We start from the raw sequence: 143,142 nt of genomic DNA on the forward strand, positions 1-143,142 counted from the left end.
CCTTGAACACTATCCAAATACAGTCTTGTTTGCAGAGAGCTGTGCCTACCCCTTAACACCACAATCCGATCCTTTAGTCAGGAAAGGCCCGTAAGGAGAAATAGAAAGCTTTTATTTAAACATTCCTTGATTTTTTTTTTTAAATCTGCTTTTGGGATAACAGAATTTTATCTTTCTTAATAAGTGATTGGGGTTAAGTCAGAGAACCTTAACATAGAATAGGTGCCTTGAGCCGAAGCTAGTGTGGGCCAAAGTCAGCCATCTTAGTCATTTGTAACCAGCAATGGTGGCCCAGCTATTGCTGGACAGCGAGGGAAGTGCATCTGTTGCTAATGTACGTCATCTCCCAGATGAGGGGGAGCGGGCAGGACGAACTAACTGAGCTTCACTTAATTGTTTCTTGGACAGCCGTTTTCACTATTGCTCCTTCTGAATCCAAGACAGGCTTCGGGGTTCAGGCCTTGGAGAAGCAAGTCATGGCTGCCCGTGAAAGGGAAATCAGGTGGAGTGGGAAACAGGAGCCCAGATACTTTGAGGATCCAAGGTGGGGGACAGGTTAGAGAAGACTGCCAAAGCTGCCTTTCTTTTCAGCTTGGACTTCTGAAGATGTTCATCTTTGAATTTCAAGGCGGTGTATGCTGGAGGATTGTGAGCAATAGAAGAGCCTTTGGTAACCCAGAATCCCTTGTTGAATGCTATTAATTATAACATTAGCTTCTCATTGTCGCTGCTGTTTTAACAGGTGAGGCAGTGCTGCTTCTCCTGAAGGAGATTTAAAGGAACTTCTCTTAGATGCTGAGGGGCCTCACCTGCTTTCCTTTGAATGGGGACGATGCCTCTGATTGGCAGCTGACATGGCCGCCCCAAAGCTCCCTTAGTGCAGTTTGCTTTCGGAAGACAGGACTTTACCTTTCCTTGCTGGTCTCATTGCTAATTAGTTCCAGTGTGAGCTTAATTCAGCATACCTCAAACCCAGAGAACTAAAGAGTCTCTTTGAGGGTCATCAATGGCCCCTAATCAGAGGCCACTTATACAAATGACTAGTTTTTTTTAGCCCACACCAAATTAGAGTGAGTGTGACAAGAGTGGCCTAGACAGAACATTGAAGGTAAAATTAATTCTGTGCAGGAATCAAGCAGGACAAGGAGAGAGGGTGAAAGATCGGGGTGCACCAGAGGGGAAATGGTTCGCTAGTTGGGAGGAAGGCTTATAACATAGGCAGAAGGGTAGGAGGCAGGGCTGTGCAGTGAAAGGGATGCTCCAGGGGGCTGACGGTGGGATACAGAGTTACAGAATGGTTCAATAAGGCAGTCAGATTTGTACTGCGTATCCAAAAGCTAGAACTTGGAGCTGGGGAGATGGCTCAGTGACTAAGAACAATTAGTGTTCTTTCAGAGGACCCAGATTTGGTTCCCAGGATCCACACATTGGCTCCCAAACATCTGTAACTCCAGTTCCAGGATCTGACAGCCCTATGGCCTTTGTGGGTAGCACATGGTGCACAGACATACATGCAGGCAAAACACTAATCTGTACGGATTGATATAGAATAATATATACATAAGTCATCTTTTTTTTAAAAGCTAGAACCAGTTGCCTTTAATTCCAGCTCTCGAAAGGCAGAGGCAGGCAGATCTCTGTGAGTTTGAGGACAGCCTGGTCTAAAAGTGAGTTCTAAGGCAGCCAGGGCTATATAAAGATAGAGAGACCCTGTCTCAAACAAACAACAACAATGCTAGAACGGTGGAACCATTTCCATCTCGGTATTATAACGACCCTTGGAAGAAATGTGCTTTTGTACATTGTAGTACGCTCAGGCTAGATACTATTGAAGGTGTAAGGGCCTTTCAAATGTTAATTCTCTTTCTTGACCAGGGTGGGGTGAGGGTGGGGATCAACTCATATAAAAGTAATCAACATCATGAGGATCATCAGCACATTCAAGGGGAAACAGCAGATTCCTTGAAAGTCAAGGCCAAATAGGCTGGGGTATGCTGGAGGCCAGCTGGACTAGCAGAGGGGGGTGGGCTTGGCTTTGGTTTTCCAATTCAGAAATAGAAGTATTGGCCCAACTTACGAAGCTCTTCTGGTGTACAAGCTCTCTTACAGAAGCGCGTGTGAAATAATCAGTTATCTCCCCCACCATGACTGCCTGGGGAGAAATACTTCCGTGACTGCAGTCTACTCGCTGGGAAATGAAGGCACAGAGACATAGTCAGGATTCTAGAGCAGAGGTGGGTGGGTGGGACGGTGGGGAAGGGTGGGTCTGGCTCCGGAATCTTTTACACCACAGGATCTTCCGAATCTAACACAACTATCCGGTGCTGAACGTTAAAACCAAAACAACAAACCCACCTTAAATTGAAAATTGTATTTTTAGGATAATTCAACTCAAGGCTGAAATTTGTAAATAAATAAATAAATAAATAAATAAATAAATAAATAAATAAAGCAAGCAAGCAAGCAAGCAGGCAAGCAAGCATTTTAGTATTGTAGACCTCCCACCGACCCTCTCCCCACATCTAATCAAAGGCCAGCAAGAAAGTGCTTCTTTTTATTTATATGGTTTTCCCCCCCTTTTGTGATGCTTTGGAGTTTCTGAACGCTAGGGGCTCCCGGATTCTCTGGTTTGAGAGCAACTTTTTCTTTCAGGTTTTTTTTTTTTTTTTTTTGAAAGGGGGTGGGGGAAATGTGGCCTTAATTATCCTACGTTTTAGGCAGCTTAAGGAAGGGGCTGTGCTTTCAGAACCCTGTTGGAGCCAAGTAAGGAGGTCCCTCTCCTCCCCCCTCGCCTTTTAAAGGCGCTCGTGAAATATAAGCTCAGAAAACAAACCGAGCGATCACAGCGGCAGCCCGGGCGGCAGCAGCAGGAGGAGGAGCAGAAGGAGGAGGCAGAGTTGGAGTTGGGCAGACGCTGTGGAGAGCTAGCTGCAGGACGCTGCGGAGTTGCAGGGCTCCGCGCTGCTCCATTCATTAAGTAGCTGCGGAGGATCGTGGCCGGACGCCGACGCTGCCCACTCGCAAACTTCAGCACGCAGACGCACGCCAGCCCGGCGCGTCCGGGACAGCACAGTTTTGCAAAAGTTCCTGCTCGGGATTTGGCTCTCTTCCCTTTGGACTAGCGAACAGTTTGGGGTTGAGAGGAAAGCAGAGGCGCTCAGGGGGAAACCTACCCGCGTCTGCAGTTGGAGCTACTCGGCCGGGCTGTACACTCGCCGCCGCGTCCCGAGCCCGCAGATCCGCTCCTGAGCAGCGGCGGCCCGCAGCGCCCCGGGAGGCTCCCCGCAGCCAGCGCCATGCAAAGCTACAAGTACGACAAGGCGATCGTCCCTGAGAGTAAGAACGGCGGTAGCCCGGCGCTCAACAACAACCCGAGGAAAGGCGGCAGCAAGCGGGTGCTGCTCATCTGCCTCGACCTCTTCTGCCTCTTCATGGGTGAGCGCAGCCCCACCAGTCCCACCCAACCCCCCCTCCCGGCCCCCGACCCCGGGCCCTGCCGCGCTGTCAGCCCCCAGGGTCCCGCAGCCATCTCCCCCACCACCGGGCGCCGTGCTGGCCGCGAGCTCCCCGCCCTCCCGGACCCCAATTTCAATCCCGGCCTGCGATTTCAAGTTGGGGCGTGCTTGTGCTTTCGCGGTAGCTGGAACCACCTCCTTAGGGGTGACGGACTCCCAGCTGAAGATCACCCCTAAGGAGGTGTGAGCTCGAGCTCCAAGATCTGGAGGAAACCTGTGGCTCTCCGCCCTGCGTCCGCGAGTGAGACCCATCTCGGTCTCCCGGCAAGGCGGGCTCCTACCGGAGTGGCGCTGCTGGCCCCGGCTGCATGTAAACATCCACCCCTTCCGTCGCGCTGCCTTGCAGGGCCAGTCGCACTAGCTGGCCTTGTCACTCGCTACTCGCTTGGCTGAAAGCCGCAGAGGGTGGAACGTGGCTCTACCCAGGTGCTGGGCTACAAGGAGCACATCACTTGTTGAGCGCCTACTGTGTGCCGGATGATAGACCGCTTCGCGGGCATCAGTTTTAAACTAGCTCACTTGTGCCGGGAGGCCACTGAAAGAAAGGCAGTCACAGTCTTGCTTGGGGGCCACAGTTGAGCTACACTGCCTCAAAGTTGAGGCCCTAGCGTTCTGTTTATCAGAACAGATGAAAACTTCAGCTGAAAGGGGCAGCCGGAGGCACAGGAATTGGAGTGGGAAAGAGAGAAGGATTTATTGAACCAGGCTAGGGGGAAGAGAGAAGCAATTGACGTAAATCCACCATAGTTCCAGGGTTGAAGTAAAAATGGGACTTTTTCCTTTAAAGCGACTTTTGATGTAAAAGTATGCAAAACTTGTCACCAGAGCATCGCCCCGCTGCTACCAGCTGGGCGTGCCACCTAACTACCCCTTTGGCCTCAGTTTCCTCCTCAGTTGAATGAGTGGATTCAAGTAGATGGTCTGTGAGGCCCCTTCCTGCATTAAGAACTCGGATGCCGTCCAGGAGCTGTTCTGCCAGCACTGCTAACGGAAGAAACATCTGTGTTCCCAGTTCAGTTCCCCCAAAATAGAACTCCTGCACGGAGACTCCATCCCTTTGGAAGGGATTTTGTCGGGGCTGACTGTGGCTACCTGGCTTAGCTCCCCTTACTGAGGACTCTTAGGCAGTGGCCTCTTGTTCTTGCCCAACTACCCACATAGAATTTTGTGAGCCGGTGTGTTTCTTAGAATTTAAAATTAAGAATGGCTCTCTTCTGGTAGAGACCGTTGGAGGGAAGATTACAGTCTGAAAGGCTAGGGGAGGTTTTTTTTTTTTTCCGGAGCTGGGGACCGAACCCAGGGCCTTGCGCTTCCTAAGCAAGCGCTCTACCTCTGAGCTAAATCCCAACCCCTTAGGGGAGTTTTTCTATAGTTATGTAGATCCCTTTCTCCTCTCTGTTCACCCTTAGGATGCTATTCAGGGGAATTGTCACTGGGGGGCCTGCCTTCCTGGTGACAGCGGGCTTATTATCATGCACAGTGAACCAGATGAGTACTTAAGGTCTTATAATCAAGTTGTTGAATTTTTAAAAGATCCTTCCAGGTCCTGGGGTGAGGGGAGTACGGGGGAGACCACTAAATTAGTGGAAGCTGTGTGCAGCTATCTTGGCTGAGGCCTCCCAGGGTTTGAGTGTCTCCTAGGTGGGTGGGATCAGCGCTTTCTCTGATGCCTATGTTGGCAAGTCCCCCTGCCTCTTGCTTTACCGTCAGGAAGCAAAGCTGGATTTCAACAGCCATTGCTCTCCCTTCTAGACTTTCTTCTTATTGGGGGGTGGGGGGAATGTGTGCACTAAGAAATGTTGCATTCTTATTAGAAGAAAACAGTGTTAAGCAACATGCAGAGAGTAATGCCTGCTAACTATAGTGTAAGCAGGGACAGTGACACCCCAAGATGTCTTTCTGTGTGTTCAGGGTGGAATTTAGGGGTGTGGTGCATGTGCATGGGCTTCAGCTCTTTATGTGTAGCAAGTTCCTCTCTGGAGTGAGCCTTCTAAGCCAGTTGTCAAACTTCAGCATAAGCACAAGCTACAGGACAGTATTACTGATGAAATGCCTCCTAATACCTTTAATTGGAAAGACTATCTGTAAGCTTAACGTGTATCTTGAGGTGGTTATGCAACATAACTCTGCTTGGCTTCCAAAAGAAGATTTAATAATGCAACATGTGATTTTAATATTCCACACACTGCCGTCCTAAAAAAAAAAAAAAATGTTTCTACTTGGTTCAGTTTTTGCCTGAGACTGTCAGTATGATTTAATTTTTCTACAGTTTATTGATCATATGGTCTGCATTACAGGGTACTAATATATTAGGAAGAGAGACAGTTTTTGGTTTATTCTCCCATAGGAATATAGACCGAGCCTCATCTCCTAGTATCTGGAAAAACTAAAAGCTGATGTTGAGATGTGCCTGTTATGTAAGTGGAAATATTCGAGTAGTGTAACCTGCTTCACATACCTTTTGGGAATGTTAAATTCTGGGTGAAAAGCAAAAAGTCCACCCTTGTTTGACAGCCAAGAGAATCCCATATGAGAGAACACTGCTGGGAGCTTACTGGTCATCAACAGTTACCTTTCTGCACCGATTGCTTTTAAGTACAACTACAAGTCTTTGCCTAGTAGGTTTTCTGAAACCCTTTTTGCTTTGCTCTTGTTTAAGTGGGGTACCCCTTCTCACTTTCCCCTCACATTAGTTCTGGTATGTGGGGTGCCATGAGAACCACAGACAATCCTGTTGTCTTATGTTCTATTAGCTTCTTTTTTTTTTTTTAGATTTATTTATTACATATAAGTACACTGTAGCTCAGACACACCAGAAGAGGGCATCAGATCCCATTACAGATGGTTATGAGCCACCATGTGGTTGCTGGGATTTGAACTCAGGACCTCTGGAAGAATCAGTCAGTGCTCTAACCACTGAGCCATCTCTCCAGCCCTATTGGCTTCTTTTAAAAACACAAGTCAAAGGGGTTGGGGATTTAGCTCAGTGGTAGAGCGCTTGCCTAGCAAGCGCAAGGCCCTGGGTTAGGTCCCCAGCTCAGGAAAAAAAATAAAAATAAAAACACAAGTCAATTCATATACATTACCACTTATAAAGCCATCTCCACGGTATAGAAAAGGCTCCTCTCAAGGAAGTTAGCTTCAGTCTTCCCTGATTCTCAGCATAAGCAGAGTCCTTTATGCCATTTGGAGACTCCTGAAACTGGGACCTCATGACAAATCCCTCTAGCTCAGCCACAGAGCTGCCTGCCTCTTCACTTTCCTGGGGCATCATCCATTTGGACCAAAGCAGGAAGATAAACAAGTTCTAATTCTTCTTATCAGCAGTGCACAATGTAGTTGTTTAATAACCACACATTCAATCTGGTTCTCCTAAAATGTTGACTGTTTTTATTGTCAATTAAATAGTCGTGATGGTAACCTTACTGCTGGCTTCATGTGGCACATGAAGGGCCATTGTTGTTATTTGCGCATTTTTCTGCATTGCTCTTGTACTATTTGATGATGGGGGCGGGGGGGACGTGGGATATAGAGAACGAAACGGAAACCTTAACATGGAAACTAAGGTTTCTTAGAAGGCGGCTGGCTAACTCCAAATCTAGTTCCATGTTTGTGGACGCACTGATTTCTCCATAGGCTTTAGCTTTTTTGCACTGCAAAATGGCTTATTGGGTGAGATTATGTCTAAAATCCCAGGCCACTGTCCAATACACAAGGACCTACACCTCCTAGAGAGGAAGAAAACATCTCTGTATTTTTTTTTCTAGGACAGCAAAAGTGAGCAGCCCAGAGGTGTGAGTCCTGACCTTGTGCTGACTACTCGCTGTGTGTGTGATTTGGGCAAATTTACTTTCTGGACATAGATTTCTTACTATGGCAGCAAAGGAGAGAGACTCGATCGTCTTGAACTCCTAGCTCTTCACAGTTTTGTGAATATCCTGGAAGATGTGCTCTAGACACTCAGATTCGACCAAAGACTTAATGAAAATGAGCCTAAGTTGGTGGTAACTGCTTGGCCCCACCCCTTGGCTGAAAGTCTCCTCTGACTTTCCTTGTGTAATAATCAAACCCAAACAACTATGCAAGCACAGCAGGTGCCTCCCAGGTTCCCTTGCTTGGTTATTGCATTTACCAAGTGTTTTAAGTAACTCCGTCAAGCAGTGTTGGTTCTGATAACCTAATGTACTACGTTGAACCACACAATATAGGAACCAATTTTCATGAATCTGTTGCTGGATGACCCAGCCAGCTCTCTCCTGCATGCATCATAACGAACACGAATGTGGCCCACACTTAGTAGGCTCTTTTTTTTCTAGGATGGTAGAAAAACTGTTTCTTTACTGTCCAGAATTGCTGTCCCATTCATCCATCCTCTTTTTCTTTCTCTCCCCTCCCCCCACCTTAAAATCCTAAAAGATACCTTGGAGGTAGCTAGCTGCCTGGGTGGGAGAATACTAAAACGAGTTGGTGGCCCTTCCATTTCTAGCCCTTTGCATGCCTGTCAATTTGAGGTTCTTTGCCCCTTCCTGTGCAGTTGTCTGGGCTGGCGAAGCCCAGCTGGTCACAGCATGGTGCTGATGAAACCATAGTCAAGGGCTTCTTCCTCCTGTGGGCAGTAATATTTTTGGAGAAACCCCACCTCGTGCGTCAGTTCAATTCTACACACCATCTGAGGAGTAACCTTTAATGTGGAGAGTGCCTCTCATGCCCACATTTAATAAACTCACCTGATGGGACACCCATCTGGTGAGAAACATAAATTGTATGTTTCCCCCAGGCGCTTGGGGCAGAACCTGGGATCTGTATGTTCATAAAGCCTTTGGCCTGTTTAGAATCACTATAGTGTGTAGCACTTGATGTCTTCGAGGCAACTGAATTATGGGCTTTTTTTCCCTGCACTGGATGTTCCAGCACTTGTTGACTGACTGGTCAGGCTGTAGGTGTTTGTGGCTGTTCTCTCTCTTCTGAGATGTGAAGGGACATAAAGCTAACGCCCATAGGTGTGATTTGGACAAATGGTATTTGACCTCTCCAGGCTCCAGCTTCCTCATTTGTAAAACCAGGAAAGTAGTGACAGGCTGTGGCCTGTGGCCTTGCAGCTGAGGTGAGAGATTAAATGTGAAAGTTCACACGCGTGTTCTTGCTGTCAGGGGCCAGTTGCCACTGTCTTCATTAGTAATGACAGCGGCCTCAGCTCCTCGTTCCTTATCCCTCCAGGGTTCTGTGACAAAGCCCTTCTTTTTTCTTTTCCTTCCTTCTTTCCTTCCCCTCTCCACCCCCTCCACACCCCCCCCCCCCCCAGTATCCTGAAACTTACTAAAAGGAAAATGTCTAAGGAAGAAAAGCTTGCAGAGTGGACATGGATGGTTTCCATTGGCTAAAGGAAGAGTGATAGGTTTCTGACCTGTCTGGGGAAGACTGAGGGCAGCAGGCACCTTGGTCACTTTTGGTGGCCGATGTTTTCTTACTTTGGAAAAGAGATGGCCCACATCATCGGAGGGGGAAAGAAAAAAGACAAACAAACAACAACAACAAAGCCCGCAGCCACTCTAGGAAGGGCAGGGAGAATTTGGACAAATGTCCCATTTTAGATTTTACACTTCTTTTTGTTCTGGGACAGTGCAAGGGAAGCCTGACTGGAAATAAGTGAAATGCTTGTTTCCTGAGTGCTCTTTGTTTGTTAAGGAAGGGTGTCCTGTGTTATTTACCCAGGCCAATCACAAGGGTTCGACAATGATGGTAAACTGGGGAAGCTGCAGCCCACGGCAGTTCTGGTTGGTTAGCACACTGTCCTGGGGCTGTTCGTCCTCCCTCACTGCCTGCCCACGCTGCAGTGCAGCCAGGGAAGAGGCACTCTTTAGTTCCATTTCATCTGCATGGACTTTACTAAAGTCCGAATATGTGTGACATGCTCTATAGGACTCCATTCAAAGCCCGGGAGCCGCCTTCAGGACCATACTTGACAGTAGAGTAGGCAGTTGAACCTGACTGAACCTGAACGATGTATCATCGTGGATGGATAATAAAACAATTCTTCATTGCCTAGCTAGATTCATGGGATCTTGAGGATTTTGTTATGAGCAATACCAACATTATTATATTTTTAATCTCAATCAGAAAAACAGCTCTTTCTGAAGGGGTAAACAAATTGTGGAGAGCCTAAGAGAAAAGCCCAAGCTTCCCAGTAAGAGGCTGGGATGCAGGGGGTCTCTCTCCTTCTCCCTCTCCCACTCCCTCTCCGGCTTCCTAGTGATGAGAGCTCTGTCACACTATATGATCTAACCCCACTGAGACCTCTCTTCTCATCCATAAAAACTGGGATGGTGTGAACACAGGAGCCCAATGTCCTGTTCACCTGTGGCCACCAGAGGCCTGAACTGGCTAGTAATTGCCAAGGGGTTGTGAAAGGGCAGGAGGAGAAACAAGGTCTTACCTTTCTGATATTGGTGTTTGAAACTGGATACCTTTCAAGTGTCAGTGCCTCTGAGAGAGTCTTCTATTATTTCCCTTGCATTTGTCAGTCAAAAGAGGAACAAGACAAACAGGTTTCACTTTTAGGCCAAATTATTGAGGCCAGAGACTCCTGGTGTGCATTTGGAGGGCTAAGCTGTTTTTGATCCCTTTCCTAAGACTGGTACTGGGTCTAGAAGGCACGGCTCTTACCTCAGCTCACTGCTAAATGATTTGAGCTTGCACAGACATCACCTTCTGTAACCCAGGAGAATAGGAAAGGAGCTCATGGAAGTCTTCAAAGGTTGGGCTTTTTAAAATGCTCCGAACAGTTCTTGAGGTAGAAGTTATACTCCTCAGCTGATGGATGAAATAGAATCTGGGACTAAATAATTTTCTGAAGATCATACACTGACTAGACGTGATAACGCTCAAAACCAAGGGAAGCCATATCTTTGAATGCTTTCATGGCACCTAAACTAACTATTCTTCACTTAGGCCCAGGTGAATGTATAAGTTATGATCTGCTCTGATATCCCCAAAAGTTAAACAACTCGGGCAAGGGCGGTGCCCGTGGGCAGGCCTTTGAAAGACGCAGTTGATTTCGGTGTGCTTTCTGAGTACATATTGTAATCAAGGTATTGATGGTGTGCTTTTGAGGTTTGTCACAAATTAACAAAATTATATGCCTGGAGAGTTTTGCAGAGAAATGCAAGTCGGCCTGAGCACCTTGCCATGACAAGTAGTGTGTGCCGGCTCCTGCCCGTGTGCCCCTAAAGTGCAGACTATGCAATTATACAACACGAAGGAAGCCATCCTCACGGATGTGGTCTTTATGGCTGCCCCAATCCCCGCCCCAATTAGTTTGCAGAGTAAACCTGTCTAATTTCTAGAGAGGGGGATTTGATCAAGTCTGTGTTTGCACTTGCCTTTCAAATCTTGCCTTCCACAGATGTTCCTGGAGCAACTGCTATGGTCAAGGTGTGCTAGGTTTGCCCAAAAGGAATTCCCTGGCTGGTGAAGGGAAAGCAGCCTTTGGTTAATGATGACATGGGAGCCTTAAAGGAGGACTAATGCAAACACAGTGTGGCAAGATAGAGGGGAAGGTATGAAGGTGGGTCCCAGGGGAGAAATAATAGCCCAGAAGCCAAACCGGGGCGGGGACAAGGGGCTGTAGAGGGGAAGGAATCACTGATACTAGCAGATCCTAGGTCAGGAGAATAGAAATGTGTTTGGGAAGCCCTTTGGTGGAAGCTGGGGTGTAATGTGGTCCATTGATGTTGTGAGGGCCAGGGAGAGAGTGGGCTGAAAACAGGCTTAATACCAGACTGAGAAAAGGATGTGAAAATGGCAGACAGCTGGGCACCTTGGACATTGTTGTAGAGGACCGATAGAACCAAGGGAGTTTTATCTTTGGGTTTTGCTTTCTCTTTTTTATGGAAATTTCCACATAGCTAGCAAGTGTAATCTTGAGAAACTGCTAGTTTCTAGAGTAACTCCAAATTTAGGGGGAGAATTTCTACTTTGTTATGTGGTGGTCACACTGTTTTACAAATTAAGGTCCCTTTAGAATAGAAGGTTAAGATAGAAGAGTTCTACAGGGATGTTTAAAATTAGTATGTTTTAATTTTATATTTTACATTAAATTTATAGCTAAAATAAAGCTATTATTAGTTAATTAATTATTAATAATACTTAATCTACTTCGGGCTTGGGAGAAAGATCTCTGGCTTGGAGGGTTGGGGGAACTGAGGCAAGTGAGGTCTCTGAACCTTAGGCTTTTGGGGACACAAGAGAGAAGGACACGGCAAAGCTAGCACAGGTATCCCTTGGCCTTCTGGTTGGGAGCTCAGGAACTGTGGTGAGGTCAGCCCCCTGTTCAACACTCTGCATGTGGCACTTGTAGAAGAAAGGCCCCTTAAAAGGAGTCAGCTGAAAGTTGTCCTGGTTTTGTGTAAAGGTATTTCTTGTGTTATAAAGTCATTTTAGAAACAACTTTGTTGAGATTATAATTTACAATACCACGTGAGGCAGCCATTTAAGGCACCCAATTAACTGGGTTTTTTATTGTGGTCACGGAATTAGACAATTATTACCATAACCATTTTTTTTTCTTTTTTTCGGAGCTGGGGACCGAACCCAGGGCCTTGCGCTTGCTATGCAAGTGCTCTACCGCTGAGCTAAATCCCCAACCCCTACCATAACCAATTTTAGAACTTACCTCTGTAAAAGTAAATTGATCTTTACTTATTCCCCATCCCAGGTCTTAATGACTACCAATCACTTTTTTCTCCCATAGAAAATCTGGTCATGTTACATAAATCAACAATATGCCATGGGGTCGTTTGTAGCTGCACCTTCTTCTTAAAGCTTTAAAGTCCCACCCATATTGTAGCATGTATCAGAAGTACTTTATTATTTTTATTGACAGATAATATCCCACTGTATGGATAGACCACATTTCGTTTATGTATTTATTTAATGGCTCTCTGGGCTATTCCCATTTTGAGCTACTGTGAATGGGAAGACAGCCCTTGTGTTTTCAATTCTCTTGGGTCTCTATATTTAAGAGTGGATTTGCTTGGTCATTTATCAGGTGTTTGACTTTTTGAGGAACTGCCAAATTATTTCCATCATGCCCATGCCACATTAATTAAAACATTTAATAAAAAAATACAATGTCTCAGGAATTAGGAAATTCATGAAATCTCTGCAGGATTATCTTGTTCTTAAGGAAAATTTCCACAAAGAAACAGGTTTTTGATCTTTCCTGTGGTGTCACTGGGTTTAAGGTGAGCGAGCAGAGAGCAGTATTCTGACTGAGAAATAGAGGCTGGGCGGACAGCTAGACCCATGTGCTGGGTAACACCTACAGAGAATGGTGGGCTTTACAGAAGGTGGGCTTTCTAAGTGGAAACAAACAAATAAAAACACCACTCCAGAGTATCTGAAAAACTGTTTAGAAGTAACAAATAGTAAGACCTTTATGTTCCAGGAACTTAGTCAATACACTTTTAGGGCCACATCAGATAAATGTGTTTAGTTCCTGGTAAGTTTAAATCACCATCTCAGAATGCAAATGATTTCCTGTCTCTCAGACATTAGTGGAATATTAAAATTAAAAAGGATAAGATAATCGCAAGGCTTTATGAATTAGATGGCGCATCACGCTAAAAATGCACGAAGCACCAAGTGATCAACTCGTGGGTCGTGAAAACCCAGATGTTTTACGAGGGCAAAGGGGAGAGAATCCTCACTATTATTAGCCACTTTCCATGGTGCCTCCGTGTTTCCATGAACAGAAGAAAGCAAACGCTGATCACCGGGTCCTCGGATGCACAGCTCACTCAGCTAGTACTTATGGGCATTTGGACCAGAGCCTGACCAAGTGACGGCAGTTGCTTACATGCACTGAGCATTAGCCGGTGGACCTCTCATCATGTTAAATGTCGTACGTACGTTCCGATTAGGGTCTCCAAGGAGCCTATAAAGTTCCAATCACTTTTATCTCTGTTTTATAGAGCTGAAGTTCAGAGAGATTGAAACTAGCTCCCCTCAGATGGTGCAGAAAAGAGTGTTTAAGAACTGGAATGAGAGAGTCTGACTGGTGAGGCTGGTTTTCACTGCTCAGCTCTCCTGCTCATGTGTGGGTGAAGCCCTCCCTGTCTTTCCCCTCCTACCTAAGCCTGCTCTTCTATCAGTAAGCAGTCTAGGGAGACTGTTGTCCAAAGAGAATTAGATTTGTGATTCTCACCCTGAACCCATTAAGGTCAGGAAAGGCAACCATGGTTGTTTGGATACCTCAAAACTATCTAATGTATACTGCACTTTTACTAACACGGACTTGCAAAGACTCTTAAAGCTTCAGTTCAGGGGCTAGAGAGAGTTCATTGGTTAGGAACGCTGGCTGCTCCTGCAGAGATCCCAGTTCCTAGGCCAACATGGTGGCTCACTGTCTGTGACTCCAGTCCTGGTTAGGGTTAGGGGTTAGGGTTAGGGTTAGTGGGGGCAGGGGAATCCAATGCCCCCTTCTGGCCTCTGTGAGCGTTGCAAACACACGGTCCGCAGACACACGTGCAGACAAAGCATGGGTAAACATAAACTCTTTAAATTGGTTTGTTTTTAAGCCTCAGTATCTACCTAGACTAGCCCATGCATCGGCATTCTGAATTCCTGATTTCAGTGATACCCCTCAGTTCCCTATGGACTTGCTCCTTAGTTTTGTCTACTAGGAGACGCAACTGATACTCTCCATGCTTAGAGAATGATGGATAATATTTCTAGAAGTAATGGGGGAGAGGGTAAGAAGGAGCATCCAGGGATCTGCGGGAAATGCTCATACCTTGAAGGGGAGCAAAAGCCCTATCCTAAGGAAAGAGGAATACTGGAGCCTGGAGTCATTCTTATGAGGAGGCTTAGTAAGGGGTGGGAGGGCCTTGAACTAGAGCCCTTGTGTAGCTCTCACCAGGCAGCAGTAAGGGCCACTCTGTTAGTGACCTTTTTTTTGTGCCTGGGTTCATTCTGCTGTAGTGATAAATTTTGAGCTTCTCTGGTTAGTGTCTGCGGATGCAGCTCGTTCATTAAACGTAGTAAATAGAACTTCTCCGCCTGGCCTCTTCCCCACAAATGACCCACATTGTTACAAAGTTAGCAACCACTGACAGGAAGTGGCAGAAATGTTTCTCAGCCGCACAGCCCATTTCATTAGACACTTGCCCAAAGGGGCTGTTTTGGTCAATTTGGCCTCTGTAGGCTTCTAGGGAGGAACAGCCTAACACATCATTTCTCATCTTTGCATCTGCTGACGTCTTGCCCTTAGTGGCTGTTTTGATTAAATGCGTGGCACTTTTGTTCCTCACCAGCTGCACGCACTGCGCTCAGTAGGAGGAACTTCTAGGAAGCAGAGACTTTAAAAATATTTCCAAAGGTGTTACCAACTTACTAGAGAGTCTTTTGTTGGGGGTGGGGGGCGCTTCTCATTGAAATCTATTTAGAGAGCAGTTACAGCGGCATGGCAGGGGGGCTGCTGGGCTCCTAGCACCTTTGTGAAGGACTCCTTTGAAAAAGGCCTGAACTTGAGGCTTTGAGTGAGTGCAGAGTTCCTAGGCACTGGCTTGGGAAAATAAAATCTACATCTTGGGTCCGAGCATTCAAAGGACAGGGCTTTCCATCCGGGAGGGAACCGAGCTGTCTTGAATTTTTTATTTAATTTTCCCAAGTCTGTGGACGGAGTTAAGAAACTCAGTTATGAGTTTGCCCTAAAACTGACCGTTTACAGTTGTGCTTGGCTATACTGTGAAATTGGGGATTTATTATTAATTAGCCATCTTTCACTGACAGACTCTTCCAGATGACAATATGTATGTATGTCCGAGAGTCTACATTTAGATACTCAGTCAGTTTTCCTCGATGTAGATAGAGCTCCATAGCTCCGTCCCGCCCCGCCCCCCAAGCGAAGAACAAAATCCAACCTGGACACCTGGAGTAGCATTGTCTTCTGGCAGCTGGAAGAGGCTAGGACAGCAGATGTTTTTGAATATTTACCCTGTGGTCAGGCACATCCCCGTCCCATCAGATCTTACAGCCCCGGAGGAGCCACAGTCCTCTAATTGATGCCGGGTGCCAGTGAGGCAGCTGCTGGTCCGTGAGATTGAGTGGCAGGCCTTGGGGTGGAGAATGGTGGTACTCTCAGCCGTGAACCAACCCACGCCCAACCTTTTTTTTCTCCGAGAGTAAGGACTGACGCTTCGATTTCTCACTAACAAGCACATAGGTAAAGCGAACCAGTCAGAATGTCTTAAAATTATCAGGCCCTATAAAGTATTTAAGTTTGATTGGGGGTTTAAAACCTTCTGCCCGTGTCAGTATTTCCTGTTCCTGTGTAAATTCTTAAGAGAATAGAGGTGAGACTCTGAACTCCAGGCTGGAAGGGCATGGACTTGACTGAATCCTCATTATGTGGCAAGCTGTGCGCCAAAGCACTTCATGCATTATTAACTTACTTGAATTTCACAACAACCCCGTGGAGAAGGGGGCTGGCGCTCATTTCAGTGGGTTTCTTTTTTTCTTTTTTTTTCAGCAAGCAGGGCCAGCCTCAAATCTTATTGGAGGCTTGGTGACATGTTGTATTAATAATTCAACCAGTTAATCTCTAGCAGAAATCATTTACTAAGATTCCCAGGAAAGTGCCTTTTGGGAATCTCCCTTTAGCTGGCCCCTGGACCTTGTGTCTACCTCCATTACACGTACACGGAAGAGAGCAGGGTGCCTTAGAAGAACGGGTCAGAGAAGCCAGCTGACAAGTGTCATGCAGAAGTGGGGTGACTTTTCTGCCCAGGGATAGCAGTTTCTGATCCCAGTGTTAATTCCCCTTCTTATCCATCTTCTCCAAAGGAGTTAAAAAGCTAGGGACTGAAATGCTTTGACTGAAGCAGTCTGCTCTTTGGAGAGACCACCTCCTGTTTCCCAGGCTATTGTGGGGCTCCTTCCTATTCAGCTGGGATTTCAATGGTGCCCTGATTAGCATGAGACCAAGTGTATAAAGTAGGTCTTTTTACCCTCCCTAAAAGAAGTTTTGTGGCATTTCTTTCTGAGGGGGTTGGCATAGAGCTTTGACAAACACACAGACCCATGGAAAAGTTAAATAGGGCTGCGAGCAGTCCCGTTTGCACACATCCTTCACACTTAAAATGCAGAGCAGCGTCTCCATCCATGGGCTCCTTAGGAAATGGAGCAGGGTTCTTCCTGCACCACTAATGGGCGAGCAGGAAATACCCACAAGGCAACTGGGAAAGGGAATCCCTGGCTCCTCTACCATTCTCCATTGTCAGAAAGCCACCACAGAGAAAGCTCCTGAGTTTGGCTGGCTATCTTCTCTCTTCCCTTTGTTTATTGAGATAAATACCGTGTGTGGTAGAAGATCCAGGGGAATATACTGAGACTGTGGAGCCTGCCATGAAGGAGCACGCAAGACTAGAAGACAGACACACAGCAGTTGGCAGAGAAGCACGGCCAGATGTTTGGGTGTGCTACTTTAATGAAACGATAAGAATAAATGTCTGAGAGGCAGCTTCTTGCTGGTTTTTTGGCTCAATATTTGTGGTATTTGCTGGGGAACCTTGAACAAATTGCTGTCATTTGGTGAAGGGCTAAAGAGAGGATGAATTGTTGCGACAGATGGCGTGCCATGCGAGCAGGAAATACTTTGAAACTTTTAATTAATACTCAGGATGTGGATGCAGTTTTGTCTGAAATGTGCCCTTTTCTCTCTACCGTTCCCATTTCTGAAGCTGCACATTGAGTACATGCCATTACCAGATAAGGGGAAATGTCCCTGCAGATTGTCTCTCCAGGTGGCAATCCACAGGAGTCCTTGGGCAGTATGAACCCAAGAGTTGTTCTTCTGAATGACAGTTCTGAACACCCAGGCTCTTGCCTCAGAACACTGGTCGCATGCGTGTAGAGTCCAGCTCTCCGCATGCTTGAGACCCTTCAGAACTTGCTTCTACCTTGCCCTTTCTCTTCCCTTCCTCCTCCCATTCCCTTCCTTCCCATTCTGCCCGCCTTTGTTGCACACTTGGACCTCAGATGCATACATTTGATGGCTTTCCCAGCCTTCCCCAAACCATGTCACTCTTCCTTCTAGTTAGGAATGGGATGCCCCGTTCTGTTCTTGGCAGTCAGGAACTCAGACATTCCTTGATTTTTCTCCGCCACTTTAGATAGCTCTCTCTAATGATAAAAAATAAGATAAAAATTTAAAAATGGGTTCGCCTTGTACCATTGTACCATCTTATTAAACATAGAGTTTGTTTTGTAATACAGCTTACCAATTTTATTGAAAAATATGTAAGTAGAAAAGATATTCTAGACAGTAAAGACATAAAGCCAAAGAGGACAATAAAAGTTTTTTCATGTAATTCCCCATTCTCAAGGTATCTTTTTTCTATAAATAGATGCATTATTAAATGTAATTATAAAGCTAAGTACTGCTTAAAACCTGCTTCCTGTAAGCCATCATGATGAAATGGAAAAAAAAATGGCTAGAGGCAGTAACAGCCCATAATAAGTCTAAGGAATCTGAGAGTGGGAGTGTGCACCTAACCTAAGACAAATTAGGCTTTTAAACTTAGCTTTTATATTATCTTATAATGTGGTATAAACTTGGTCATCAAAAATGAACTTATGCTAGCCATGATGACTTCTTTTAAAAAAAAAGTTTAAAAAACTACTTCATTCTAGCTTTACTTTACGGAAGGCGTCTAATAGGAAGAGGGTAAGGAAGGAAGGAAGGGAGGAAGGGAGGGAGGGAGGGAGGGAGGGAGGGAGGGAGGAAGGAAGGGAGGGAGGGAGGGAGAAAGATTGATTTTCTTGTACTGAAGGGATGGAACCCAGGGCCTCACACATGGTGGGCAACCCCTCTACCCTTGAGTTACATCACTGGCTACAAAAACAGTAGAGAAATGACACCCAAGCTCAGAGACAAACATTTATCTCAGTTTATGTCCTGACTGTGGCTAACTTACTGGGCTACTTTGACCAAGTCAAATTGCTCTCGATTGTTAACTCTCCCGGTGTGAGGCATCCTATGGTTCCTTTTCTACATCTGGGTACTTCCTCTGGGAAACTGTTCTACTAAACAATGCAAGATAAGTCCTTTCAGCGAATATGCCTGGAACTACACTAGCTTTGGAGATTTAATGACCGAATGATGAACGGGATGCGGCCCCTGCCTCTTGTATCTTCTGTAGCCGATGCTGGGCAGGTGTGGTGACAGCAATACACCATGTCCTCTGTGTAAAGTTACAGACACAAGGGGTTATTAACCCTATGTTGGAAAGAGGGGCTGGAGGAAGTAGTAAAGACAGTAAGTAGCATCGCTGCTGTTATCAGGGAGGACCACACTGATGAAGCCATCTTAGCACAATGCTGCCTCCGATCAGCCCAGCAGCAGTGGCCACTCTTTAGGATAGTTTTAGAATGTCCAAGATGGAGGACTGAGGCATCAAGAAATCTCCCTTCCCCACCCTTACTTTATAGATGGGAAAACTACACTCGGAGGAGTTAGAGGTCTCAGAAAATGGATAGACTCTAGAGGGAGAAAAAAATTCTTACACAGATTCAAGGTCAAATCCATCATAGTGGGAAGCATAGTTTTAAACATCTCTTTAAACTCTAGATTTGGTTATTTTATAAATTATATATTGATCTCATGTATCAGTGGTTTACAAAGCCCTGGAAACCTTAACAGAGCATCCCAACACACAATAATGCTGTTAAAGAAATACCCCAAATAAAATTTTCTTCAAAGAGGAATGTCCCCAATTCACCATCCCCTCACATACTGCTTCCCCAATACACCCACACCTGAGACTCTGTCAGCCTTGTTTGTGACTGCACAGTTGTTCTAGTTGAGGTCTCCCTTCTAAGGAAACAAGAGCTCTCTGCATCTGGCCTTTGTTCCCGTGGTTTTTCCTTCTCAGCCGGCTGTGAAGGAGAACCCATTCTGAAAGCTGGTTTCTACCCACACCCTACACCATCACCATTCAACTTGGGCACTTAAGCATCATGACTTCAAGCCATGCCAGGCAACCCTGGTGATAGTTGGTGACCTCAGGGACAAAAAAAAAGTCTTCTACCCCCAAGACACTGTCAGTAACTAGAGGTCTTGAATCTCTAGACTTTGTCACCAAAGAGGACAGATGACACAATTTCCTATCATAGTTCCCCTAGTCAAGAAGTTCTAAACTTTAAGACGCTGTGTGCCCCAATAGAAACATATGACTTAGAGTCAGGCTGTTCTGGGTTCAAATCATGAACCCATCAATCACTAGCATTTAATGACCTCTCCAAACGGCTGTTTCCATCTGTGAAATGGGACAGTAATTTCTACTTCGCAGGCTGTCGAGAGATCGGAAGGTGCCTAGAGACAGTAGCTTCTTTGATACTAGTGTTCCCTGACCCGGAAGTGTTTGGGTACTGCTGGGTGTCATAGATGATGGCAAGCTTTAGAGGTAAATGTGGTGGAGAGTGCCTGCTGAATTTACAGCATGAGCCTGCATTGGATTCAGCCTGTCTGACCTGGAACCTCCTGGAGAGTTCTGGAACCTCCTGGAGAGTTGAGTGGCAACTGTGCGGATGCAGGCTCCCTTCCTTCTGCCCTGGCTGAAGGTGTTCCCCAGGTGCGGAGACCATGTTGGAAATTTGTCTTTAATGCATTCCAGCATTCTGATGCAAAACCTGCCTGAGAGATTGAGCAGAGTGCATTAACCAATATCATTTAAAGTTGATTAAAACTATCATCTTAATTAAGTATGAGAGAACAAGAAGTTCTCAGTTCTTCTGGTAGCAATTAAAGACTAAAGAGTCGATTTGAAGTTGTTTTTGCAACTCTTAAAATAATACTCCCTCCCCTCCCTCCCATGAAAAGCGTTCCTTAGCTAGAGACATTCCCTCACACTGAGGCTTGTGAGAGCTGTTAAGGGCCGCAAACCTGCTGGCAAGTCCTCTGCTGCCAGGGCTGCAGAGTTCTCAAAAGCTAGGGGTTCAAGCTCAGGATACACCAATTGGGAAAGAGAGCCTAAACAAAGGGCCCTTTGAGGCTGGAAACTGGGGCTTGGCTTCGGCACAGAGCACTGTGGGATTGGAAGAGTGCCCTGGGACTTGCCCAGAAGAGGGACTCAGGCGATCGAGAGAGGAAGTATAAAGTTTCCCCATACAGTGAGGGGTTCTGCTGAAACCCTGGGAGTTTTCAGGTTTCAGAGGCTACCTGTCGTCTGCCAGGCAAGTCTGGACAGTCTGTAAAACCTGGACTTGACAACACTCTCTGTCTTGGACCAGAAAGGGGAGCAAGCCATCAAGGCCTGTGGGTATCCCCTCTTTGGTAAGGGTGTCTCACTGGGTGATCAGAGATTTCCTCACAAGGCCCAAAGCCATCACTGTAATCCGTGCGCTCATCCCACCACCATCTTTATTGACTGCCTATTTTGTGTTAGGCTGATGCGGCTGCAAAGCTTACAAAACACAAGTCTCACTCATGGACTGGGCAGTGGGGGTGGGTGTGGGGTGGGGTGGGGTGGGCTGGGGTGGTGAGGACCAGAAGGTATGGAGACAGAGTTCTAAATTAGCAACTCCCCAGTTCAAGTGCTCACATCCCCACCCAGCCAGTTCCTACATCTCAACTGGGTTTTACATCTAGTCTTCCTAAAAATAAGACGTGGTGCTCACCGCCACCTAACAGACAGCACATCCTCACAGACAGCAAGCCAGCCAACAGAGATACTAGCAGGGACAGCTCACTGAGATAAACTCCGTGAGTGCTGCCTCCTCCCTTCCCCCATCGAGTGTGTGCGCGCGCGCGCGTTATTATACAGCTGAAGCTCCTTTGACCAGAAGAGAACCAATTCCTGTCAACTTTGTGGTATGATGCTGTCTGAAGGGGACAAGCACTAGGAATAACTAAGAAATAACTAAGGGTGGGTGTGTCTGTCTGAAGCACTGGCAACAGGACACACACCTAGAGAACCTGACTCAACTAAACCACTACAATGGCTTTCTTTGGTTACACATTTGAAAACCGATTTTGCCTAACAGACGGGGGCCCAGGCAAGAAGGTACAAATTTTGTTAAGTGAAGAATTCTCGTGTGTTTTTCCTCCATTCTCCAAATGTGTAGCAGTTATCTAAGCAAATGTGTGTAAGAGCTCTCGGATTGAAAGCATCCCAGGTTGGAGGTACGAGAGGCTAGAATCTGCCAACAGGTGCCCAGCACGAGATAGGTGGTGTCACTGTGAGACAAGGGAATGCACCGCTCCACAGTGGGGATTGATACCACAGGATGCACTTGGACGCATGCGCCTGACCAGAGATGCTCCAGCAGCTGACTGGTTAACTGACGGACATTCACAGAGGGTTTTCTACTCTCTGTGTTTATGTATAAATAGAGAAGCATTCATAAGAAACACAGGCTTCTATAGAGCCCTGACCGGTAGGTAAGTCTGAGGGAAGCAACTCATTAAATTCCTAGTTCAAGGTCTTGCATACATGAGTTGCTCAATAAAAATTGAACAAAGTCGAAACTACCCGGTTTCCATCTAAACCTGTTTTCCATTATTGATGCTTTAAATGACATCAGCTAAAATTTAGAAAAGAAAGATCACATGTAGTGTGCCGTTCAGTACGACCCTGGGCATTGTGGCATATTTTCTTGTTATTTAATGATTTTTCAGTTAAGCACATGTGCATCTGATCTTCTATGCTGACAATTAAAACGATCATCACTTCGTCCAATCTCGTGACAGCACTGGGGCCCAGCATCGGCATCAACTGCACACAGAGTGTCTGTCCCCTGCCGCGCTCAGGTGTTTCCTATGCTCCCCAGACAAACCCCCAGGGAAGGTTCTTTGCACCCTCTGTAGATCGCCAGGGCTGCTGTACTAGAGGACAAATCAGGCAGTTTAAGTGGCAGGAATGTGTTGTCTCTCAGCTCTTTGGGTGTGAGGGAAGGTGCATAGAGGTTCATTCTGAGGTTGTGAGGGAAGAGTCTGCTGCCCTCAGCTTATTGCATTGTCCTGTCTTCGGCTGTTCCCGTCTCATGCGATCCTCCCTTTGTGACCTGGAAGCATGTCCCCTGTGCAGATCTCTCATTGCTAAGGACCCCGATTTTCCTGGATCAGGACTCACCCAGTGGTGTCAGTTTAACTTGACTGTCTAGAGAGACTCGATCCGAATTAGTTCAAGCTAAGCACTCCAACGCAGGAAATCTGGGTGAGGATACACTTCAACCTATAGCCTCCCCTCATATATGTGAGGACGTTGGAGTCAGGGAAGCAGCCTCTGATTTGACTTTAGGTGTGTCTGCTTCTGACGTGGTTTTTTTTTTATCCTGTGTCCTGCTCCCAAATTGAAAGGACGTGAGCAAGGGGAAACCCGATGTCTCTTTTGATTCTAATGTGATTGATGCGAGACGGTGTTCAATGGTAATTGATTTAAATGTAAGTGATCTTGGACCTGCACTGTGATGCTACTTAAAAGCCAGGTTAAATGCAGCAGTCTAGGTGTAGCCGAAACTTAATTACAGTCATGCATTTATGAAGCCTGCTGGCGAGCTAGAGCCGTTCCTTTGAAAGTTCCAGTGAATAGACCTATAGACTGTCTGGCATCCTAAAAACTCACTGTCAATTGGACCACATTTCCAACAGGCCCTCGCTCTTTCCTTTCCCCGGCCCCTCCTCCTCCCCTCCCTCCTCCTGTCATCTTTTCCCCTCCTCCCTTCCTTTTTCTTTCTCCAGTTTTTTTTTTGTTGTTGTTGTTGTTTCTTTTTCTTGCATAATGGATTTTAGTTGACTGTATACATGTTGTAGATATACACGGGTCGGTTCCAGTAGCCCAAAGGAAGACTGGGAGATCGTATAGCAATAAGCCATGAGTATTCCCAGCTATCCCTGGTTCTTGGGGCCTCCAGTTCACAAGGAGGTGGAAAGTCCTGCCAGATCTGGTGAGCAGAAGGTGCTGGTGGTGCCTGTCTAGCCAGCTCCCTCCTGGAGGAGCCACGGTGGCACCATCTTAGCTTTGGCCCTGACTAAAACAGAAGCTTTAGCGTGGTGTCTCCTGGAGTTTGCGCCAGTGCTCCACTGACAGCTCTCTAGCAAATCACTGCCCCCTAATGAAAACGAAGGGCCTGAATTAGGATTCCTGTGATTCTCCCTGTGCTTTGTTCAATATACGTGCTTAATATTTATTAGAAGTGATCGAATAAAGAATGACCAAATGCATTATGGGGCAGAGATGGACCTATCAATGTAAGGAAGCCGAGGAACTTCTAAGGACATTCCATTGAAACCTGCATCAAGTATTAAGCTCCACCCCATCTTCCTTTAACATTGAAATGAACATTGAAAACCGGTCTGTTTTATCATTTCGCATATACTGTCACTTGCTTTAAAGGTTCTCTCTAAGCCATAGGGACAAAGAGCTCTTTTGGTCGTCTTTGTTCTTCCTACTGTATTTTGTGGTGAAGACTATGAGAAAGAACAGTGGTCACTGTGGATTAAGGGTGTCCAGGTTCTCACAGACCACCTGAGTGTCTCGGGATTCCATAATGACCTTTGACAACTCCTGAGATTAGTCATATTGTCCTTACTTTATAGTAGACCAGAGCTTTATACAGCTCACTTAATGTAATGGCAGATCAAAACACCAAACTCAAATGTATTTTACCCCCAAAGCCTTTACTTTCTTTAGATATCTTCAGCCACTCAGATTACATAAAATGAGAAAAAAAAAAATAACCAAAAAGCTTGTGGGCTTCATTATGCATATTCAGTGTCACATTTGTAATAAACAGTGCCCCCCCCCTTCTATACTGACTAGCACCTGCTTGTCTTATGGAAGGTTCACTACCCCACATTCTAAGAAGAAAATTCCCTGAGCCTTCTATGAGCCGGACTGTCAGACCATTGCCACATCCTCTTATTCCTCCCATCACCAAGAGGCCAAGGGACCTGCTAAGGGTGAAGGCCAGGCCCCAGGTGTATGACTGCGGAGTCCACCAATTCTCAGGCACTCTGTACCAGTGTTTGCCTTCCTGGATTCCTTGCCAACAGGTAGATTTGTCTGTTAGCTGTTCACATCTAATATAGACCCAGGTGTACTGTGGAAGGAATCGCACTGTGTGCCGAGGTCCCCTGAAGGTGTCTATGTAACGGATGGGAGCAGTCAGTGTAGAGAGGTGTGCGAGGAGAAGATGGAGTGGGCCATAGACGCCCTTGGAGCAGGTTTGTTTGAGTTCTGCTGTCTAGGGTCTGGAGTGGCAGTGTGGTGACAGAGGCCTTCGCATAGCTCATTCTGTGTGGATGGGGATGTGTGTGGAATGCCCAGGCTCTTCACGAATGGTTAGTCACACCTCAGTGAGTTGACTCTACCTCGCCTTGCTACAGAGCAGTGCCCACCAGAGTGACTCTCTAAACACAGCCTGCCCAACCACACCCTTCCCTAGATGTGTTCACCCAGTAGCCAGCATTGTAGAGAAGACGTGGATTAAATAAACATGAGGCCTGAAAACTGCAAGGATCAAAAACAGAATGGTAAGAGATGACTGAGGCCGGCATTTCTTAGGAAATCTTTAAATAGCCCATATCCTTCTGAGTGCTTCAGTGCACAGTGAACTTGACTGACGGTGGGTGACAGGCTCCTGTTGAACTTGGGTGGGAATGACCAGCTAGTCCAGCCTCCTCTCTTCACTAGATAAAGAGGCTCAAAGAGGAAAGGAACTTCCTTAAATCACCAAGGACTTTGGGCTCTTCCACCACAGATACCTTCTAAGTCCATTCCCCACTCTGTCTGGAGACCAGGCCATGAGAAGTCACACGCTTTCCCCTGTGTCTTACAGCCGTGTATTTTTCAGGTTTTTCCTTCTCTTCTAAATAAGCCTCTGACGTCTGGATCTGGAGTCATTCATTCTCTTTCTTCCTGGAAGATATTTTGGCAAAGCGTTTGGTAACTTAGTTCCTACCTAGGCAGAAGAGAGAAGAAGGGGAGACTGCAGGTTTGAGTCCTCGGGGGTCCTTCCAGGTGATCTACAGGGGAAGGCAGCTCTTGAAGGCTTAAGCACCTGTTTTAGCACCTCAGCTCTAGCACATAATAGCTTCTCAGTAAATATTTGCTATTCAATGCAGTCTAAAATTGTCTATAGTGTATGCATACTGTTATTTACATTACACACACACACACACATATATAATATATATATAATATATATATGTATGTATGTATGGCTTTTTTTAAATATAGCTTTTTCTAGCCACCAGTGGCATAGTATATTTTAGAAGCAGCTATTGCCAGGTCACTTAAAGATGGGATTGCATTAAACAGAAGAATTCTTGGTCTGAGATGGAGCTCAGTGACAGAGCACTTGCTTGCCTGGATTCCTTCCCAGCACTAAGAGAGTTGGAGGAAGGGAGGGAGAAAAGAAGGAAGAGAGGGAGAGAGGGAAGGATGGGAGAGAATATTAATTCACTCCTCCTCTCATTGCTATTTTAAGTGCTTGAGAAGGCCTAGGCAGAGCACGGAATCTCACTATTATTGAGTGCCCCTGATGGTGACTGTCTGCATCTGAGAATCACTGCCGAGTAATGGCCATCCCCATCCCACTTCTGCCATCTACATGCAGCAACAGGAGCACTAGCTTCCAGGTCTGGAGCCTTAACACAAACAAAACACAGTGTGCGCAGGGCTACAGAGAGGCTCTATCTAGAACAATTGCCCAGTATAGTTTGTGTCAGATTGTGAGAGGCAGTGGAGAGAAATGGTTTGCAAGCCTAATTAGGCCCACTCCCCAGTTCTCTAAGCCCCCTGCTAATTGGCAGTCCCTTAATAGATTAGGACTTGGCATCGGGCTTGCATGTATTAGAAACCACACACAGAAAAAACCCAGTGGCCGAGGAACTCCTGCCAAGGCCAGACCTGGGTTTCTGGGAGGTTTTTGAAGTGTACTGGACTCTCAGTATTTTGTATAGTCAGTGTACTGAAAGGAATCAAGCCATTCCTTTGGACGGGATTTGTGAAGGGCAAGTTTGTTGAATAATTAATTCCCTGAGACCCATTCTGTCATTTTGATGGACAAGCAGCAGGCCGCCTCTGTAGCTTGTTCTCAGCACCAGCAGGCATTGGCTTAGTTCTCACGGACGGACCTGCCCCCTTCCTAAGCATAGCTCCCTTCCCTTTTGTGCTTCGAGGGGAGGGGAAGGAAGACGCCTCAGCTGCGCACCTGCTCTGTGGCCGGCTGCTCCGCTCGGCAGCTCAGGAAATCCCCACCATAGCCTTTCAAGACTGCAGGACCTGTTTTGCAGCTGAGGATGCTTACGGTCCAGAGAATTCACCAGTCTGGTGTCACATTGCCTTGACTTGTCCAAAGGAGGAAGGATTATACTTTATTCCACAAGCACAAAACCAAATCAACATCTCCTCCCCAAGACTTTTTTTTTTTACTTTCTTCAGTGACTTACAGCGGCTGTGACACAGTAATCTTTGATTAGGTGATACAAAGGGGGTTACATTTTGTACTATAAGCTCCCCCCTTCTCATCATGTGTGATGGCATCCTCATTCTGAGCTGGGCTACCTGTGGTAGGTAGAATGCAACATTGTTCTTGGGGGACAAAGAGAGGCTGGAGTTCTGTGCTCATTTACACGAGCGTGTTGGCTCCCAGAAGCCCAGCGGCATCTCCCAGTCCGGGATCTAGCGGCCTTGCATCTCCCTCTGGTCTCGCCAGTTAGATCCCACTTGGGAATCTTTTCTCTTCTTTTCAAGTCCATTTCCAACAAATGGAGGAACCATAGTGGAGGATGATGTGATCCCCACGAAAACCATTTCTCCGGCAAACATACCAGGCGGCTCTCATGGCGATGCCATGGTGAGGGGAAATAACGTTCTTTGGCATTTTGCCCTTCAAAAAAGTGTATGTGTGTGCATTTGGGGAGGGAGGTCTGGTGGGAGGAGAAAGATGGACAGAAAGAACAGTGGGCGCTTTGTAACTTCAGCAGAGGGTCAGGTGGGTAGGTCCTGAGGGAGGAGGGGGCTAGAGAAGTCTGGAACCTTCCCTTCCCTGGACTTTGCTATCTCCTTCTCTCTGCTCCAGAGAGGTTGTGAAGGAGAAAATGGGGAATTGTTCTTGATTTGCAAGGAAGACTCTAGACATTATTGTGTCCCTCTGAGGGAAGCCGGCTCCTTGCTGCTTTGCAAGGATTAAGGACCTGGCTTCCAGAACCACTGAAGAAACATCCCGGGAAGAACCCTTCCTCTCACAACTGAAAAGCTCATCACAGGGTTTTGGCCTCCCGGAGAGTCTTGGCTGGGGAGCCTTCTTGGAACAATGGGGTTCCTATAGCAAGCCACCTAGGAGTTAGTGACTACAGCCAGCGCTCCCTAGGATGTGGAAACGCCTAAATGCCTATATTTTGTTGTCCCCATGCGGGAGCGGGTGGAGAGGAGGCCACTAAGGGCAGCCCCAGAGCACCTGGATTTCTATTTACGTGAGACACACTCCTGACAGTTCCAGGCTAAGAGATAATAAACACGACAGCTGCCCCGGTCCGCAGAAAGTCAGGTGACCTCTGCTGTCCCTTGTTGTGCTACTCTGGGACCTTGCTCCTGAGTATCAGTTTCGGCCCTTTTGAGAGGGATTGTTTGAAAAGAGAATGGGCACAGACGAAAGACCACACCTGGCTGCCCCCAACGCCATTTCTGCACAACTGAGCAGAGAACTATCAATACTTGTGGCAATCTTAGCTGAAGACCTGAAGAATTGGGTGTGCTTTGGAATCTGTTGTGAAACCCCTGCTGGCATCTTCCTTCACACACTAAAGAGCAGTGGGAACCTCGGTAAAGCCCATGTGTCCCAAAAAGGGACCCTGGCGACAAAGCTTTCTTGTTTGGAAATGGCTCCATACTTTTTAGGTAAAGCCCTTAATGCCTGAGTTTACATTAGTGATGAGACCCTCAGACCAAACCAACCCCCTACTCATGCTGTACATGAAGAAAAGGAACCAGAGAACAGAGTAAAAGCAAGGTCCAGTGTCTACACTTCATTTCCCGGAAGAACCAAGACTAAGAAACCTGTGTCAATGGCTGCTATCTACTTGGGATTTTTGAAAACCATATCGGCAACAAAAACTTAGCTAACCCTCCCAGAATCACTGGTGGCATCTTAGGGACATGGGGTATTTCTGAGCCAAAAACTAGTAATGAATTTATTTAGCCTTCTAGATAGGCTCAGATCCCCCAAAGAAGGCAAAAGATTAATTTGCTAGATCAGGTGCAGAGCCGAACAAATGTCTTCCATGGTTCTATTTGGTCTCAGTTTATTTCACTGTGTAGTTATCCCAGGGATGATTGAACTAGAAACCTTTTCCCCAAATAAGATAATTCTGGGTTTAAGACATTTTAAATGGCGGTTTCATCTTATTAGCAGAAACTTTTCAAAATCTAGGTTTCAGGGAAAGATGGTCTCTCCTCTATCGTTTCTTAGGTTTTCTCAGGACAAAAGTTGGGAAGGAGCTAGGCATGCAAGAGCAATTTGGGTTTATTCTCCTGTGGTTGTTTGTTTGTGTTTGTTTTAGTGGAGCCTTGAATACATCTCTGGAATGGAAATGACAACATGGGGTCTTTGTGCATTTTGAGGGCTAGTCCATAAACAGGAGTTATGCCTCCTGTGTGCAAGACTGTGCTGGCAGGTGTCCTCATACCTCTGTTTACCAACACCACCATGGACCTTCCAATCACTGGCTACAAGTGCATTCTTACAGGGCAGGGACCACATCTTATTTCTGTGATCTATTATTTTCTCTTTAAGGCATTTCCTTCTTTTCTCCCCTATATTTCTGCCTACCTAGTGCCATTCTGCAGGCTCAGTGAGGCATGGGCCAAGCCTCAGATGCCTGGAGAAGAAGTTGGAGTTGTATTTTAATCAGGTGTCCGATGATGCCCTTAACTCCCTGGGTCCTTCTAAAATGACAGTGCAACCTGTAAAGACAGCACACAAGGAGGAAATCAACTGGAAATTAATGTGCGATTAGTGGAGCATTTAGGCAGAAGGTCAAAGCGATTATTTTGGACTTCAAACTTTTTACTTTTCAGGGCCTGTATTTGGTTACAAAATTACATCCGTGAATTATTTGTGCAGGTGGCAGCTGTCAGATTTGAAGGTTTCTGCCTTTTACAAAAAGAACATTGACAGGCCTGGGAACAGGGAGTATGCTCCTGGAGTGAGAGCTGTCTTATCCGCAGCACCCTGGAACCACTCCAGTCTTGCTCAATGCAAGTGGGAGTCCTAGTTCAAGGTGACAGAACCCCTGTCCCTGTTAGTACAGCTGCTTTAGTGAGGGAACCATTCAGTCTAGTTGACTGGCGTCTTGTAAACAGGGCTGGGACACTATCAGGTATAGGAGGGAAGAGAACTAATTGTTAAATGCCTACCATACTGTATTTCCTCCTCAGACTGGTATTGGCATCCTCCTTTTACTAGGGCGGCGCAGAGAAATTAAGCAACTTGCTGAAGATCACATGATTGTTAAGAAGATCACATAGATTAAGTGGCAAAGCTAGTTTCAAGCCTGGGTCTGACCTTATCTTCTGGAGAACCGTGAGCTTCCTCTCACTTGATTCCCTAAGAGGATCTCATCATGGGTGTGCTGAAAGTGATCCCTTAGCCCTTGGGATAGCTGGGGTGGGGCGGGGCGTGACAGCTGAATCACTGGGATTCCACAGCCTTCCCCTAAGAGTTCAGAAAGCATGCACAGCAATTTCACCTTGTGGAAAAGCCTAAAGAACTGAAGATCAAGTTTAAAGTGATGCTGCCTGGAAACCACTCATCCCGTACCCGAAACTGGTTAGGCTCCTCGTGAATAAGTCTTAATGGAACTGAGTCTTCCCGGTGGAAATGTGTTGTTTGAGGTGATTGGGTTCAGAGAACTGGGGTTGGCTGCGATCTGTATGAGATTAAAGTTTGGAAGGAAGGGAAAGGATCTTCAAGTCGTGGGGTGCATTTGGTGATGGGTCAGCTCCCACTAAGTGCAGGGGAGTGTTCTCAGTTCCAAGGGATGCCAAAATGGATTCTTTTCTGAAGTGATTCTTGGCTAGTACAGTGGAATGGTTAACTACCATGCCAGCGTGATGGTCTCAGCCTGGGAAATAGAAAGGTGATATGGAAGATCGCTGTGCTTTTAGAATCCTATTGTTACTGGTATGTGCCTAACTCTATTTTGAGCAAGATTGGTGATACCAAGGTATCTGATAGCCTCTTCTCACTTGGCTTTTAGTTATGTTTTAGGGCTCGTGCACTTCTATCATATGAAGGCTGGTTTGTTTTTATTTCAGATAACTACTGCCTTCAAAAATAGAAATCTGATAGCACCATTTAGGATCACCCAGACAGGTATAGGTTAGGTTAGCTCATATCTTCTGCTGAATAGCCATGCAATTTATAATGACACACCTCGTTTACTTGGCTAATAAGGGAGGTGCCCCTACATGTTACACCACCAGACTTAGAGAAGAAAGAATCTTGCTGATGGCTTCCGCGTTCAAAAAGTCTTGCCTTTCACTGGTCCTCACTTTCCTTGCATCAAAACTACAAAACCACCTGCCTTGTGCTGTGCCTTACATAATCCTAAAGAGGGCAACTTGAAACATAGGAAGGTCGTCTTGGTTTAAGGCTGAGATGTACACAGGCGCACCAGTGCCCACCTTCACATGCGGGCCATGGCCAGTGCTCACTACAGAACACAAAGTTGAATCAGGGCTGTTTCTGTTTGTGTTGGTTCAATATTGAAAGGACATCTTTATTCTGTAATGCAGAGATAGGGAAGCACGAGTGACGTGAATATGGCAGAGAACACACAGCCTCCGTCTCAGGGATATGGGGAGGGCCAGTGAACCTTGGAGAACACAGGCTTACGAAGCTGGGAGTCAGAAGGTTATTTGAGACTGCCTGTTACTAAATGGTAACACTAGTTTGAAACATTGGGTGGGCCAAAGAGAATAATCTCAGCCAAGCAGATTTGGTGTGGACTGCCAAAGGGTGACCTTAAACTTAGACCCTCTACCTTGAAGTGCTTGGGAGTCAGGCCACTGCTGCCTTGGCTTGCTGACCAGCACACAGCTTTGCTCCTACGGGGCTCCTGTGATGTTTCAGCCCCAACCTTCTTCCCTTACATCTGCCTGTGGGCTTGCCTTTTAACTCTGACTATCGAACTGTCTTCCAGGTGTATCTGATGTCCTGCCAGTCCACACTATTTATTTTAGCGCCACGTGAGCACAATGTTTTTGTACACCTGGGCATCGGTGATTAGATGGACACACACATGCTGACGAGAGCATGTTTCAACACTGGATAAATAAGAAACCGTGTTTTCTCTTCACTTTTATTTTGGACTTGCTGACCTTAAGCCCTGTGTGATCCTTTGAGAGTGTGTGACAGGGCTCCATCAGTGGCCCCGACATCAGGGGAGCAGGTCCTGCTAACCACGGTCAACAGCCCGTCTGTTTGCCCACTTTTCAGATATCCCTGGAATTTTAGGGTTTTACAAGCAGGTCTTTCTTTCTCTTGGGATCAGACTACCTTTGACAATGGATAAGCCCATGGCTGCCTTCAGTAGATTCTGGAAAGAACTCTGATGACATCTTGTTCCTCCTTATAAGGGTTTCTGACACCAAAGCTCTGTGTTGGTTGGCTCCCTGGCACATAAGAACCTGGAGTAAGAACCATTATTCACCAAGCCTGGCAGTGATGATATACACTATAAATTGCATCTCAACCCTCACAGTTCTGTGAACTGAGAACCATTATACAAAGTCCTGTTGTATGATGTCAAAAAATGAAGAGAGACAAAGTGACCTAGCCAGGGTCAGACCCAGTCCTGACAAGTGCTAAGAGATGAATTCCTATAAATCCTGTGTTCCTGGGTCTATGAATGGGGCCTGGAGATGACTCAGCAGTTAAGACCACTGGCTAATCTTGCCAGGGACTGGGGTTCTATTCCCCATGCCCACATGCTGGCTCAAAGCACACTGTAACTGTAGTTCCAGGGAATCCAACGCCCTCTCTAACTGCCATAGGTACCAGGCACACACATTGTTTGTGGGCATACATTCAGGCAAAACGTACATGCATTAAATAACCACCAAATTGAAAAACAAACAAACGTCATGAATAGACTGGAAAAAGAAAGAAGTAACTGATCCCCACTCGGTTTTAATGAAGGAGCTTAAAACATGACCTGAGTTGTTGGGGAGATCAGATGTGGTTGCAGAGAAGAACTCCAATGCACAGTACCCTAGCTCCTGCAGCCAACCTGTTGACGCATACTGGAGGCCCAGTGTAGAGAGATGGATCTGTATAGCCCCTGGTTTTTGTTCTTGTTCAGGCTAAATATACTTTCAACGGCTTCGTAGTTGACTTTCTAGCGCACAAACGTCTACCTGGGCATTGTTCATGTTCCATTTAGCAAGAAAGTCTATCTGGCCCTATCTTCAAATGGACTTTGGGCTGGATGGTTCTGTTTTGTGTCCTGTTTATTTCTCTTAGCAGTCAAGTGGACAGGGACAAATTGTAGCCTCCGTGACCCTTGACTGTGATGACGACGCACTAGCGGTCAAAGTGACTGTTTTTAAACTTAAATCTGTTACTACATCCGAAGCCCCTGAAATATAACAAATTCCCAGTGAATGCAGACTTATCCTTGTCCATATTTAAAAGGGGCTAAAAGAGAAGAAAGAGGTCTTGGGAAATGACTGTTTCCCAAGATGAACAGATGGTAAGACCTCCAGGTGCTGGCCATTGCATTTTACCACGGAGAAGAGTCTTGTTCATGGAATATATAATCTTAGCCAAAGCTCTCCAGCTCTTTCAATGAAACATGCAAACCACGTTTTATTTCTAGGCGACTGTGACAGATTTTTGAAGGGGCTCGTGAGATGGCATTTACCTCATAAGCCTGTGACTTGAGTTCTTTCTATCCCCATAACCTACAGCGAAAGGAGGGACCTGGCTGGTGTTTGTCCTCTGACCTGCATGCTATGTCATGGGGATATCAACTTGTGCGACAGACACTCTTAATAATAATAATAAAATTTTGCACAGAATCCAACAAGAAAGGCAAAGCAACCAGAGTTGAATCTTTGAAGACTGTTATTAATTATTCTATGGTGTGAGGCTTGATGCTTCTACCTAGCACTTGCTCTTGCTTACCATGTTTGAGGCCCTAAGTTCCATCTGGGGCACTGAAAAACTAGTAAAGATTTCACTGTCAGCACTTTCAAATAAGGGAACCCAAAGTTCTCTTTAATACCCAGGGATTAGACCACAGACGGGCTTCTCTTTGCCACGGGACCCCAGACTTCCTGAGGGTGGGAACTGAAGTAGTGTAAGCCCTTACTCACCACGGTAGCCCTAGTTCCCAACAGTGCCCAATTCTCAGGGAACTGTCCTTTCTTTTCTGTTTACCTAAGCAAGAGACCTTGGACTTGGGCTCAGGAAACACAAGCAGCAGGACTCTACCTGCCATGAGTTTCTTCATTTAGGCCTGAACCCTCCAGCCCCGAAGAATGAGCATTTGTCAAGGAAAGTCTCTGACCCCGGAACACTGCCTGCGCACACCGCCAGCTGCTAGTGTTTTCTATGGAGCTTGTTTCAAAGCTGAAGAAATGCCTTCACAGTAAACTTAGATTCTGCTCGCCTGGATTGTGTCCAGTCTAAAAATCTGGACAAACATTATAAACCAAAGAAAGTTTGCGCACTTCTAAGACCAGTAGCAATTAATTACTTTAAATAGAAATACTGTCACTTACTGGCAACATAAATATTTGTATTTTGAACCTCTAAGTAGTTGTTGGGTTGACCATTCTGACCTTAAGTGATTTTACTTAGTCATATTTTAACAGGGAGTACATTTATAAAGAAGGGTCAGGTCAGGGAGGAAGAAAATATAAACCAAAAGAGAGAGCTGGGTTCTAATCCCAGTGACCCATTGATGCACTCAGAGACTTAGAGAATAGAAAACTTCTGTCTTCAATTTTCTGTTGCATACAAAGGGAAATAACAACAACAACAACAACACACACACACACACACACACACTTTTACAATTATCATAAACATTAAATAAATTGCAAACTGGACTATAAACCCCTTCGAGAGGAACTCAGTGTCTTCTAGCTGTAGCTCTCACATCTGGTCCAAATGACTGTCCTTTGCTCTGCACTGGGCTGAGGTTGCTTGGCTTCTCTGATCCTCGGTGTTTTTATTTGTAAATGATTGGAACAGCACTCACAGAACTCTACCCTATCAGTAAGGTTCACAGAGCTCCCAGCAGAGCGTCCTGGTAACTGCCTGTCCTCCGCAGCTGTGCCTTGCCAATGCCTTGGTCTGTGCTGTGTGTCCTATGTCGTTCTGCTGGTAAGCACGTAGGCGCCTGGCGGATGTTGCCTTAATTATTACTCCCACACATCCTAGACTTTGCTTATTCGGAAGATAACGCCAACCGCTTCTTAGTCTTTTGACTAAGATCAAGTAAAGATAAGCACAGATTGGGTCAAGTGGAAAACTGGGTGAGTCTCAGGAGAGGCATCTCCAGGACTTCTTGTTCGGGACAAAGGAGAACTGTCCTCAGATTCTCCGGTTTTCAGTCCTGCAGAGAAGTGCAGTCACTTCACCTTTATCCTCCTGCTCCCTTCTCCCTTCCTTGCTCTCTCAGGGCTTCTAAAAGGCACTTTGAGAGAAGTGGCTGTGTTTAATTTTGTGCAGATATGAAGCCATGGCTGCGGGGAGTTAGCTTTGGGGCTGGGTCACTCTGGTAACACTTCCCACATGACTTGATCAATGGGTGGGCCATGAAAACTTATCCTGTGTTTTTTTACACCCCACCCCCAAACCACCCAACCTGACCAAGTGTTAGTTTTTCAAAGCCAGTGAAGTTTCAAAGGCCTGAACCCAACACAGCGGCCTTTCTTCGTGCTTTGATTTTCTGCCCATTAAGTGTTTGTCACTGAGTTCAGATTTCGCCTCCTCTGCAGCCTACACATCCCACGAAGCCCCTAGAGGTAGGGAAAGTTAATTGATTGTTGATTAAAAGGAGGAGAGAGGCTTGAGCCTAGGTCTAGACACTTTAGCTTATTCTCTCTCCTTTGGCTCTGATTTGCTGCACAGAGCTCATAATACACATTTTATTATCAATAAATCTAAATTCTGGGATATTGGCTTTAGATCTTTGATTGAATTAGACATGTGTGTATCTAATTAGTGTGTGTGTGGCATGGGGTAGCTAGGAGAGTATAAACTAAGAGGGCTGTCTTGACTTCTCTAAGGTCTTTCTTTCATTCTTTTTTTTTTTTCTTTTTCCCCCTACAGAGGCATGGGAGTTACTGAGGGAGCTTCGGCTCATTTGTTCATACACATGGGTGCTTCTGTTTTAAGTGACTCACTCTAGAAAGCACCCAAGATTTAGGTAGGTCATTTGAACCTCATCCAGCTTCACCATTAACTTACAGAGTGACTCTGCTAAATCACTTTAATCTCTTTGAACCATAGGGTGGCTTTACTCGCTCCTTTTCTATGATTGGCCTTTGGGCCCCTTGGAGGTTGAGACTTAGCCTCTTTTATCTCTGTCAGTCAGTAACTGGGTTGTTAGAGACCACAATAGTGTGTGTGTGGGAATCCTCAAGTGTGGGCACAGAATGCTTGCTCAGGAAACGTTAACTATCATCATTAGTCTTTGTGCTGTGTTTCTCTTTCTTCTGTTCATTGTTTGCCTATCTTTTCCTGACTACAGCAAAGTTGGAAATTGTATTCTGTACTAATTGTAATTGCCAGGTTGTGTAATTGCCAGGACTAGAATCCTGAGTTTACAGTGCACCTTTATAAGAAGTGTACATGGTCCATAGGACCCCAAAGCTTCTCTGACTCATGCAAGGTCAGCTCAGGTCTCCATCCCTTGCAGGACACTTCTAATGTGCAGTAGAGGAGTTTTGTTCTCTCAGTGCCTTTCTACATAAGCCTCAGTCAGCCATGAGACTCCTGATATTTTGGCACTCATGGGTTCGTGACTCCTTAACCACATGAACTTAGCTCCAGGGCAGAGGCTGTGTCTAGCATCTTGCCCTCTGGTGCTGGGACTTTGCTTGCTGAGGCTAAATGAAGACAATAGAAGATAATAAAAAACAGTGGCAGGATGGAAACAGAGCCCTGCTTTGGAAAGGGCACCTCCTTCTCTTCCTCTCATTGCTCTCCTACAGCTTAGCACGGTCTCCTGCCTCGGAACTAGCTGTCCAGTTGGGGCAGTATTATTCAGTTTCCATCAGCTCCTTTGGGAACAAAGTCAAGATTTGACTGGCATCACCCTCAGTAAACACCACAAGTTTGTAAGGGAGATTGAAAAGGCCATTGGGTTTTCTAAATGATATCTCCACGCCTTTCAAGAAAATAAACAGAATCTAAACTTCTTGTCTGTTTGTAGTCAGCACCCGTATAATCAGAATCGGAAACCCTCCCCAAGCCACAGGCAAATAAAGCATCTATCTGTGTTGTTCCCAGCCAAACACAGGGCAAAAGAACTAGTCAGATGGTTTTCCTTTCTAAGCCATCTCCTCGGGCCCCTTTCTCCTTTTTGACATCACTTGTCTGCAGCGTGTCTTAGACTCACTGTTATTGCCCAGTGTAGTGCCTTGAATTTCTTTCAACTAAGTCTTCTTAGACTGATATACTGTGTCTTCCCTGGCTCGATTGGATACCCCCTGAGGGCAGTGTCTGGTTATTCTTGTATTTCTAGACCAAACAAACATAGTTAAAAATCAATACATACTTGTTGAGTGAATGAACACACACACCAATTTATTCCATCATCCCAGTAAAACCAAAGTTAGACTTCATTCTTTACATTTAGCAGATGAGAAAGGGAATTTTGAAGATGTGAAAAAGCCCGCTCAAATAGAACAGCATCCCGGGGATGGTGAGCCCAGCTCTGTCTCACTCCAGGGCTCTTTTATGCATGTCCTGTCCTCCGAGACATATGTTGTACAGGCCTATCATGTGAAAACTATTGAATGTAGATGCTAGAGGTCTAAATTTGAGCCACAGATGTCAGGCACCCGGAGTCTGTTCCTACCCTGAGGGGTTTTCTTAGCAGCACTTTGGTTCCCAAGCATCTCAGAGGCCACAGCTCAGCCTAGTAGCATCTCATCATCACAAAGCATGGAGTTCTAAAATCTCTAGGCCATAGAGTAAAGATCGGCTGAGCCCCATATGATATTTCTCCCAGGCCCGACCCCAGAACATCAGCTGAATTCTGTCATTACTGCGCCTGCACACTTATCCACTGCCTCCCCACCCCCTCTACTCCAAGGCCGGGAGAGTTTCAAGTTAATGGTTATTGCCTTTCAGGGCCCCTCTGTGTTTACTTTGCGAAGGTCGGCAGATACTGTGGTGTGTTGCTATTCTTTTCAAAGCTCTAGTATGAATTTGATAAAGTAAATTGTTGTTCTAGCAGGAAGCAGTTAGGGGTCACAAAATAAATAGCCGTAGAATTCAAATAAATCCAAAGAATAAAACCAAATAAATCCATGTGTGTATACACTGTGATACATAAATACACTTTTTGGGAAGCTAGTGTTTTTATCGCTGCTGGTCTGGACCAAAGTAATTGAAAAATCGTGCAGTTCGTGGTACCTTTTTTTTTTCAAGAGGCGGCCTGGGGCTTTGAGCAATGTGACATGAATATAATTTCCAAAAAATGAAAAGAGAATTTTACTTTTTAAACAACTGCTTGTTTTGGTCCCTGCCCATATCCCCCAACAAATGAATTTCACGTTTGGATGAAACCAATTTGCAGTGTTAAATTAAGGATTTCGGCACTTAGAGTGGTTGACTTAAAGCTCCTTTAGAGCAAAAGATTCCTCTTGATTTTCCCCCGAAGAAGGGCGGGAATAGAGCTTAAAGGATGCTTTAGAGTGACTCTCTAGTTTATTATAATGTTCAATACACAAACACAGAGACAATCTTTTGTCAGTCTCAGGATCTGGGTGAGCCAGATCCTGTACACGTCTCCTTGGTGTCCAAAGGACTGGCAGAGCTGGAGGCTGGAGGAGAAAGGTCCTGATCTGGGGCGTGCCTGGATCTGGGTTAGAGGCTGTATATGACTCTTGCAAGGGAGAGCCATTAGTGGTGCCTTCGCAAGGCAATAACATGTTAATGGCGAGAGCCTTTCAAGAGGTAAACAGCCAGGTGTAGTAGCCCACACACTCATGGCTTCCATCCCAGCACTTGGGAGGCAGAGGCAGGTGGATCTCTGTGAGTTCCAGGACAGCCAGGACTACACAATGAGACTCTGTTTGGAAATAACAACAGGCTCCCTAGTAGTATCTGTTGTAGTGGTGGTAGTAGTAGTAGTAGTAGTAGTAGTAGTAGTAGTAGTAGTAGTGTCTATAGTGTCCATGCAAGACTTACCGTAGGCATTTGCTCTCTATGCTTCCAGGTCTGATGAACTTCTGGGCTGGTAGTAAAATCTAATAGCAGTGACTTCTGAAAGAATGGAACTAGCAGGCTACTGAAAACCAGTCACCGCTTTAACAGCAGCCTGGTACTTCCTGTACCCTTGGGCTCTGACCTGGGATACTAGATGGAGGGGCTGAGCTCGACTCTAGTGTATGACTCAGAATAGTGAAGGAAAAGCCTTGGAAACAGCATCTATTGAGCCAGACCTTTTGAAAGTTCTGCTCGTCATATGCATTCCCTATGCGGTGTCTACGATGAGGGAGTTGGCCTGAGATCGGGAGCCACGGCTCCACGGCTAGGAGCTGGTGGAGCTGGGATTCAACTCCAAGTCTTCTGACTCTGATGCTCGCACAACTGCATGGAGCATGCTCAGATGAGCTTCTCAGAGCAGAGATAAGGGCCCCAGAGAGGTCAGTCTGGACACCTAACTGAATATCATCAGCCTTGGGCTTCGTTAGTTATTCTTAAAAATCTGGTATTAATTTTTATCAAGGTATGGTAGAGCTATGGAAGACCTCTCTTTCACTGCCTCTGAGTGCTTTGGTAAAAGACAAACAAACCAGAGGACAATGCCATTTTCTCTGGGGCAGTGAAAGGGGAGATGGGACTCCTATAGTGAAAGTGCCTTGGATGTTGCACAATACCTCAAACAATACCTCAAATGTAGGAATTCCATTGGTGTTTCCATCTGACGCTTGGCTAGCTAGCGTCTGCTGTAAGACGTTGCCCTTTAGTCCTTTGCACTGATATTTTCCCTTTTCTCTCCCCTTCCACCATGTGTGTACTCCCAGCGGCTCTGCCCTTCCTCATCATCGAGACAAGCACCATTAAGCCTTATCGTCGAGGGTTTTACTGCAACGACGAGAGCATCAAGTACCCCCTGAAAGTCAGCGAGACTATAAACGACGCCGTGCTCTGTGCGGTGGGGATCGTCATCGCCATCCTGGCGGTAAGTGTCTCCTTGCCTCTGCCATACTGATCTGACTTCCTCCTGTGTGGTACTGCAAAACATTCAAGCCAGTCGGCATTCGCGGCCAGCCAAAAGAGATCGACACCAAAGAGAACTTCAGTGTTCTGTCTTTCGCAGTTAATACTATTTCCAGAAGTCAACATCTACTGAGGGGTAAACGTATGAACATTCGGCAACTCCATTCTATGCTGATTAATATGCACTGTCTTCATAACAATCTTGTGGAGTTTAAGTATTGGTTTTTCTCCTCTAATGCTCACAGAGTAAGACTTAGTTCATCTAAGTGGTAGAGTTGACATTAGCTCTGGGACATCTCTTACACCACCGTCCAATCTCTAAGTCTGTAAGGCTGCTCTAAGTCTGTAAGCGGTGCTGTAAGGCTGAGTCCCGTCCTTGTCCGATAGCCAAGGTGTTTTTGTGGTCTTGCCCCACCTTTGCTGAGCTGCAGTGGCAGTGACCAATGTCCTTGCAGTTTTCTAGCCTCCTGTTTAGTTTTCCTTATGACAGAGTATTAAAGATCAAGGGTGTCTGTTGCTGATGACCGAAAAGCAACTTGGGGAGGAAGGAAGGGTTTATTCTAGTTTACATTTCCAGGTAGCAGTCCAATATTGAGGAAAGTCAGGGCCGAAACCAAAGCAGAGGCCATGAGGAAATGCTGTTTGCTGACTGGTCACTCCATGGCTTGTTCAGCTTGCTTTCTTTTAGCACCTAGGCCCACCAGCCCAGGGGTGGCACTGCAGAGCCTCCCACGTGGATCATCAATTTAAAAAGTACCCCATCGGCGTGCCCACAGGCCCAGTGAGGTTTCCTTCTCTCAGATGGCTCTAGCTTGTATCAAGGTAACCTAGAACTAGCAGCCCGGTATTAAAATACTTCACTGCTGAGTTATTAAAAACTCTTAATTGCTGAACAAGTGACTGGGTTGTAAGTATCCAGTCCAGCAGTCATGTGCTTCCCTTGAAGGATAGCTCCCCCATGAATAACCCTGCAGAAATGTGTCACACACGGACTGTGACCAGGTCCAGAATTCTTTTGAGCGCATTAACTAGCTCCTGGGAATTTGGGTGTGGCCGACCTGAGCCCTACCCTCTCTTAGTGTGTCCATTTGAGAAAGGTGATAGGGAGGGTCATTCCTAGAAGGCCAGTAGTAGGATTCGTGAGGTTTACAATTTTACAACTGTCTACTCCCTCCAACATTTTCTACATTTGTCCTCTGCCCTTGAACTCCTACAGTGTGGGTGAAAAGGAGAGGCAACACATCTGCTAGGCATCCTAAGTCCTCTAGATCCTTGGATTGCTCTTCTGTAGGGCTAAGCTTGGAGATGGAGCCTTGGGCTGCTATCCCCATTACGCAGATGGAAAATCCATAGCCCAGAGTAATTCAAGAAGAGACACACTCAGAGCCTATAGCTAGTAAGGCCTGGGGTTCACTCTGCCTGGCTGATTTCAAAGCCCCTTTCCCAGCTTTCTGACATGCATTTCAGGATGGCTAACCTTTCCAGATGAACTGCTCCAGGGGATAGGCAGTTAGCTTATCTGGCCTGGTTTGGGTTGTGACAGGTAAGATACTGGTAACACAAGTTTTTCTTGTGACTTGCTATTCTGGTTGTAAACTCTGAGACCCCCTCTTTACGCTCGCCTCCTCCCTGTCCCCATCCATAAGCCAGGCACACAATCTGAATTTGGGCAGTAGCAGGGAGAGCTTGTAGAATTCTTTCCAATCTTTAAAAGAAAAACAGCCCATTTGGCAGACTAGTAGCTTGGGAGGGTGCACTAAGGATCTCTATTCAAAAGCTGAAAAATAAAAGGTCCAATTTAGTATTGCTCCAAATTGATGGTTGTGGGAGTGAGTTCTTCTGGAAGAATGGCTTTTCCTGAAAAGGGCATTTGTTGTGGAAGGCAGGTAATTATAGAGTATTTCTTGCCGAGGTTTGAACAGGTGTTCTTGACAACCAGGGGATTGGCTAATTGAATGCTTGAAGAGAGCACATTATAATCTAGGAGTCTTGTGATAAGAACAAGTCCAGGACAGGTACATCACATGCTGTTCAGGCGTTCTACCAGGTGTTATTCCCAGCATGCCATGGGGCTGCTGGCAGGCACACAGTGGAAAGTGAATTAAACACCTTTCCAATGTAAATCAAGTGAAAGATTGGTATCAGTAGCCTTCAGTTTTCTCATCTATAAAATCAAAGCAGTGTTCACAGTTCCTCAAAAGGATTGTCACTGAAGTCAAACAAACACCTGTAAAGTTCGCCAGACAAAGTGTGCACAGCCTTGTACACAGATAGGCACAGCCCTTGCCTTCTTCTAGGCCCCCGGGTGGGCAAAGGAAATGTTAATGTCTGGAGGCTGTTCTCTCCTCCTGTCTAAATCCCTGTCAGCAGTTCTGCTCCTGCTGTGTGCCTCGCCCAGAAGTACTAACATTCCTAGTTTCTTTTCACGCCTGCTGTCTTGGTTCTGTCCCTTTATCAGGGTCACCTTGATGTTTTCCCTAGATACCCAGATTTTCTTGAAATGGTTCTGTGCTGGACTCTTCAATATAGGACAAGCAGCGATGTGAACAAAATAGGTTTCAATCAAGCCATTGCATGGTTCAGAGACACAACAAGAAAGATGCTCAGAGCAGGGTCAATGAGATGGGCCAGCAGGTGGAAGGATCAACCCCAGAAAGTTTTCCTTAGGCCTGACCTCCACGTGGTCAGTACGGCACATGTGGCATCCTCCTCTGCCAAAGTAATTTTAAAAATTCTAGAAAAAACATACATAGCTACAACAGCTGTCGTGGTCAAGAGCTAGTGTTGTCTGGTTAACATGGAGATTGTGCTGATAAAGTTCACCCTTAAAGAAACACCCAGAGCTAGGTAAAGGTATAAGCTCCCGTTCACATCCTCTCCTGTGGGGCAGGTTGCAAATTCATGAGCCTCAGTGGATTCATCTGTTAAGTGGAAAGAATATGTAAGTAGTTGTGTTTGCTAAGGTTTTGGCATGAGATCAGCACACATAGACAGACAGACAGACAGACAGACAGACAGACACACACACACACACACACACACACACACACAAGTAACTCAATGCCAGGCACAGTAAAGTTTACTCAATAAATGTTAGCCACCTTTATTACAAATGAGGACACAATGTCAAAACGAGGTAACATGACTTAGCCAAAATGGGGTCTGGAAAAGAATTCCCACTCTTTTCATGGCATTAGTTAGTTAGATCTGAGGCCCCTTGCTTCTCACTCCTCTTTGCAATAGGACTTCTACTTCCTGTTCTAGCTGCCAGTGCACTCAGCCAGAGGCACATGTCATGTGTGTGCTCCCATTGCCTATAGTGGTGTGCTAGCCTGCCCGCTTGCTTGCCATAATGGCAAGAGTAAGCCTGGAGAAAAGGGTAGTGCACACCTCAGAGGCAGATGGATAAGTCACTTTGGTATGATCAGGTCTGGAAAAGCTATACAAGTTACGGACAGCAGCAGCAGGCTACTTTCCCACTCTCCCACCTTGACTGCTGCCCCATGAGCCTGGCTGCCTTCACTAAGAATCAGGCTTCTCACCAGAGAGCCTGGAGGGACAGTCGCTGCAAGGGAGCAAGTGGCAGAGCTGAAAATCAGTTTGCTACTTAACTCCCCTGGACCCTCTGCTCGATGTCAGGTTTGTTGCAAACCGTAAGAGAAGCCTTAACTGCTTCGGATGCCCTTGATCCAGTTTGCCCAGATGCTATACAAAGGAATGGAATGGTGGTGGAGGGGATCAGGGTAATTTCGAGATGCAGGTTGTCGGAGGTTATAGAGAAAGCAGACACCTTTCTGAGGCAGAACCTATGGAAAAACCCTCGTCATTTTGACCTCTTTTTCAGATGTGTATCAGATTCTGGAATTATAGCATAATAAGAATTCCTTCCAGGCCTCACAGCAACAGTCACTACCCTGCCTTGACAAGGCTTAATGACTCTAGCAGCACCCAGTGTAGGAGCATCCAGTAAAACCCTGTGTCCTATCCAGCTTTCTTTCCTTCAGTGGTAACTTGCATTTCCCCATCGAGTGTGAGATGAGCGAAGGTCTTAATATGGCTCCAAATGCTCACCGTTCAGTAAACATAGGCTTGGTGTTTGCCAGGCTCACACCCCAACATGGGTTCACATAGATTGTTTTTGTCAAGAAATCGATGCACGAGAATGCCGTAGGTCATCCTCCCTGCCGGCCCTAAGCATGCTACTTCCCCTCAGAGAACCAGCTGTAAAAGTAGGGTGATCGGTAGTTAACGCCCTGGGTTGATTTTGGCCTTTGTATTTTGGCTCTCCCGTGTGTGATCATTGTGAGCCACGCTTTGTTTCTGCGGTGATACGTTGTTTGTGCGTACCCTCTTCTTGGTCCCTGATAGTCATCCTGGGAGAATGAACATTAAGACCTGAAACAACTGAGGCTCGAGGATGATCAGTGACTTCCACATAACTGGCAGAGTTGGAACAATTGTCAAGACTTTCAAAGTCTTAACACCTCTGCTGACTTCTGCAGGCTACCCCCCCCCAACTTCTGCAGGCCACCTCCCTTTCACTGCTCTTCAGCAGGCCTCTAATGTACCGTGTGTGGGGTATTGAAATGCACATTGTTTCAGGGGACAACCAGCCAATGCCCCATCTCAAACAAGACAACAGTACCTTCGCTTCTCATTGCCTTGTCATGGGAGTCCTGTCTAGGTTTGGTCCTTCCTGCTGGGTGACAGGTTCCTGGGAGACAGAGGCCAGGTCTTCTCCTGAGGGAACATGATAGGCACTGAGTAAACTTCAAGCAGGTATCACCAGGAATCATCCTTTTGACTACCTCCTCCCCCACCTCCCAAAATTCCCCGAGAACCCCGAGCCTGCTGACCTCTGGTCCTGTATGTAGTGTGCTGGTTTCTCTTATTGACAAGTCCAGGTTCTGTTAGCTTCAAGGGGTGGGGATTGATCCAATATGATCTAATATTGTTAGTTCAAGACGCAGACTATGGTACTTTGTATAAGTGTAAAAAAAAAATGACCGAGTATGCTTTCAATCATGGACAGAAAATCAAAAGCATTGGTCCTGAGATGCCCAAGGATCCTGTTTGTTTCCCAAAAGCCTCAAATATGCTCCGTGTGGAACAGGGAAGCGTGTGCTGTGCCACATGCAAATTTCTTCTGAAGAGACAAGAAGAAGAGCTCAATACCTCCAGGACTTGTTTATTAAGGATCAGGCTTCAGTTGGCCCACATCTGGATTTCATTAGGTCCCCCACCCCACCCCAACCTCCCTTTATCTGTAAGAGTTCTGCCAAGAAAACAAGGTTCCCCAACATTGCTCCTCATTAAAGGTTAGTTGAGTTTTCAACTGAAAAAAAGAAAAAAGAAAGGAAAGGTGAAGCTGTGCTGGCCCAGCAGTGAGTTAGTGAGAGACCCAGTCCCCCAGTTTACAATCCTCTCCATCTGTGCAATTACCAAGACCACCAACAGAGAGAGGCCACATTAATCAGTTATGCTGTCCCCTGATCAGATGGCTGCAGAGTTCTTCGGAGACCCTCTTATCCCTGGGGGCTTGTGGGAGGGGGCATCTATTTGTGACTTAACAAACAGGTATTGACCGCCTCTGTCTAGGGTTCCGTTTGTTCCCTCACCACCACCCATGTCACTCAAACTGCCTGGAAAGAGACGAGGCTGGCAGCAGTTCCCTTCTAGCTACGCACAGACCTTGGAGTTCATGACTATGTGAAATGGGTCTCTAGGATGAACTGACAAGTCTCAGTTTTAAATAACAGATCGTAGGAGTCAGAGGGGTAGATTCTGTGTGAGTCAGAGTGGAGCGGGCGGGGATAGTGTCAGATCCTTTTGTGAGCTAGCTGAGGGACTAGAAACCAGTTTGCCTTATCTTAAGTGCTCTTCAGCAGCTATATGAAACAGACGTCATTTTCCCCATTTCATGAGTAAGCGAAGACATTTCCTACGTAGGAAAGTGATTTAGTCCAAGGTTACTGTGCTGAATAAAAGTGAACGTAGGAATTAAAACCTGGGTCTGACCTGCTTAAAAGCCCAGGTACTCTAATGAAAAAAAAAAGATTTTTTTTTTTTAAAATCTTCTGTGTATTTGGAGCTATGTAGAGTGTTCTTTTTCTTTAGTCAGCTATAAAAAACATAGTTCTTAGTATTAGAAAGTTACACGTATGAAGACCAAACACTCAGGCCAATAGGCAGGTGACCACTGGTGGGAGCATGTGTAGCAGGGGTTCCTGTGAGATAACGTACACAGAGGAGACAAGCTAAGTGCAAGGCCCTAGACTCAGACACCGGTATAGGAGAAAAAGAGGAGGAGGAGCAGGAGGAGGAGCCTCACCACCTAATGTGTGTAGGAAGATGCTTGGTTCTTCCCTCATAGCACACAGTCATTGTGGTAGACTCCGGGGCCCATAAGCTGAGGTATAGAATGCGATTTGCCCTGGAAGCGTGTGGTCTAAAGGAGAGGCAAGGGTAAGACGCCAGCTGTGCTGTTAAAGCCTCCGGAGAAAGAAGAACTAGAGAAGAACTAAACGAGAGGCTCTCGGGATGAGGGCACCTTAGGAAAAATGCATGTCAGACTCTCCTACTTTGGACTAAGAAATAAACTGAGAAATCTACTATTCTCCCCTCCTGCTTCTCGGTCACCAAGTTTAGAGGCTGTGAGGTGTGCAGTCCCTGGGATCTCAGAGACAAAGGACTTTGGGAAATTTTCACACAAAGACTTGATCATCAGTTTTTAAGGCACAAGTATCTAATTATCGGACGGCTCTCAGGGCTGCAGATACTAGCACCACCCTCCTGTCTGTGGAGAAGGAGCCAGGTGTAGCTTGCCTGTTACTCCAGGTCAGAGGTGAAAACACCTGAATTTGGTGCCCAAATCAGCTGGCCCTGGAACTTCTTGAAGGGAAAGGATGGTATTTTCATCAGAGATCCTGACTTGCAGGAGAGGGGATTTCTGTAACAATAGGGGAGATTTTGCAACTCTAGGGCACTTGCAGGAATTGCAAAGCAGACCTGTTTGGCTAGAGAAACAGGGTAAAGGGCGCGGATGAAGTTCAGATAGACAAAGGAGACAGGGGCAAGACTGTCAAGGTCTCTGACGGTGAGGAATTTTCACTCCAGTTAATTGCTAGAGAGCAACAAGAATATTGTTCTAAGTTAGCGAGGTCGGACTTTTAACCATGGTAAGAATGAAGTCTGAACCCTGGTGGTGGTAATACAAGAGGAACCAAAGGGGGAAAAAATGACACAAGGGACTAGTGAATAGAAACGGGTGGTTGCGGGATAGGGAAAGGGAGAGGTCTCAAGGGGCTGGGTTTTTGTAGTTAGGTCTAGGGACACATGGAATGGGAACACAGGGATGGTGGAAGTAGTTTGGCGGAGGAGGGTGGGACTGGGTTTAATCTTAAACTTTGCTGGCTTGATCTACTGGCATCGGTTTTGTGTCCATTTGGATGAATTATCAGAAACCGGGAACAGGACTGATGGGAGGGGGCCCATTTGCCCTTAGTAGATCGCCTTCACAGAGCTATTGAAGCAGCTAAAGTCACAGCAGAGAGCCAGGGATACACTCTACGGAAGACTTATATTTACCAAGGAGAAGCCGGTGCAGAGACATTGGAAATGGAGAACATAGCTTGGAAATAAGAAGAAATACACGGTGGTACAATGTAAAGGAAACCTGAAATTCAACACCAAAGAGGACTGTAAAGTTGGCAGTGTGCAACACTCCAGAGAGAGCTGCCAGGAGACTGGCACAGACTGGCAAAGTATCTCTTCAAGGAGGCCTTTGACTGGGAGAGCTTGCCATTTGGGAAAATAATTGAAAACCATGTTCTTCAGGAGACCTGTGGGCCCAGGGCAGCCACTGATGGTTGCAGCCATAATGGGCTTCGGCGGTTTCTCTGGCCTCTTTGTCATCCGTGTGTTAGAGGTCAGACTTGTCACACCCATGAAGCCCAGAATTGCCACTGTAGCCTTAGAAATGTCCGTGACATTACAGTCTTTCCCAGGCAGCACGCCACTAAAGTGCCCAAATGCTGGAGTCAGTGGAGTGGGAATTTTCCAATCACTTACTTCTACTTAAGTAAAGTTCTGGCAGTTTCCTTCTAGCAGATGGAACATTTGGCTTCTGAGAAAATCCAGCTCTGTTCCCGACTCCATCTTGAAAGGCAGAACCCAAGTATATTACATTTTCCCTTAGCCTCAAGACTGAGAAAAAGAACGATTCTCCATCATCAAATGTTTGTTGAATGAATCTCTCCTGGTGCAAAGAACTTTGTTAAGTCACATACACATACATGAGGTATGGGGGTTAGGGGAGAGCTGTCAAGGAAGTAAATATACAAACTATGATGAGACTAGACCTGTAGGGGGTTGGTCTAGTGCTGCCTGTATTTAAATGCTAAATACTGGCTCACTACAAAAGACCTTACCTGTGTGTCTTTGTCTTCGGGATATGATGACCAGCTATCTCCAGGGACTTCAAGGAAACAGCTATATTGGTACCATTAGGAGGAACCCAAGAGTGAGGGAGAAGGGAGCTGTTAGCGATGGGGCTGCCAGACTGTCCTGCCCACCTCCCCCTTTAATTCAGAAATGACTCACTGGCCTCTCTGGCCTTCACCACTCTCACTTAGAAAGCATCTGTAATCACAGTGACCCACAGGGCGCTGTGAGAAACAGACAGCAGAGAAGCGCTTTGTAAGCTGCAAAGTGCTATGTAAATATTATTAAAGCAGAACCTCGTATAGGAACATTAGCCCTTCAGTCAACTGGGGAAGACTTTTCAGTTTCTAGAAGAGGAACTGTTAGGACATACTGTGTAAAAGTATGACTTTTCTTGGGGTGATTTATAAAATAGAGCAAAATGTTTAAAAATAGCACAGCCACTGAGTGGTGGTGGTGGTGGCGGCAGCGGTGGGGGTCCTTCTGCAATGGGCTGCTTCTCTTCTATCTTGTTTCCTGGAAAGATCAAAATCACCACACACGTATTTTCTGCTTCTGCCCTGGCAGGGTCTACTTCCCACATCCAGTTTGGATTTTTCTTTTCCAAAGAATTCTTGGGAATAAATAGTACTTTTAGGTTGGGTTTTTTTTTCCCCCAACCCCTCCTAATCACGCAAGAAGAAGAAAAACATCCAAAACCAAAATGAGTCTTGAGAAGTGCCAGGCATTTGACATATCACCCATTGAACTCCTTGCCAGCCTCACCAGGTGGATATTATTAATGCTGTTTTCTATAAGGGGACACCTAAGCCCAGACAGGTGAAGTCATGTGACTGCAAAGTATTAGATGGATCAGACTGAGACTGACTGGCTCCCAGGTTGGTACCTCTTTCTCCACACTTGCCCTTTCCTCCCCATTTCCCCTCCAGAACAGTTAACAGCCATAAAGATGTGGATAGCTGGGCTCTTTTTCACCACAGAAGACAGGAAGAGGCTCTCTCTTACAGCTGGAGACAGCTTCCCAACCACTGGCTTGCCAGCCAAGACCCGTCCCTTGCTGTCCCCTTGTAGCTTAATTGCCGTGCCTTCCTCTGTATGAGTTTCCACACTCTGGGCCAAACTCCTTAAAAGGCAGGTAGGGGAGAGTTCTCTGTCGGCCTGGCAGCCAGCCATCACCCCTAGATCTGCTGCTAGCTGCTTCAGAGAGAAATCAACATAGAAGGCATTTTCTTTTTCCTAAGTGAAACTTATCAGAACTTTGCTGACTGAGGCAGGAATGAGGGCCCCAGGGGTGGGGACCAAGCCTTTGGAGGAGGGGGTGGTGGTGCTCATTTTATGACCCAGGAATGAAAACATTGTGAATAATGAATAAAGTCCGAAAGTAGTAAATCTGAGACTCCAGAGAAGGCGAGTAACATGTCAGGGAGCGGTTTAAGCCCTCGCCTCTCCTGCAGAGGTGCGGCCCAAGTTTCATTAAATAGCCTTTAAGGGTTAGGATTACAAGAAGCCGAGTCCCCTGGTTCATAACGATGATTTATGGCTGTGTTGTCGACTCCGCGACCCTTCTGTACAGGGGATGGAGAAAATACATAATTTGCTGCTCATTAGCTGTGCAATCTGTCAGGGCGGCTCCAGAAGCCATGTGGTCCCGGAACCTTCCGTCTGCTAAATGGCTTCAGCCGGGCTGTTCTGGAGACACAACTGCTCCTCCACCATAGAAAATGGTTTCGATATAACAATAGAACTCACAAGCTGAACCCTGGGTAGCCTGCCCCTGCCTTGGAACTGAAGAAACAGTACTCTGTCATCTCCTTCTGTCACCCATCCTTCAGAGAGCCCCAGAATCCCCATCTGTACAATGGGCTTGCCTTGTGGACAGAGCTGCAGTCCAAATGCAACTACAGTTGAAAAGAGCTGTGAGAAATGGCTGTGGGGACTGACATTGTCAAGAGTCTGAGGGAGCATGCTCTCTCTTTCTCACTTGGTCTTTCCTCACTCCCAGGATCAGCACTCACAGTGCTCTGAGAAGGCCATACCATAGGAGTTTCAGAATGTTGGGAGGTCAGGGTGGAAGAAAGTCCTCAATTTGTCATCACACCTCTTCTCCCTAAAGTGTCCTACACAACAGTGTCTCTTACCTAAAACTAACCAGTAAGTCCATGCAAAAGATGCTAATTTGCTGTAGAAACCCACGTGTTCTTTCTCACCAGGAACAAAAAAATCACACAGCATGATGCTTGAGCCAGGATTTCTTTGTTTAAGTCAGTGGCCTGGCTCTGGAAACTTAGGAGCAATCCAAGGGCAGGCATCGAGTCTAGGTCCTTGGTTCAGCTCCTGGCTTATTATAGGTGGATTTTTACAAGTAACCGCCCTCTACTTTTGTCCATTACCTGTTGCCCCTGCTTGGTTAGGAAGCTAGCTCAAACTGAAGAGGTAATGACATCGCTCTTACTGAATACCAAGTCAAGATTCTGCAGATAGAGAGGCTGACCCTGCCCCAAATTCCCCCGGTGTGTGAGGACTCCCACCATGGTTACTTGATACTCATTCAGTGGCCACCCCCACCCCTGCACGTAAACACACCTGAGTGTGATTTATAAATAATCAGAAGGAGTCAGCAGGCGAGACTGTGGCAATGGACATCTGGAACGTGTTAGCCCATAAGATGCCATAGGGTAAAAGAGTAAACAGGTTGGAAGTGGGAAGTAGATCAAGGATTCCGGGAAGAACGTTGGATCGAGAATGAATGTTCCTGGGTCTAATCTTTGGGCACAAGTTAATTTGGGCCCCAGTCTCTTTAGCACAGAATGGTTGCCTTTATTTCTGACCTGCCATGACACTCGGATTTCATCTGTTAGGAGTTATCAGAGGGACGGACCTTAGCAAGGAATAGGGGACATTTCCAAGTCCTGCGTCACCAAGGATTGATCCCTCTCCTGCTCCCTGACATTTGTCTGTTCCTTCAGTGAGCATTTCTGAGCACCTATGAAGAATTAAACATTCTGCTTTCTCAGAGAATAGCTAGGCAAGTATGCTGACTGGACCAGCTTTTGACCATCCCCGTCCCTGTAGAATCCTCAATGTCATCTGGAAAAACACAGCCCATTTGTCAACCAGGGCTCTTGTGTCAGCGAGCGTTGCCCCCTCTCCTGCTCCTGCTTGTCCCTGGGCCCAGCTGCTATGTTTATCCTACACACTATCCTTCCCACACTTTGGGGCCTTTGAGGATCCAGATTAGCCTCATGCCTTGATGCCTTGCCCCACTGTAAAGGAATAATAAAGGAACTTCTGCAAAGGAGTGCCCTGGATGTGCCCATCTATTGCTTCCCTTGTGGATGTGAACGTATCTGCTCACTGAGAGGGCAAGTGTGGTCCATAATCCTTCATGGGAGGAAGTGTGAAAGGGACTTTTGTGGTGAGTGATGAGCTGACCATCACTGCCCCTGGCCTGGGGTTGCAACCAGGAAGTGGCCACAGCTGTGCTGAGGAGTTAAGAAAGGGGGAGGGGGCACTGCACTGCATGGTTGTGCATCACCCAAGCAATTTGGTCCAGTGACAGACGCTACCCACATGTGCATCACCAAAGGCAATTTGGTCTAATGACAAAAAGATGCTGTACACAGTCACCCCTTACAGAGCGGCAGCTGGCCCATGCTTACTGGAAAGCCAGGCAGTTTGAGCAGCAGGAAGACAGTACATTGTTGGAAGAGCATGTAAAATAGCCTCCCTCTTTGGCTCTCAAACCTAAGGAGAAACCCGGCCTGATCAAGGAATTTAGACTCCTAAAGGAACAGTGTTGAACGTTTCTTGGCTTTTATTTAGGTGTTTCTCTTAGTTTTTGAGACAGAGTCTCACCGTGGAGCCCTATCTGGCCTTGGTCTTCTGGCCTACGCCTTCCAGTGCTGGGATTGTAGGTGTGTGCCACTGTGCCCAGGTTAGACCAGTGTTTTGTTTTTGTCATCATACTAGTATGCTGAAATGTCAAATAATAGAAATAAGAAATAAAAAGCCGGGGTTGGGGATTTAGCTCAGTGGTAGAGCGCTTGCCTAGCAAGCGCAAGGCCCTGGGTTCGGTCCCCAGCTCTGAAAAAAAGAAAAGAGAAAAAAAAAAAAAAGAAATAAAAAGCCTCTCTTTCCATGACTCAGCACATTTCCACTCGTATCATCTTGCATAAACCAGTGACTGTGCAAAGGCGAGCGGCCTCCTTTTAGGGGGAAGGAGGTTGAAGCATGAGAAGCTTGAGAGGTTTAGAGCCCAAGTGTGTGCAGTAGGTGGCAGAGGCTGGATTCCCTCGGACCTGGCTGAGGTATTCACTGTGGACTGTGGAAGCGCCCATCAACCCTAGCACCGAAGTGGGACCTTCTCCAGAGTCAGTGGTACTAACATTCCTTCACCACATCCCAGAGCCCTAAGATTTGCCTACGTGGGTCCCCTGACATGTGACCACTCTTAAGCGGTCAAGTGATGTAAGGGTTTTTTTAAAGAAGGGAATGGCAGCGATGTTCACGTTTTGAATGTTCCCCTCATGTTTATGTGAATATGAATACTCAAGTGGGGAATTAGGATTCTGTAGATTGTTACCTTTTAGTTAAATACTGAATCTATTCTCCTGTGTCACTAAGTGTGGTCTTTGAGGATGCCTCAGTCCTCCCTAACTCCTTCATTGGTTTCCTTTCAGATCATCACGGGGGAATTCTACCGGATCTATTACCTCAAGGAGAAGTCCCGATCCACCATTCAGAACCCTTATGTGGCCGCTCTCTATAAGCAAGTGGGATGCTTCCTTTTCGGCTGTGCCATCAGCCAGTCCTTCACAGACATCGCCAAAGTGTCCATTGGGCGCCTGAGGCCTCACTTCCTCAGCGTCTGTGACCCTGATTTCAGTCAGATCAATTGCTCCGAGGGCTACATTCAGAACTACAGGTGCCGAGGAGAAGACAGCAAAGTACAGGAGGCCAGGTAGGGCACTGCCCCCACACAGACACAGCAGATACCCATCTTGACACAGTGCAGTTTGGCGAGCGCCTACTGAACACCCTAGGTTCTGGGCTCCGGTGTAGATGAGAGAAGGCATCGTACCTACTCTTGAAGAGCTCACAGCCAAATGACTGAGACAGATGTGTAAATAAATCATGGCACAGCAGTGGTAAACCCATTCATTCATTCTCTTGTCTATTTATGTGTGCCTGCTACGTTCCAGGCATGTACCCAAAGCACTACCGAGGGTGCGAAAATGAATGAGATTCCATGTCTGCTGTCAAGGTCAGAGTCTAGAATGGAGGACAGACGAGTGAATACTGGGGATGTGAACCCCTGTGAATACCGTCCTTTCATGGGCTTCTCTTGTTTTTGCAGGAAATCCTTCTTCTCGGGCCACGCCTCCTTCTCCATGTTCACAATGCTGTATCTGGTGGTAAGTTTCTATCCTCTGACGGGAGCAGAGCTCAATCCTAGTTTATCCCCTTAGCCGTCTCTGAGGACATAGTTCATGTGAAATCCTTGGGGAAAACAAAAGATGAGCCGGGAACATTAAGTTTCATCAGAGCTCAATACTGCCTCAACAGAAGACCCATTCCTTTCTCAGCTTTTTCTAATTTTCAGATTAAAAATACCGTTCACCCTGCTGTGAGGTAGAGACTGTGGGTTCATTTTGAATCTATAGAGCACTCACTAGAAGGCACCTGAGGAGTGTTTATGGTGCAAGCACCACTTTCTGGAAGGCCGAGGACACCTTTGTTATAGATAGCACACTATAGTGGGAGAAGAGAATCCAGACGAACGTCAAGTTTACAGTAGCACCAGCAGTGCTGTTCAGATTCAAGGGTTCCAATCCCAGTGATCCCTGGCATTGGTCACCGCATGGGTTTGTGTCCATAACTGTATGGATACTGTGTGTGGCAATCCTATGGGGGTCAGAATCAGATCTCTTCCACCCTTTCCCAGGTTTCAGGGACTGAACTGAGGTCATCAGGATTGCTTCTGTTGCCAAGTAGCGAGTGGCTTTACCCTCTGACCCATCTCTCTGGCCTTCCTCATCTCCCTTGCTGAGAGCGATTTGGCTTTTTACAAAATAACTTCCGTGTCAGGAGGATGTGTATGAAGTGCAAAATGCATATTCCTGTTTCCTGGATCCGGAGACAGTAAGAAGTGTGTCTGAGTTCACTTGCCTTGGGGGCAGAGATATGATTAGGGTTCACACGATGGTCTTCTCCGGCAGCCGGCTTCCTTGGACATGCCCCACGGTGCAGGTGGGCGGCCTCCACCGCTCCAGTTGCCTGGTGGACAACAGGCTGCTCACTTCCCTTTGTCAGTTAAACGTGGCCTTCCCTGCCGTTCCTCACTTTATGAGTGAGATCTGGAGCAAAAGCACTTCCTGCATTCAGCTGTTCGGTGGAGTTCAGATGGAGAAGGTGCACAGAGTTCAGACGTAGCCCCAGAGAGTGTTAGCTGTTTGGAAAAAAGAACATTTTGATTTCAACTTACTTAAGAAACATAATTAGGAGTTGGAAAAAAAAACAACTGAGTTTGTTTTTATTTTGCTTTTCCCCTTCTCTCTTCCAAGTTCAAAGGCCTCTGGCTTCCCATTACCCAGGATGCAGTGCTAGAGGGTGGGCCCCAACCTATAAAATCATCTGACCTGGCTCTCACTTATTCTTCCTCCACAGCGCTCCCCCTCTTCTTTTCCTTTGCTTGTTTTTGTTTTGCTCTTAGAAAGGATAATTTAGCAGATATTTAGGGTTTCTGTTCCATGTGTGTATTTTACCAGGGCTGGAAGCAATTTCACAAATGTAATTTCAGTATTTCGTGGAAGTGCCTAGGAGAATTGTGTGTGTTCATTTGCCCCTTGATTCCCTTCATTTTATTCCAAGAGAAAAATACTGAGTTCTTTTGAAGCCAGCACTGGGTAGGGTGTCCTTTGCAGTGACCCAGAAGGTGTGTGCTGTGTTTGGGATGCAGGTCTGAGGGGCCTGCTATGTGCCAGGCACTGTGTGTACAGCCCACAACAACACGCTTGCTTCTCTTTGTAGCTTAGAGGCTTGGCTTTGATTTTCTTGTTTGTGAAACAGGCTCGAATCTGAGACGTTAATAAGGACATTGTGCAGTCAGGAAAAACACAGAAAAGGGACTTGAAGGGTGGCCATCCCCAGGGTACTGTGTGGCCTCTTCTTCTCGTTGTGTTAGCTACAAAAAGATGGAAAGAAACCTTTTGGGAAAGTAGCATAAGGCATGTGAGCATTAGACCTAATTTCAGTCCCACTCGAAGGAAAGACACCAGCCCTCCTGTCTGCTTTAATGTGCTTACTCCACTCTAGCTATGGTCACAGAAGGGAGTCTGTACAGAGGATGACTGAGGGAGGAATTCCTTGTCATTGAAGATCTATTTGTATCTCTGTGAGGGAGGGGGTAATTGTGCCTTCATACTGCTGGAAAAGAGAAGGGAGGGAGAGAGGGAGGGAAGCTGAAAACAAGAGAAAGGGAGACAGAAAGGAGAGTGAGGGATAGATGGATGAATGGACAGATGGACAGATAAATTGATGTTAAGCCCGTGTTTCCTGGTATATTTTCACATACACACACACACACACACATACAGGGACACATGCACAAACCCCATCTGATTACATACACAGCACAGGATCTTAGGAACGTGTGTAAGAATGCACACATTCAATGTTCATTCCTTGAAAACACCATACATGCAGAAGCACATACATGAACATAGATATATACACCCCCACACACAAAGTTATCTGCCTTAAAGCAACCTCAGAAGCAAAGGGCTGAAAAAGAGAGCTGTGTTCATCTCCTGAACTAGGTTTTGTGTGGTATTTCACAGAAATCCCAGTCTTTCTAATGTCTCATGTGCAAAACTTTCTCAAGGAAGTTTGAAGTGTGATACCCTGAGGGAGGATGGAAATCCTGTGATCAGCCATACAAGGCCTTCAGCCCTCCTCCACTGCTTTTATGGTGGACTTCAGGAAGTGCCAGAGTTAGCCATGGATCCTGGCCTACCCCCAAAACCCTGAACTTTTCTAACAGCCTGGGATCCACGGCTTTGTTAAAGCATCAGGGAGAGTCATTTGTAAACTAGCCGAGCTCAGTGCTGACTGCTTTTGCCCCTAGAATCAGACAGATGTGGACTCTGCTCCGACTCTGCCCATCACTGGTTGTGAACTATGAGTGAGATACTTGCCTCAGTGTTTTCATCTGTAAAATGGAGACTGTCATGTGTATCTTACAGACTGGTTGCCACCATTCTGATCTGGTCCTCCTTTCTCCATCTGACAAACGAAAACAAACAAACAAAAAAGAGTAGGAACCAGTTCTGTTTACCACTCAAGTCTGCGTGTTTCTATTTTCTATGTTCTGAAAAAGAGGAAGGGAAGCCCTGGGGGCCAAACTTCTGCCCGTGTAGCCATGGTGTTCAAACACAGGGACTGACTGGAAACACCAGGCATCATCCCCACTGTGGGCCTGTCAGCTTCAGCTATCCACAGCAGCTTCCACAGCTTTGAAGGGCACTCCAAATTGGGTTTGGATTTGCGAAATGGATGGCTTAGAATAAACCATGGCCCAAACCCCAAATTATCTCTGAGCATGGAAGCTTAAGGACGAGGTTAAGGACCACTAGAGATTGATGCAGACGCTAATAAAACAAACAAAACAACAGCATGTAGAAGTGCACAGTCTACTTCCTACCTCTGGGCCACTATGTCCCAAGGGACCACATCTATCTAGATTGGCCCTTTGCCTCCATCTTCCGGGTATGAGGACAGTATGGTTATCTGGATAAAACCACACCACCAAGGCACACACCAGTTTTTGTAGTTCACCTGTTATCTCCACTGTGGTACCAGGTTCTTTGATGCCCACTAGGGCTCCTGAGGTGCATCAAACCTGAGCCTCGCCCCTTCAGCATTTGGCAAATATTTAGTGAGTGCCTGTTCTGCACCAAGTGCCCCGATAGGAGTAGGAAGATGGAACTAGGGCCTGGTCACATGGTTCAGACAGAGGGCCAGGAAGACAGACAGATGATAGCATGGGCCCTTGGGCCCCAGGGCTGGGGAGATGAGAGGTTTTATTATGGCTGTTTGGAATCGTGATGGGGTTGATCCTGTGACGCCCGGAGGAACCTGAGGAACCCACAGTACACAGAAGCACACACACACACCACGCCTCCTGCCTCTAGAGTGTCAGGTGTCCAGTACAGTACTGCGGCAGGGACTAGAGAGAACATGTGGTAACTGATCACTAACCTCTGGGATCACGAGCCCCGTCTCGCCCTTCTGCAGTGCCTGTAGGCTGCAGCAGGTTTCTACCCTGCAGGCTCCTCCCTTCGAGGCAGCCCCTTGCCCTTCGCCTTGGTCAGGTCTCCTTCTCAGAGAAGCCCTCCCTGACTACTACCCTGTTGAAAATAGATAGCCTCACCACCATTCCTAGCCCTTGCTGTGCCCGTTCACATCCTTGACAAGAATTCAGTGAATGGGCGATGAATGAACGAGCCTTAGATGACCCTCGGGTCATTTGACGTCACAGTTCTATACCCTCTTCTACTTCAATGCATCCCACTTAGGGATTATCGAGAACCCATGTGGCCGATGGGCAAGGCTTCAACCACTTTGCTGAACCCTTTACCCATTGGCTTTCTCTGTACTGCCCCGTGAGAAATGTTTATATGTCATAGGATCTGTTGGGTACCAAGGAAACAGGGAAGTGGCTGACCTCTGATGGCCACATTCTCCAGGCTGTGGCCATTAGTCATTGAGGTTTTGTTCAGCGTTTGGAATCCCAGAACATAGGGTCTAGGGTGCCCATGAGGCATTCCCACAGATCCTGGGAGAACATGTTCCAACCTCTCATTGGAACACGATTGCTGTTTTGAAGGGGGAGGGGGGCATAAACCACTGTACCAGATGTTTTTTCTTTCTACTTCATTCCATCTGTCTATTCATCCACACATTTGCGAGCACTTGTTGTGAGCCAGGACCTCTGCGAGTACCTGGAAACACCAAAAATGCTCGTAATTTTGTGGAGGAAAACCATAAAACCATATAGCTGTGACAGAATCGGCGAAGCTCTCTGATTCAGGCTGAGAGTAGATGGAGCACAGAGGAAAGGGCCATTAGCTCTGCTGATTAAGTGAGCTCAGAGGCTCCCAAGCCTGTGCCTTCCACTCACATATATATACAGTGTGTCTGCCTTTGAGACCTGAGCCTTTATAAGCATGTGAGACAGGTACAGTAGAGGAACATGGAGCTCCTGGAACTGGTCCCGAGTGACAACTGTATCACTCCTTGGGATTTTTTTTTTCCTCTCTGAAGACTGAAGAGAGCAAGACTTGGTGTAAAGCAGCAATTTCCCACAAAGACCAGAGGCCATTGGGTTAGATCGCAGATTCAGAAAGGCGCTTTGTGTGTGTAGAGGGTGGGGGGAAGTTCTGTTTAATTCAGAGTTCCCTCCCTGTTGCCTTGAGCGACGTGGCCTCTTCTGCCTCAGTGTCTTTCTTCACCTGGTATCCACCTGCCATGATGATTGTGGGTTGCAGGTAATTAAGCATCGAGCTCACTGTCTATCTCAGTGCTTGGCAGAACGGTCACTTCCTTTCCTTCCCCTTGATAGTGATGGAAAATGAGGTTTGATTTTCTGGAAAGGAAGAAAGTGTCAGGTAAAAAAAAAAAAATTCTTTTGTCTTCCAAGCAGTTAAATAATAACTCTACAGAGGGAAACTCTGGTTTACATCATGCGGCCTTCTGCCAAGCACAGGAGCCAGGGCCAGGGGTTAGCCAAGGAGGAGACTGAAGAGCAAGAAAGTTTCTCACTATGGGTGTGGCTGAGCTATCCTGCCTCCCAGAGCATGGTAAGGGACCTGAGGAGGACAAACTGCCTTTTCTCTCTTAAGTCACCTGTCCCGAGAGCAATGGAAAGGAAGGGAGAGAACTGTGCGGACCTGTTTCACCAGTATGCAAATCACAGAGTGAAATACAAATGACTTAGCAAGAATTAGAGACTCGGAAAGCAAGGCTCACACCCTGGAGGCTCGCACCCAGGTAGACAGCAACTGGCTGGAACTCAGTATAAGGAGGTCCTGTGGGAATTCCAACTCTGGAGGACCCTAGCTAGGACTGGGGAAAGCGCTCCATTTATGGATTCCCTATGCATTCCCCTGGGGAGGGAGGCAGACACACACCTTTTATTCTTATCTTCCTCACACCCCCAACCAGCAGTTCTGATTTAGCAACCAGAAGCAGTCTTAGCACCAGCAAGAAAAATTGTTGGGACACAGGGATATTGTTATTTCTGTTACTTTTAATTAATTTCATTAATAATGTGTCTTTCCAATTTTAAACACGATGCACACCTGTAGCATTTTTTTTTAATGGCCCCTCTCAGGCTATGCACAAGACATGGGACTTCAGAAAAGCAGAATGGCTCAGCCGGGCTCACAGGTGGAATCTCATTCTCACAGCAGAGCTGTGCTCTTGCACGGCGCTCATCACAGTGTTCATCACAGTGTCCCAGTAATGCTTAGCCTGTGGGTTCTGAGCACCAAATTCTTTAGTTCAGAATCCTTCACACGGAGAAACAAACACAGGCACCAGATGTCAGGGGCAGGTTGGATGTGGTCTGGGTAACTACCTGGTTTTGTCCAGCTTTCCTCATTCTTTTCCTAAGCAATATTTGTGGTGGTGGTGGTGGTGGTGGTGGTGGTGGTGGTGGTGGTGGTGGTGGTGGTGGTGGTGGTGGTGGTGGTGGTGGTGATGGTGGTGGTGGTAGTGTGGTGGTGGTGATGGTGGTGGTGGTGGTGGTGGTGGTGGTGGTGGTTGTTTTGGAGTGCTGAGGTCCTTGCTGAGCTCCTTCAGGATCTCCCTGATACTGGGAAAATCTTTTGGTTCAGGATCATGCTTATCAGTGTTATGCCAACAACTTTACTGTCCTCTTCTTGCGTAGCCTGGACCTGTACCATGAACTGGGAATGAGTGGAGCCTCCAGAATTGCTTACAGCTCCTCAGCTCCAGGATAGAGAACCTCTCGAGGCTAGAACCGCAGTCTTGGGTTGGCTCTTGTGAACTGGGCTAGGCACCAGGAAGATGCCGTCCAATTAGTGGTAGAGCCGGTAGGTGTGCCACGAAGCCTACTGCCCACTGGCATTGCCTAACTAACTTCAGATCAAAAGCAGCCACTGGGTGGAAGGTCACTGCACAAGGTCTTTCTTTAATAATTTATTGGTTTTGGAAAGATTGTCACAGTCACTGAATAACCCATATGTCAAGGCAAAGGATGTCTCCATCGTGGACATCAGGGTCATTCCTGACCATGAGCCCATTGCTCCACAGTGTTCCAGTTCCTGATGGATACAGAAGCAGTGCTGGCTGCTGGCTGTCATTCCCAGTCCCTGTGAGGAATTCTTTTCCCATGGCCACTACTCCGGTCTCATTCACAAGCACTCCCTCCTCTCTTCCTGGAGCTATTCTGATGCCTGTCTCCTCCCTGAGTTCCGCTCCTGTATGAGATTTTTCTTTTCTGGAGCCCCAGCCTGAAGCCTCTGAGTCAGTGGCAGGGGAGATGTAGCCTTGTCCGGTTGGGAAGCCCACCCTTCCTCTGCCCCGCCCTGGCTTCCAAGGCCTGTGACCTAAGTGGGCAGGCAGCAAGCAAGGGAAGGGTGGGACTCTCCACAAGTGCCTTCCAAGGTCTGTAGATTATTTTCAGTGAAGGAAACTGAAAAATCTTAGAGCCACTTAAAGAAAAGTGATTAAAGAATAAAATCTTTTTTTTTGCATTCTAAATATTCCTTTTTAATTAATTATTCTATTTATAAGCATAAAAGCTTGTACTTACTGAGTTGTTCGTTGTGCTATGCCCTCTGTGTAGCCCACCAACCATACTGCAGCCTTACAGACAATGGTTACTACTCTCCTTCACCTGAGAGGATACGGAGGCTCCCGAGGGCTTACTGATTAAAACCTGCACTCTTTCTGTTGTTATCCACCCCTGTCCTGCCCATCACCAACAGTAGCTGAAGAAGGCAAACTGGCGTGGGCACATGGAATGTCCATTCTTCCTTGACCTTGTTCTCGGTTGCTGAGAGACCATTCCTGTGCCCGTGGTGAAAGAGACACTGTAGTCTAGGCAGGTCTCAAACTCACAATCTACCTACCTGGGCTCTGGGCTTAGATTATAGGTACCATGCTGGGCTAAGGGCAGGATCTATTGGTTCATCATATCAACGCATTGCAGCATAAACAGGGAGTAGCCAGTGGCCAAAGGCTTTAGAGTCACTGTGACATTTATACCGCCTACACTCCTTACAAAGCATCTACATTTTTTTTTCATCAAACTGAGTGCTTAACTTAAAACCAATTTTCATAATTCCCAATGTTTTTGTTTTCCTTCAAACAGGTAGATATATTCTCTAAAATAAGTAGTTTCCGGCTAAATGGGTCTTTTCCCCTGCAGGACTCAAAGCCTTCGATGATTTTATATTAAGGACTTGGTATAAGTGCATCCTCCAATCTTGTCAGACCCTTCATATTGCATGGAATACAGCTCAAGAGAAAGTGGTCTGCCTAACAGGTGCCCTGGCTTGACCCCCAAGACCCTCTGCGGCCATATTTCTCCTTATACCTCATGTAGCCACGGCCCTCACCAGTCTCCCTTAACATCCATTAAAACATCTTCTATCTGGATTGTTCAAGTCCAGCATCCTTTGCCTGTGGCAATGACCCTAGCCACCCTCCAACTTCTTCCTTTAATGGTGTCTATTCAACAAACCAATACACTTACTGCCCCCATGACTGACTGTATCCGGAGTGGTGACGACTTTCCATTTCTTTGTCATTAGCACCTGCTGTAGCATCTGCCAGTCCATGGGTCTGTTCTTTGGGATTTTTTTTTTATCTTGAGAATGAAATTTCCAGTTTTATTCTCCAAGTATTCCAGGATGTGCATCAAATTCTAATCGAATTTACACACTCACTGCTCTTATAAATGAAGATTCTAGCTCTATTCAACGGACCCTTCATGCCCCCTTGTTTCAGGAGGAAGTTTTGGGTACATTCATTGGTATCAATTGTCTTCGCCTTTGGGATGGTGGTGTGTGGGGTTTTCTGTGGTTTGGTTTTTAGTTTTAGACTTTTAACTGGTTATCTATGACTGATAGGTGAGAAAGCGATTGATTTAAAAGAAAAGAGAAGAATTAGCAGCCACCAGCAGTGTACCCTCTTACTTCCAGCACTTCTAGACTTTCGGTTACTCTCGTTAGCTTGAAATAATGGTAGAGTCACCTGATGTTTTCTGTGGGTGGCTCTGTATTTTCCATGTAGCTGAGGGTTCTGTCCTAGACGTAGCTCCCGCACAGCCCAAGGGCCTCTGGGATCCTTCATTCTCTATCCCCTCAGCCTGGCTCCCTGGCTCTTGGCTTGCTCCTTCCTGACCACCAAAAGGAAAGTGTCCCATTGTCTCTGGAAGGGAGGTCTGACCTTTGCCCCCACCTCTGGTCTGCCTTGTGCCTAGCAGCCCCTCCTTCTGCTCTTCCTTGTCCTGGCCTCTCCCCTGCTTTGATTTGTAGTCGGAAGTTCCCCCTTGTTCCTCTTGATTCTTCCCTCACATTTCCCAAGTTCCCACAGGAACCTGGGAAGTAGGTTGTGCCCAGAGGTTAAAGCGGAAACCCTAGCAAGATAACTCCAGAAGGGACAATACCCAGTTGACGTCATTTCAGTTTTCCTTGGGCCAGAGGTAGTGTTTGAGTTGGTTTTTTTTTTTCCTTGTCTTTTTCTTCTATCTTTCTTCAGGATTACTCTTCTTCCTACCCAGTGCAGTGTCTGTCAACCTTGCCCTTGAACGGTCTCTGGCATTGTCTGACTGGTTTACACTTCCTCCTTTGGATAATTCAAAATCCAGGTTCCTACCGGTGACTTGGAAACTTCTCTTGGATAGAGTTGCTTTCTTTCAAAACAGAAACATCCCCCTTGTTGAGATGTCAGAGCAGCATACGCAAAGCGTCATTGGTATGTCCTTGCTGTTGCAGTGAATTGCTGGTCCCTACAGACTAGGCAGCTGTAATCCCAGAGAAAACTCACAAACGTGTGAATCCATCCCACAGCAAAACCTTTGCTGCCCTTGGTTACTGTTCCCTAAGTCCTATAGATCCAGAAGATAAGAAGAAAATCACATTTATTAAATGCTTACTGTGTGCCTAGCATTATGTAAAAAACATTCATAGGTACTGTCTTACTCAGGTCCCCTTAGCTTATCTCTGAAAAGAAAATCAAATTTTTATGCTCTGGAAACTAAAGGTCAGCATTTACCTGTGGGGTGTCATGCATTTACCAAGTTAAGTACTCTGTCCACAGTATATCACACCACGTCTAGATGGATCCATTTGCAAGAAATATAAAACACACTAGCCAAGTGCTCTAATGTCTGTGAATGGGAAGCCACTTACCGTGTCCTTTATCTCTTTCCTTCAGCTTTATCTACAGGCCCGCTTCACCTGGCGTGGGGCCCGGCTCCTCCGCCCCCTCCTGCAGTTCACTTTGCTCATGATGGCCTTCTACACGGGATTGTCACGTGTATCTGACTACAAACACCATCCTAGCGATGTCCTGGCAGGATTTGCCCAAGGAGCTCTGGTGGCCTGCTGCATAGTAAGTAGCCCTTTGTCCTTGGCACTCATACAGAGCCCTGAACTGATGCTTGTTAAATGTTTCCAGCCCAGTGACTAAAGAAGTTGAATCTTCATTGCTAGTAGTCTCTTCTTAGTGTCCCAAGAGCCTCAGGCTCCAGGATCTCATCAGTAGATGGCAATCGTCTGATAGGTCCTGTGAATCCTCTTCTCCGTAAGCACAAAGTTTTGGCTTGTAGACTGCTGTAATCAGAAGACAGCTTAGATATTGTCCACTCATTCTGTATATGGCCACAGCAGACTGGAAAGTTGCACAAGCACACATGTGAGTGCTTTCGCGGAATGACAGTCCCCTGACACAGCCCGCATTGCATTGGTGGGACACTAGTTAGTCAGTGCCTGTTCTCCGCTTCTTGGGAATCTCTATCCTCTGTGGTGATCTCCGGGAACTGTGCCAACTGTAGAACTGGAGGTTTGCTGCAGGAGGAGCCCTCCCCTGGCCCAGGACCTTGCATATCATCAAAACTCCATAGAGACTGAACTTGGGGTGGGCACATGTTGACTTCCCCCAAAACAGATAGATTGCTTTTTCACATGCTTCATCCTGATTCCCAATGAAGGTGGGGTCGGGCTTTCTACTTCCCTGAGCCTCCATCCCCCTGCCTTTCCTGCAGTCCAGATGTTGCTGTGCACAGACTTTGGTATTAAGCTTTCTTAAGCCCTTCTTTGAGGTGCTCTCCCCCATCCCATAGAAAGTCCTGAGAGCAATGTAGGACTGCAGAGGACACATGGCTGGGGCCTCAGCAGGTTGGCAAAGGTCAGACACTGTATGGTCAGCAACACAGACACTATGTGAAGGTGCTTAAAGTAGACACTGGTAAAAGAAGAATCTCTCTCTCTCTCCCTCTCTCTCTCTCTCTCTCCCTCTTACGCTCCCTCTCTCTGTCTCTGTCTCTCTGTCTCTGTCTCTCCCTCTCTCTGTCTCTCTCTCTGTGTCTCTATGTCTCTCTGTGTCTCTCTGTGTCTCTGTGTGTGTGTGTGTGTGTGTGTGTGTGTGTGTGTGTGTGTGTGTGTGTGTGTTTTTCCAGAAGACAGAAAGCGAATTAGAGGAGCCAATTGTTACCCAGAACAACTGTCACCCTCCAGCTTGTCCCTCGGTGCCTGGCCCTTTAGTATGCGATGACAGTGGGGGATGGGTATTTGCAGGAAGGGTAACCCTTTTGCCTGCCTATGCCCTCCTGGACTTTGCTCTCAGCAGGAGGCCAGCCCCAGGGGCCTGCTGCTAGGCATCTGCTTGAGAGAGAGCTCCACTGCCCTAATTGAAGTCTCCCTTACCCCCAATTTAAAAAATTAAAAGGTGTGGGGATCGGTCCTGGCCTTCCTCTCGTTCATACTACATCTCCAGAGCTCTGGCCATGAGCAATTAGACAGAAGGGAGAATGAAAACTCATTTTCCAGGAGGAGCTCTGTGAGTTTGCCATTATCCTGTTTGACTGTGACACAGGGTGGGCTGAGAGCTTGAACCTAGAGTCTGTAAAGTGCCTGCTGTTTGCTGGCACCTCTGTGGATATTTTGCCCTGTGACTGCTTTTAGGCACATGGCGCCCCTGCACACATGAGGCGACCGAGGCTGGAAGAGGAGATGACTTCGGTCACCCCAGGCCAAAGAGCCTCTCTGGGATTGACTCGCAGCCAGTGCCCTCTGTGCTTAGCGCTGGGGGAGGGACGCCAGGCACCAGGCCAGCCAGATCTACCTCAGGCAGAAATTGTGTAGACAGCTGTTCTAAAGAGTGTCGTGTAAGTGTTTTGTAGGGACCTTCCCAAGCCTTGGGCTGATCCGGTTAGCCTTTTGAGTCTGGAACTTTCTTTTCACCCAGGAGACAGTTTGGGAAGAGGTGACAGAAATCTTACCCTGTCTTTTGCCCTTCTACCTGTCAACATAGGGTGACAGAGACTCATTAATCTTTTGGGGGGTTTTTTGTTTGTTTTTGTTGTTGTTTTGTTTTGTTTTTTGGGGGGTTTTGTTGTTGTTGTTTTCTGATACTGAACTCCACCAGGTACGCAGCCAGCACCTCCTGGTCCCACCAGCCTGGAAGCATAGCACTGAGGGATTTGTGTTGCTTAAACAGGCCCCGGCAGAGAAGTCTCTGGAAGCTGTGGCTGACCTACTCAGTGTGAGAGTTTGGGAATGCTCAGCAGGGAGAAAGGAAGCCAGTGTGTTCTTTCCTACTGAGAGATGCCTGATTGTGTGGTCCTGGTTTTGATTACAAGGAAAGACAGACGCAAAGCTCCAGCTGCTGCACTGAGTCAGACGCTGCACCTCAAGGAGGTGTCTGGTGAGGACACTGAGTGTCCAGGCCCCACACTGGCTTGAAAGAGCGTTTGTTTGCCTTGTAGGGTTTCAGCTCTGTCACCTCTCATGTGCGATGGAGTCTTTGTGTTCTGGGCTGTCTTCCACCTCTGCTTTGCTTATGCTATATGACAGAGCTATCCCATAAGATCAGAGTCCTGAGGAAAACGAGCGTTCTTCTCACATGTGAATGGGGTATATTTGTGATATTTATTTCCTTAATATTATTGTATTTTTGAGACAGGACCCTACTATGTATCCCTGACTGGCCTGGAACTTATTATGTAGACCAGGCTTGCCTCATGCTCACATGGAGAGCTATCTGCCCCTGTCCCCTGAGTGCAGAGATTAAAGGTGGGTGTCAGTGACACCTGTGGAGTGTCCACTATCTGTGGCAAATGTTTTCACTGAAGATGAGAACACAGGAGTCAAGGATTAAGGCACACAGAGAAAGTGTAGAGAAGCCAGAGCTGACTCCTAACACACAAAGCCAACACTCTAAGCCCTCCCGTCCCCTTCCCCTCACCTGCAGGCATGCCAAGCTTCTTATTTTATGACACTGAGTCCTTGCCCTAGATAGTTTCCCGCTCCTTTTGATAGAGCACAGTCCAGTTCATCTCTGATGAACCCTCTTGTATGAGTCGCCCGTGGCTGCTGTAACAAGTAAGCCTAACCTATAGTACAGACATTTTTCTTTACGTTCCAGGAGTCAGGAATCAAAATTAAGTCTCGCTGGGCTACAATCAAGATGTGAAGAGGCCAAAGGGAGAGTTTTCTTGCCTTTTATAGCTAGCTACCTGTGTTCTTGGTATACGGTCTCTCCCCCTGCCTGCTCCTCCTCAAGCTTTTGATTACATTTATAACCTGGAGTCATGTGTCCATTTCCACGGCCATCCCTTACCTCAGGTGTGAGGTGGTATCATTACAGATCTGGAGACATTTAAGGGACCAGTGTTCACCTTGCCATACCGCCCCAGTCCCCGAAGCTAGAACTTCCCAGCTTTCTTCTAGTGTCCCCCCAGATCCCAGTGCTTTACTCTGCCATGGCTCTGGCCGCCTCTGCTCATGTGTCTATCTGCTCAACTAGATGGCCAGTGCCTTAATACGGAATCCATAGTTTAATTTTGTGATTATTCTGGGTGTGTGGTATCATAGCCGACATTCATCGGTGGTTGATCACTACTGGGGGAATCATGAAGCATGAACTGGCTGTGGTCGTGGGTGGGATTTCCCCTCTGAGCATCAGCTCTTTATCTGCCAGTTAAGCTTGAAAGCCTTGCAGCCTGTCGTCCATCTTTTTGCACACAAGTTATTCGGTAGGGCAGTGTGTGTGTCCCTAAGCTGGGCCAGCTCCTTCAGGTGGAGCAATCTCCCCCTCCTCCAAAGGTTTAAGCACCCCTCCTCCAATGGTTCAGTAAGTTACCCTAATCATGGATCAGCTCCTGCATGGCCTTGGACAGCAAGCTGACAGCCAGCACTTTCATCCAAGTCTCAGGAGGTTGGCTTTGTCACAGGGAGCAGATTCGTCTAGACAAAGTGGCATGCCCAGGGAGAGTGAGTTCAGTCTGCTCACTCACGAATGCTTTCCAGAAAGGGAACCTGATGAAATGCAGTCTACGCTGTGCCTTCGACTCAGCATGGATGCTAGACCTCAGTCAGACAGGGCAGCACACCAAGGTGCACCTTTGTAGGATGGGGACAGAGGAACAAAGCAGAAGGCCACAGCCCAGACACACCCAGAACACGGAAGAGGAGACATTCCCAGACACACATGTGTTATCTTTGATTTGCAGAGACCAGACCCCAGGTGCACTGGACAGACAGCCACACGCCACTTCACAAACCCTTGTTCTTCCTACCTGCACAGCTCTGCAGCTCCCCCTACCAAAGAGTCAAACCTATACCTGGATTCAACCAGGCAGTGGGACAGAGGGGCGGACATCGGTTCATTTCCTGTCTGGTGACAACTTGCATATCTGGTCACCTCTTAACTGACCCTCTAACAGATGGTAAATTAGGGGGGCATTGGGAGGGGTCAAAGGAGGGCCAGGCCCCCATGGCTACGGGTTCAGCAGAGGAAGCAGCTGCTCCCAAGTTTTATAAACACACAGCAGTCTTTCCTGGTTTTCTCTTCCTGGGGGTGTGGCCCCCACTAGCAGTTGCTCTTTTGTGCCTGCTATCTTCCTCCAGGATGCAGGGAAGGGCGAGGGCGTTCTTTGTCTCTGCCCCAGAGCAGTGACCTTGGGAAGAGTGAGGGGCAAGAATGCTCATGTGAGGAAGAGCTAGGCCATGACAGCCTTGTGAGAGGAAGCTCTGTGAGGAGAGGCCAGCACACGCCCGAGTCCACCCAGAGTCAGAACCAATTCCAGGTTCTTTGTGTTGTTCCAGGGGTTTAAACAGCGGTACCAAGCATGCATTCTATCCCTGGAATTTGTAAGACTTCTTCCTCTTCTAGTAGGAGATTCCCACCTGTTCCCTTGGATGTATCCAGTGTTGCCTGAGTCCAGAGGGGTGGAAGAAATGATACCCACATCCCCTGAGCTAATGTCTCATCTTCCTGCAAAAGTCTCACAGTGATGCCCAAAGTTGACCTTGGTACCTAGTTCCCCACTGTCAGGTAGGCAGCAGTGTGGATGTGGCGGGGAAAGGAAGACAACGCATAAATCAGGAGATGGCAACAGTAACTTTATAGCACCCCATAGCTTGCAAAGTCCATTAAGAATCTCCTTTTTTTTTGTTCCTTTGCTGAGAGGGAGGAGATGAAGCCGAGACCTAGAGGAGGCAGTCGTCTCTTGCTGCTTGCGTGTTAGTCGGCATGTTGGTGGGTCCTGTCTAACATTTTCTAGTTTATCTTTTTAAATGCTAATGGCGACCCACTGACTGCTCTTGTAACTTACTAACGGCATCACAGTGGTGTGGTGGGAGCCAATTTGGACATGACCAAGTCCAGGAGATGGGCCCTGGTGCGAGGGCCAAGAATCGAACTCTGCTCTTTTGCAAGGACACCAAGTGCTCTTTTTCTCCCCTTAACTTTTAAGTTTTGTTTTATGTGCATGAGTATTTTGCCTGCATGTATGTTGTGTTACTGCATGGGTTCTTGGTACCCTGAGAGGACAGGAGCTGTCAGATCCCCTGGAACTGGAGGGCAATTGTGGGTGCTGAGCACTGAACCTGGGTCCCCAGAAAAAGAGCAAGCGCTTTTAACTGCTGAGCCATCTCTACAGTCCTGTTGTTGCTGTTGTTGATTTTTAGTACCAGTTGTACACAAATACAAGGCCAAGTAGGTGACTAGGAAACATGTTCAATTCTGGACTGCAGTAAGACAAACAAGGTTGTAATTGCCTGCTGATCACTACACTGTAGCATGCTCCTAGCCCATCGCTTTCCTTCTCAGATGCACCAGGCTAACACTCAACACAGACACTGGCTAATTCACCCTGCCAGCAGTCACCGAAAGCCTTTTATTGAGGTCAAAAAGCAATGACTCCAAATGAGTAACTCCCCTGGAGTCAAAAGACTAGGCTGCCAAAGATTCTCTGTCACTCTTACACAGTACTTACTGTCTCTAGGCCAGGAGGATGCATGCGTCAGTTCCTGGGGCTTTCTTCTCCAAAGGGTCTTTACTGAGTCTGAGAGATGGCTCTGTGTGGTACACTGAAAGGAAATCCCTAGGCCAAGGCACACTTCTGCAAGTGTAGGCAGAAGAGAGGCAACTCTGGTGTCTGCAGTCACCCGGGAGGTGGCCAGCTTCTATCGAGGGCTGCAACTTCTGACTGCTAATGACTCAACACAGTCCTTGCCCTGGAGTAGCCCGCAGTCTAGAAAGGGAAGCATGATAGAGCATTTAAAGGATCACACCTCAAAGCCTGTGTTGTAACAGCAAAATGGGAGGTTATTAACAGTGCAGTATGAGGGACAAATGCGGTTGCGGGGGCAACTCTGGTGGGAGACGATGTGGTGGTTCCCGGCATGGAGGCTAAGGAACTACTGTCAAGGATACAAGCTGCAAAGCCCTGAGGATGGTGTAGAGGATTTGAGCCTCTCCATCGCCCTCCCGTACTGTCCACTGCTGTTCTCTTAGCTTTAGTCTATACCACAGATGGCCACAGTGTTGGGTAAAATGCACATTCCAGGCCACCCGCAGATCCTCAGACGTCTGCTCCCTTGAGAAACTTCCAGGTGATTCTGAAGTAGGAGGGTTAAAAGACTGCATTCAGCAAAATCCCTGACCAGCCAGACAACTCTTGTTTTCCTTTGCATCTGAGATTCTAAGCTTCTCTTGCTTTTATGTTATCTGTCCCATGCTGGCATGGAGACTCCGTGGGGTTTCTGAAAGTCTCAATGTGGGTGTGATTCCTATCTTCAAGGGGCTCACTTGCATAGGCTGGGGAGTTGAAACCCTCAAGGATTCCTGAGCACTGCAAGTCCAGTTTGCTGTCACTATGTGCTCGGAGCCAAATGCCTTTGCAAAGTTTGCTGACTAAGCCACCCGCTGCAGTGGAAGCAGAAGCTGGGCTGATGGCCGCCGACTTCTGGTTTCTGGTCTCTGGTCTCTGGTCTGTGTGGGTCTTAGTGATCTCGTGCTGAGCAACATCCTAGCAGGAGGGGGCTGTGTGCCTTAGGGATGGCTGGCATCCCCCAGCGGTGAAGACTCATGATGAGAGATCAAAAACAGACTTTTACTAGTGTGCTGACTCACTCCTTTCCTCATGGTAGCGTAGCTCTAGAAATTGTAGGCCTTTGCAAGTAGATCCCATCTGCTCAGCTCAGTAACAAGCTTAAGTGTACACCTGCATATGCACATATGCATATATATGTATATGTCTCGTATATGTATATGTGCATGTATATATGTGTATTTACACACACATATACACACTTTTATTACATACATAGCATAAACTGGTTTTAAACTTGATCCTTCTGCCTCAGTCTTCTTAGTGTTGAGTTTGAAGACATGGACCTACCTTTCTTCTTTTGCTAGTTCTTTTTTGCCTTCCCACTTAAGGAACGGAGAAAATAAAGTAATTTTTCTATAACTAGGCACTGAGTATACCACCCACTGATGATGGCTACCACTCAGTTTCTCCCTTGTTGTCAGGTACTATCCCACATTTGTACCCTGAAACTCCCTGAGATAGGGATTGTGTCCCCAGTAATGGCAAGACTTGGATTTGAAATACAAGCCCATTTATTTTTGACCAGTACCTCTGGTTGGTGGGAAGTAGTAGGGAGGCAATGACCAGAGAGCAGTACAAAGCAGGCATTTCAAGGAGCCTCACACTGTGAGCTTCTTATCTCTTCATCGCAAGTAGGATTCCTAGAGCCTCCTTGTTTGTGTGTAGTCTTGCTGCTGAAGGAAGGGTGACATTGTCCAGGGTGTTTGTGTAAGTAAATCATCTTCCGCCCTTGCATCCGATCGCAGAAGGGCCAAACATTGGAACTTAGCAGTAGGTCAGAATCACTTCCCTGAGACAATACCTTGGGGAGCCAAGATATTAGAAGGCTGAAGAAAGCACCCCAACAAAAGCACCCCAATTTTGAGAGTTCTCGTGATAACCAGTGCTGGGGTTTATGGAGTTGAAACAGAACTAGAAGAAAGCCAGCTCTTCTTCCAAAGTCCACACTTCATACCTCTGTCAGCTGAAATCTCATCGTGAGCATCTCAGAATCCACCTCCTTGTTTTCACTGCTCTCCTAGACACTGCAATCCCTTTTTCAGTCACACTGCCCGCCCTGGCTCCTCCTCCTGTTTAGATATGACATGCTAGCATCTTAGATGCCCTTTCTTCCAGTGTGATGCTTCATTCATTTCGCAATGATTTCTGGGATCAAAAGATGTCTCAATATGCCCAAAGATCAGATCCTCTTCTTTCCAGCCTCACTGGCCTCTCTGCCTTAGCCCTACTGAGCTTCCTTCAATTCCTAAACATTCTGGCTTTAACTTCTAAGACTTGTCAGGCCATGATCTCTGCCTATAATTGCTTTTCTGCCATTCAACCCCTGGCCACCACCCCCTGAGTCTTCAAAGCCAAGCTCAAATATCCATCTGCAGAGCCAGCCTTCTAAGGCCCATTCTCAACCCATCATGTTTAGCTTAAATGCCACATTCTCTGTGCTTTCTTCTATTATGGTCCTTAAAACAGAGTATTGTTGGAGCCAGTGAGCTCCTCAGCTGATAAAGAAAACTGCCACTTGGCCTAACAAGCTCAACTTGATACCTGGGACCCACACAGTAGGAAAGAACCAACTCCCACAAGTTGTCCATTAACCTCAACACGAATGCTGTAGTATGCACATGCTTGTACACATGGACACAGAGTAAAGAAATAAAGTATATTCTAGCCTGTTTTAACCACAATATTATAGAGTTGGCTATTTACCTGACTCTTCTGCCACCTCCACCCCACCCCATTGATCTCTGAGCTCCTGCAGGTTGAAGAATTGTCATATTAGTGTTCTGGGACTTAACACACGCTAAGAGTTTAATGAGTGTTTATTGATTATATTCATTCTCTCCTCTCAAAAATTGTTAGTTTATAAAATTCCAAGAATCAGAATGAAAATTGAAGGCAAGTGTTCTGGGCAGTGTGATCTAGACCTCTTCTTTGGGGGCCAGTCTTTGGGGGATCTCATTTTTTCACTCCTGGAGACTTTACATCTTATTCATTCTTTGAGATAGCAGAGGAGTTATAGAACAGGGCTCAGTTGGAAGTGAGTTTTTCTTGTGGTTGAGCCACAGATCTGAATCTGGGCAGAGCTGTCCCAAGCTGGGACTTTGTCTTCTCTTTCTGGGTGGGGAATCATCTTCAGTAGGAAGTGGATTGCTCCAAGTCAAGAGTCTTCTGATGGTTGGTTCTCTTTGGGTTCTGCTGTTCAAATGTCAGGAAGATTGAACCCTGTTCGAGTCTTGACAAGATCATGTTTCCTGATTCACAAAAAGTGTTTGTGTAGCCTTAAGCCATGCCAAAGCCAAAGTGCAGCTATAGGTACAATGCTGGGTATGGCTCAAGTTTTCATGGTGTCATTTGGCTGGGTGCTTGTAGCATTTGAATATGTGCCTCCACTCCCACCTCCCATAGTGTTCAGTTGTGTATGCACTTGCGGTTCAAAGCCACAATGCTTGCTTCCCAGAAAGTAGAGAACATTTGATAAATTCAACAAAAACACTGGGTACCTGACGTCTACACAGACAAACTAAGTACTATAGGCAATGTAAGAAGGAGCTGGAGTAACCTCAGGAAGCAAATCTTTGTAAACATGAGGACACGTGGTTTAGTCTAGCTCCACTCACCATGCTCCAGCCTGGAGCATTAAGGAAAAAAAAAAAAAAACCACATCTTATCAAACTTTATTCCACACGCACAAGCCTTTTGAGACCATTCAGGAAACAGAAATATTAAACACATAGTGGGCATGAGCCCCATTGACCAAGACTGAGAGATGACCGTATGTGAGAAGAGGAACCGTTCTCTTCTGTACTTGCCCATAGTAGATACAAGTACAGGAGGGAATCTGGGCAAAGTTCTTTCTAAGTCAGGGCTTTGAGAGTAACCTCACAGCGAAGGAAGTAGAGGTGAGAGCCGCAGGCAGAGACATTGATCTCTTCCTGAATACAAAGCTATTCAGGATGAGATGAAAAGAGCCTAATTTTCAGGTAGAGAATTGGCTACTGTTTCTGCACCTGCCAGGTGCTAACATCATTCTAGTGCAGCATGGAGAGGGGTGGGAGGGCTTGAGGTAAGAGAGATGAAAAGCTCCGACACTGAGCAGATGGGACTTTGGCCTCCTGTGTTAACGTCTACTAGGGATGCTTGCAGTTTTCTTCCCACATGTGTAGGGGACCCCAGTAGGGGAGCCTCAAAGCCCACAGCAGGTGGTAAACAGGTGCTTTTTAATACCCACTCCACACAACGGAGCTTGACTCTGCCTAGAAGACAAAACTTTCTGTACCATGAAAAGGAGCAAAGTGTTAGCTTTTTCCTTGACTCATTCAGTGACACTAAAACTGTACATTTTTAAGGGGGGTTACATTTTGGGGCCAATACTTCATTCTAGTAGCATAGAAATAGCATAGCTCTCTCACACTCTTTCTCTAACAAAAACAATTGAAATGGTTGATTTGGTACTATATGTACAAAATGGTACAAAGGACTTGGTAGTAACTCACAGGACTAGTGAACACATTTATCTTGAGGTCAGCCAGTCTGTTTTTTTCTTTTTTTAATTGGATATTTTTTTATTTACATTTCAAATGTTATCCCCTTTCCCCCCACCTAATCACTCACCCGATTCCTGCCTCCCTGTCCTGACATTCCCCTACACTGGGGGGTGGGACATGGGGGGTCCAGCCTTAGCAGGGCCAAGGGCTTCTCCTCTCTTTGGTGCCCAACAAGGCCATCCTCTGCTACATATGCAGCTGGAGCCATGGGTCTGTCCACATGTACTCTTTGGATGCCAGTCTATCCTCTTACAATTCTTACAGCTCTCTGTGATTATGTGTAATGTAGAATGAACACCATGAACTAATGAAACTAGTTCAGCAAATAGTCCAAGGCCTAACTGCAGCCAGGGCTTGGCTTCTAGAGACTTAGTTTAGCAAATTTTAATTAAGAACTATATTTTCATAGTAAGTGGTCAGAATGAAGTCACAGTGCCTGGTAGGCAATGCAAAAACAGTTGCAGCTCAGAAATTCAAAGACACAGAGAAGTGTGTGTGTGTGTGTGTGTGTGTGTGTCTGTCTGTCTGTCTGTCTGTCTGTCTGTCTGTGGCAGATCAGGCTATTAGGCTTCATACCCGCTAGAAAGGCACCACTGAGCCATGTCCCCAGACAGGATCTTTGTGTATTTCAATCCCAGTAGGAACCCAGTCATGTATTCCCAATTAAACTACCGATAGCTGCCAATCACAATGGATTATTTTGTACAAACCCCTTCTGTTGCCGAATCTCTGGGGTAGATCCTGCATGTTTGCTTTGCTCCCTCATGGGAAGCCAACTCTTCTTGCTCCAGTAGCTAATCAGGTTCTTGACTGTTTCATCAGAAGCGCTCTCAGACAAGCAGCCACATCTGAGCCATCTTACAAGTGGGTGTTTTGTAAATGTTTCCCAATCATTATGAGAAAGACTCAGGAAGGTCACATGCTGGGGAGGAGGAAGAATGCTGGGAATGAGGGCAGGAGGTTTGTCCACTGACCTTTCTTCCCAGTAAGTTGCTGACTCTCAGTGTTAAGACTGAGGCTTCTTGACTCCTGCCCTGCCCCGCCCTCCCTTCTCAAATGGTTGATATCCTGGGGCTTTCAGGAAAGTGTGATCACGTGACTCCTCCTTGCTCCAACTCCTGCTGATCAGAGTTTGTATTGGCTCCTCTCACTTCAGGTCCTGCTCTGGATTCCTTTGTAAGAAAAGGGAAAGTAGTGTGGATTAATAACTGAGCGCTTCCCTTGTGAGCCACTTAGCTGTCATGACGCGTCGGCCTTGAGAAATCAGAAATGATAAGTTGAAGATTCAAAGTACTGACTAAAAAGTCTATAAAAGTAGGGTTTGCTCTTTCGCAGCCCAGACTAGTCATTGCCTCAGTTTCCTGTCTGCCCAGTGATTGTTGTATGACCTTCTTGTGCCTCCTCCCCGAGTAAAACGCTGTGATCTGGGCCCTCTTTGCCAACTGTCTGTGTTTGTTGCACCTCCTGCCTGTTCCTAGGCCCTACTAAGCATTTACTGATTTGCATCTCTGATTTGTGCCCTAGGTGTTCTTCGTGTCTGACCTCTTCAAGACTAAGACGACCCTCTCACTGCCTGCCCCCGCGATCAGGAGAGAGATCCTGTCTCCTGTAGACATCATGGACAGGAGCAATCACCACAACATGGTGTAGGTGCTGCGGCCTCCAGAGCACTTTCTCTGAAGCGACTGCTTGACAGCATGTCCCTGCTGCTCTCCAATCTCATCAGACAGTAGAATGTAGGGAAAAGCTTTTTGCCCGATGGATTTTGAAAACATTTAAAGAAAAAAAAAAAGCCTTACCTTGTGGCCTTCCAAAATAGGTTGTTTGCCTGTGTGGAGACAACAGTGCCGGAGTCCTGAGTGCTGGCTGCACAGCTGGCTAAGTGTTCATGTTCTAGTGAGCACGGGCTTGTCAGGAGCAAAACACTAGGATAATTGAGCAGAGGCTGTGGTCACCTTTTGTGACCCGAGAAATCCCAGGCCAGAATAGCGGGGGCGCTTATGTAGCATGCAAGGCCTGAACCAGCACCGAATCAGCCCCTCTGCCTGCCCCACTCTACTGTGACTTTGATTCAAGGAAGTTTTTGCGCTTTGAAATACCGGGAATGAACACACAGTTTTTCAGTCGAGGGATCAGATCCTGAATCCAAACCCCATGTCCTGAGGCCTCTGTCATCTCTCCATCCCCAGGCTAACAACCACAGTCCCCTCACTTTTAGAGATTAGGAGACCCTTTGTGGAAGAGTGAACTTCACAAATAGCACAAGTTCAGAAGACATGTAGGGTGTCTTCTCACACACCACACTGTGACGCACGCGGAACTGCCATTGCGGGGTCAATCACCAGGCACTTGCACGTGTAGAAACCCGTAGACTTTGGTTACTGCTATATCCCCCTTGAGATCCTTGCTGGGTGCCTACCAGGATTTCATGTGAGGGCCAGGGATGCATAGGCATGGCCAACCTTTGGTGGATCAAAAGAGCCTCAGTAGAGAGACAGGGAGGGAGGGAGAGGGCAGAATGAAAAAAAAGTGAACCAATTCTTTTGGCTCCTTGGGTTTAGAGAGAGCCAGGGTAGCAGACAGTCTTATGCCCAAAAGGTACCCTTCCAGATAAGGGAGCCCCAAGGGTCTTCGCAGGAGTTGATCTTGCTGTGTAAAGCACTGTTGTCGCAGGGTTGACCCCTGGGACAGTTCTTGGTGGGTTCTGCTGGGCAGAACACATAGGTTAAATCTGTGTCGAGAGTTTTCCTCATACTCTATCCACAAGTGTCCTTCCAAGCAAGGTCCCACTCTAGCCAGTAGACAAGGTCCCTTCTACTGAACCTCCAAGGAAAAGAAGAAGGAGAAGAAAAAGTGCTTTTCAAATCTTTCAAAGGGCTACATGTAACCATATGGATCAACCACATGCATATCCTCCCAGACTCCGTCCTTTCATTTCAACATATAGCAAGCTATGATTTTATATATAAAATTATATAAATAATGTATAAAACAGTAAAAGTTAACTATGTAAGATATTATTTCTGAAACAATGTTAGTCACACCCACTATGATTATAAACTGTGTCTTGACCTGTGTTATTTACTTTAGCTGCTTAAAGGAGCATTGAGTTTTTTTGGTTTGTTTTTTTTTTTTTTTTAATCTCAACTAAAGATATCATAGTTCTGTGGTAGCCATTGTTTTACAATGAAATAACTGCGACTAGAGGGAAAAAGAACTGTATAAAAACATTAAATTGTCAGTATTTTTGTAAGGTTCCGTTTTGTAAAGAGAATAATATTCAAACACTTCTGTGGCATACAAAGTGAAAAATGTGTATCTGAGAAACTAAACATGTATTAAATGTGCTTTTTAAAATAAAAGCTCATAACATGACTGACCACTGGTGCCTGCACTGTTTCAGGGATGTTTCTTTGGGGTCTGTGGAAAGGAGGATGGGGTATTAGAGCAGGGCCTCTTGAGTGGGCTTACCTTAATGGGGCACCAGCCCTTGATTGTTTAGTGGCTGTGGCAGAGGCAGGATGTAGAGGCTGTCCTTTCATCTCTGCAGCCTGTTTGCCAAGGGAGGCTGGGGGCTGGCTCTCATCTCCAACCTCTTAAAAGGGTCTTTGTGCTCTGCAGGTTTTTCTTGGGGGAGGTGGGAGCTGTGGGTCCCCGAAGATAGATATGGAGACTTCCCTAGATAAGGTGGGCTTGAGGAGCTGGACGGAGAATCTTTCCCACAGCCCATATCAAAGGAAGGGGGTTCTCTACGGACAAGGGCACCGGGTTCCCTGCTCTCCTGCCTTGTGTGACCCCACCACCACCACTTCACACACACACCTAGAGGGAAAGAGAAGCTGGAAACTCAGGAGTATTGTGCATCTGTGTGCCAGGCAGTTTTACCCGGATGTCCCTTTACATCTCAAAGCAGTTCTTAGCTTGAGCAAGGAAGGATGCTGTGGAATGCAGATGATGTAACTTTTCTAAGAGCCCGTCAGTAGGTTGCAGGACAGGCCTTGCATGAGTTTATTTTTGCTGCGGAAAAATTACAAATGACTGCAAATGGGTGACTTGAAACAACACAAATCTGTTACCTTCCTGGGCAGTAGGCTCTGAGGAGCACTTGCCTCCTGTAGTTTCCCAAGGCACCTGCATTCCTTGGCTATGGGCCTCTTCTCACTTTACCTTCTTGTTCTTTCCTGTCCCTCCTGCATCTTGGAAATTGCCGGGACCCTGTATAATCTTAAATAACTTCCCAATGTTAAAGTCAGCTGGTTAGAAAACTTAATTCCATTGGCTACTCAGTCCCCCTATGCTGTGTAATAGAACATTCAGATTCTGGGGACCTGTGCAAACTGTGACCCAGTGCAACTCAGGCAGTGTGCCCTCAAAACTCAGGGATGGGAACAGGCGTAGGACAGCACTACAGGAATTTATATTAAAGGGAGAGAGGGGCCTAGAGCTGGCTTTGGGGTGCAACACTTAGCATATATGGTTTTAATCCCTGGTGTCACACACACACACACACAAGCACACACGCACGCACTGTGCAGCTCCTACTTTGCTTTGCCTCCAAGATCAGTCTGCTGTTTGCTGCCCTCAACCACCGCCCCCACCCAACAGCCAGCAACATTTTGACATATTTTGCAGCCTTATATCCAGGATGCAGTCCAGATTTTCACTTTGAGTCTGAAGAACAAAGGTTCAGAAAGAGAAGAGGTGTGGGAGGAGGAAGAGTTGGTGCTTCCGGAATCTAAGACACCTGAGATGACGAGTCCTTCATTTCTTCTGAGTGGCACTAAAGGAATAGCCCAGGCTTCTACTCTGCTTCTCAAAGTGTGGTCCACAGAGCAACAATGTAACAATGTCTGAACATGGTAGAGGCACTGAGGTAAAAGATGCCCCTTAACCTTAACCTACAGAATAGGACTCTTCCTAGAGGTAAAATCCTAAAGAGATTCATCTGTACAAGTTTTGTCTCCTAAACCGGATTCTGCTGTGTATGGTCCCCACTGTGTCTCTCTGAGGCTCACTTCAGTGCACGCTGGGTCAGACATCAGTAACCTCATAGCATGCCTCACCCTCCCTGTATCCTCCCTTCCTGTCTGGGATAACCTAGTCTCTGTTGAACCAGTTAACCAGCATCCAGGTAACAAAGCCATGGGACCATTAGGAACTACCAATTAAACAGGTTTCAGATTCAGAAAAGCTTAAAACACTGTCCTTCACTTTAGGAATTATTGAACACATCCTGTTTTTCTGAAGTACGGACAACAAACTTTGCTAGCCCCATATCTGAGTGCCCTTTCTCCCAGTTCGAGTGAGCTTCTGTGTTCATAAGCTTAGTTCTAACTACTTCCTACAGCCAGAGTGACCACAGCATTTCATTTGGTTAGCTCCACTGGGGTCCCCCAAACGCTGTTACAGTTACTCTGGTTCCCTTTACTGAGAGAGAAACTGAGGCTCAGTTCGTCTTTTCTTAGTTGACAGCTCAAACCTGGGATAAAACTGGGATTCAGACTCAAACTGTTTGTTAGTCATTGACTAAGTATTTAGGTCCTATGTCCCAGATAAAGACATCAGTGTGACCCTGGAGCAATAAAGGTCCATTAGGAAAAATTAGTTCCTTCTAGTCAAGAGGATGAGCAGGGAACTATCCAACCCTCCAAGCTACTCATTTTTTTTTTTTCCTTCTTTATTTTTGGAGCTGAGGACCGAACCCAGGGCCTTGTGCTTACTAGGCAAGTGCTCTCCCACTGAGCTAAATCCCCAACCCCTCCAAGTTACTCAGAAAAGAGTTTATCCAGTTGGGCTTGTCAATCACTGGCTAAAGAGCCGCCTCTGGGAGTGCAGGCTGGCCTTAAACCTGGCTAAAGAGTTGCTCAGGATTACTCTCCCTTAAATGAGATGCTATACTTTCTCTTCCAAAACTCAAGGCCCCCAACACTTTTCCAACAAGCCGTCCTGAGGGTCAGGTTGCTCTGCTTGTCTTTCTGTCTTGAGTCAGAAACTTTTCTTTCTTTCTTTTGTTCTTTTCTTTGTTTTGTTTTGCTTCTGTTGTTGGTTTTGTCTCCTGTGTCTCTTTCTTTCAGATGCTGGCCAGAACTTAAGTATGATTTCTCTAGGACTTTGGGCTTCCTTACTCTTTGTCTGAAGCTCTCTATACCACGTGGCTGGGCTCCATGCTGTCTTACCTTAAACAGCAGGCCCTCTCCATTCTCTTTCTCTAGACAGGTACTGATATTCACCTCTACCTGCCCCCCCTGGGGGGGCGGGCTCTTTTTAAACGATAAATAAAATTGTCCTCTTTGAGTAAACTTTGGCTTTGCTTGACTTTGAACTTTCAGATTCATCCCCCACTTTCAGTTTGAAATCTATGGATGCACCGAGGCTGGGTTGCTTGGCCTCCTTTCTCTATAGGTGACCACTTAAGTGTCTGCTATCCCACCTATTGAGAGTCAGCCTCCTAGGGAGTGAGGCCCATTCTTTCTCTTAGGGTAGAGCCACAGTCATTTGATAAACATTCATTAAACAGAGGACCAGGGCATCCCTCCTCTAGTTGATGTATTAATGTGTGTATGTCAGTGTACATGTATATTATATATGTATGTAGGTTTATGTATTTTCACACATATTATTGAATGTGAGATTGGATATGGGCCTGTTCATTCTATTCCCCCAACCCCCAGCATGGGTGACACAAACCTTTAGGTGACATTTGTGAAGCTGTTCCTGTGTTCACAGTTGAAAGAGTAGTCAGGAGAAAGAAAAGACAAATTGTAACGGGATACAATTATGGTTGTTGTACATAGAAAACCTAATTGTTAGCAAAATATAAAAAAAGGAGGTAGATGTTGCCTTTGCCAGCTGCAGTTTGGGTGTGTCCCGAAGACATGCAGTTTAGATGCCTCTAAAAGCCTCCATAGATAAGAGTGGAAAGGTCCTGAAGGCAAGTTGCTTGGAGGAGGTATTATGTTCTTTGCTGTATGGTCCAAGGTCATCTGGGTGAACCCAGCTACTACCCCACCTTAAAGGTGAAATGCTCCAGGCCCTACTGACTTGGCCTTGAGCCCCCCACTGTGAACCTTTGATAGAGCACTCTCTCTCTCTTTCTCTCAGAAAAGCCTTTATGGAAGGAGTTCCAAGTAAAAGGATTTTTCTTTTTTGGTTTGCAGGAACAACAGAAAAGCAGCTGGTAGGACACAGAATTCTAGTAAAGAGAGCTAAAGAGCCCTCTTGGGTTTGGAGGAGCTCAAGAGAAAGGTAGACTAGCTCAACAGACTGACGGAAAGACTTCTAAAGAGCTAACAGTTTGGTTGTAGAGCTAGGTTTGTAAATAGATCTTTTGTATATAAGTTAAGGAAATAAAGTTACCTTGCTGAGCGAGCAGGCTTTCACCTCAGTTTCTGCCTCCTGTGTCTTTATTGGTATAAAGATTAGATAATTTAGATGGTTACAACAAACAACTAGAATTTTGATGAGCAAATTGTGGAATCCGTGGTCCGGGCAGTTCTCAGTCAGAGCTTCTTGCTAGAGAAGGTGCCTGTTATGTGTTGTGGGCAGGAGGGGGGAAAGAAAGGGGGTGGCTATGGCGGGAGTGGGGGGGGGGGGGTAGAGTCCCATGTATCAAACCAGTGAATGCAAGCATCTTGTGAGTTCAGTGCTGGGAGGAGGGAGGTAGGTCTCACGTTACAGGGTAGTCTCAGTGGGCAGCAGTCCCTGTAGGTTGGGCTTGCAGGCCAAGTGTCAGTTCTCCTTTTCCTTCCTCAGTTGGCAGACCCCAGCATGAATCGAGACATCTTAGGAAATGAGTGGCAGTCCCCAAGGAGAGACCGCCTTGTGAAGTCACCACCAGCGACAGTAGAGGAAATGAGGGAGACTGAGTCAGAGTTGGGAAAGCGCTACCAATGTTTGCCTGCCATTCACCATCCAGTCAGCTGAGTAAGTTGGGTAGCTGTTGTTGAAACTGTGGACAGAGGAAAGACAAAAGTCAGCATGGTTTAGAAAGCCCGAAGAAGAGCAATCACTGACAAAGAATGTGGGTTTAGAGTTAAAATAAAACTTTGGCCTTAAATCTCCAAGTAAGCTCCTCATTTACATATTTATAAATTGAGCCAACTATCAGGTGGCATGCCTTAGGCAGAGACATCATGGTTAAAATGACATGATTTTTAAAGCCAAGCCTGGCTCCTATCAAGCACCTGTGTGGAAGACATACTATATTTTATATGAATGATGCTCGCTGCTAAATTTCAAAGCAAATGGAATCAGCTAGATCGCGGAAAGATACACGAAAAAAGAATTCTATAAAGAATTCAAAATTTAAAAACTGTGATTTGCCTGGGCATGGTGATGCATGTCTATAATTCTAGACCTTAGGAGATAGTGTCTAGACAACCAGGAGATCAAGGCCAGCCTTAACCATATAGTTGGAGGCCAGCATGGGCTATGTGAAATTCTGTCTCAAACAAAACAAAAATCATAAACAGCAATGCAATGAATTGATTCTATTTTAAGAGTAAGGGAGAACTATGCAGACTAAATAGTAGAACTTGAACTCTGACCCCTCAAATTCGAACTGTACTGACGTTTGCATAACAGGCATTAATAATTTCCTTTTTTTCCAAGTTCTCTTTTTTTAATGATACGGTTGCTTATTTGCAAAATTTCTAGATATGTGCTATATTTTATCAAGTCCATTTTACTAAGAGCAAAAAGAAAAAAAAGTCAAAGCCTAAAATTTAATAAAAGTATTTTCTCCTGTTTATTTTAGATTTGTTTTTCATTTTAGAGACAGCGTCTCACAAAGCCCAGCATGGCTTCAAACTTACTGTGTAGCTGAGGCAGTCTGTCCTCTTTTTGTTTTTTTATAGTCTCCATAAATGTAGAATGAATTCATAGCCATGCTGGCTAGTTTTATGTCAGCACGGCAAATGCTACAGTCATCTGAAAAGACAGAATCTCAATGCAAAAGAAGGTCTCCGTAAGATTCAACTGTTAGGGCATTTTCTTAATTAGTGATTGATAGGAAAGAGTCCAGTTCATTGTTGGTGGTGCCACCTCTGAGCTGGTGGTCTTGGGGGTTCCAGGAGAAAGCAGGCTGAACAAATCATTAGGCAGCACCCTCCACGGCCTCTGCCTCAGGTCCTGCCTCCAGGCTCCATCCCTGCTTGAGTTCCCGTCCTGACTTCCGTTGTAATGGACTACTATGTGGAAATATAAGCAAGCAAATAAACCGTTTCTCCCCCAGTTTGCTTTGGTCACAGCAGTAGTAAACCCTAACCAGGACAGAAGCTTTGACAACTTTGAAATGTTTGTTCTAAATGATCAGGCTGGGAGGCATTGTACAGAACAGATTGAAAAGCTTACATGGAAGGGGGAGAAATAAATGAGCCGATTTCATGCTCAAACAAAAGGCGGTGAGATTTCAAACGTGATGAAGGGCAAAGTAGATATGGAGTCCCGAAATGGGAAGGATTAGAATTGGAAAGATGTCTTCCTCTGTGGGTATGGAGGAACCCAGAGGCAAGCACAGTGCCCGAATTTCCGACCCTAACAGTCCTCCAGAGTGTTTCCTGATCTTTACCATAAGGTAAAGGCAGTTTGGAGAAGACAGCTATGGCTTAAGTCATGCCTTGGCCATGAGTTTGAGCTATTTGTGGGACATGAAGATGGGCAAGTCCAGTAAATGAAAGTTGCATATGCAATTGTATAATTTACTGATACCTACTTACTGAACATCTACAGTGTTCCCAAATGTCTGGCTTGGACGCTCAGCAACGTATACAACAGAGGAGAGTTTTTATTCTAGTTGGAGACTAGATGCTCTAGCTCAGTATAGACATCTGGGCTGGAGGCAAACTTCCAGAGTCAACAGGCAGGAGATGGTTACAATAGACATCTGTGCTGGAGATAAACATTAAGACTCAACACCTGGAGATGGTGGGCGGAAACCCTGGGAGATGTTTGAGACGTGCTTCCGAGTGAGACAGTAAGGGGGAGAAGGGTGGGCTGGTTTGGGGTCACGTTCAGTAAGGCTATTGCTTTTCCGTAGAGCGGAGGACCTCACTACTCTGACACTTGTCAGAAAATGCCCTTATCTATGATAATTGCTTTCTAACTCTGTTCAACACCCCCTGCTCCCCCCCACCAAGGCTGGCGAATCCCTGAACTTGGTTTTCTGAAACAGTGATGAAGTTTTAACCTGCTTTGATCTCTTTCCTTCCTCAGGGATTGGAATGCTCTTCCCTATGTCCTTCCAGCCCTTGATCCTCCTTGCCATTAAGATCCCAGCTTACCTCACCCTTCTGAAGGAGGAATTCTTTGATGGTCTGGTAGAAAGCTGTGTTAGTTTCCAGTCAGCTTGACATCAGGTCGGGCCGTCTAAGAAGCAGGAACTTCAGTTGAGGAAATACCTTCATCAGATTGCTCTGTAGGTAAACCTGTGCGAGAATTACCCTGATTAGCGATTGATGAGGGGCAGAGGGGAGCTCACTGTGGGCGGTGCCATCCCTGGGCAAGTGATACTGGGTTGTGTAAGAAAGCAGGCTGAGCAAGCCATGGGAAGCAAGCCAGTGAGAATGGCTTCTCCATGGTCTTTCCTTCAGCTCCTGCCTCCAGGCTGCTAGCCTGCTTGAGCGCTGACTTGGCTTTTCCTAATGGTGGACTGTAAAATGTAAGAATACATAAACCCTTTCCTCCTCCCCAACTTGCTTTTGACCATGGTGGCGTTTTGTTTTGTTTTCACAATAGAAAGCAAACTAGATGAGGACTCAAGTTAAGTCTCCAACACTGAGGTAAAAAGCTGGGTGCAGCAGTGTGTGTAGCCCCAGCACAGAGTGCAGAGACTGAAGGATACCCGAAGCTCTCTGGCCATCCAGTCTAGCCACTCAGCAAGCTACAGGTTAAGCGAGAGACTCTGCCTCAAAAAAAAATTATGTAGATTGTGATTGAGTAAAACACTGAAAATCTGAACTCTGCATATATGGGGACATGCATGCCTACCCATTGTGGTGGTTCGTATATGCTTAGCCCAGGGAGTCACTATTAGGAGGTGTGGCCTTGTTGGAGTAGGTGTTCCTCTGTGGGCGTGGACTTTTTTTCTTTTTTCTTTTTTTTTTTTTTTTTCGGAGCTGGGGACCGAACCCAGGGCCTTGCGCTTGCTAGGCAAGCGCTCTACCACTGAGCTAAATCCCCAACCCCTGGGCGTGGACTTTTAAGACCCTCATCCTAACTACCTGGAAGCAAGTCTTCCACTAGCAGCCTTGAGATGAAGATGCAGTACTCTTAGTTCTGCCAGCACCTTGCCTACCAGGATGCTGTTCTCACCTTGATGATAATGGACAGAACTTCTAAATCTGTAAGCCAGCCCCAACTAAATGTTGTCCTTTATAAGACTTGCTTTGGTCATGGTATCTGTTCACAGCAGTAAAATCCTAAGACACCAACCTAATGTGGCAATAGCTCGTAAGGCCTTCTCTCCTCAACCTACATCAGCCCTTCTCAACCTGTGGGTCACGACCCCTTTGGGGGTGGGAACAGCTCTTTCACAGGGGACGCCTAAGACCATCAGAAAACACAGATATTTACATTACGATTCATAGCAGTAGCAAAATTACAGTTATAAAGTAACAATAAAAAAAAGTTTATGGTAGTGGGGGTCACCGCAACATGAAGAACTGTATTAAGGGGTCTCAGCCTTAGGAAGGTTGAGCCCCGCTGCCCTAGGTAGATTTATATTCTGAAAGAAGGAGTGCAACATGTGGCCCAGAAGATTGCGTAAGCAGCCAGGTCGCGCTGGGTCTCCTTCCTCTGCTTGTTACTTTGAGATGGTGTTCATGTCCAGTCACATCTGGACTGGGCTGTCTTGGCTTCTGCCACGCCTGTGCAATAAGACCTCCATAAAATAAGCCAAAGGACATGCCTGAAGGCACTTAGATTGCTGGACGCTCATGGACTGCGGCAAGCGCTAGTCCCGAGAGAACTGCAAGTGTTATCCCTAGCTCTAGGAGCCATTCGATGAGTTAATCCAACCAGAGGAGGTGGCTGTAGGAACAGTGATCCCGTGTAACAGCTCATCAGGAGGTCTGGAAGCCTGGCCTGGGGACTGGGGCCTTATTTGTAGGATCTGGCACTGTGAGCTGGAAGACAGTGACTAGACATTCAATTAAAGGACTCGCAGTGGTGCTTCAGGCTTCGTGCCTGCTTTACGGGTGGAGAGAAATCCTCCCCACGGATAAGGTCCTGAGGTCTTTGATCTGGTGCAGGGCAGGGAAGTGTGGATTGTGTTCCAACCCAGTGTGAGTCCAAGCCCATAAGACGGGTTCTATAGTCACCCGTCTGTTTCTTCTCCTGGTCTTCAGCCGCTTCTTCTACTGTCCAGATAAGGTGTCCAGAAACACAGAGCACACTTTTCTCATTCTTTGTTATTACCTCGAGTCCTAGAATGGTGCCCACCACACTGTGGACAAGCAATATGGTGAAAACCTGTCCATTTTAAATTCTAGTGCTCACAGTTGGCACTGATTTCATTCTTTTTGATAACCTAGACTAATAATGAAGGTTTTGGACAACTTAAGAATGGGTTAAGAATACACCATTTTTAAAGAATTTTTCCTCTGCAGGTGGATGAAGATTATTGGCATGGGTATCCAAAGCACAGGAATTGAGAGCTTCGAAGTCACCAGGAAAAGAAAGGCATCGTGAGTCAAAGACGTGGTTCAGCTTGGTTTTTGTTCTTGTTTCAATTTACTCTTAAAGATGGGAGAAATGAGAGAGTATTTGTCGGCTGAGCAAACTGACTCAGAGATAGGAAAGTAATGCTTAAAAGCCCTACGGCTATTCCACCCGTGAAAATAAAGCTGAGATTGCTCCAGAGAAAAGCAGGGCGTTCCAGAAGTGTAGGGGGGCATGGGGTGGGAGGGCAGGTATAGAGTGGGTGAGGAAGATTTCCTGAAGGTCTAGCCTGATTTGCATCTATTTCTGCAACCAAACAAGAGCAAGGTGAACAACAAACGGAGAAGAGGTTTTGGGGGTTGAGAACAAAGACCGAGGTATACAGTAGCTCAGAGGACCAAGAGAGAAAGCTCTGCAAAGTTGGACTATTAAGTAGCATGAGGACCCGCAGTGCCAATGGTGGAGAATTTGTTGGTAATAGTGGGCAAATCCATGTGCCTTCTGCTCCCGCCGTCCTTCAGGTTCAGGTGAGGGTGGATGGAAGAACTGGACTGACCAGCTTTGTGTGTGACAGGTACATTCCCCCATTGGATTGTGGCTGCGGGTGGACCTGAAGCTGCAAAAGAAGAGGGATGGAATGGGGGTGGTGACAGGGCAGTTTCTAAGGCCCTGGGGAGAGTAGTTATTTCGCTATTGTCGGTTTAAATAAACATATACACCCCCAAGAACATCTGACTTTCCTTTTTTCCTGCAACAGGCTCGGTGGCAGTTCTTACTGTGTGTATGAGGACTCAGCATTTCGGGCAGTTCCTGACGCCTTGGCTTTCTGCCTGCTTACCTAGAGAACCTCTCCTCCCCTAGGAGGGCCGCTGGGATCCCTGGGCGGCAAGGATCCTCCGGTCGCCCTGAGTGCCTGTCTGTCCTAGGCCTGGGTCCCGCCAAGCTGCCAGGTAGACAGAGAAGCCTTCATTGTCCTCGGCTGCTTGGACCTTATTCAGGGCTCCTGAGTTCTGTCCGCGAGACTTTAGAATGCAAATGCAGTCTGCTTTTGTAGGTAGGTTTTTGTATGGGGTGCAATCACAGCGGAGGATGGGTTTGCACAAGAGCTCCTCCCCCTTTCCGAGGCTTGAGTAAGGCTGGGCTCAGAGACCGCCCAGTGGGCGGGCAAAACAGGCTCCGCCCAATGCAATTGGGGATAGCTAGTGGCTCCGCTCAGCCCAGGCTGCCAGGAGGATGGTTGAAGTTTCAAGTCCTTGTGCCTCATAGCTTATCACTGGGGCATGCCTGGTGCGTGGAGTTTGGCATTTCCAAGCAGATGGACCCAATCGCATGCACCAATACTGTGTTTCCCTCTTCCTTTCAGCTACACCTCAAGTTTCCGGAAAGACAGGCAACTTCCAGCCCGTACCTGTGTGTCTGTTCCAGCAATCAGATTAATGTTCATCCTCGGATGCCCGTGGTTCACATATTGCTGTCTCTTTTTAGACAAAGCAATCGAGACTTGGAGGCTTGAAGCGGCTTAGCCAACATCACCCAAATAGTAGGAGCCAAAGTTCAAAGTGAGCCCCATCTGTCTCCCTTACTCTTAACCTTTTATGTCAATCCATCCATGGCATGCCCTCTAGAAGTGGCCAGTGTGGAGGATTAGGGAGACAGCGAGACAATCGAAGGATAGCTCAAAGTAGGAAGGTATGTATGTATATGATTCAGAGAACTCACTAGGGATATCAGCTTTCCCTGGCCACAGAAGGGTCGGCCCCAGAAGGAACCTCGGCAAAGGAGCAGAGGTCCCGCTACCCACAGCATATAGGAACTAGAAGGCCCTTGGGGAGTGCTCACCCCTTCATTTTACTAAGAAATAGGTGGAGACCAGTGAGGCTTACTAATTATTTAAGATCAGCACGTAAGAAGGTCCTGAGACTGGGTCTGGAGCTGGGGTGTCAGATGTACTGCCCTTTCCTCTGAGCTTTGTCTGGTGGTGTTTGTTGGTTTGTTCTTTTGACACTTTGCTAAGACTTGACTTCCAGTATTTTTAAAGTTGTCTTTGCTTAAGTAAATAACCCCCTCCCACTATTGCAGGCAACCCTAATTAAGTTCTCTCTCTCTCTCTCTCTCTCTCTCTCTCTCTCTCATACACACTCTCTCTTTCTCTTTCATACACACACACACACACACACACTTACACACACACACACACACATACATGCAGGCACATACACATACACAAAGACACACATATACACACAGACACACACACATGCAGGCACATATGTATACACCAAGACACACACAGAGACACACACAGATACACACACATATGCAGGCACATACACACACATATACAGGCACACACACACACACACACACACACACACACATATGCAGGCACATACACACACTCCCCAAACTTGTTGAGAAGAAGTTCAATAGGAGGTGGAGAGAGATAAGAGAGGAAAATGGGGGTGAATATGATCAAAGTGCATTATATATACATATGTGCGAAATTCTAAGAGAATTAGGAATACAGGTTTTTTTTGCTTCCTAATAATGGTTACCCCTGTGAAAGTGACTTTCACTTAACACTTAAAAATGGGCTTTCGAGTCTTTTAGAATCCTTTGTCCTTTGTGGTAATAAGTCAACTAAACAGACACTATTTACAGAGGAGAAAACAGAGACACAGAGAAGCAACTTTCCTAAGATCAAGCTGCATGTTGGAGCCTAGAGCCTGTGCTTTCCTGCTCTGCTACATGAAGAAAGGGGGATGGGGGGACAGGGAGTGTTTAGGATTTAAGATCACACAGCAAGGGATGCTGAACACTCGGGACAGAAATCTGGATTCTAGTATTCACCTGAGGAACTGGGTGTAGATGGCCAGCGATAGTCAGAGTAAGAGAATGATAGGCCTGGCATTGGAGACCATGTTTCTCTGTTGAACACAGATGTACTATATGGAGGGAGAGACACATACATAGACACCCCACCACCCTCTTACCCCACAGACACTCCTACTCCTACATTACACATATACATGAACCACACTCACACACACACATCACATATACCACATATAACATCACACACACACAAGCATCACATACATAACACACATATATACCATACATACATCACACACATATACATACCATACACAGAGACAGAGACACCATACATATCACACACACACACACATACACACACACACACACATCACATACCATGCATACATCACACACACCATACATACCACACAAAGAGAGAAAGAGACAGAGACACCACACGTATCACACAGACCCCACACATAATATCACACAGACACCACAATACCATGCATACATCACACACACACTATACATACATATCACACAAAGAGAGAAAGAGAGAGAGACACCACACATATCACACACACATACACACACCACACACACTACGCATAACATTACACACAAACACCACACATACCATGCATACATCACACACACATACACACACACCATACATACATATCACACAGAGAGACACACACCACATATATCACACATACATACCACACATAACATCACACAGACACCACACATAAACATCACACACACACACACACACACACACACACACACACACACACACACTCCACTCCTTGATAGTTATTCAAATATTCCAAAGACAACTCTGTCTTTGGAGTTTTGACCTTTGAGTGCCAAGTCCAATGTGGGTCAGACCTCATTTCTATGACAAGGAATATTCTGCTGTGTGCCTGCCTTAGTGCATGGCAAGGCAGGGAGCAGAACCCAGGTCTCCCTATTGCCCATGTGGTCATTTCCTATTCCCCCACCCCTATCCTGTGGAGCATGATCTGAGAGTCCAAGTATTATCTCTAAAGGCTGTAGGGTGAAGCACTTTAAGGAGAATCTTCTCAGTAAATCCACTGTAGGTTTCAGGGGCAGAATGGGAAGGGTGACCCTGGGTCAGGAACTGCTGTGAAAGTCTGGGGCTGCATGAACTTGGTTAACACCTCTTAAATCTGAGGAAGAGCAAGTGGTGAGTAAGCAGAATTATGAATCGAGGGTACAAAAAAAAATCTCCCCAAATCTTTCTGTGTGCCAGAAACCCTCAGTGACCTGGCAAAAAAGAAACATGAGAGTGATCAGAATTAATGAAATCTGTCTGGCTTGTCTTCACCACCGACAAGGTGTTTCTGAGGGCTTGGCTTCTAGAAAGCTTGGGATGAGACCTACCACTGGGGCTGAGTGAGATTCCATGAGGTCCGGGGCTCAAGCCAGACTTACCACTGACTGGCTATGTGACCAAGAAGCTACTTCTCTCTAGGCCTTAGTCATCACTCACTTTGTTATTCAATAAACATTTGTTGACTCCTGTGAGACTGAGGGATGAGACACTTCTGGCAACAGAGCCCCTGCTGTGGAAGAACTCAGGGAAACAGTCAAACCAAAGGACTGTGTGTGTACACACACTAGATTGTTGGCTGGGGTCTAAACAAAGATTCCCTCACCAGGACCATAGTTAGCCCTTATAGAGTCATTATGAACACTTAAATAGTTATGCCTGGGTCGAGCACCATGGTGTCTACCTTTAATCTGGGCACTCAAAAGTCAGCGGCTGGTGGATCCCTGTGAATTTCAGGCCAATCAGGACACAGGTTTCAGGCCAACCTGGTGATTCTGACTGGAAGACCCTATGTAGAAAACAAACAAACCAGTCTGCTTTTTCTGGACCAACTGGCAGCCCCAGAGTTCTAGCTTGATAAACTCTGCACAGATGAATTATTTTGACCACCACGTTTTTCCTTAGGCTAATCTTTCATGTCTACAGAACAGGCTGTAGCCTGGCATGTCAAGATTGAGATGTAAAGGGCCAGTAGAAGGCCCGGGGAGGAGAACACACTCCTGGCTGCAGGAAGAGACCGTACAGGCTTCCCCAGGTTAGGCCAAAGTGCACAATTGTGCTCCTTCCAAGATGACCAGAATGCAGGCCGGGGAGTGTATTACAGACTGTAAAAAGATGGTGCTGTGGTTTCAATGGATCCTGCAAGGGTTAGTATGTGTAAACACCCTCAGCTTTATGTTAATGGTATTCATGGCTTTGTAAGAGAGGAGTGCAGCCCTGAGCTGGCAAGCTCCACCTGTCTCACAGTGTGATAATGTTCTTCATCATGTTAAAATGCAGCACGGGACCCTCGCCACACGCCCTCACCCCGAGCTTCTCAGCCACCACCACCACACTCACCACCACAGTGAGACAAATAAACTTCCGTTCTTTAGAAAGTACCCAGTGTGAGATATTTTCTTGACAGTAATCAATACCAGGCTGAGACAGGCAAGGTTAGAAAAGTCGGTAGATACCATTTCTTAGTCACTCACACATCAAGCAAGGAATTATTGGGCACCATTCCAAGTAAAGTATTGTAAATAACAGGGAGTCCTAGGGCAGCAAACTAGTAAAATTCCCTTCCCTTGGGGCGGTCCCCATCCACTGTGTTCCTGAGGTGCCTGCAGCCTCATGTTAATATACCAGAAAAGCACATTAGTTTCTGTCCCATTTTCACTCTAATACTGTGCGAGCCTTTAAGAGAGGGTATGCATGCAAATGCCCTGTGAACACTGGGAAGAGCTGGTTTATTTCCATAATCACCTTAATCCTGAGAAAATAGCCAAATCCAGTGTCCTAGAATCCCTGTCACCAGACACCTGCCAGACCCAGCTTGTTGATGCTTAAGGAGATGATTGTTTAAAGTTAGCAGAAAAGGCTGTTGGGTCATGATTAGGAGTTTATCCCATCATCTCGACCATGGGATACTGTAGCCCAAGACTCCTCTGGCTAAATAGGAGAGTTCCCTAGAGCCATGAGCAAAGGGCAGGCTTTGTCTAGAGGACAAAATCTCCTGTGATTCCAGGAGTACCTCTCATGTGGGTCCCAAGCAGAAACTGGGTTTGCCAGATCAGTAAGTCTGATGAGGTGAAAGAAGGCCGGGGGAACTTGCTACCCCTGGTATGTGACTTTGTCTGTTAGTCAGAAGATGGGGATTAATCAACTAGAGCAGCAGAGTTCTTTGCATTCTTCAACTCAAACTGTAAACTAGATCAAGATGGCTAATATGGCGGTGACAAGATTGGGAACTCTGGGTGTGGTTCATTCCATCTGCCTGTCTTTCCTCATCCCTCTGGGCTTCAGTACTATCCCAGATGCATAGAGGAACTCAGTTTGAAATGACTGGATGTTATTTTTTTCTTCAATTCAGCACTTCTGGACCCAAGTCCAGGGGGAGGGAACAAAGGAAATTTGGTGACATTTTAAAGTTTTTGTTTATGTTGGAACGATTACCTGTCCTCTTCCCATTCAATCTGAACACATTCTGGATTATCTATCCAGCCAATCCTCACCCTCTTCACCTCACCAGTTTCTGTGGCCCCACTTGAATCCACATGCGGGCCTGTGGCAGCACAGTGGAAACATGGAGAATGTTAGCATTAAAAATTCCGTATCATGTGTTTCCCAAACTAGAGAGATGTGTGAATTAGTTTTTCCTTAGGTGTGTTTTTTTAGGAGACAGGACGTGAACAAGTTAGGAGTTTGTTCCTCCTCTCCTCAGGTGTCATAGCTGAAATGACAGCTCCACAATTATCCAGAGCTCTGTACTTTTCTGTGACTTTGCATGCCTTTTGTTTGTTTGGTTTGGGGGTTTTGTTTGTTTGTTTTAAGAAAGGGTTTCTCTGTGTAGTCTTGGCTGTCCTGGAAGTCACTCTGTAGACCAGGCTGACCTTGAACTCTCGGACATCCACCTGCCTCTGTCTCCTGGGTGCTGGGATTAAAGAATGTGCACCCCACCACCAGGCTTGCTGAAGGCACTCCTGCCAATGAATCTATATTCTATCCTCCACAAACCAAGAAAGGAAGAACTCGCATTTTCTTTTCAGTTAGGGACAAGTGGCACACATTATTTTCAAATCCCAGAAGCTGGTCTATGACCGCACCTATCTCTAAGAGAAGCCCCACGCTCCCTGCACCCTCACAATCTCTTTAGTGGGAGAGTCTCATGACCTGTTAAAAATTCTTGTTAAACATTGACAAAGGAGTCCAGCAGGAATTCTACCACTGAGACTTATTTTTCTCTCAGGCTTAGGAAACCTGCTTTCCTAGAGAGCATTCTAGATAGAAAATTATATGATGTGAGTAGAATCCAAAATTTTACATCTCAGCAGCAGCTCAGAGGTCTAGATAACCCTGTCTCCTTTATTTGGTGAAGATATGAGGGGCCCATTTGGCAGAAAAAGCTACTCGGGGCACAGAGGCACCGTGTGATTTGTCCGAGGTAACATGGTCAATAGTAACAGAAGTTAGTTTAGTGCAGATAACCCCACAGACACTTGGGACTCACTGAGCACCTGGAAAGACCCTTGACTCTTTGAGTTTCTGCTCGCATGATGCCCAGCTGGTGGTGAGGCGACCTGGAAGGGGCAACATTGCAGTCAGACACAGCTGCCTGTAGGTTCTGATACTGCATGCCATTCTGTCCCACTTGGCAGGCATCCCATCCTTTAGGTATCTACTATCCCTCTCTCATCTCCCTTCCCTTGTCTTCGTTCCCAGCTCCATCTCTCCTCTCCTTCCTCCTGTCTGCATGCTGCTGTCTTCCTTTCTTCTCCCCTTTCCTCTTTTCTTTTTCAAGAAGTATTCTCAGTGAAGGAACCCTGCCTGGGACTTACAAGTGTCAACTGGAGGCAGTTTCCTTCAATTCTTCCCACAGATTTCTTCCTCTCTATTCCCTCCTTCCTTTTCCACCCCTTAATTCTCCCTTGTGCCCTCCCCACCACACACACACTCCAATTTCATACTATACCTTTCCCTAACAAACTCGCTGATTCCAAAACCTACAGTAAATCGACAGCTCCTACACAAGAGAGTCTTTGAAGAACTCAATCCCCAGAATTGGTTTGCCCTAACCAAAATTTTACTTACTTTTAACATTTTTTGTTTGTTTTAATCAAGAACTACACAGAGCACAGGGTTTCCCCCTCTGATTCTCTCGTTGCTGGCCCCTGATGTGGCCACAGTCCCCTTTTCTATCTGAGTTCTGAATGCTTTAATTATTTACATATATTTCATGCTTGCTGTGGGTGTTTTCCCCCTTGCCTTTTCAGCAGATTTCTACAGGTCCCTTGGGGACAGAACAGTACATCTGTGTATCAGGCAGGGTTGCTGAGAACCTGATCGAGACGGGTGCTTAATCTGTACTAGCAAGACCATGACTGCAGAGAAATGACTGGATCGGGTGCAACCGGAGAAGTCCTCTGTTCCCACCTCCTTGTTTCCTAGACCCCAAAATTCTTGAAGCCTGTTTGGAGATTAGCTTTCTCTGGGCAAGATTCTTTTGTCATGCTTGCTTCTTTTCATAGCCAGAGTCCCCATTCAGTATTTAGGAACAAAAGGAGTGGGGAAGGAAGGAAGGAGGGAGGAAAGGAAGGAGGGAAGGATTATTAAGTATTAAAAGTGGCAACTTTAAGTCAGTACCGTCTTACTTTATCTTAGGGACACTCGAAGATGTAAATGTCATCACTGTTTCACCTGAAAGGTAGAATCTCACCCACAAAAAGATAATTGAGGTTCAGGAGGATGAAGTCACTAGTCACACAGCAGATATGAAGAGAAATTGAAGCTGGCCAAGCTCCTGCTGAACCCCAGCAGTCAACCGACAACACTGTCACAGTGCACTGTGTATGTAGGAAACCAGACCTGCGTTAGGGATTCTTCTAAACAGTATAATGACAAAGTCAGGATCCTGACATAAATCCCTGTGAACCTTGGTTTTCTTCTCAGTCACATGGGTTGGACTCTGAGTGCTGGGTTCGTCTGGCCTTCCAAGGCTGTGATATAGCCCAACTCTGAATTCCTCTGCCCCGGTGTGAGCCATTAAAACATGATAGATCCTTTCAAGAGGAGCGATGTTTCTTTAACTAGATTGCCCAGGTCAGGCAAAGCAAACTTATTTGGGGTTTGTGATGGGAGTGCTCTTAATTGATTGGGGTGAACAGTTCAAGCTACACTGGAGGACTGGCTCTTCAGCTTTAAGCTGGAGGGGACTGAAGCCTGACATGATTTGAGGTTGTTCAGTGACAGTGTTTGGTGACAGCATCACTCTTAAACAGCTGACCAGGGGCCCTCAGAGCCCAGCAGCTCCCCATTCCCTGGAGGAGAAGAAGGGAGTATCAAGTAGTAGATAAATATCCTGCCTTTGTCATTGGGAAGTCATCTCAAGTGTCTGGGACTTTCCTGTGTTTTACTCTCTTCTTGCCAAGAGGTGTTTCTCTCTCTCTCCCTCTCCCCTTCTCCCCTTCTACCTCTATCTCTCTCCCTCTCCTTCTATGTCTCCCCCTGTCTGTCTAACCCTCTGTCTGTCTCTTTCTCTGTCTCCCCCCAACCCATCTCTCTCTCTTCCAGTCTGTCTGTCTCCCTGTCTTAGTCTCTATCTCTGTCTGTATTTGTCTCTGTGTATATTTTTCTCTCTTCTCTTAAAGATATTTCATTATTCTTTACATAAAACATTTAGGACAGCAGGAAATGTTGGCTTGCTTTCCTTCTTAGAGTCCAGCCATCACCTGCTTTTATTCTCCCAACCTTTGCCTTCCCTTTGCCTTCTGTGCTCTTTTCGCAAAGATCTACTACTAGTGCACTGGTGCTCACTGAACCACCTCAGATGCCAGACACCGTGCCTTCCACTTCTAGGAAGCTCTTTGTTCCTTCTCCACACAAACTGTAGAGTAGCAATCCCAAGGCCCTAGCCTGACTACCAGGAAGTTAACAGGGTAAAGCCCCTTCTTCACTGAATTCAGATTGCTGTAGAGAATGCTAGGAAACAAATGTTGGTATATCCCCAGGTCACCTGGTGACATTTTGAAGACAGATGAAACCTTGCAGGTAGGGAGCATTAGCCCAGAAGCACAGATATCGGAACTGTTGACCCAAAGCCATCTCACCTGCTCTCGGTGGAGGAATTGGATTCAGATCCACTGTGTAGACATCCGAGCTGCTTACTGTGTTCCACCTTTTTGGAGCTTGTCACTGTGAAATGCTGGGTCCCACTGCTGCTGGATGAAGCCAGAGAGCCCGAGGGACAGATGAAGAGCTGAACAGCGGGGAGGTAAGTAGAAGGCTGCCACCCCAACTCCAGCTTGCTAGTGGTCACGACATAAAGCTCATCTCTAGTTTCTAAGAATCTGGATTTTAGTCATAGCCAAGTGGGCACTGAAATGGTCATTAATTCTCACAGTGATCGATTCTTTGTTGTGGTTTTCTGGTTGTCCACTAGGCACAAGAGATCCCAGGTGATCCAGATGCCTGTAACCCTACAGAATGATTGTTGATTAACAGGACACAGGCCTAGTATCGGTCCATAATGTTTTCTTTTATTCTTCTCTTCAGGCAAGCTGACTGTACTGGTTAAATCACTTGGAGAGGGAGGGAAAACAGAAACAACAGGCTGCTGGTGTTAGGGAGTGTTACTCTTTCATGAGCATGAAGCCAAGAGGCAGAACCATGAGGATGTGAAACCAAAAGTTCAGGGCCTCTTATTTGCATGGGTCCCCCTATTTCACACTAAATTTTTCCCTATTATTTCATTCCATACTTAACTTTTAAAATAATTTTCTTAACTGGGGCCCATCATACATTCCAACTTCGGGGTCTCACAAAAGTATCACTTAGTGAACTCTGGGGTCAGAGGTAGCTCAAGGCCTTCAGAAACCAGTGGAGGAAAACGTGTGTACAATACAGAGCCTTAACACTGAGAGTGAAGGGCTACGAGAGTGATGGCTTAGAGTCCCCGCCACCATCACCTGCCTTGATTCACACCGCAACTATATTTTGCAATAGAGGTTTTAGATAGTTAAAAGTGAAATGAGAGTTTGGTGTGACCCGTAATCCTACTAAAATAAAAAGGACGAAGCCCCAAAGACGTAGTCCTAGAGAAGAAACACCATGGAAGGGTAAAGAGGAGGCAGCTGCTACAAGCTGGTACAGAATGATCATGAGGAACCAATTTCGCCCAGGTGGAGCTCATGGACCTGTAGCCTCCTGAACCTCAGGAAAATAAAGGTTTGCTTTCAAACCAACTCGACTGGGGATTTGTTACAACCAGCCAAGTAGAAGTCATAAAGGATGTGCTGGGTAGATGGATTCAAGAATGGAGAAGTATTCCCACGACAGAAAACAACCCTAGCTAGGGTATGTGGGCCTGAGGGAGTGCAATGAGTTTGTCCAACTGTGAATAACAGCAATGAGTTCTTGTGGAGTGTGAGCACCTATGAAGAGTCTAGGCTGTATCTGATATGTGTGAGGTGCCCTGGGCAGGAGAGGGTCAAAGTCAAGGAGCTATAGAGTGGCTGGAAGGAGAGAGATGACTAATATAGTAGACAGGTGAAAAGGGTGTGGCCCAAAAACAGAGAGAGGGACATGATTTGATGTTTTTGTTTGTTTGTTTGTTTGTTTTTTAAACTGGTATAAGAGAAAGGCAGAAAGAGGCAAGGGAAATAGAGTTATTTGTGATTTGTTCATTTGGGTGCCTTGGGGACTGGGTGGTGCTCTGCATATCCTAGCTATGTTTAAAGTACTTGAATATATCCAGGAGTTTAACCTGCTTATGTGGAAAAATACTTAGGCTGTCATATTAAAAAAAAAAAGAAGAAAGAAAAAGAAAAAGGACCAGTCCTTTATTCCCAGGCTTGTCAACTGCATGCAATGATTTGGTAGCCAGCCATTGGGAAACAGGATGGCCTCAGTCTGTTGTAAAAATATAAAAAATAAAAAAGGCATGGTTGTCTTTTACCATGCTAGGTCACACCACAGTATCCCAAGATGTCTGCTGGATATCTTAATTCTCAATCAGCAAAGCTTCTCACCCGCTCTGCTCCATCCCCTATCACCCTGCCAAAGGCCTCTCTCTGAGGCTAGCAGCAATCTCTCTACCTATCTAGTTCCCAAGGTAGGTTTCCCAACTCTGTGGTGGCCCAAATCAGCCGCCCCACACTCCATTACACTTAAATCTACACATGAAAGAACACACAACACAATAACGTTAGATCCAATTGGTAAGATATAATTGTCCACCTAAACATACAAAGCCCAGTACCATCCATCCCTTAAGAACATTAATAACAACCTGTAAATACACAGAGCCGAATCTTAACGTCACCTGCCATGGCTTCTCACCCTCTCCCTCCTCTCTTCCTCCTTTCCATTTCTGTCTCTTCCTTCAAACTTTTCTCCCACCCATCCTTCCTTCTCATCCAATGACAGGCCTCCTTCTATCCTGTTCCTGCCCTCACCTGTATTTTACAATTTAAATGGGGAGAAGGTTCTTGTGAAGTCACCTGAGTCCTGAGCATGTGACTAGGCAGCAGTCCTTGGGACAGTGGAATTAGCATCAAAATACAGGTAACTCCAGGGAAAACCACAACTTCAGTCAGGGAAAGAATCTTTGACAACATCACACTCCACAGAGGGATGTTGACCCTTCCTCCCACTGCCTTTGTTCATAGGCTTGAAACTTTAGGCCTCTAGGACTACAGTGTCTCAGAGGGGACATCGCCAATTGGTAACTACTTGGTTGTGGGTAAGGAACACCTTTTTTTTTTTTTTTTTTTGGTTCTTTTTTTTGGAGCCGGGGACCGAACCCAGGGCCAGCTCTACCACTGAGCTAAATCCCCAACCCCATAAGACGTGGAACACCTTTTAATTTTTGGATACAGGGTCTTGTTATACTGCTTTAGCTGACCTGGAACTTGCTATGTACAACAGGCTGTCTTTGAATTCCAAAGATTCACTTGTCTCTGTTTCCCAAATGCTGGCATTAAAGGTGTGTCTCATGCCTGTCAAGGAAAGAACATTTTGGTCTTGACCCTAGTCTGTGTTCTCAGTTGACTTGTGTATCTTTGAGCAAGTTGTTTACTCTTTCTAGGCCTCAGCTTCTGCTTATGAAGAATTAATCACTTGAACTAGACAGCCCTTTTAATGAATGTTCCATGCATTGAATACAATTGACCATCTCGTGGGGAAAAAAAGTATGGAAATAAAAAAAAATAGTTGGAAGATTTAAAGTCTCATTGCTAGTTCAGTTGAAGTAACTAGTTTTAACCACAAGTCCTTCATCTCACCCTAGACTTGTAGACTCATAGATGAGTCTAGAGGGAATGTGTATCTGGGAAATATCCAGCCTTGCTTCTTTACACTTGAGGAAACTGAGAAATGAGAGGAATTTGGTCCAAGGTTATACAGCTAGTTAGAAAACACAACCAGGAATAGAACCCAGATTCCTAATGAGTACTGCCAAGGACACATGGTCCCAGCATGTGCCCTTGTAAATTTCTAAAAACACACTGAGTAGTGCCCCTGGAATTGTGTAGGTAGAGACTTTCAGCATGCCTCAAACTCTGTCATGTGGGCTCCCCCAGCCTCTCATACATGGCATGAGGTCCTTTCCTTGTACCTAACTGTCTTAGTTAGGGTTTCCATTGCAATGAAGAGACACTATGACCAAGGCAACTCTTAAAAAGGGCAACATTTAATTGGGGCTGATCCTCAGGTTCTGTGGTTCAGTCCATTTTCATCATGGTGGGAAGCATGGCAAGGTCCAGGCCTACACGGTACTGGAGGAGCTGAGAGGTCTACATCTTCATCCAAAGGAAGTCAGGAGCTGACTGTCTCATGGGCAGCTAGGAAAATGGTCTTCAAGCTCACCCACAAAGTGATGCACTTCCCCCAACAAGGCCACACCTACTTCAACAAGGCCACACTTCCTAATAGTGTCATTCCCTAGGTCAAGCATATTTAAACCACCTTACTGCCTGGAAGGATTCTTTCAAAACTGTGCAAATGTCATGCCTCTGGTCACCTGTTCTTCCTTTTCTGTAGGCCTCTAATATTTATATGTATGTATATGTTTATATGTATGGAATGTATATATGTGTATATATGTATTTATGTACATGCATATATGTATATATGTATGTATATAACTATATATTTGTGCATGTGTATATATGTATGAATATGTCTATATGTATATGTGTACTTGTGAATATGTGCATATATGTATATATGTGGGTATACATATATATATTTAACATATCACAAAAAAAGGTTTCCTTTCTATTATAGAGATCCAGGAAAAGTGAGATCCACTTCTTATTGACATTTATATACCTAGCATCCAGCACAGGTGCTCAATTAGTAGCCGGAGAATAAATAAATGCAATAGGTAAGTGGGGAATGAATATATACCCAGGTCCCAGAGAATACAGACTCATATGCAAAAGGCCTAGAAAGCCACATACAGAGAGGTAAATGAGATGAGATTATTTTTGTCATTTGGTTGTTTCTTGGATTTAGAGGTCATCACCCTCACTCAGGACAACTCCCCTAAGCTGTGAGCAGGAAATACCTCAATATCAGGCCCAATGGCCCAGATTGAAGACATAATCCTTTGGCCCAGGACTCACCAATAGATTCCAGAAGGCACGGTGTGGGTGGCCTTCCACTATCAATCAATGGTTGGGCGTCTCTGTTTGTGACTCCTTGCCACCCAAGCTTATAGGTCTCTCAGATGCAGCCTGTATGGAGACCTTTGGCCATCAGACCTTCACAGTTTCTAACCACCCACCAGGAGACTCGGGAAGTATCCATAAAAACTTGCTTTTATGGCTACTACACCCCCTTGAGTATGGTCATTAGGATTATTTAGCGTTTATGAGACACCCTTTGTGTAGCAAGGCCAAGGGGAAGGCAATTTGGCAGCCTCAACACAAACGGATGTTTCTATGTAACCCCACTCTGAGGCTGATCCTTCCCAGTGAGATTAGTTCATTTCAACCTCAATGAGGAGCTCATAGGCTAGGACAAAGTTTTTCTCTCCTCCTGTATGTTAATCTAGGCATCTCCAAAGGAACCCTAATCAGAACCCAGAGGAGAGAAACTTCCAATGACCTTTGTAAGACAAATGCTTGTGTTGACTCATGCTCTGAGTGGCATTGCTGAGCAAAGTCCTTCATTCTTTTTATCTCACTTAGTGACGTATACACCTGACTTGATGCCAGACCTTGTGTCCGGTCTCGACACTGTAGAGGTTTATAAGCCAGCTTGTACCCACAGAGCTTAGATGTGACTGGAAGGTAGACATGGGAATAGAAATATAAAACAGATAATGTATTAGAGCCAAGTCCACCAAGTGTGGAGGCCTAGTGAGCAAGACAGGGTAGGAAGGTTTTCCAGGAGGGTAAGCCTAGATGTCATTGAATGGATAATGAGTTTGTCGATGCTTTCATGTGGACCTTTGCAGGAAGATGGACTGGCTGAGCACAGGTACGGGGAGGTGAAATGGTGTGGAATATGCAGACCTGAGATCTGTAGACAGGTTTGCATCTTCTGTTGGTAGGCAGGGACTAGGTGACAAAAGTGACTGCCATCTTTAGAAAAACTTGTAAGTCTCCTCAGAATACAATTCCTTTGGTTTGGGTGACACTGCCTGTAGGAGCTGCTCCTGTCTCTCACTCATGTGGCCCCACCTTTAGTATCAATGTTCTCCCCCCCAACCTCCTACCCCCACAGCTGCCTTCCACTCTTTTCCTCATTCTAGACCCATGTCTTAAGTTTCTCCTTTTGATGATACCCCAGATGACATCTCATCCATGGCTCTATTTCAAATACACAGGGACCCAGTATTTCCTGAATGTCTCCATCTGTTTAAGGCAGCCAGCTTCCTGCTCCTGGACCCTTATGCATTTTTTTTTTTTTTGGTTCTTTTTTTCGGAGCTGGGGACCGAACCCAGGGCCTTGCGATTCCTAGGTAAGCGCTCTACCACTGAGCTAAATCCCCAGCCCCCCCTTATGCATTTCTTATGTTTACAAAAGGCATCTACATCTAGCTACTTACTGTGTTTCAAAACTTGAAGTTCTCCTAGGCTCTTCACTTTGCCCCAAATGTCCATCACATACACCAGGTAGTCATCCATCCACCCACCCACCTACCCATTCATCCATCTATCCATCCACCCACCCATTCATCCACCCACCCATCCACCCATCTATCCACCCACCCACCCACCCATCCATCCACCCACCTACCCACTCATTCATCCATCCATCCATCCATCCATCCATCCATCCATCCATCCACCCACCCACCCATCCATCCACCCACCCACCCATCCATCCACCCACCCACCCATCCATCCACCCACCCACCCATCCATCCACCCATCTATTCACCCACCCATCCATCCACCCACCCACTCATCCATCCATCCATCCATCCATCCACCCACCCATCCATCCACCCACCCACCCACCCACTCATCCATCCATCCATCCATCCATCCATCCATCCATCCATCCATCCAATTTTTTTCAGTTTTTTTTCTTTTTGTCTGTCCCACTGGAGCTGGCTTTGAGTAATAGGTAATTCAGAGATGAAGCAGTCTTGCTCCTTAAGACAAGAATAAAATGAGAAGGATGTCCCATGTTCAGGTGACTGTCACTCTGACTGACTACCTGTGCAGCAATAGACGACTGTGGGAGCTTGAGGAAGGGTTGGGTGAGGGTGGTCAGACAAAACTTCCTCAGGAAGATGATGGGAGCTGGTGAGGGAAGGAGTTTCAGGAGCAGAGAGGAATGTGTGGAAACGACTGGGATGGTGGGTGATTGTGTGTATAATTTAGGTGTTAGCCTTCAGAGCAGCTGGGGAGAGAAATGAGGGTGGGGGCAGCTGTGAGTCAGGGTCTTGTACTCCTTGATAAAGAGCATGGACCAATTAGAAGGAAAAGACAACCCAGAGAACAGTGGAAGATCATATCCACAGTTAGTAGGGAGGAGGGCAGGGGACAGCAGGCCACAGCAACATGAAAGTCAAGGGAGAGGGGAAGAGGTCTGAACCCGTGCTCTTGGTCTAGAAGTGATGCTGGGGAGACATTCCTCAGCACAGCCATTTGCCTTTCATTATCACTTGTGTATGGAAATGACTGAGGTAGAATGAAGGCCCGCCTCCCTCCCCACCCCCCAGCTGAAGGATGGGTGATTCTTACTGATATTTACTGAGAACACAAAGTGGAAACGGCTTAGGAGGTGAAGCAAGTACCTTCCATGTCTGATTGGTTTTGTTTGCTTGTTGTTTGTTTTTGATGCCAGGCTGGCTTTGAACTCAGTATGAAGGCAAGGATGACCTCATCTTTCTGATCCTTCTGCCTCCACCTTCTATGTACTAGGATTGTAGGTATGTACCACACCTGATTTTTATGCTGTACGGGATATTAAACTCCGGGTTTCATGCATGCTAAGTAAGCACTTTACCACGTGAACTGTACACCCAGCCCTCAGATCTGTATTGAGATACTGTACCCCTGAAGTGATCTGTAAATATGGCAGGTCTTGCAGGCATCAGTCACAGGCTGCGTGCTGGAGCACCGAAAGCAGGGAAACCATCAGACTGTGGTTTTCCCTCACAGGAGGCCTTTGTTATCTTTGCTGACCCGCATCTGCCAGCTGTAGTGGGACTTCTGCTATCTGTCACCTCCCCCTAGGAATGCCAGGATGTTTGAAATATACCACAAATCCCCATGTACACCAGAAGTAGGTGGGGCTTCCTGAACTCTGCCCACCCCACCCTCAGTCCCCTCCACCTCCATGTGTTTCTCATTAGAGGGTTGATGGAAGGGGCTGCTGAACTTGGTAGATTTATCATCATTCTGCCTTCCTCGGGCTCAGAAAGTTTGTGGTCTTAAAGGGAAAGTGGCTTTGACAAAGAAAGTTCAGTTCTTAGGCAAAAATGACATTTAAGGCTATGTCTGAGCATTGGTTACCTTGCTTCATTGCTTTGGTTTGTTAAACTTGTTTTCCATGGCAGGTGCATTCTGCTCTGGGAGGACAGAGTAGCATTTGAAGGCATTTCTTTGGGGCAGATGAAATTGGTGAAATAGAGCTAGTTTGAGCGCAAGGATGGTGACTTTGGAGTCGGAACCATGAATAGCCCTTCCCTTATCTGTAGAGAACGGTAACTCCTGCGGTTTTAATTTTTTAGCTCACTGTCTCTGTGGCAGTGCCCCTGCCTGTTAGCAGCTGGGCTGACCCCTCCTGTTTATGGCAGGCTGTACATACACAGCTAACTCAGCAGGGCCTGAGACTTGTGTATTATAGGCCTTCTAACCTAGTCATTTTCCTTTCCTCTTCCCACAATAGACTGCCTTCTGCCCCATGATAAGCACTCTATCATTCATGACTGAAATCAGTCATGGGACATGTTGGTGGAGGTTCCGGAATGTTCTGGGAACTTTTCCTTAAGGGTCATAACCAGTAAGACATAATTTCTGATGAATCAACTCTTGTGATATGGTATCAGCAAGGTAACAGACCATAAATAGCAGAAGGAAACGAAGATTAATGTGGTTATGTCCCTGTGGTATCTGGGTAGGAAGGAGCCAAGGGGCTCCTTGGGGAAGTAGCTGGAAGCCAGGGGTGATAAGCTCAAGGTGGGTGAAAGGGGGGCTCTGATGTTGACTGCCTCGACACTCATTGCAGCCTCTGTCACTAACTAGCTGTGGGATCTGAGGCAATTCATCTTCTCTCTGTGAGTCACATTCTCTCAGCTCAAAGGATGGAGGTGATGGTGGAGGTTATGTGCGCCGTGCTACTGTGAATATGAGAGAGAGCGAAGGGACTTTAGCACAGAGATGGACATGTGGAAAAAGCCCAGTTCATGCCAAGGTAACAATCATAATAGCTCACAGAAACTGCCTGCTCACAAGGGCCAAGGATTATTTTAAGTGACTTAACCCATGAGGTTAGTATGTTCTTCAAACTCACTTTGAGTTGAAGGAATGACACAAAGTTACACAGCAATTAGTGGTAGCGCTGAGATTGCCCTGAAAGCTCATAGCTTCCACTATTTCTATTACAGGCATGAATAAAAGGGCACAATTTTAATAATACAGAAATATGAATTGATATGCAGAATACATAGATAAAAATATAAAATCTTTATAACAGAAGTTATCTTAAAACTTTCAGATACCAGGGGACAGAACTTTTATACTGAAACTGTTTAATTAACCCTTAGATTAGGCTTGGGGGAAATGTATTAAGTATCCAGTGGATGTTAAGAGAAGGAAGGAGTTACTGCAGCGATGCACAGCTTACATCCTTTCTCCGCACCCCACTGCCTCTAAGAAATTCACTCAAGGTCAAGTTGTATAGGTCTCAAGATATCCCAGAGTCCAACCATCCGGGCCAACCAAAACCCTGTGCTCGAGGCGTCTTCTAACGTCCGTCAGGGAAGAACGTCTATGAGACAGCGGATGCAAACTGAGTAACGAGCAGGATTCTCAAAGGAAGTGATGAGGGGCAATAGGAAAAGTACTGGTGGATCTGATGGTCTGTGAAGCCGAGGAAATCAGGGAACACGGAAGACGGATAGGAGAGCCTATATTTAAAACTGGCTCAAGGTAGGGAAGGAAGCGAGTGGCTTAATTTTAGAGAGTCCCAGACACTGAGGCTCCTGGGGTAAGAAATGTGGAAACTTGGGTGAGGATTGTCTGCCATTTATCATCGATGTTCTCCAGAGGAGCGGGGGCTGAGTCAGCTGGAGGACTTCCCCAGAAGACTAGAGAAGATGAGCTTGGAAAACAAACAGAAATGGAGGGCCCAAGGACCTATTTGATTACCTTTGGCTTTGATCTCCTCACATATAGGATGAGACTATACCGTTTCCGACAGAGGTTTTTGTTAAAAGGTAAAGGAGAAAAGGTGAAGCCGATTCCCATACGTGGGTTGGCCTGAGTAGGTGCGTGTCCAGTGCTCACTGACTGACTCTTCAGGATGACGGGGTAAAATGTTTATAAAAGAAAGTTCTCAGCAAGTCAGGGGGAGAAGACTTTGGCTCACTGTGATTTCTTTAGATCTAAATAGGTTTCTCGCGTCTATGAGGCTGCCCTTTTCCTTAGGCAATTCCTCAATACTCCGCAGGCTCAGAGCATGTTTGCTAGCTACAGATGACTACATTTTACACTCAGCCCCTGGCACCAAATACTGTGGGGGAATCGCGTAATGTACTCTGAAGTATGGCATCGTAAGACTTTAGCACTACCACGTCCCTACTCTTTAAAATTAAGACAGCCTTTGCCCTGGTGTTTCAAATAATATGAGTTGGTTGAAAATAACTTTTTCTTCTTGTTTTCTCTCATCTCTTCTCTCTTTTTCTCTTTTGCACCTTTCTTCCCTCTCCTGTTCCTCTCCCTCCCCCCTCCCTCCCTCCCTCCCTCTTCTGCCCTCCCTCTCTCCCCCTCCCCCTTTCCATCTCCCTCCCCCTCCAGACATGCTTTTTCTTTATGATAAGCCTGGCCTCAAACTCTGGATGGATCCTCCTGCCTCACTCTCCCTAAGGCTGGGATTGTCACACCAGATGGTGATAGCTTTATTAGTTCACTATGATCTGAAGCAGAAAGTGAAAGGCTGCATTCTAATTTCATGGAACTATTCTTATCATCACATTATTCTAGACCCGACTCTTTACTCATAGGAACATACCTATTGCGCTCTTTAGGTAGCAATCACAATATCCTGTGAGCCCTTTCCAGGCATGAGGGGTATTGTCGGCTCTATATCAATACCCATCATCATCCAAATAAAGAAGTTGATGCTTTCCCTGCCCCACTGAAGTGCCCTGTAGGTCTCACCAGAGCATCCTTCCACCCTCCTGACCAGACTCCAGTTTCACTTCTGCCCTTTTCACAACTGTGTGGTAACTGGGATTTCTTCATTAACTATGACCGACCACGAGATAGACCATGCTCTGGGAAGGAATGAGTCAATTCACATGGTTTCAATGCTTGGGGTAGGATGGGGTGGGGGTCGGTGTGGGAGGTTGGGGCTCCAGTGTGTCATCATGTACTCTACCTGCCACCCCCCCAATCCAGGCCCCTTTCTCCCACACTGGCTTCCTTCTGAACATCCATATAGTGGTAAGATGGTGGTGCCCACTAGCTCTAGGCCTACACTCTGTCGGCTCATATCCAAGAGAAACAGATCATACATCTTTTCTAGTAGCTCCCAGACAAGACCTTTGATTAAATTAGCCAGTAGCATGCCAATCCTGAACATACCTAGCTTCTACTACGGATATGTCATCTGGAATCTATCGAAACCCTTCTGACACAGTGTTCCCCTGTATTAGGATAACAGACCCCAAGGAAAAGTTCCTTTTTCCCAATGTAGTCCCAACACGAGGAAGACAAAGATAACTTCTAGTGATATACACTGAGAGTTGTAATGCACTGGGCTCCTCAGTTGTGTGGTACCCATTTTATACCTAAAGAAACAGAGGCTTGGAGAAGGGAAGCGGCAGTGAGCTCAGTTTGTGTGTGCTGGGGCCAGACCCAGCTCTGTGGTTCTTTCACTGTGGTGAGGAAAACAATATTATTTGGTCAAATAGTATCACAGCTAAGCCACCTGGCCTCTCCCACAGGCTTTACCTCACAGTGCTCTTGTCAGATGTAATGGAAAATTCTCTATGGACTGATAGAACTCACAAACACCAGCTCACTGAACCCACCAGCTCACGAAACCTTTGTGTCCTAAACATGCTTCTGTCGAGCCCCCAAGGGGAAGGAGAAAACTCGATTTGGCCAGACCATTCTGAGAGAAACAGATCAAGTAGTAAAACAGATTAAGTAATGAAAGAAGTGGGCATGTAATTCTCTGTTGTATTTTTTTTTCTTTGTATTTCTGCAGATGTGTTTTTGAAAGAATATCTATCGTTATTTAGAATTTGTTTTAAACTGTATTCATTAGTGTGTGTGTGTGTGTGTGTGTGTGTGTGTGTGTGTGTGTGTGTGTGTTCAGGCACACATGTGTCACAGCACATACATGGAGACCAGAGCAGAGGACAACTCCACAGAGTTGGTTTTCTCCTTCCTACTTTAGGCTCCAGAACTTGAACTCAAGTTACCAGTCTTGCACTATGAACCTTTTAATCATGCACCGTCTCAAGGCCCAGTGTGCTCAGAATCTTGAGAAAAATATGAAACACTTTTGGAAAGATATTTTGTTGGGACAAGTAAAGTGCAAAGTGTGCTAGGAAGAACAGAGCTCACTGGACAGTCATGGCTTCCAGCCTGTCTGTGGTGACCTCTGACCCTTCCTACCGCACAGCTTGGACATGGCTTGCTTTTTCCCCAAGCTTCCCTTTCCCCAGTGGTTCAAGGAATGGTTTTGAAAGGTTTGTGCCCTTTGGGATGCAGAAGTAACTCAGTTGGAAGAGTTCCTTGCATAGCCTTATAAGGAGCGTGGATTTGATCTCCAGCACACGTAAACTAGACAACTCGGTCAGCACTCAGGTGGTAGAGCAAGAGATTAGACGTTTCAAATTGGGCTGAAGAGATGGCTCAGAGGTCCTGAGTTCAAATCCCAGCAACCACATGGTGGCTCACAACCATCTGTAATGAGATCTGATGCCCTCTTCTGGTGTGTCTGAAGACAGCTACAGTGTACTCATACAATAAATAAATAAATCTATTTAAAAAAAAAAGACATTTAAAGTTACTTCCACTTATGTAGCTAGTTCCACGCTGCCTCCCTGGCACTATTATTTCTCATCCCGAACCATTTTTAAATTTAATAAACAAGCACACAAACAAATAAAGGTAGGGTTGATTGGGAGGTGGCCACAACCCTACACATGAGCCAGGGGTCAGATCAAGGGTCTGAAGGAAGACACGAGTTTTCGTTGGCTTTAGAGCAAACTTCTTGTGGGCTGAAGGGAACTGGGGAATGGGACCCTTGGGGGCTTTCCTGCCTCTGGAAATGGTGTTGGCTTTGCTTGTTTCCCAGCCAAAGTTTTGAGACTCCAATGAGAAGCTGCTTGCAATGTGGCCGAACTCCAGTTTGGATTCGAAGAATATAGGTCAACAGCAAGACACACGAAGGGCCTGCAAATTGGCTTCCTGGAGGCGAGCTCCCACCCCAGCATGCTGGAGCTGTGAGTGAGAAACTCAGGCTGCAGGCAGAGGTGGGTGGGTGGGTGGGTGAGAGAGAGAGATGGGGCTGTCGGGAGTTGGGCCCTGCTGTGCCTTTAGCTCCACAGCCTCACCTCTGTTTCTGACAGGCCACCTCTCCCTCTCCCTCAAGTTTAAAACGAGGCCAGTATTGGATGTGTTTGGGGGCTTTCCAGTACAGACAAAGAGCGTCTGAGGAGGTTAAACCACACTGGGTCTGCTGCCCGGGCCCAGGCTCACTGATGGGGTGGTGCTAATAGTCTTTAAGTTGTGGGGTTTTGTGACAGTACTGCAGATTGAGATTAAAACAGAGCCTGGCAGAAAGGTCACTCTGCAAGTCTTAGCCATCACGGTAACTGTATGATGACAGCTTGCTCTTAGGTAACCATTCCACGGCAGACTGTATCCCCTGGGCTCCCGAGAAGAAGCACAAGTTCCTTGGCTCCAGAAGTGCCTCCAATTTCCTGTAGAGTAGAAAGGTGCTTTAATGCCCAACCTGGCTTGGTGAAGACCTACGGGACATGCCTTAGCACAGGAAAGTGGTCTAGGGTTGTTAGAAATCCAAGATTAAGAAGCCTGGTGGCAGGGAAGAGAGGCGCATGACAAAAGGAGAGAAAGAGGAGATGGTCGACTGCACACACACTGAAGATGCTATTAAGAACGGACAGGGCCTGGCAGATCTGAAAACATTGCTTCCAGGGCTGGAGTGATCCTAAGAGTCCTCAGTATGGTTGACCTTTAATGGATAGAGCCCAGTGGAAGACGATTTGGTCCTTTGGGATGTCACCCTCTGCAGAAGCTAAAGAATTCACCCAAGACCCTGGTTAGTTTTCAAGAAAGGTTGGGTTTAAAAGGAATAGACCAGCTTTGCCCCAGTCCCTAAATTCTATGCTTACTTTTACACATGGCTTCATCACAAAGCCCTCTGCCAAGATGTAGCACAGATGAGGAAGTTTTTGTCACAGCTAGTGCCATGCCCCATAGACCGTCTGCTTCCAATACTGAGCTATTCCTCCTTACAAACTATGCCCAACCTCGGGTATTTTGATACAGCAACAGAAAATGGAGTGACACTGGCTGGGTTGTCTCCTTGCCATGGGAGCACTGGATAAATCTCTTAATTCATCTGACCTACACATTACTTCTGGGAAAGATGAAAATATAACATCCAAGTGTCTTAGGTTACTATTGCTATGATGGAATACCATGGGGGATGGAAGGTTTTATTTGGCTTAGAGTTCTACATCAAAGTCCATCATTGAAGGAAGCCAGGACAGGAATCTGAAGGCAGGAGCTGATGTAGAATCCATGGAGGGTGCTACTCACTGGCTTGCTCTTCCTGTTTTCTTTTTGAACCCAGGCTCATCATTCCAGGGATGGCGTCACCCGTAATGGTCTGCATTGTCGCCCACCAATCATTAATTAAGTGCCTGATAGCCAGTTTTTATGGAAGCATTTTCTCAATTGAGGTTCCCTCCTTTCAGATGATTCTGGCCTGTGTCAAGATGACATAAAACTAGCCAGTGTACCACATCCCAGATCCAGGCAGAATGTGAGTGAAATTACACCTGTCTCCATGTCAGCACTTGGGAGCAGTGAGCTGGATCAGAATCACAACAATGGAAACTATGACAGCCCAGGGCAGACGGATCAGCCACTGTTGTTATTGTATTTGTGGTAAATGGTGGTGGTATCAGTTGGTCAGTGCTTCCGTGTGTGTGTGTGTGTGTGTGTGTGTGTGTGTGTGTGTGTGTGTATACCTGTGTGTGTACCTGTCTCTCTCTCTGTATGTGTGTGTACCTGTGTATGTGTGCGTGTGTGTGTACCTGTGTGTGTGTGTGTGTGCGTGTGTGTGTACCTGTGTGTGTGTGTGTGTGTGTGTACCTGTGTGTGTGTACCTGTCTCTCTCTCTGTATGTGTGTGTACCTGTGTATGTGTGTGTGTGTGTGTACCTGTGTGTGTGTGTGTGTGTGTGTATACCTGTGTGTGTACCTGTCTCTCTCTCTGTATGTGTGTGTACCTGTGTATGTGTGTGTGTGTGTGTGTACCTGTGTGTGTGTGTGTGTGTGTGTGTGTGTGTGTGTGTACCTGTCTCTCTCTCTGTATGTGTGTGCTTGCTTTCTGTTCACATGCTCTCATTTTCCTCCAGGTTGTGTTCAGCGCACCCTTCTAAAGTGGAGAAGGGACAGTATTGTCATAGTGCCTTGCACTTGTGAGCCCACCATCCTCCCTCCTCATACAGATCCCTGTTCTATGACCCTGATCCATATCCAGAGGGTGGGACTTGGGAGGACCTTAGCAGGCCTCTTGCTTGTGTTTCCCTTTTGCCCTGTTACCTCAAAAATCTGTGCTCTTCTGCCAGAGGCCATAGCTCCCATCACAGGTGTCTCCCTACTGCTCTGTCCTCCTTCCCTCACAGGCTTCACTGGTAATGATTGCCTATCTATTAAATATATATTTATAGATACTTAAATATATTTATATATGTACCTAGGTATATACACATTATATCTATCTAAATTTAAGTAATAATAATTTCTTGTTATCACTGTGTGTGTGTGTGTGTGTGTGTGTGTGTGTGTGTGTGTGTGTGTGTGTGTTAAGCCAGAGGGTAACTCTGGGGCATTCCTTGTCTCCTTCTACCTTTGTGTAGCTCTGCATTGAGCTCACTGTCAGGCTTTCATGGCTGCTGCTTTACACCTGCTGAGCCATCTCACCAACACAACCTTGTTAGTTTTTTATACAAAGCAAATGGCTGATGGAAAATGAATGGCTTCTGTCATGTAGGTAATGGTTGTTGAAGCTGCTCCTCCCTTTTTCAGTGTTTATAGTAGCCTTGGCAGGGAGCAAAGGGAAAAATTCTACCCACACTTCAAACACAAGGCTATCAAAGCTGAAGAGACTCCTCCTGGGCTAACGCTGTACCCAAGAGCAAATAGCCATGGAGAGCCAAGACCCCTCACTAGGCTCCCTGTGACTCAGCCCTAGCTCCTGTTTTGGAGAGGCTGCAGTGTGACGACCCCAGAGGCTTAATGGTCTCAGCTTTGGTCACTTTCCCTGACAATCTGAGTCACCTTTGGGATTTTCCAAGGCCTACACTCCTGCAGGGTTAAAAGAAAAAGAAAGTCCAATATGTTGCAAGTTCAGAAAGCAATTGAATGTATAGTTCTCATTGGCTCAGGCATCCTTCTGAGGAATGAGGGAGCTGAGGGGAAAACATCAGGAAGTGAGTGTCCCAAGGGAAATGAGGCCTTCGAGTTGCACAAAGTAACCCTAATAACCATTTACACAAGGTTTGTAAAGACCACAAGGGCTTCTGGATGTGCAGACAGACATGCCCTGGAGGCCTCTCATGGGACATCCCCACCTTTTGTCCTGGTCAGTGCACAGTTCCACTCAGCTCTGAGCCTGACACATCAAAGGACTCTGACTAGAGGTATGGAATGACTGACTTTGGTCCTCACACAGCTCTACTTTAGAAAAGAGGCTGAGAAGTTTCAAAGCATCTAAGCACCTTGACCAAGGTGATACTAAAGGATCCAGTCTTCCTAGACGCTTCCTACCTTTTTGTTTTCCTCAGAGAACCACTTTATTCAGTTCTGTACATATGGGGACATTGGCCCAAGTCCAACCCACCTTAGCATGTATCACTCTGTGGAAAGCACCCTTTGTACACAGCCAAAAGCCGCACTACCTGTGCCCCTGAATCCTAGCCCAGCCCTCCCCAGTCCTTTGTGTTTCTGAGTGCCTATAGGGTACAGGTGAGGGCCTGCCCAGGGCCGGCAAAAACAGGGAAATAGACACTCCAAGGAACCAGGCTTAGACCACTGCTCCTGCTTCCTCCTCTATAGCTCTGGGAACCAAGAGCACAGGGGAAAGCAGTCAGTCACAAGGTGGTCCCTTCAAACTGTGTGATCCCAGGATTGCTGCTTGCCAGAGAGGGCAACGCAGATGGTTCATTCTCCCTGCTTGGCACACCGGGCCCCTGTCATCTAATGTCCATAGCATACTAGTTTGTCCGTCTGTGTTGTCTTGTTTAGGCATAGGATGAAAAGGACCACACTCTCCCCCTGCCTGCACAATGCTAGGCCTAGGGGTCTGTTTGTGCTGCGCAGGATGGGTCCCCCCAGCTCTTCACACCAGGGGCCACTAGAGCTTAACATGACTTTGGTGGCACTCTCCTGCTGTACCCTGCAGGAAGAGGAGAGACACATCAACTTCAGATGAGGATGACGGGGAGGGGAGGGGAACAGGTGATCCCTGTGTGTATTTTTCAGAACAGTCTTAGGTAGCTGTGGGGTTAGGAGCAGGGGGACAGGCACCCCCAGATTGTCTAAGCACTGAGCACTCAGTGCTCAGCCTGTCTGTACTGGCCACAGGGAGGCATGGGGGTACGGGAGAAGAGGGAGCACGGTGGGCATCCCTGCTTCCAATGCCTGCATCCTCTAGAGTAGCCGGAGAGGTGCTGTTTTGTTTCGTCTTGTTTTCCTTCTCTCTCTCTCTCTCTCTCTCTCTCTCTCTCTCTCTCTCTCTCTCTCTCTCCCTGTCTTCCTTCCTTCCTTCCTTTCTTTCTTTCTTTCTTTCTTTCTTTCTTTCTTTCTTTCTTTCTTTCTTTTTCTCTTTCTTTCTGTTTGTTTGAGACAGAGTTCTTTGTGTTGCTTTAGCTGTCCTGGAACTTGATCTATAGACCAGGCTGGCTTCAAACTTACAGAGATCCTCCAGCCTCTGCTTCCCTCTGATCTCCAATCTCTGCTGGGATTAAAGGTGTGTATCACCACCCGGCTGTTTTCTTTTTATTGTGTACAAAACCAGACTGTGGTATGTTTCTTTATTGAATATATGCCTGGCACACAGTGGAGCAGCCACACAGATGTCCCCCGCTTTCTCCTGGTGGATAGTTTAGTCTAACCTCTGCTCTCACTGGTGCCCCAGGGTTACATTCTGCAAAGGGTTCACAGAGCTGGGACTCTTGCCAAAGTGAGAGAAATGAAGAGAGAAAGGGGAGCTGGAGGATGTAGCTCAACAGTGGAAATGCTCACCCTCACGTGCAAACCGTTGGGCCCATCCCTGACAATGAGGAGAAAGAGAGGAGAAAACAAAGGGTGGAGACTGTCGGGCTGAGGATCTGGGAACAGTTGTTACAGGCAGGGGAGAGGAAAAGCCATGCTCTGTAAGGAAGCCCAGAGCCAACCCCATGCCCCAGCTCCCTATACACGAACAGCTCTACTGCTGTACTTCAGGGCTGGCTCAAGGATTTCTCCAGACTTCTTGCCCCTCTCCCACATACTCCCATTCCTGCAACCATCCCTCAAATGTTCTTAATGATGTTAACTCCTTTGTCTGTTAGCATGTGCGCCTCTTCTTCAAGTCAGGCAGAAGGAAGATGGGCTTCTGGAGGTCACTTGAAACCTTTGGTAATATAGAAGAAGCTGGAGTTGATGGAGATAACAAATTTGTTCCAAATCACACATGGAAAAGTGGCACAGCAAGGGAAAGACCCAGACATTTGGATGTGGCGTTTATGTGGCAGCCTGAGGAGTGACACATACTGTATGGGGCTTACAGCCTGATTCTGCCACTTATTACCTGAGTGATGCTGGGCAAGCCCCTGATGGTCTGGACCTCAATTTTCTTACCTGTGCAATGGGTATAATGATACCTTCTCCATAGGAAGCAGACATTGGAGAAGAAAGAGCCTAGTCTAGCTCTGGGCTAAATATAAGCCTCCTTCCTTTGTCCCCCCACCTTTCACAGAATGAACTTTTGAACCAGACAGGCTTGGGCCCAAATCTTCTAAGAACTTGGAAAGAAACATTAACTTCAGCCTGGTTTTCATATGTATAAAGTCATGATGACTGGCCAGGCTGGCACATGCCTATAATTTCAACATTCAAAAGAATGAAGCAAGGAGGGTCATAAGTTCAAGGCCAGTTCAGGCTACAGAGCAAGAATATGTTTCAGACAGAAAAGAAAAGTCATGGTCTCTGTACAAGAAGGAGCACATCAAGGGTGCCTTGAGGAAGCCACAGAGATCAGAGACATGAGGTGGATCCTCTGGACAGTGCTGACCTTCTCTCCCCTCCTCTAGGGCCCACCCTGCCAGTTAAGCAACCTCGAATGAGACTCTGTGTTCAACCTCCTATTCTGCCCCAGAAGCAGACTCCCTCCAAGGTTCAGTGAAGAGCTAGGGGCAGAGACACTCCCTTTCAGCTCTTAGGCCAGTTGAGGACATGGATCCCTTGGGGGCATCAGGCCCAGAGGCTATGTGAAAGTCATAGCTAATCCAGGCCGGCCTTTGGCAGCGCTTTCCTGGGCAGGAGTAAGCATGACGTTATTCAGAAAGACACGTAGGTTTAAACCACTTTCTTCAAACCAGCAGTCCTGCTGCCTCCCGACAGTCCTTCCAGGAAAAACACATCAGTTTTCAACAAGAAATGAAGCTTTGGGAAAGCTTATTGTACACAGTTCAGGCCTCCAGAGACATTCAGGGCCCCATTTGGAGTCAGAAGCTGAAATGTCACCATTGGTCCTGTCTTCCCCAGAGGAATAGAGTTGCTTGTTTCAAATCAGACAAAGGCAGTACACACCAGGCATCTCTAATGACCTGTTTCTTAATAAGCATGTATCACACACAAGCAACCTACGCCCTGGAAGCCTCGTCTTCTTACTGTAAAGTATGAACTATCATATCACCTCAAAGGTGGAGATGAGGTTCAAAGTAAGCACATTAATGAATTAGGTTGAGCCACATGCAATCTCAATTATTGAGGCTCAAAGGTTAGATTACTAGAAATCTCTTATGATTGCTTGTGCTACTAGAGGCCTAGCATAATTGGAGAGGCTCTAAACTGAGCCATTTTTTAGTGTCTCTCAAACATTATGAAACACAGGGAATGGTTGGGATGGTGGGGGCTGTGTGAAAAGGTCTCATTCGGAAGCTTTGTGGATGTCTATCTGCATTGTCTGTCAATGTGACACAACCTAGAGTCATCTCAGACAAAAGACTTGGTTGAAGAATCGCCTAAATCAGATTGGTTGGCCTATGGTAGGATTATTGATTATTAATTGATATAGGACTGGCCCAGTCTATGGTATCATCCCTCAGTAGTGGACCTGAGCTATGTAAGAACTAACCAAGGGCCTGGAGCAACGGCTTAGCTGTGAAGAGTATTTACTGTTCTTGCAGAGGACCTAAGAAAGTCCAGTTCCTAGCTCCTACATGATGGCCAACAACTGTCTAAATCTAATTCCAAAGAATCTGATGCCCTCTTCTGACTTCTGTAGGCACCAAGTGTGAGCATGGTATAATACATACACAGAGGCAAAACATTCACATGCATAAAATAAATATGTCTAAAAACAAGCAAGCAAGAAAGCAAGCGAGGTAAGTATAAGCATGCCAGTCACTGACAAGTAGGATTTGTCATGATTCCTGCTTATCTGCTTATCTTTTTTTGCCAATTTTACACAAGCAAGCGTCAACTAAGAAGAGGTAGCTCAATTGAAAAAATTAAAAGTCTCTATCAGATTGTTTGCGTGAAAAGTCTTTGGAATGTCTTCCTGATTAATGATTGATGTAGGAGGGCCCAGCCCACTGTGGGCAGTGTCGTCCCCGAATAGGTGGTTCAGCGTTGTATATGAAAGCAGATTGCAAATACATAAATAAATAAATAAATAAATAAATAAATAAATAAATGAAGGAAACAGGTTGTAGAGGCGATGGGGAGCAAGCCTGTAAACAGCATCCCTCCAGATTCCTGCCTTGGCTTCCCCGTATGTAACTGTAACCTATGAGACAAATAAACCTTTTCCTCCCCAGGTTGCTTGTGGTCATGGTGTTTAGCACAGCAATAAAAGCCAATTAGGAGACTCTGTACTTCCTTGGCTATGTGGAAGAGCAAACAGGATAGTCTTGATGTTTTTGCCTTGACTTCCCTCAATGATGGACTATGACCTGGAGTTGTAAGCCAAGTAAGTTCTCCGAGTATGATTTTTGGCCAGGCTATTTTATCATAGCATCAGAAATGGAACTAGAGCAATGGGGCAGCTGGAAAATGTGCGTTTTTTTTTTTTTTTTTTTTTCCGGAGCTGGGGACCGAACCAAGAGCCTTGCGCTTCCTAGGTAAGTGCTCTACCACTGAGCTAAATTCCCAGCCCCGAAAATGTGTGTTTTAACAGACCTGTTATGGTCTGCTCCTCAAGTCAGTTGGATGGAGTCATGCTTTATACTTAGGTGGACCAGGCTGGAACCAAGAAACATCCAGCATCCAGAGAGAAGGCAGTAGACACAATAGTAAATGACAGCCTTGCCTCCTAACCTGCTCCCTATCAGGGCTTTCCTTCTCTGACCTGATAAATTATCTCATTGACCTGTGTGAAACTCCAGAAGAAGATTGCTTCCTGCGAGGCCAGACAGTGTGAGTTGGAATAGAGATGGGACTTGAACTCAGACCTTGGAAGATTAAACCTTTGACTCCTCTCCGGAGAGTATACCTAATCTTATCTGAGGCTTGTTGTTATTTGACTTGATAAATCCTGGCCAGCAGGTCCTGAGTTCATCCATGTGTACCCAGTGAATGTTTCTCAGCTGTTCTTTTTGACTGGGGAGTCACGTGTGTGCCCTGCTGTCAGGCAACGTAGCCTTAGTCATTCTTCTGTTCCCTCAAAGAATGCAGAGGACATAGTGATAAGCTAAGGAGATAATGATATTTACCATCATAACTTTTTTTTTACAGTCTATTCTCCCCTAACCTGTATTAATATGTGAGTTGAGAAACAAATGCATTGGGGGAATAAGGAGAGTGGTGGAAGTGTCCCATCCATGACTGCTTATTTTATCATCATAAGGAAATACTTACTTGTGGCTGACAAACATCGGAGAGGGAAAAAAGTGTTTATCCAGCTCATACTTTAGTGGAAAAGAGTCTTGTTTTACCCCTAGTGAGGGAGTAGTGGCACATGACGCAACAGTCATGTGGGACGAGGAGCCCACCCTTTGAAAGGAGCCAGAAAGAGAGAGAGAGAGAGAGAGAGAGAGAGAGAGAGAGAGAGAGAGTCCTGCAATTCTTTCTGAGAGCATACCCAGTGACCTAGAGGCCTTGAGTCCCTACCTCATATGAGGGTAGCCAGCTTCCCAACATTGCACATCACAGACTGATCCTCCAATCTAGGAGCTATTAGGTAAACAACCAAGCCATGTCCCAATGGGACTCTGCTGTGTTGTGACAGTCCCCAGCTCCAAAAATCTTTGCAAATTTTTATCAAATCTGGGCTATTTGCAGATTCCATGCTGGTCTCTGTGGCGTTCCTGTAAGAAAGCATGAAGAGGCCGCTTGTAGTAGCACCCACTACTGTAGCTTCGGTGATACAGGAAAACCTTGGACCTCGCAATAGGAGGGCTCCTCACACTTCTGGAGAAGCCTATTCAGCATCCCCAGTGAACAAGAAGGAAGACAGCCCAGAGACTACCTGGGTTGCTTGGTCATGGCTCTGTCTGTCGCCTACAGAGCACAGATGATAGGAAGCTCGCCTTCAGGGAGGTTGCCGTGGGAAGGAATGGAAATGGCACAAGGATGTGCCCAGCACCATGCTCTGTCTTAGAGTGTTTGAGGACTAAAAAGAGTTATTATGACTTAATTTATTTTGTGTGTATGGTGTGTGTGTGTGTGTGTGCACTCATGCCATGGTGCCCATATGGAGGTCACAGCATAACACTTTTCTCTGCTCCCACCACGTGGGTCCTGAGGGTTAATCTTCGTGTTACTTTTGGCGGCAAACATCTTTACCCACTAAGCCATCTCACTAGCCCACAACTCCCCTTTCCTTGGAGAGTTTCTCTGTACTCCCGAGACAGGTAGCATGGCGCAGGCTTGAATGAGAGTGTATGAGACCTAGTCTGGAGGCCCCAACAATTTGTCATGATTGCTTACCAGGATGATGTTGTGGTAAAAATAAAAAAATGAACTGTGGAGAATTCTCGAAGACCTCATGATATACTTTGAAGATTAGAAATTTGTTATGCACTTCGGGCAGCAAGAGTACTGTGACACAGAGAAAGCAGAGAGGTGGGGATGGGGTAGAAACTCAGAGCAGGGAGTCTGTCTATGAACTCCACTTGAGAGGGATATCAGACCCTGATCCATGTTGGGGAGCAGGCATGTTTTGGAGAGTAGAAGGCAGTGTTTGAAGAGTGTGTAGTGCTGCTTTGGGGACTGGAATCTGATTTTGACCTCACTAGTGAGGCTCATCAATAATACCCACAATGCCTGCCTCAGGCAGGGACAGAGTTAGCTAGTGGTTATGCCACCCTGTCTTGATAATGATGTATATTGCTGCCATGGAAACTTAAGGTGGCAGTCACTCTGTCAGTGAAGGTCTCACTGCCTTTCATGCTAGGTATTCTCTGGATGTTGTCTCTGTTTCACTCAAATACCTTGGAAGATGGCTATTTTTATTTGAACTTTTTAGCTCTGAACTGGGCAATAATTAAATAACATGTTAAGGACACGTGGTTTATAGGGTGAAAGAAGTAAGGCCTGAGCCCAGCCTACTGTGAGTGGAAAGACATTTTGCTTCCTTCCATGCACCTTTTATAGCTGTCTCCTCTCCCAGATGAGGAAACAGTTCCAGAGAGGCAAAGAGAACTTTCCTAAGGTCATGTGCTTATTCAGACAGCTAACTTTAGCAGAGCGGTCACTCAGTTGTGGGCATGGGACAAGGGTTTGACATATCATGGCCTTTATGTTATACAATAAATGCCAGATCTGAGTTATCTGGCTTCCGAGTTTTTATTTGCCTGGTTCTGCTTTCAGGAGACTCAAGTCAGAAATGTTTAGTGGAGGAAAAGGAAAGTTGGCTGAGACGTACCCAAGTCAGAATTTATGAGGTGAAGCTGCTTCAAGCCACCCCTCCTCCTGAATGCAGTTCTGTCCTTTCTTTAGTGCCTAATGGAGTCTGTTCAGTGAGGACTAGGAATGTGTGGCCTGTTGTAACTGGCATTCAAGAGAAGGGCACTAGTCAGAGTTGAGATCAATGAAGAGATAAGTCCCGAAGATGCTAGGCTAAGGAGGTCAAACGAGGAGGGCAGGCTGCCTTTCTGGGATCTTTCTTTTCAAAGAAGTTGATGGAAGAAGTGTCAAGCTGCACTCCTAACATTCCAACCGCAATGGCCAACTATCTGAAATCCACGAATGTCCCATAGCTGGAGGTGAGGGGGCCAGGGAAGGGTCCTCATAGCTCACGAACCATCCCGGAGACAAGGCAGTCTACTCTGTAAATACTGCAGACATTCCTGAGGAAGGAAAGCTAATTCCACAGATGGTATTCCTAAGCCCCGAGAAGTGCCATGCCATCCCCGCCACCCCTCTTCTCAAACACCATAAACTTCAGGGACTGTTGTTAAGGGTAGGGGAGGCTGATGACAGCCATTTTATCAGAAGCACCGTTTGGTTTGTATACGTGCTCCCAGGAGAGTCATCTTACTGAGGAGCTGAATGAGAATCCAAATTAATGAATCCAGGTGGATAAAGCAGATGGCTGTTCAAAGCAGCTCTGCTGATAACAGCCCTGAAGATAAGCAACAGGCAAAGTCTTTCACAACTTTCCCTCGTTCCTCCAAGGCATCAGGGATCTTAGTTTTTTCTCAATCTGCCTCCTCTACTCATTGGGCATTGAGCCGCCCAGCTTTGTTCATTCCATAGCCAGGGTCAGATAGCTATAATCTAGCACTAAAACAAACAGACAACAAACAAACAAACAAACAAACACTCCACAAGTCCATTCTGTGAACTCTCTTGCAAACCAACTCATTCATATGTTAAGTGGTCACGGCCCCAGATCCACAGATCACCTTGGAATTCTTTGAATTTCTAGGATAAGAATTCTGGAGGGCACACGTGATTTTTCACACAGCCAGTAAGCAATAGAGCAAGAATCAAACTCAAGTGTGGGCTACCCGCCAGACCTCCCGTGCTTATCGAGCACATAACAGGTGCTCTTTACGTTGAATGGGAATCTTCTCTAGTTTGTGGGTCGATGTTACGGTTCTCCCCTCTCGGTGCTATACGATGTGTCTGTCTATTTTTCATTCCACACATTTTTCAGTGGGGCAGAAGCTGGGAGACATGTTTGCTCTCTATGTTTTGTTTTGAAAGGTACAACATTTCTAACTTTGTCCAGTGGGTGAGTTCCCAGATGGTGCTAGCTCCTGTCACCTGCCTCTTGATTCAGAGCACAGATGGGTAGGAAGAGCATGGTCCTTAGAGCTTAAGGGAGTGGGTCCATGCCTCTAGAATCAGCCTGCTCTGGAAGATGAGGCAGGGAAATCACAAGTTTCAGGTCAAACTGGACAAATTAGGGAGGTTCTGTTTCAAAAATAAAAGAGTCAAGAAGAGGGCTGGAGATGTAGCTCAGTGGTAGAGCATTGCCTTAGCAGACAGAAGACTCTAGGTCAATGGCTGGTGCTGCAGACAAACAGGCAAAGCCAAAATGGCTGTGTTTCAGCTCTTTATGGCTGGGGACCATGTCAGTCCTTGCTTCTCACTCTAAGTGACTACTTTATTCTCACATTGTTTTAAGACCGAAATTAAGGACGTGATTTTGAAAGGTGGCTAAAGTAGTTGGGCATCAGAAATGGCTTTGCCAAGGACTCAGGCCAGACTGTGCAAATTCAATAAGGCAAATTCAAAAGATATCAACAGTGAAAGGGAAAATAGAAGTAGACATCTGCGATGGGAGGATGGCTCTGTTAAGAGCGGCAGAATGGCTAAGTTCATGGAGGCACATCAGTTTAACAGAAACTGTTAGGAAAAAATGGTGCTAAAACAAGAAAGATATAAAACTTCAACTCTAGCATGCTCCCAGTTTCTTGAGAAGGAAGACTAGAGGAGAGCAAGCCGGCACCAGTAGCAATGACCTTAACTGATAGGATGTGGCCTGTTCATCTGCATGAATGCACACACATAGCGTGTCTCTCCATTTCCCAATCCCATAATGAGCAGGAGTTGTTTTGAAAGTTAACGCAAAAAAGATGGCACCCATAAAGGAACTCCACATTGGCCTAAAGAGCAATTAATGCTCTTTAAAATCCTTTATTATGTATTTATGCATTATTGGGGGTATCAAAGTGCCGTCTCAGCATTTAGCTCATTCAGTTACTGTATGAAACTGAAAGCAGCAGCAGCGGTGGGGGTTGTAAGTGGGTACCTGGTGCGCCCAAGCCAGGGCATCCCCCTGAGAAATCATACCATACAGCACACCTAATATAAGGAAGTTTATTGTGGGGGAAGGGAGCAGGGACTTGGAGAAGGGGTAGAGGCAGAGAAAGGGGGGAAGGGGGGAGTGGAGAGAGAGAGAGAGAGAGAGAGAGAGAGAGAGAGCGCGCTGCTGGTGGGGATGCATGGGGACAGAGAAAGAGATGGTGTGCCTGTGTGTATGGAGTGTATGTGTGTGTGTGTGTGTATGTGGGTGGTTAGAAAGGAAGAGAAAGAGAGAAGGGAGAGGTGGGGTAGCAGGCAGTCCTCTTCATTCTCTATATGCTGCCACACCTGACTCGCACTTGGTGGGCAATGGCGGCAGGTGATGCTGCAAGCCATTGCTAGGCCACTGTTGGGAGGAGCCTAGCGGAATTGTCTGAAAGCCAACAGTTACTATCTCGATTTGACTGGGTTCAAAGAAAAAAGCACGAACAGTAGACTAAAGCTGGTCTTTAGGAAGTGCCTGGGTCCAAGCTACAAATTGGATTTGCTGATATGAACTTAAAAAAAAACAAAGCCAAACCCAAACCAAAACAACAAAAAACCCCAAACAAACAAAAATACCTCAAACAAACCAAATTACCCAACACCCTTTTTAACATGCCACCCATGAAAGCAGGACAGTGAGAAAGTGACCCCAAGGAAAAAGACTTCACTAGTGATGGGAAGTTAGCTGTCCCCAGAATACCAGAATAGGGCTGGTGGCCAGAGGAATGCTTGTGGCCTAAAATACCAGTGGGTGATCTGGGGACAAGTGAACCTCCTGGGCACAGTTTCCAAAGTTATGTCTTTGATAGCATTACCACTGGCTTCCTCTCAGACAGCTGCCGACACCCTTTCCGAAGAACAGTAGGGGAAGGGTGGGGAGGAGAGTGTCCTAGAGTTGTCCTGCTTACCTCTCAGTGGCAGTGGCAGGAAGCTAAGTCCCTGGTGAGCAAATGGTCCTGAAAATGATGTCAGGTTCTTTCCTCCCTTCTCAGGCTGTTCCTGGCATGGCAGATTTAAGCAACTCACAGTAGGACTTGGAGAGAATCAAAAGAGAACCGAATTTATGGTGTGCGACCAGCCTGTTGTTATCATGGAGAACATACCGAGATCTGGTGGAGGTCATTGAGTCAGCAAGGCAGGCTTGAAACCAAGGGAACTTCAGCCTAGGGCAAGAACTGGTGGTAGCTGTGTCCCAAACCTCCCCATGGTATCCTGTAAAGGACGTGGTTCATGGATCTGCTCAGGGTGTGCTGTGTGCCAGCCTCTGCAGAAACTTTGCTACGCTATTCCATCTGCCGGGGCAGAGGATGCTTCGTCTAGATTAGTGGCTCTCAACCCATGGGTAGCAACCGTTTTGGGGATCGACTGACCCTTTCGCAAAGGTTGAATGTCATATTTGACATGTACATTATAATTCATAACATTAGCAAAGTTACAGTTATCTATTTTTATTTTATGTGCATTGGTATTTTGCCTGCACATGTCTATCTGCTTGAGGGTGTCAGATCCCCTGGAACTGGAATTGTAAACAGTTATGAGCTGCCATGTGGCTGCTGGAAATTGAACTCTGGACCTTTGGAAGAGCAGTCAGTGCTCTTAATCACTGAGCTATCTCTCCAGCCCCATATGGCAACCTTAGAATACAATGTTCTACCTGTAGCCTTGATGGCAAGGCACTGGCTTCGAATGACAACGAGAAAACAGCATCCAGAAGTGGTGAAATAGCTTGGCCCAGGGTTGAGAGTTAATTAGACTGATTAGAAGCCAGGTCTCCTTGGCTCTGAATCCCAGGCTTGAACTTTGTTCTGAGAAGCAAGAGAATGTGCTTGGCAAACTGCTAATGCTTGTTGAATGAACGTGACCGTTGTTGTGCCTTGTTTCTGCGGTGGCAGATGTCGGTCCTTTCATAGGGAGCTACAGACAAAGGCTGCCCTTAGAGAGAGCATCTTGCCATGATTTGCCCCCCAATCCCAGAGGTCGGTCTTCCACCTAGAAAAAGGTGGTTGTTTTTGTCTTTGTTTAAGACAGGATTTTTTTGGGTAGCCCTGGCTGTCCTGAAACTCACTCAATAGAGCAGGCTGGCCTCCAACTCAGAGATCTGGCTGCCTTTGCCTCCCAAGTGTTGGAATTAAAGGTGTGCGCCATTATTTCCCAGCTTTGAGAAGGGTGTTTTGGTTTGTTTTGTGTTTTTAATCTAGCAGGTTACTGTGGGGCTGAAACCAGGACAGCAAACAAACGTGTTTCTTTCCACTTACCTCGTGGATAGGTATGACAGTCTGCAAAGAACTAAATCTTTCCCAGCCTTTGAATGCTAGGTTCCGCACCCTGGACGATCCTGGTAACTCTGCTACCTACCAATCCTTGTCTACTTCCAGCCCTCCCTACACTTTATCTCCATCCTCCCTAGATGGTGGCTCAGTCGCCTCTTCCTCTGGAAGGTGTTCTCAGCCCGGACCAGCTTTCCTCATTACAGGATAGGTTAGCTGCATGGAAGCTGCATCATCCCCAGCCCCAAGCACTGCTCTGTACTTGGTGAGCTCTCAGCTTGTATTAGCTATAAATTCTCTTTTAAAAATTTTTAAAAGCTTTAATTAAATAACTGATTAATTGTGGTGTGTGTGTGTGTGTGTGTGTGTGTGTGTGTGTGTGTGACTATAGGTGACTGGTTTCTGTGTAGCTGGGGTAAACATAGTGGAGACAGGAAAGGCTTAGAAACCAGATCCTCTGTTTAGGGTCAGTGTTCTTTGGGAAGAGTTTCTGGAACATGATATACACTTCTACAGATTCCTACCTGCTCGCATGCTGGCTTCTCTCAGTGCACTTCTCTCAAGCACTAGGGCTCACACATGGTGGTCAGCTGCCCAACATGGTGCTGAGAACCAAACTCAAATCCTCTGGAGGAAAAGCACACTCAGCCTTAAAGACTGATCCACTTCTCAGCACAGGGATGAGCCCTCTGACTGCACTGCCACTTGCTTTTACCTCCCAACATGTATCACAACTTTAAACCATACAGTCGATTAGGATCTGCCTGCCCATCCCTGACCCGCTAACCTCATCCCATCGTTTTGACTGTCAGCATCGGGGAGTAGCATTCTAAAAGTACAAGTCGAGTAAATGAAAGAGAAAGAGGTGGAGAGACCAGACAGTTTGAGTTCGTACAGAGGAAGTGATACCCAAGTGCATGTTCAGCCTCCTCCTCTTCCTCCTCTTCCTCCTCCTCCTCCTCCTCCTCCTCCTCCTCCTCCTCCTCCTCCTCCTCCCCTCCCCCTCCTCCTCCCCCTCCCCCTCCCCCTCCTCCTCCTCCTCCTCCTCCTCCTCCACCTCCTCCTCCTCGTCCTCTTCCTCCTCCTCCTCCCTGCCGCCCATTGCTCTCTTCACTCAGCATCTTGCTCTAGGCAATGCGCTTATCAGATTGGGAGTGCCCTGGCCTCCGTGCGGTCACAGTCCAGGAGAATGGAAGGCGTTCAACCCAGTAGTGATGGTTCGGTGTGATCAGTGCTATAATCAGCAGAGGAGACAATTCCACGCATGGACACAGTAGGCTGTGATGAAACCCACTTAAAGTGGACAGGGTGCAACTTTGAGTGAGACTGAAGCTGGAGGAGAGGCCTTAAAGGGGAGAGCGGGGGAGGGGCAGCAACCTAGAATGCAAAGGACGAGGCTGGGACACACAGGCCTCTCAGCTGGTTCCTTGCCTGCTGTGCTTCATGGGAAAGGAGCCAGGAGCTGGGAGGTGCACTCAGGAGGTGGAATAGGCCTCCAATGAGGCTTGCAGACTCTCCCTAGACCTCCGTGAAAGGAGGGGCAGGACGGGTTGTCATTTCTATCAAGCTAAGCTTTTGTCCGTAGCCTGGGCCCAGCTCCTTTGAACCGCAGCAAGGCCATTGTTTCTCCAGCAGCGGCCTCTCTACTTGGATGGGAAAATGTGGGCATTGTTCTGAGATTTTTATCCAAGTGTTGCTCTAGAGGGGACAGGCAGGGAGGGGCTCCGTGGAGGAGCCAGTGGGACTCAGCAGAAGGACAAGGGGAGCCCCTGTCTCCATCCTGCTGCCTTGCGTGGGTTGCACAAAGCTCTCGGAACCGTCGTACCCAGCACAGAGCAGGCTATGTTGGGGGTGGGGAAGGAGTTATGGGCAGACACATTCCACTTCTTTATTTGCCTTTGTCAACAGTGTTCCCAGCCTGACCCTAAAATAAATCAAATACAGTGAAGCCCAATGATAACCTGGGTTCAAATCTTAGCTCAACCACTCACTGTGTTGCCTTGATAAATGCATTTTGTGCTTCAGAGTCTTGTGCAAGGCAATCCAGAAAAAAAGTGATCTTCTTTTCCACATCGAAAAAACTTGAGATGGATTATTTCATGAATTCACTAGTTCATTCATTCATTCATTCACCCATTCATTTATCATTCATCTATCAAGTGCTTTCTCTGGGGCTGGAGATGGCTCAGTGGTTAAGAGCACTGATTGCTCTTGCCAGGGTCCTGAGTTCAAATCCCAGCAACCACATGGTGGCTCACAACCATCTGTAATGGGATCTGATGCCCTCTTCTGGTATGTCTGAAGACAGTGACAGAGCACTAACATACAATAAATAAATAAATAAATAAATAAATAAATAAATAAATAAAGTCTTTAAAAAAATCTATTAAAAAAGAAAGAAAGTAAAAAGTGCCTTCTCTGTGTCAGGAAATGTGTGAAAGGGTGCTAAGGACCTATTACAAAATTACATACTTGATTGCAACTGCTCCTCCCCATGAAAGACACTAAATACCTCTGCAGGGCTGGGAACACAACTCAGTGATGGACATGTGAGCATCAGATAAGTGCGATGCTCAAGATTGACGGGGAAAGAAGCATTGGAGGAAGAAAGCAGATAAAGAAGAAAACAGATTGCAAGAGGCAGGACTTCACTGAATCTTCAAAGGAGTCGGGGAGGGGCCCTGGGAAAGTGGCACTCAGAATGACATTTGTAACCCCTGCCCAATGGGCTGGAGAGTGGGAGATAGGCTGTTCCTTTGACCTGCTCAGAATTCTCACTAATACTTGCTGGGTTGGTCGCACTAGGGTGTGAAGCCCCCTCCCCCCTACCGGGGAACTTAATTGGGAAGCAGGAACTGGCTTCTGGGGACCTGGAAATTGGTAAAGAGGCATACAAGGGAATAAACCTAGGGACAGAGGTGACACTTTCCTATGTCTGACTGAGGAGTTCTGGGGAGAACTCTGGGCAGGCTTACAGGCCCTAGGAGAAAAGAGGAAGTTGCCTTGTCTTTGATTTGTAAAGGGGAAAGCAGATAGGTTTGCATCTTGATGGAGGCCCCAAACAGCACCTGACAGAGCCTTAAGGATGAAGGGCTCACAGACTGTCTTGTGGGATGAGAGAAGGTGAGAAAGCACAGTAGGACCTACTTGGTTCATCAAGCCCAGGAGGGTGGGCGGGCCTATTATGTCTGGTTCTCTCTGTTTACCCAGGATATTGAATCAGAATTGGCCTCTGCCCTATCTCATGTGGGCACGTTTACCCCTATTTTGCAGATGACAAAGTGAAGTTTCAGAGAAGTCAAGTGATTTACTTGAGGCCTCAGAGCCAGGAAGAGGGTGAAGGTGCGCTTTGTAGCCAGTTCCTTGAAATTTTAAACCCATATTCTTCCCACTGTATGATGCTGTTAGATTATTTTTGAACAATATTTCCCTTATCTGCATATACAAAGTTTCTCTTTTCTCTAGCATGCTTTACCAGATACACCGGACCACCATTACCCTGTGTGTATACAGAGCCTGCCAGTGAGGTGGATAGTTGTTATTATGGAGTTGAGGATGAGGTGATGGTAGCTCAGTGTGGCAGGTGGGTCCATTCCTGTCACACAGCAGGGACACCAGGGAGCTGTGGGAGATGGTGTAACTCTTACCATTGTCTTGAGTTCCAGGTGGGCTCCTCAGGTATCCACTTATCTTTCCACCCTCTCTCAAGACTTAAAGTTAAAATCCCAAATGCAAAGTTTGTTTTCTTAAGAAGCACAAAGTCTTCCCTTTGTTTCTGACTTTTGATAAAGCCAGTAGCCCAAACTCCCCCTTCCTGAGGCCCTTCCTTCTGAGAAGGGAGATTGGTCATGTCATTTAAAACAAAACAAAACAAAACAAAACTGTAGTTCCACAAAGAATGCTGCACATAATATAAAATACATGTGCTTATTGCTGAAGCATCCCAGCATGTGCTGCTCCCAGCACAGCTAGGAGAGCTTTCCTCAGGATCCTCTAGCAGAAGTGGGAGCCATGCACCCTGAGAGAGGCCTATGGGCCCTGGGATTCTCTGCTACTTTCTTCTTTTACCGAAACCTTTGCTAACCTTCATTTTCATTCTGGCAAAGAACAAATGAGCCCATATTCAAGCTCAGGTGTGTTTGGAGTGAACCCTGAAACACACAAGGCATCGGTTTCACTTTTCAGTCAGGTAAGTTAAAGAAATGAATAATCGACGAGTAGTCCTACCTCCCAACTCTACTCAACAGGTGCAGTACAATTGGTGCTGGAGGAAAGAATAAATATATCACGATGGGAGGCCCTCACATTGGGTGTGTTTCTAGAGAGTTCTCGAGCTAAAGGAAGCACTTAGCCACCCATCCTTTCTATGCTAAGAACATGGGATTGTCTGGCCCTGTGGTCCGTGAACTTGATCTAGTGCTTTGGAATTATTTAGAAGGTTTGTCCAAGCACAGACTGCTAGCCTCGCACTCTGGGTATCTGATTGCAGTGGGCCAGGCATCATCGGATGCATAGTAGCAATGAAGAAGTACTGTGGACCCAATGTGTTGATGATGGCATTTGTTGATCATCTGTTAGGAGCTGGTGTATGGTGAAGCAGTGAAAATGGCGTGGACTTGTAAGCCACCATGTGGGTGCTGGGAGCAGAACTCAGGACCTGTGGAAGAGCAGCCAGTGCTCTTAACCTCTGAGCCAACTCTCCAGCCCATGATGGACTCGTGATAGGCTGTAGGGAACATAGAAAGTCTGGAGTGAATGTATATTGTGGTCATGGGCATGGCTATGCTTCATCTCCAGGGGAGTGTGAAAGCCCTCATCTGATGCGGGAAGGGATGGTAAGGCTTTCCTTGGGGTCTGAGTGTGAATATTGATAGTGTAGAAAATGTCCACAGCAGCTTTCTCCACCCGGATGGTCACAGACTCTGTGGGTATTCCCCCACAGAGTCTGCTCTTACTGAGATGAGCTAAGCATGCCTCCTTGATTCTGTATACCATAAACCCTGCATTTTCAGCTTTACGCAGCAAACCTGCCTCCCTGTTCAACTGCATGTAACAAACACGACGAGCTTCTGGGGTGCTGTGACTGCTCCATTGAAAAGCCCAGTTTACCCTATCTTGGCCTTTCTGTGTGTCTGTCTGTCTTATCTCTATTCCCTTGTCCCCTTAGTCAGGATCCTGGGATTGAAGCCATGAAAGCAACAGAATTAGATCATTCATGTGCCAGCCCTGGGCAACTCTAAGCTGGGGTGATGTGTAGAACTCTGAAAATTGAGAGACAAGCCCTGGCTTTACACACTTTACTGAGAGGGAGAGAAAGGCATAGACCAACCAATTTCAGCAATGATTTTAGCTGGAATTGGGGAAGGGGTGAGCCTCAGGCTGCAGAAAGAATAGACATTGGTGAACTGAACCTGAATAGAGTTGAAGGCAAAAGTCAAAGAGGTAGTAACACAACTGAGGCCTGAAGAACAGAGAAAAAGGAAGACACAGCATGGCACACTGAGGAACTGAAATCGTCATGGCAGAGTGCACCATCCAGGTGGTCTTGACTGTTACATGAGAGCTAAGCCAGATTCGATATAGGTGGGGGTTGGGGTCAGAGGCTTCCCTGTGAAAACAGTGGCACAAGGGAAGTGGTAGACCAATAGCCCTTGCTGAGACGTGAGAAAGAAACAGGATAGGAAAGTGTAGAAGAGTCTGTCTATCCCATGATGTGGCCTAGTCTTAAAATATCTAAGGGCGTGAGATCACTATCGACTAGTATCTTTAAGAGGGCCTTCTGGGAAACATTAGGGATGGAAAGCAAGAGGAAAAAAAAAACCTGTAAGTGATGGGCAACTCAAGAGGAGGCACAGAGACATCACTGAACAAGAAGCCTGGGGCCCAGAAGCCTGGCCTGGCAGAATTATGCAGACGGTGACATGTGACCTGGCCAGAGTGCCTCTTCATCATCCTTCTCAAACCCTTGTGAGTTTCAACGCAGCCTCAACACTCAGCAGATGAGAGTCATTTCTTCATTTTACAGAAGAGAGAACCTGCACAACCAGTCATGGGAACTACAGGAGGCAGGCCACAGCATGCATGGTGTGATTGTCCGTTCTCTCTGAAGAGTAACCTTTCTCCTGCCTTAAGCGCTCCTGCCTTAAGAGAACAGTGTGTTCTGCTCTCTGGCAGGCCCTGTGCTTCTATCTCACCTGTACTTATCTTCTAAACCACCATCAACATAGAAAACTACCCTCCCCCTTCTTGTACAGCCATTAGCCATGTTGGGGATATTTGCACACACATCCTGTTAAGTCTTTGTCACCAATGGCCAGGTATGGTGACAGGCTGGATGCTGGAAAGAAGGGAGACAAAGCCTCTGGCCTCAGTTCTCACTGTGAGATAGTGGAGCTGGAACCTCAGCCCAGATCTGTTTGAATTCACCTGTGTAGAGTAAACAACAGTGGGGGCAGGAAAGGCTTAGAAACCAGATTCTCTGCTTGGAGTCAGTGTTCTGTGGGAAGGGTTTCTGGAACATGATATACACTTCTACAGATTCCTACCTGCTCGCTGCTGGCTCACATCTCTGTGCACAAGCATCTGCCCATCTTTAAGAATCTTGACTTTCTTGGTGAGAACTTTTGCCTGTGTCAGTGTCTAGATCCCATTCATTTGTACCCAACCCTTAACAGAATTTAATCATCTTCCTCTTTTTTTTTTTTTTTTTTCTGTGAGACAGGATTTCACAACATTGCCTTGGTTGGCCTAGAGTTTAGTCTAGGCTGGGCTTGAACTCACATGGATCTGTTAGCCTCTGTCTTACCTGAATGCTGTGTTAAAGGTATGGGCACCATTATGCCCAGCCAACACAGTCTTTCCTAAAAGACGTCTTCCCAGCTATTTTGAAAATCACTCTGAACATGAAAACACAGTTCTTTAACAGATCACTGACCACTCAATACTAGGCACAGAATAGCACACACAATGCTCTGTGATCAATGCTTGTTGGATATGAGCAAATAAATGAACCTTGTCTTTAGATACATTTCCTCACATTTGGCCAGGATCCCACTCTCAGTATTAGCCCTGAGGATAGTGGGAGGGTAAAATGAGGCCCATAGCTAGCCAGACTGGGAGAACACCACTCAGCCCTGTCCTATGAGGCTGCAGTCACCAACAGCCCAGGGCTTTTGCACAGAGTTTACACTGTTCCCTTCTAGACTAGTCCTGGAACTGTGGCAAGTTGCAAGCTTGTCAGCAAAATTCACAACCCACAGTGCAACTCCTCTCAGGATTCAATCTCGTCTTACTAGTCTAAATTGTGTGTGTGTGTGTGTGTGTGCGCACACGCTGCTATTATTTATTTCTTAGCCACCTTAGCAATCACCATGTCTGACCAATGAGACAGCTAGAAGCAGGTCTGGGGGAAGGAGTAGACAGGAAGATAACAAATCCAAGTATTCTCCCCCTGCTCTTCGGTTTTTTTCTTCCTTGTTCTTTGAGGATTTCAAAGAGTGCATTTTGATTATGGTCACCCATATCTCTTCCCAGACAAACTATGTGCACACATGTGTGTTGTTTGTCTGTGCACATGAGTACAGATACCAGAAGAGCTGGAGGTGCAGCTGGTGCTGGGAACTGAGCTCAAGACCCCTGCAAGGGCCATCTCTTTATCCCAAAGAATTCTTTTTCTTTTTGTCTCTTTTTTCCTTTATTCTTTTATTCTCCATTCCCTCTTTCTTCCCTCTCTCCCCCCTCACCATTTCTTCATGACTTTGCTATAGCCTAAAACTTGATCTTCCTGCCTCTGCCTTTCAAGTATGTAGATTAGGGCTATATGCCTCTGTGCATGGCACTATTACTGGTTTCTGCTTATTAAAAGATACAGGGAAGCATTGAGCATGAACCCTAGACTAGATGAGCTACTTTGTGTGTGTGTGTGTGTGTGTGTGTGTGTGTGTGTGTGTGTGTGTGTGTGTGGATTACATGTGCGCAGACACACACAGGGTAAACACTGCATAGCCTGGGACACCAGACAGGTACTGGAGGAGCCAAGAGGGCTGCAGACTCACCTCTCACCTCCATTTCTTGCACTTTCAGACTTGAGGGGGCTGTGGAGAGCCCGCATCTGTGTCATATCTTGAGGCTTTCTCAATTTTCCTTCTACATGCACGTGTGCTTTGTGGCAATCCTCTTCCTCTTTTCAGTATTTGTCTAGGTCATTCTCCTGCCTCTGTCACACCCTCCATGAAACATCAGCTGCCAAATTTGGGAAAGTTTTTGTTATTCTTTTCTTAATAGTTGCCCCCAAACAAACACTCCCCGTCTCTCGCCCATGGGCATCGCTGAGGGACAGTATGACCCTTAAGCAAAAGGAACCATTTTACATCATTGAAATCATTCATCCTGGCTTGAATGGCCCTGACACCTTTTAGCTACTCTGATAGCCAAGTTGGGCCCCTCTGGCTGTGCCACTTGTTGTTGATGGCATGCTGTTTCCTTTCTTGTAGCTACAAACATCCTAACCAAAACAGAATCTGACCTCACATTAGGTTGGGAAAGTAACTGTCTAAGTACTTCTGCAAGTATGACTGTAGCAATGTAGACTCCCCTTTCCCAACCTTCTCTTAACAAAAAAGATACATTATTTTCTCCTACAACACATTGGTTTGTCTGGGGAATAAAGTGAGACTCAGCGTGTAGTTGGAACAAGTGGAGGCAGCCCTGTGAGGTTCAGAATAAACACTTGTGCCCATGTGGCTTAATCCCAGTCTACCGATTCATTCTATTTCTTTGCGTATCATTCACTATTCATTAGGCCTAGCATCGGGCCATCGGAATGCTTATAGAGCTCCTGCCTACAAGCTGCCCACATTCTTAGTGAGTTCACATGTAATACACAGAGGTGAAGACACTGAGACAAATGGCTACTAGAGGAGTAAGCAGAGGGTACCACAGGAGGAGGGGCCTCTGACACGCCAGACACATGGCAGCCATGCCATTGGTTTTGCTGAGTATCAAGTGCTTTGCTGAGGTATTTACGTTCAGTACACAGTTCTCAACCTTCCCACCCAGAGAAGGCACCCTCATTTCCATTTTACAGCTGAGCAAACAGAGACTAAGAGATGAAAGGGGACGTTCCGAAGATCAGAGGGTCATTGATGCTGGAGTCCAGGCATGGGCTGTCGAACCTACTGGGCATCCATGCTGGAGACTGTATCTTTGGTTGGTGAGGTGACCCTCCTGCCTTTTGAAAGATCGGGCAACTTGGTAAACTGGTAAACTTGGTAAACTGTCACAAGCATAGTGGTGATTGGAATAACTGAGAATGGTTTGGAGGCTGGGAAAAGGCATTTCAGTGAGAGGGAACAGCCTGGGCAAAGACACAGAGAGAAACTAAAACAGCAGATTGTGTCTAAAGGTAAAGTAATGGAGGCCGGTTTTCCTTGTTGGCCTCATTGAAGCAGTCATAGAGAGTCTCTATCTCCTTCACACACTTACTCTCCTTGTTGCTGGGACAAAGTATCTCACAGAAACAGCCTAAGGGGGTCATGACTACTGAGGGGTTTGTACCCATCATGTTGGGGAACGCATGGTGGTGTTCATGGCAGTAGAACCATGTGTTGGAGGGCTTCTCACTTGGCCCAGACTGGCATTGGAGGTAGGTATGACTTTACAAGTCCACCCCTACTGACCTACTCTGCCAGCTAGCTCTGCCTTAGCTCTACCTCCTCTCATTTCTACAGCCTTCAAAATAGCATTCCAAGCAGAGGTTCAAGTTTCCAAAATAGGAGGCTCTGGGAGACAGTTTAGATTCAAATCATGGCATCTCATAACCTATCTCCCAGAACCACGATCCAAATTAATATCTATTATTAATTAATTGAGCTGCTTGTGTCGTTCCACTGCAAGAATAGGAAACAGACTAAAACATGAGGGAGCACAGCTGTTAGGAGATTGAATAGAATGGCAGTGGCCAGCCGCTGCTGTTGGGGGCAGTTCTACTTCACTCCCTCCCCTTTGCGATCTCCGTTCTCACTTTCTGTGTTTGCTCACTGTACACCCACCACGGGAGCTTGGAAACATGGGTAGATGCATGGCAGCAACAGCCCTGGCCCCACCAACCAAATGTCTGCATAGAGGCGAGGAGGTGGGACAGGCCAGTGGACAGCCTAGTCAGTCATCACAATAGGCATTCAGAGTGAACAGGCACACCAGTCACAAAGTGATCGAGGACTGATGTGCCTCTCTAGGAACACAGGGGTGGCCAAGTGCGGAAGAGCAAATATAGACATTAGCAGTCCCTGTTTCTGAGCAGTCACAGATGACTTGGTAAGAGGAAGTCGTGAGGCGATGTTAACACCAAATAAGCAAGGACACTAAGAAGAGAGAAAACACCATGAGCTTCACCTGACATTTGAGCCTTGTCTTCATTCCAGTCAAAATGGTCACATTTGTGTGCCATGTACAGGGTCTTTGAGGGCAGACCTTAAAAAATGTATGTATGTATATGTGTGTATGTATATATTCAGAATATATTCATATGTATATGAATATATTTAATTCATATATATTATTTGTATATATAATTCATGCACACACACATGTGTGTGTATACAAATATATATAGATATAATTTCAGAGTCTTTTATGGCTCTGTGTGATCTGTACATGGAGCCTATTTCTCTTTTGATAAAACTGAAGTCCAGAGAAGTAAAATGACCTACCCAAGGTCATAGAGCTGGCACAACTTGGGGACAACTCAGCTTTTAGGGCCGATGTTCTTTCCAAGAGAGCTCACTGCCTCTACAAATAGCACGAGGCACGAGGGAGCAACAAATTCCATGCACCTGTGCACCATCTACTCTTAGCTACTTCCTTGGATCACAGCCCGGAAAGTGCCCCATCTTGCTGTACCCTTTCAGCCTTGCCTTGCGGGGGATCTATGGGCTCTGGACTAATCCCGTAGGAAGATTTAGTTGCATGGGTTGGCTGTCCTCTCTGTGGGAGAACTGGTTAATCCTCCAAACTGCCAATTGCGTCTTAGCCTTGCTGATCAGAGCTGGGCTCTGATCCTTACTCAGGGGTCTTTGAAAAATGAATGGTAGCAGTCGCCCTGAAGCTTTCTGTGCAGTGTTGGTGTTCAGGCCCCAGGCAGTGAGGCATGCAAAAGTATGTCAAGGAGCTTCGAGCACTTGCAAAAAAAAAAAAAAAAAAAAAATAGAAAGGGGAAGGAAAGGGCACGGTTCTTGACTGAGTGCTCACACTGTGTTTGGGGCTTTACATGAATCTGAGAGCAAACATTTCCCAAAGGAACCAAAGCTGTCATGCCAAAGACTACATGGCCAGTCACCCCTCTGTCATTTCTCTTGCCGGAATACAAATCTCTTTCAAATGACACCAAGGCATGGGGGTGGTATCCTGCCTAGTCCCCCTACAATCCTATTACTCCTGGTTTACACACAGAAAGGAAGTTGCTCAGAGGTCGAGCAAGGTCACAGAGTTAGTCACTAGTTTAATAGAACTTAAATTTAGGTCTTGGACTGCAGGGACGTATGTGGTGGTGGAGGGGAGGGGGCACGGTAGAGAAGAGTACTTCTAAAGCCACTGAACTCCTAAGAGGAAGCTGGAGTTGATGGGGGGAAGGTCCAAGCTTGACATGTGGTGATGGTGATTGTCTGTGTTCAGTTCAGATTGGGTGGCAGGGAGCCGAGGGGCTCTTTACCCCATATGGGGGGTCTGAAAGCAGCTCTCTCAGAGATGCCTGCTGTTCTCCTTCCTTCCCCAGGAGCCACTCCATGGCTGGCACTGGAGGGCAGAGACCATCCCTCAGAGAAAGGCCTCCTTCTCTTAGAAGCAGAGTTGGCAGAGCTGCTGCCTCCTCAATCCTGGTCATTGGGCAGAACTACAGCAAGAGATCAGTGGCCTCACAGCCTGGGAGCAGCTTCTGCACAGTTCCATTTAGAATAATCGTAATTATAATAACAATAATAGTTATAATAATTATTATAAATTCTCCCAATATATTTTACTGAGTGTATTGTTACTTTAGCAAAAAGTTTTTGGGTATAGAGTTTTATCATTTAAAGAACACCCCCACCACCACCATGCCCCAGGTTTTTCTGCTCCTTAGAGTGGGGTCCTTCCAACACTCACAGGTTTCAGCAATGGACACGTCCTGGGATCCAGTGAGAGACAAGTCCTGGGATCTAAATTACAGGGTAGATTCTGAGGTTGTGGAGCTTGAGGAAGGGAAGTTGCCAGGAAAGGAGAGGGCTATCTCTTTTAAATGGGGAGGACATTAGTATCCTGAGCTGCCTTTCCCAAGGGCCCTGGCACCTGCACTGAGCCTCCAGACCTCTCTGGGTCACTGACTACAGAGTCCCTCATTTCTGACGAATCCTGGCACTTGCTATCTCTGTGACATTGGTGAGGCGCTTAAGCTTGACCTTCCTTGCAGACAGTCCCGTTTACCTCCCAAACTGAGGTATGAACTTTCCTGGTGAAGTATGTCACTGTGCTGGGAGAAGTGACACCAACCAATTAAAAACACGATGTTTGCTAATAAAGCACCTGCTATATCAGAGCACTAGTGGTGTATGTGTGTGTGTGTGTGTGTGTGTGTGTGTGTGTGTGTGCGCGCGCGCGCTCTGGTGGTGGTAGTGGAAGTGATTGGAGGAAATGCTGACGATGTAATGGGATTGGTAAGGCTGAGTGTGTACTTCAGAAATGACAACTTGATATTCTCATTACAGCAAATTCAGCTATGGAGTAAAAGATGCTCTTGGAGAGTCAGGCCCCATCTTAAGCTACTGTTGACTACTTATTTTCTTCTGGTGCCTTTTGAATGTTTAAAGATATTTGAGAGGAAAAAAATGTGGGAGACTACTTTCTCCTATAAAATGGAGATAATATCCTCCCCCTTTAAGAGCTGTGATATAGATTGTGTAAGAGGCCGTATTTGGAGCCCCTCAGGGTTTGGTGATGAGCTCTTAGGTACATCAAAGGCATCACCTGTGGGAGGAGAGGTTGCTCACTACAATTAAGCCTCCTCTCTGAAAGTTGCTATTAAGGTGTCCAGAAGACTAGTCACAGGACAGGAGAAAATATTTACAAAATACATGTCTGATAACGGAGTTACATTCAAAGTATACACAGAGCTTGTGAACTCAATGATAAGAAAACAATTTAATCTAAATAGAGGCCTTATCAAATGAGATACCAGAAAAGCAAATGCTTATGTGGATAGAGGAACAAAGTAATTTGTCATCAGGGAGTCACACGATATCAAGACCATGAGGTATTGCCCTGTAACTGTTAGAAGCCCAACCCAGTGTGGAACGAGAGTTCCAGGCACTGTTTGTGAATGCAAGTTGTGCTTCTAATGTTTAGCTGTGAAGAAAAGCATTGCCATTTCTTACAAAACTATGTAAAATCTACTCTCATTATGTGATAGAGGAATTGTATTCACAACCATGTCTCAACTGCCTGAAGAAAACCACACGCTAGCACCTTACTTTCATAATTAAGCCATGGGAAAACGCCACACAGTGCCCTGCAATAAACAAATGACTAGACAGATTGTGACATGTATGTAAGATGGGATATTATCTCATGATTTTTTTTTCTTCCAAGACAGGGTTTCCTTATTTAAGCCTTGGCTGTCTAGGAACTAGCTTTGCAGACCAGGTTCTTGAAGTCAAGAGATCATCCTGCCTCTGCCTCTCAAATGCTGGGATTAAAGACATGCACTGCCATTCCCCGGCATATGTCATGATTTTTAAAACCTAAGAAACATCAAATTATGAGAAGACAAAGCTAGATTATAGTGCATGTTGCTAAACAGAAGGATCTTATCTGAAATGGCCACATACTAAATAACCCCATACACATGTTGCTCTAGACACAGGAACACCATAGCTGCAAAAAAAGGGTCGATAGTTCCCAGGGTTCCCAAAGATTGAATAGAAGGTAATTTAGTAGCAAAATGATTGTGTATAGCTGTAAGTTTATATACATGATAGTAGGCACTTAGTAAAACTAAGTAGTACACAGATAACCTTAAAGTATTCTATTTTAAACATCATTCAAATGACCAAGTTTTCAAGGATAGATTATACAACGTGACAAAACAATATAACTCTTAAGATTTTAAAAATTTATTTATTTTGTGTGTTTGAGCATTTTGCCCACATGTACAAAGTGCTTGCCTGGTATCACAAAGGTCATCACAGGGCCTCGGATCTCCTTGAACTGGTGTGAAGGATGGTTATGAGCTAGCTGCCTGTATGTGCTGGGATCAACCCTGGCTCCTCTTGAAGAGCAGCCAGTACTTTTAGCTGCTGAATCATCTCTCCAACACTACTCCCCCTACCCCAAACATAGTATTATTTAAATGTATATACAGATCACAGTGAAGGTTTGTGGTGGGGAATAAAACATTGCTGTCTTAAGTAACTTTGGTGATGAATAAAGTCTACAAAATTAAAGGCAAAAAAAAAATTGTGCTCAAGTTCTTGTTATGGTTCGACTCTGGAATGTCCAGCACAGGCTCATGTCCAGAAGAGCTTCTTCTTGGCGCTGGATGCTGTTTTGAAGAAGTCGGATCTAGATGGCAGAGTAGGTTACTAGGGATAGGCCTTTAAAGGCTATGCCTGCCCCCTCATTTTGGCCTGCTTTTCTGTCACCTGGTGTATGACAGTTCCCACAAGCTCCCACAGGCATGGATTGAACTCTTTCCCTGTGATATCCCTCTCCACTGTGATAGATTGCCTCTGAAACTGAGCCAAGTAAATCTTTGTACATCAGGTATGTTATCAGAGTAGTGAAAAAAAAATCACAGAGATTTGGCATCAGAGAAGTGTTCAGGTACTAGGTTAAGCTGCAGGAAATAAATTATAGTAAAGTGTAGAGATACAGGCTAGAGAAGTCCTATAATGTTATTAGTAGAAATGAATAGGCAATTCTGATGGGAATTTGAGGACCAGAATGCTGATAGAAATGAGGACAGTAAAAAATTATGCTTGTGAGATTCCAGGTGGGAACAAAGTCTATTAGGAACTGGGCTAAAGACATTTTGGTGAAAAATATGATTAAATTCTCTCCGTGTCCTGAAAATATGGGTGAGAATGAATTAAAAAGTAATGGAAGGAGTTTCAAGATAGCATAACTTGTAGGCTGTGGCATGGTTGTTGCTCATTGCTTTTAGTCAGCTTTATAGTAAGAATAGATAGCAAAGAACAGAGCAGAGAAGAGAAAATAGAAAATCATGTAGGAAAGAGGCCGCGAGTGGCCAAAGTCAGACTATACAAGTGAAGATATGATGAACATAGGTGCTAAAGAGATTAAGGTCATTAGGAGAACCATGTACTTTGTACCAAGACAAAGGGAAACATACACTGAAGGTGAGACTCTTCTCCCAGTAAAGTCTCTAGGGTGTAAGCATGCTAACGGAAGGGTGCCCTGCTAGGAAATGACAGCCCAGAGAAATGGTTTTCCATGTCCAGGAGGCAGGCTGTATCTCAAGCTCACAGTAGAACATAATGCTGTCCAAAGGATGCTGGTGTTGCAGGCCTGAAGAATGCAAGAAACATGAGAAAAGCCACTGAAATCAGGAAATGTGTAGGGTCAGATTTTCAAGGAATTTTCAAGGAATTCCTGAGTGAGGAACTCGTAAGTTGCACTGGAGACACCAGGGTGTACATATACACGATTATATGTGCATATTTATCTCATATGAATATGAGACAAAAAAAACCCAATGATGAACATGCCAAATAAATGCTGAAAGGGATGTCAATGACTAAGGCCAGAGTAATTAGGACAACAAAGTAAATAAAGTAGCACTGAATTATAATGCAAAATATGAACATTATTTCTGTTTATGCTGATATAATTCAGTAACAGGGAATACATCAGTAAGGGGATATATGCAGATTTCCATACAACTGAGTTCCAAGCAATCTGTAGCTTTCCTGCTCCCAAGGAGTGGGAAAGTAATGTGCACTGTGCACAGTGACTTCCTTCTGGAGACTATAGCATAGAAATAAATAAATAAATAAATAAATAAATAAATAAATAAATAAAAAAAAAACACTTCCTCATCCAGGTAATGAAGGTTGGTATGACAGTGACAGGACATGAGGACAGTAATTCCCCTGTTGTTTTTTTTAATTGCTTGGCTTTTCTCTTTTAATAGAGGAGTCTCTCCATAGCCTAGGTGGACTTAAGGCTATACCCTTCCTATGTCAGCCTTCTGAGTCCTGAGGGTTTCAGACATGTGCTATCATGTCTGGTGATAGTATATATTCTTTTCTGTGTGCTGGTGTTTTGAGTCAGGGTTCTGTGAACTCATTATGTAGCCCAGGCTGACCACCAACTCACTGTGATCCTTCAGCCTTCAGCTTTTCGGGTTGCTGGGACCACAAACATGTACCACCATGCCTGGCTGACAGTATATACTCTTGATAGGATGTGACCAGTGACACCGTATGGTGTTTCTTCTTCAAGCACCAGGCACCAGACTGTATCACCATCTTAAGAGACTATGCTTAATTAAGTGACAGTCTGCAGATGTGACCAGTTCTCTGTAAAACTCACAAGGCCTTAAAAAAAAGCAAGGACAGCTTGAAAAATAGTCACAGGCTAGAGGAGCCTGAGGGACAGGACAACCCAATGTAAGGTGATATCATAATGGTGTACTGTAACATAAAAGTAATAATTAGATTAAATACTAACACATAGGGTATGGACTTCAGTTAATAAAAAACACCCTGGTATTCATCCATTAACTGGGATGTGGCACATTACTTTGTACTGTCGATATTTGGAAAAGAGTGTATTTAAACTATCTGGGAATATTTTTTACTACCCTTGAAAGTTTTCTTCTGTAAGTCTAAAAGTATTTTAAAATGTAAAAGAATTAAATAAAAAATTGAGACAATGCCATAAGAATTGTTTGGCAAGTAGTTCATATTAAATTATTATACACGATAACTGGATTGAGTTTTTATTCAAGCCAATTGCCCACAAGGAGAGCATTCAAAGAAAGACCCTCATAAGGCCTGTCTCTACAGAGGCTGAAATTCCAAGGGCACGGGTGCTAGCCGGTGCCAAGGTTTCAGAGAAGGGCTACCATTATTCATCAAGAGACAGGGCAAGACACTCCCCTTCTGAAAGGGCAGAGGAAGACAATAATGACCATTTACTGAGTCCTGAACTGTAGGGAAGTGCTCCATCTACTCTGAGTGCTCTGTCTCATGAAATCTAAAAACTCTAAAGGGGGTGGGGGGAGTACATATGTCATTCTCCCCATAAAATTTGAGGCTCAGA

The 143,142-nt window shown here is 46.2% G+C and overlaps 1 protein-coding gene and 4 long non-coding RNA genes across 16 annotated transcripts; 3 read left to right on the top strand and 2 right to left on the bottom strand.

The window, feature by feature from the left end:
* The first annotated feature begins 2,879 nt into the window (after nucleotides 1–2,879).
* Nucleotides 2,880–77,999, top strand: Plpp3 (phospholipid phosphatase 3). Its single transcript, NM_138905.2, has 6 exons — nucleotides 2,880–3,435; nucleotides 39,794–39,951; nucleotides 53,111–53,391; nucleotides 53,788–53,845; nucleotides 63,900–64,076; nucleotides 76,149–77,999. Exons 1-6 carry the CDS (start codon nucleotides 3,297–3,299, stop codon nucleotides 76,272–76,274), a joined length of 939 nt encoding a protein of 312 aa, NP_620260.2. The 5' UTR covers nucleotides 2,880–3,296; the 3' UTR covers nucleotides 76,275–77,999.
* LOC120102940 (uncharacterized) lies at nucleotides 42,755–73,692 on the bottom strand. 2 transcript variants are annotated; one of them, XR_010051946.1, is made up of 5 exons: nucleotides 69,964–73,692; nucleotides 45,432–54,879; nucleotides 44,846–45,324; nucleotides 44,635–44,729; nucleotides 42,755–44,362 (listed from the first exon to the last, which is right to left on the bottom strand). It is a non-coding gene; the product is annotated as an uncharacterized LOC120102940 (long non-coding RNA). The 2 variants fall into 2 exon arrangements; XR_010051945.1 differs by having other exon boundaries at nucleotides 42,755–42,910; nucleotides 44,846–54,879.
* A 4,010-nt stretch (nucleotides 78,000–82,009) lies between the features above and the next one.
* Nucleotides 82,010–88,352, bottom strand: LOC102549668 (uncharacterized). Of its 3 annotated transcripts, none has more exons than XR_005504920.2 (4): nucleotides 88,120–88,352; nucleotides 84,905–85,048; nucleotides 83,438–83,552; nucleotides 82,010–82,572 (listed from the first exon to the last, which is right to left on the bottom strand). It is a non-coding gene; the product is annotated as an uncharacterized LOC102549668 (long non-coding RNA). The 3 variants fall into 3 exon arrangements; XR_010051947.1 differs by having other exon boundaries at nucleotides 83,438–83,812; XR_010051948.1 differs by lacking the exon at nucleotides 83,438–83,552.
* Nucleotides 82,413–88,098, top strand: LOC134479021 (uncharacterized). Its single transcript, XR_010051949.1, has 3 exons — nucleotides 82,413–82,547; nucleotides 84,837–85,038; nucleotides 87,230–88,098. It is a non-coding gene; the product is annotated as an uncharacterized LOC134479021 (long non-coding RNA).
* A 13,241-nt stretch (nucleotides 88,353–101,593) lies between the features above and the next one.
* LOC134479022 (uncharacterized) lies at nucleotides 101,594–121,022 on the top strand. Of its 9 annotated transcripts, none has more exons than XR_010051955.1 (5): nucleotides 101,610–102,645; nucleotides 110,158–110,305; nucleotides 111,682–111,873; nucleotides 118,141–118,443; nucleotides 119,603–121,018. It is a non-coding gene; the product is annotated as an uncharacterized LOC134479022 (long non-coding RNA). The 9 variants fall into 9 exon arrangements; XR_010051957.1 differs by having other exon boundaries at nucleotides 101,619–102,645; nucleotides 118,141–118,292; XR_010051952.1 differs by lacking the exons at nucleotides 118,141–118,443; nucleotides 119,603–121,018 and adding an exon at nucleotides 104,467–104,551 and having other exon boundaries at nucleotides 101,606–102,645; nucleotides 111,682–118,140.
* The last annotated feature ends 22,120 nt before the right edge of the window (nucleotides 121,023–143,142 follow it).

This window comes from Rattus norvegicus, chromosome 5, assembly GCF_036323735.1.
Source record: "Rattus norvegicus strain BN/NHsdMcwi chromosome 5, GRCr8, whole genome shotgun sequence".
Classification (NCBI taxonomy): domain Eukaryota; kingdom Metazoa; phylum Chordata; class Mammalia; order Rodentia; family Muridae; genus Rattus; species Rattus norvegicus.

What these genes read in the sequence shown, in the direction of transcription:
- Plpp3 (NM_138905.2), top strand. Translation starts at nt 3,297, where the DNA reads ATGCAAAGCTACAAGTACGACAAGGCGATCGTCCCTGAGAGTAAGAAC. An exon ending in TCGTCATCGCCATCCTGGCG is followed by an intron (nt 39,952 to 53,110) that starts GTAAGTGTCTCC and finishes GTTTCCTTTCAG; the next exon opens with ATCATCACGGGGGAATTCTA. An exon ending in AGCAAAGTACAGGAGGCCAG is followed by an intron (nt 53,392 to 53,787) that starts GTAGGGCACTGC and finishes TTGTTTTTGCAG; the next exon opens with GAAATCCTTCTTCTCGGGCC.